The 135,819-nt window shown below is 41.8% G+C and overlaps 4 protein-coding genes across 6 annotated transcripts; 2 read left to right on the forward strand and 2 right to left on the reverse strand.

Annotated features, from left to right (window-relative positions):
* Window positions 1–10,945: 10,945 nt before the first annotated feature.
* Window positions 10,946–44,932, forward strand: sh3gl3a (SH3-domain GRB2-like 3a; the record flags this gene model as incomplete). 3 transcript variants are annotated; one of them, XM_080032363.1, is made up of 11 exons in its annotated part: window positions 10,946–10,990; window positions 25,766–25,834; window positions 30,558–30,630; window positions 30,779–30,922; window positions 34,367–34,500; window positions 36,355–36,513; window positions 37,746–37,849; window positions 41,435–41,556; window positions 41,672–41,716; window positions 42,279–42,344; window positions 44,730–44,932. In XM_080032363.1, the coding sequence occupies 11 exons, from the start codon at window positions 10,946–10,948 to the stop codon at window positions 44,930–44,932; spliced, it is 1,164 nt and encodes a 387-aa protein (XP_079888489.1). The 3 variants fall into 3 exon arrangements, with proteins under 3 accessions (XP_079888489.1, XP_079888488.1, XP_079888490.1); XM_080032362.1 differs by having other exon boundaries at window positions 41,672–41,704; XM_080032364.1 differs by lacking the exons at window positions 41,672–41,716; window positions 42,279–42,344.
* Window positions 44,933–52,043: 7,111 nt separating this feature from the next.
* gjd6 (gap junction protein delta 6) lies at window positions 52,044–53,177 on the reverse strand (the record flags this gene model as incomplete). Its single annotated transcript, XM_080032351.1, has 1 exon — window positions 52,044–53,177. The coding sequence occupies one exon, from the start codon at window positions 53,175–53,177 to the stop codon at window positions 52,044–52,046; it is 1,134 nt and encodes a 377-aa protein (XP_079888477.1).
* Window positions 53,178–62,837: 9,660 nt separating this feature from the next.
* On the forward strand, window positions 62,838–69,821 carry LOC307264080 (E3 ubiquitin-protein ligase MARCHF3; the record flags this gene model as incomplete). The annotated part of the gene is made up of 4 exons (XM_080045390.1): window positions 62,838–63,010; window positions 63,697–63,892; window positions 68,743–68,949; window positions 69,663–69,821. The coding sequence occupies 4 exons, from the start codon at window positions 62,838–62,840 to the stop codon at window positions 69,819–69,821; spliced, it is 735 nt and encodes a 244-aa protein (XP_079901516.1).
* Window positions 69,822–74,856: 5,035 nt separating this feature from the next.
* On the reverse strand, window positions 74,857–111,584 carry lmnl3 (lamin L3; the record flags this gene model as incomplete). Its single annotated transcript, XM_080045467.1, has 11 exons — window positions 74,857–74,886; window positions 75,047–75,169; window positions 75,668–75,784; window positions 76,035–76,142; window positions 93,805–94,024; window positions 96,424–96,644; window positions 101,467–101,592; window positions 104,577–104,747; window positions 104,953–105,078; window positions 107,071–107,227; window positions 111,205–111,584. 11 exons carry the CDS (start codon window positions 111,582–111,584, stop codon window positions 74,857–74,859), a joined length of 1,779 nt encoding a protein of 592 aa, XP_079901593.1.
* Window positions 111,585–135,819: the final 24,235 nt, after the last annotated feature.

Below are 135,819 nucleotides of genomic sequence, written 5' to 3' on the forward strand. Positions count from 1 at the left end.
TGGTGCCAGGCTAGTTGAAAACAGGTTTGGAGGCTATTTTTTTTGCAAGATTGTTTGTCTGAACAACTGGACAAAACCTAAATATGTTGAATGTACACTGAACAAAAGATATTGGCTGAACTAGCTAGTCAAAACCTTGAATGGCGATGGCACCACAACTAATGACTAGTACAATTCAGACATTGAACAGCAGCACCATGAAGGGCTAGGAAAGATTCAGGACCTTTGACAGAAGTAGCTGACATCACTAGTTTAATTCTGCTGATAATGCCAACAAGTGATTCCTAAAACTCAATCTTACATGGTCTTTAAACAGAGTTATAACATTGACAGTTATCTATATTTTTTATTTATAACAAGCTGTGATCTAACTTATGATGGAGTTATATTTTAAGCAACAGAACTTTGGTCTGAGTTACACATTTACCAATATGTAGTTTTGGAGCAGAAAATAAAGGTTCTAAAACAGAAAGGTTGATGTTTAATTTAGATTTTTTTATTCTAATTTTTTGTTGTTTTGATTTGTTGTTTTTTTTATTTAAATGTGTGAGGAAACCGAAGACCTCGGAGAAAACCCACAGCAACACAGTGAGCAGGTGTACACTCCTCACAGCAAGGGGGTTAAGGCCCAGATTTGAACCCTCACCTTATTGGTGCAAGGCCACAGCATTGAACACTGAGGCACCCGTGCTGCCCTGTAAAGGCCAGGACACACCAGTCCGACATGTTCCGACTACGCAAAAAATGGAGTCGGCCGTTTCAGGAAGCTCCAATCTTCCCGTCGCGGCCAAAGAACACACCGAGACGACTGTTTATTTTCCGTACACTCGCGGGACGTATGTCTCCACAACAGCAGGCGGCGCTAATCTGTATTGTGGCCCGAAAAAATACGAAAGCCGGAAATGATTGGACATCTCTCTAGAGCATAAACATAGATAGAAATACGTATTTATATTTATGGACCATAAGAGCACAATTTTTAGCAGAGAGTGTCGAGCATGGTGTCGAGCAGTCAACAAGGGTTGATGCATGTGAGTACTCTCAAAACGAAACGAACAAACACATTAAAACGATGGCTAGCTGTTGTTAGCTGTTTGTGCTACCCGCCTCACTTCCGGGCTTCACTGATTCGCTAGCCCTCCACCAATCAAATTGCTCCAAATGAAAGACGGTCGGCCGCCGATTGAACATGTTCAATCGGCGGCCGCCAGGCTCAAAACAAGCCCGACGACCTCTACGTCGGCCGACGTCACGGCACACACCAAACAGATTCGTCTTTTTTTTTGACGACGGCGATTATCGGGCTGGTGTGTCCTGGCCTTAAGAGACCTGGGGCCTGTTTCAGGTAGCTGGTTTTGAGGCAACCCAGAGTTTGTTCGCTCTGAGTTGGTGGAAACTCTGGGTTTTCCGTTTCAGGTAGCAGGTTCAGCGCAACCGAGAGTCAGTTACTGCGGCAACATACGCCGTGGGTCTAACCTGCTGGATAGGTGGTTAGACCTACCCGAGTTTGTTTTCACTTTACGCTGCAGCTCCGACTGAAGAAAGAGTGTCACTGTCACACGCGTCCCTGTACAGTTTGAAGCAAAATCACTCTATAGAAATCTCCATCGGGATGTTTTTATCATTTCCTGATGATTTTACGTTTGACCAATCATTTATCTGATCAGTAGCCTTGTTCTCAGCCCTCGTGTTGTTCATATAGGCGGCCACCTTACACATCGTGACATGCTCTACATTCAGATTAATAAACCTATTTGTAGCCTATTGTAGCCTATGTTTTTTAACGTCTGTGCCACTGAACAGATTTATGTCAGGTGGATTCATGTAACGCTGCGGCTGCACGCGATCGTTGTAGTTCACTTGTGCGATCCTAAAGTCACAGACAAGCCTCGTTAAATAGCCTAATATGAATATAAAAATTATATAATAATTTAAACTGTGATCACTTGAGGAAAATGGATCTGGTAATAAATCAATCAGGCTCTTCAATGGAAACTGTCACCTAATGTGTCTTGACGTTAATGTATTTCACTCCCCATTTAAAAGAAGCGACAGTCTGTTCTGTTTACTGCACAGTAGGCTTTAGGCACTGTAAGCAATGCTGTGCCGCGCCAGCTTTATTACTTTACAGCTGATATGCGTAACTTTTTAAATTAGACTATGGCTTCTCATACGGAAGAGAAATTATTATCTTGACAAAAAATGTTTGCTCTGTTTTTTTCTGAATTGCCGAGGAGATTAGATCAGAGTTATGAGACAATATCCCGTTAATTCTTCTCCATAGGCTACCATAAACTCATTCGTTAATATTTCTAACTCTAGTGGGAGGAGCGGAGATTTCTTTTTTTCTTTTTTGAGAAGTGGAGAAGTGGGAGGATCAATCATTTGTTTCTTCTGTTTCCATGGTGAATCATGTTATCAGCGATCCATTGACGATGGCTTTTATGCACACGCTCCACCCAGAGTGAACACGCTCAGAGTTGATAAACCCAACGCTGATCCACTGTTCTGAAACCGAAAACCCAGAGTTGCTTATCAACCCTGCGCTCTGAGTTGACCAACTCAGAGCGCAGGGTTAAACCCAGAGTATGTAAAACCAGCTACCTGAAACAGGCCCCTGGAGTCCTGCATCATATCCAGGTAAACTCTGAGCGTATAAGCCAAACAGGCTGGTAGCACAGAGAATAAGCTGGACATGATTTGGGATTTCAGGCCACCCCCAATAGACCTCTTTCACAGTGGAGATTTGGATTATTACTTGGAAACTTTTACTTTTCATATTTGTTGAATCCTTTTCATGTGTGAAACCAAGTAGAACAACATCATGAATGCCTTCCAGGAAATAAAAACTCAATGTTTTTTGAATATTTATCGCATATTGTAAAACTAGTTGCTATTGACATTCCGTCACCCCACCTTCAAATTTGGCCTTTTGGAATAGGTATAAACACTTTTGCAATGTGTTGATTACCATAGTCCATGAGAAACGTATTAAGGCATTTATAGAGTAACCCATCTTGTTAACCATGAAGCTAACTGGCTTGGTTTGGCAGTAAAGAATATTCTGGTCAAAGTTGAGAGGTTTTTTACATAATGTTCTAGCTGTATTTTATCACCCCAAGATTGACACAAGTTCCCAATGGCTGCCATGGGATTTACGTCAACGATGCCCATTGTGTTGGATATAATACTTTGTGGACTGGGACTGTATGGTGCCTTAATAGCACTACATGGAGTGTGTGTTACCATGGGAAATCCACGGACACCTGTAGGATTCCCATGTAGAAAGCACCCAGTGTAGCAGTGCCCGCTGACACAGCTGTATGAAGAACACCTGATCATTTACGTCCATGTCCTGATCAATTCCTTTGATTCTGCTGATAACTGATGTGACTCTACCATTACTGGATCTGTTTGCTGTGCTGAGGGTTTTTACCTGCCCCTTACTGTTGAATTAAACTGTGACCAGATTTATTTTCATGGATTGGCTCTTTTACTAAACTGGATATTCACCCCTCAAGGCTTTAGACCTTCTGTGGGATGCACTTCATAGTAGGGAACATGCTTTTTTAAGCACAATCTTGTTTTCTTAGGTTTTTCAAAGGTTAGAAGATGACGATGGGCTAACAATGTTGAGGGTCGGCAGCGTTTATTCAACCCTTTGAATGCAAGATTAATATTTCTCACTAATAGTTTACATCTTTCTAGCGATCGAACCCTTAATACTGAAATGGGAGATTATTCTATCAAATCATTTAGAGCCAATGGTTTTTGCTCCATCCTCATCACCTGACATCACATTAACAATTGTAGTGTGTAAAAAAGTTTAACTAATAGAATATTCAACATTCCTAAAAGTATGAAAATGAGACCCAAGGTGTAACAAAGCAGAATTAACCTATCCTAATCCACAAGTGGGTGTTTAATTATTATAAGCTTGTTCAAAGGTCAAATTCCTCAGGTAAATGCTGATAATAACTCGTTATGTCATAGTGTAATCATAAACAGTGATCAGACATTCATTCAACTACATCTAAGTCCAAACCGTATATGGGTGAAACATCTACATTACAAATGGTTCTATTTTTTATTTATTTATTGTCTTACCATCATAAGAAAGACAAAACAAACATTGCCTTTGCCTGACAAGGAGCCGGTCCTTTCCATTCTGTTATAAGGGTTTAAGACTTAATCTGACTCTGGAGATTTGACCATAGCAATGATCCACCTGGCAACACACTGACCACCTTGCACCATTATGAAATGCCTCGTATCTAGATTGTTTTCTAGATCTGATTAAGATTGATTGATGCAGGAATCCTTGTTTGATTTTGCATTTCACGGTAAATGTTTGTTTGCGTTATTTTAAAGCGACAGGGCTACGCATTATGTTGGTTGTTTTCATGATGTAAGTTTGTTTGTGTTTTGTGTTCTTACATATTGTATAACTTGAGTTGTTTGCCCTTTTGAGAGAGTCTTGTGCCTATTGCTATTTATTTTATATGAAACGTGTGTGTGTGTGTGTGTGTGTGTGTGTGTGTATGTGTGTGTGTGTGTGTGCGTGTGCGTGTGTGCGTGCGCGTGTATGTTTGACATGAGGGAATATTGGAATCTGTGTTCATTTGAAATGCAGACACCATGATTTTGTATATTGTGTAATGTTGATGAGGCATGTGATACTGTAGCTGCCTCACACTGTGTCTGCATGCTTCTTTCCACATAAACCTGCACCTGAGTGAACAACATGGACACACATTTAGCATCTTGTCTTTCCATCCTTTCTCCTCGTGCCTGTGCCATGCTGTTGTTTTCTTTCTTTGTTTTGCAGGAGAGATCTTATACAGAGAGGTGTTGCAGAGAAGGTGTAGTAAGGCAGAGCTAATTGTAAATAGCCTGTATCGCATGAGTTCAACAAACTGAACCTGGATAAGGCTGCGCCCATAGAGAAGCCAAGTCAGTGCTATGGAAAGTCTGGTTTAAATGTTCAGTAAGCGAAATGGTCAGTTTAGCTAACTTCCTATCAGTGACTGCAGTTAGCAGTCCCCTCCATCGTCCCCACGTCCCCACATTAATGCACTGCGGTCTTCAATCAGCAAGATATCTAGCATCGTCTCAGATCCATAAGTGTGATAAAACATGATAAAAACCATCAACAGACATTGGGAAGGATTTTTACCTGCTCAGCCATTGTAGGTGCATACACATTCACCCATCTGTTGCTCTGCACTGCACCAGCAGTGATACAGGTGCCAGTTGAAGCGTTCTCTCTTCTGATTGGTTATCAGTAGTGGGATCCCCGAAAAGTTTATTTGCCGATTACATGCAGAGTGAGTGACTGAGAGATCGGCTTTATGAAACGCGCACATTATGTAAGTGATCACTGTAAGAATAAAGACTTAATACTTATATTAACAAATACATCGCTTACTTCACGTAGGAGTCTTCGTAGCTCGCTAAGAGAGGACGTTATCGGGAAACCGGCCCCAGAGCTGTTTTTTCAGCAAACAACTAAAGAAAAACGTATTAGGGACCTCTAAAACCATATAATATTGACAGAAAAGTTTATAATATGAGACCTTTAAACTATATTGAAAAACTCTGCATTCAATAGGAAGCAACGTTTCCATCCAACTACCTTCATCAGGCATCTACAAGATAACAAATGCAGTATTTAAGCAAACAGTTCATTTCAATTATGATACTTGATTTGTACAAGCGACATAACAGCCTTTGTATTAAAAACGTTTTGTCTGTCTCTAGTAGGGATGTTCATATATTCCTTTCATTGTCTTAACCTACATGAGATAAAAATGTAAAAATACTGATTTTACTAAGGCTAAAGCTATGAGCCAAATGTAGTATTGTTAATTCTAATTATTTAATGAGCAAAAGCCTACATGTTAGCATGCTAACCTTCTAATGGTAGCAGACTCCGGACTTCTCACTATCCTCATCCATCTGCGCCCTTTGACACTGGCCTCCATTGGAATCACTGACACACCCTTGCACTGCTTTAAATCCTATCTCTTTGGCCACACTTAGTTCATCCATCTCAAAACTTTCAAATCTCAGTCACTTCTGGTGTTCCCTAGGGTTCTGTCCTAGGCCCCTTTCTGTTTATAATTGATCTATTTCCTCTCGACAATATTTTCCGTAAATTTCCAATGCTATGCATATGACACCCAGCTCTACATATCCACCAAGCCCACTTTAACCCTCCCCCACCTCCCTCTCCGATTGCCAACTGGAAATCAAATCCTGGTCCCCCTGCAACTTTCTGAAACTCAACAGCATAAAACAGAGGTTCTCCTCATTGGCACCAAATCCACCTTGACAAAACCTGACAGTTTTCCCATTACCATCGATAACTACTCAGTCTCCCCCTCCCTCTAGGTTAAAGGCCTACTTCACCGGTTTGAATATGAAGGTGTATTAAATTCTGAGATCCTATGTAGTATAAATGTGCGAAAAAAAATTAATTCGGTTCATCCTAGCCTGAGAAAAGGCAGAAAGAGTGTTTTTTTTAACCCTATATTTCTCTTTCTCTTGACATCACAGAAAGAGAAATATAGGGTTAAAAAAAAACTTTCTTTGTAAATATTACTGTGATGTCTTTTACTGTGACATCACAGTAATATTTACAAAGTACGTTTTTTTTTTAACCCTATATTTCTCTTTCTGTGATGTCACGAGAAAGAGAAATATAGGGTTAAAAAAAACACTCGTTCTGCCTTTTCTCAGGCTAGGATGAACCAATTTAAATTTTTTTTGCACATTTATACTACATAGGATCTCAGAATTCAATACACCTTCATATTCAAACCGGTGAAGTAGGCCTTTAAGAGTTTGGGTGTCATCATTCCAACTCACATCAATAACATCACCAGGGGCCTCATTTATAAAGCTTGCGTACGCCCAGAAGAGGGCGCACGCCAATTTCTAAGCAAATATTGGGATTTATAAAAAGCAAACTTGACGGGAGATGTGCGGTCCTCCACGCAAGCTCTGACCCATGCGTACGCACAGAAAGTGGAGAAAGGAGAAACGGCGACTCCGTCGGCACATGTATGAAGTGCGAGAACGAATGTGTTTGTGTAAAATTAATCCAGATATAGGCCTATTATAAGCCATGTAGGTCTATCATATAGGGAGTTCCTTTGCAAAACGGATGAAGCCATTCTTACAACTAATGAACAAATGCCTCCACGGATTTTTCCATGGAGTGATACCAACAAAAACAAAACGAATTAGGATCTTAAATAGTCTACAAACGGAGCTGTATGAGTGCAAATAAAAACAAAACAGCAACGTTCGAATAAGCTCTGCAGTTATTAAAGAATAACCTATCTGCATGTTGTGGAATTAATTCTGATAATATTGAGGTGGAATACAGCCTATTACTTTTACACTGACGCTGTTCTCGATGCCTGAGTCAGGCAGACAGGAGTGCACCTTTTCATACACTAATGATAAGCCTACTGTACATCACATAGGCTACTGTGATTTTTTTCAGGGCTTTTAGTCCGTTTTATGTGTTTTTCTTTGTGTTTAAGCACGTCGCAATTGTGTTTTGAAAGGGACTGTGAAGTTTATTATTAACCCTCCGCCGCCTGCCACTGCCCCGGGATGAATTCTCCGAATCTGTATCTCATGGGGGGTCTCAGTGCCCCCCGCTCGTGGCACAAACACTGTTGTGTGAGGATATGCACTTTTTTGCGTCCACTTTTATGTCGGATCACTTCTTTTTATTTCGGCCACAGCGTTCACAGAGATCGCCACAGGCTGCACTCTGACGCCCTTACGCTCACACTGCCACCAAACTATATTTTCCCTGGTCGCCACTTCTCCAACGGGTACTTCGGGGTGACCGCAGTGATCCACACCGTGTGGAGTCTATTTTTCCATTTCCCTTTCAGTCGGCGATTGCCACTACCGCCTTCATGCACTCAGTAAATGATATTAATTCGGGCGTGTCGATGACTATGTATGGGTAAATATGGGCGGTACGTGAAGCCCGCAAAGGCTGCGCCACATTTAGAGTTGATTGTGATTTATAAAGGGAAACAGGCGTAGGACGTGAGTGCGCACTGTTTTATAAATCCGAATATTTTTGTTCGCACGTACATCCTACATTTCTTCCGTACGCCAGCTTCCACGTGAATCCCACGCAAAGCTTTATAAATGAGGCCCCAGGTCTGCCTATTAATACTTACACAACATCAACTGCCTCCGCCCATCCCTCAAACCCCATAGCACAGCCATCCTTGTTCACACCCTGGTCACATCCCGCATCGATTACTGCAACTCCCTCTCAAGTCCATCCGTAAGCTTTAACTGGTCCAGAACTCTGCCGCCCGCATCATCACCAGAACCCCCTCCATTAATCACATCACTCCTGTCCTTCAGCAGCTTCACTGGCTCCCTGTCAAAACATGCATCCACTTCAAGATCCTGCTCCTCACCTTTAAGTCCCTCCACAACCTCACTCCTCCGTACATATATGAACTTCTGCACACTAACACACCCACTCGTCCCTCCGGACGGGGAGGAGCCATTGCGAGCTGCAGCAGAGCCTGAGCAGCAGTGGATACCAAAGTCTCCCTGGGCCTTAAGGGGGTCACCAGAAGAAGCATGTGGCCCTGCAAAAGGACCCTCTGAAGTCTTGGCAGAATCAGAGGCAGTGGTGGGAAGGCATACAGAGGCCTGTACGGCCAATTGTGCACCAAAGCGTTCTGTCCCAGAGGGCTGATCCTGTCCGTCCAGGAGAAGCAAAGGGGGCGATGTGCTGACTCTTCCAAGTCAAAGAGGTCCACCTCTTCATTGGCAAAGAGGCCCCATATCGTCTCCACCACCTTGGGAAAAAGCTGCCACTCTCCCGGTGGAGGCTTTCGTCGAGAGAGGAAGTCCGCGACATGATTCATGATTCACATGAAAGATGAAGTTTAGAACTTCAGAATAAATAACTTAAATTCATTGTGTGGACATAAAACACTAAACCAAAACTACACTGGACATTTAAATGCAGAATTACATCAAGGCTATTAAACAATAATATTAAAAACCTTTGATATTATGTTTAACATGTTTAAAATGCAGCTACTTTTTAACTACTAATGCATTTAATAATCAGTAAACATTATTTACTTGACACAGACATAAATGGATCAAATGTGTTGTTTATTAAAAAATCTTCACAACAATGACAGCTAGATTTCAACAAACAAATAGTCACACAATAAAAATACTTTTAATTAACTGCATCGAATCCTTCGACACATTATATGAAATACTCGCTGATACATTATTAAGGGGCTATAAAATAAAGAATCCACATCAGGTTGAAATAAAGTAGCTGCACAGGAGTAATGAGTCATTACATTAAAAAAGACCATTTTCAAATATAAGATCTTCTGTGTAAAGATTTAGCTTGTCCCAATACATGATGTCCTACTACATCCTGTAGTCATTTTCAGTGTGCAAACCAGCAGCTTTATGGAGGTTCTTCTGACCTACATCCTCTACACAGCGGTAGTCACATCACATGGACTGAGCCTCCCAGTGAAAACCAACAGCAATTCGAGGGATATACAGCAACAAAGTCAAGTCCAAGCCATGATGTTATAATGACATATAGAAGCTGTAAAGCTCCACTACCATAGGCTCCATAAGCAGTAGCATAATTCATTTGTATTGATGCATCAGTATTATTTTGATGCCATAGGTTCCATCAACAAGGTTCTAAATTCACCCATGAACACTGTTTATTTATTTATTCATTCATTCATTCAATTAGACCTGGATATGAAACTATTAGGCTATTGCTGCAGCTCGGAGCCTTTTGTCTCTAGTCCTGTCATCTCAGGCAGTCTGGTGAGTACAATGGCAAGTTTATCAGGTCAAAATACCATTTTGCGTATTACTTTCCTAAAGGTGTCACACGGTGAGTTTGTTGCAATCAGTTGTAATCCATTTAATACATAAAATGACATAAATGATTATAAACTACAACCCTTTCATTGAAAAAATACTTTAGTCCTAGGCCTATATGACTCGGCTTGCCTTGCACGAGCAGCTGTCAGCCAATCAGGTTGGAGAAGTGGCGACATCCCAGCGTTTCAGGGAACTCTCTCCTCAAAATAAAGATAGACCATGTCACATGTGCTTCCGGTTCTGGCTGTCAAAATAAAATGACAATGAACGGACCAACGTCAACCAACCTTTAAACACGTTCGCCCTAACATATCGGCCTACAGTTTACTAATGAGGCAGTATTCTGTAGAGAAATAAATCATTAATTTCATATAGGTTCTTCTTACACATAATACATGTAATTAATAAGGTTGATTAGATCACAATAAGGCTGGTAAAACAAGCATTGTAGGCTAGTAGAGCATCAAGAAGAAGCCCAGATTGTATGTGCTCATGATCATCAGCTTAAAGCCTTTAGAGGTTCTAGGCATTTGAAGTTTCGTCTGTATACCTTAGTAATAAGCCTACTTTTTCAATAATGCACCGCCTTTGAAATATATTCTCAGCCAAGCACCCCTTGACCGGCCCCAAACATTTCATTTGATAAAAGAAAACCTATACAAAACAGAAACTAAGTAGTGACAGTAAATTGTTTCACTCCCTGACCCTATGTAGCCTATGTGTCAGTGTCATTTTGTATCATATATTTTAAATACCGGTAGGCCTAGGCTTATTCAAAAAAATGTTTTTGCGCTTGAGATTTGTATTTTCAGATTTGTATTTTTACAAACAATAAAACTATTTCCGGTTGTGCTGTGTGTGAGCTTGACCTCGCTCAGATCTGTAGTGCTGCTTACTGACTGATGAGTGCAGCGGAGTGGAGACGCTTGGTTCGTTCACGAAGATTTTCACAGTTTCCTTCGGTGTTTTACGGAGCATTTTGGTCCACAGGTGAAACGTTCCCCCCGGTTTGAAGATGTCTGTGGCCGGGCTGAGGAAACAGTTCCATAAAGCCAGTCAGGTGAGACGCTGTTATTGCACTTGTTTGGTTTAGGAGAACGGTGAACGCAATCATGCATCAGGTGATTCCGAAACATTATAAAACACTCATTTAACATGATCAGATCTAGGCTAACAGTGCTGTGTTGTCTCAGACAGTGTCTCGAGACGATCTTTTTAACGTTACTTTTTTAATTCAAGTTCATTTCATACAACGTTACTCCAGATTCCGTTGAAAAATCCGAAAATTAAATAGGCTACATTTTGAAACAGTGAAAAACATGGAAATGTATTTTGAGTTATTCAACACTATAATACCATTCCAAATGTAACATCCTCTTGCTGTTGTATCAGTCAACAACTAGTGGTTGTATGTCAGGAAAATCTAGCAAAACAAATCTTTGTTTAATAAACATAACAAATAATGACATGTGCCTCGTTACATAAGTTACCTTGTAACATGCTGTGTCATAGTTTGATGTCTCATCTGAAGCTCATGACGTCATCATAACTTAATAACTTTTTGTAACGACTTATTAGGCTACATTGTGGAGTAATAGTGTATTGTTATGACATTATAGAGTGAGCCAATTATTTGTGGATTTAAAATGCAATAAATGCATCCTTTCAATAGTATTGATTGTAATTCAAGGCTCCCCTTCAGCCCAGATGTTGTCCCACACATAATACTCTGTGGTTATCTTTGTGGTGAAGCTTAATCAGACATTGCATCATATCCGTCGACATGCTTTGTTGATGTGCTGTAAGACAAATGGAGTCAGTTCCAAGTAGCAGCTTCTTTTATTGACATTAAAACGCTGTTCACTCAGATTTATGAACCGATAAGCAGAACAGAAATAAGAGAAGCTAGCTGTATTAACCAATTTACACAAGGCACATTGAAATGTTTTTGCATATCCCCTGTCAAGTTACCACACTTCAGAGGGGGTCCTCTCACAGGGTCAGCCATGTGTATCATTGAATCCATGGTTCTTGACACATGCACACACATGTCACCTGCTCATGCATGTGGAAACAGAGACTATGGGCTTTAAGCTTGTGATGCCTCTGGTTTAGTGGAGGAGAGCTCCAGGCCTGGGCCCATTCCAGTTTTAGTATTTTTTTAAATATGTTTTTACAAGATATTTTCTTGGTGTTTTCACCTCTGTTTGATAGTTGAAGGACACAGTTGAAATGGGTAGAGAGAGGGTGAAGACAAGCAGTAAACGGCCCAGGCCACAGTGGAACCAGGGTTTGCTGCAATAGAACTTAACTATATTTTACATACATGGACTACCGACGGGGTCACTGGAGACCCCAAGCAAAACATACTGGAAGAAAACAACATCAAACTAAAATAATATATTGTTTATTTATACATTATAACTTAATGTAAATAATGCCATCTGAGAGAAAAAAACAAACAGATTATAAGCATTTTACTAGAGTGAATTTTCTCAATGTGAAAATGGAAGTGTTTTTAGGGTTATTTCAGCGTTTTATGGAAATATCAGTGTGTAAGAGTTAGTCTGCTGTCTGTCAACTTCAAAATGACAGAGAGACCTCACCTACTCTCCCGGAGGATATGTCATCATCATAATCTTCAACCGCTTATCCGGATTCTGGTCGCGGGGGCAGCAGCTTGAGCAGGGAACCCCAAACTTCTCTTTCCACATCAACCAGCTTTGACTGGGGGATCCTGGGGTGTTCCCAGACCAGTGTGGAGATATAATCTCTCCACCTAGTCCTGGGTCTTCCCCGAGGCCTCCTTCCAGCTGGACGCTCCTGAAACACCTTCCTAGGGAGGCGCCCCGGGGACATCCTTACCGACTGCCCGAACCACCTAAACTGACTCCTTTCAACGCAAAGGAGTAGCGGCTCTGCCCCGAGTTCCTTACGAATGACTGAGCTTCTCACCCTATCTCTAAGGGAGACGCCCGCCACCCCCCTGAGAAAACCCATCTTGGCCGCTTGTACCCGCGATCTCGTTCTTTCGGTCATTACCCAGCCTTCATGACCATAGGTGAGGGTAGGAACAAAGATCGGTAGATCGTGTTACGGTTGGACAAGGAGGACACGGGCGCGGAGACAGTACCAGTTTAAGAAGGTTTATTGAACAAGAATCAGCTGGGAGCTCGCTGCTGGAAGCCGGGGAGGGTTCCAGGGAGAGAGCAACGGAGAATGTCTAGGGCTTGGGTGAGAACAAACCAGAGCAGGCGGGTAGAAGAGTCCGGGGGGAAGTGCTCGCTGGTGCAGGTTGTAGCCGTTGGGGAGTCAGACTGGGAGAGCTGAGAAACAACAACAATGAGGACAAGGCAAAAGGTGCAAACGGAGCTGCAAACAGGTAGGTAATGAGAGATAGAGCTACTGACTGCGTGAACTGAAACTAGAATCTGGCAGTATCTGGAAGGTCGGGCCGGGTATATGAAGGGCGGTAGATTGGTGATTGCTGGCAGCTGTGAGTGCTTGAACTGACTCCCACACACCTGCTCCAACCCTGCAATAAACCAGACAAGCAAAAGGGCAAAAAACAAAACAGAGGCAAAGAGGCCCAGGCAGGATCATGACAGATCGAAAGCTTTGCCTTCTGACTCAGCTCTCTTTTCGTCGCAACAGTGCGGTAAAGCGAGTGCAAAACCGCCCCTGCTGCTCCGATTCTCCGGCCAATCTCACGCTCCATTGTTCCCTCAATCGCAAACAAGACCCCGAGGTACTTGAACTCCCTCACTTAGGGTATGATATGTGATACTTTTAATTAGAAACTAAGGCAAAGAGAAACTCAATAAAGAGGTTTATTTATTAAAACTGCGTAGGCGCAATTGACTGGGGTCAAAATGACTCCAAGTCGGTAGGATGAGGGTTAAAGGAATACCAGCGTTATATCATTATAAAATCGCTATTATAATAGGGGAGAGTGGCCTAAGTTGTGCAACTTTTCACTCAAAGTGACTTTAAAGTAAGGCCTTGACAGTAAAGTCTCCAACTCAAATATGTACATATATTTCAGGGTGTTGTGCATCCATGGCAATAAAAACTTTGGATCTGGAATAAACTGTTGAAGAAATATAGCTTTCGGAAAAAAAGTTGTCTTGATGCACAACTTGCCCCTGGTGTGGTGTAAGTTGTGCGGTTGGAGAGAATACCATGGGGTGAATTGTGCCATTGATATATATCTCATAAACTGTAATGCAAGACAAATCCATTAGACAATCACTTATTTAAGGTGTATTTAAAGTAAATAAAGTAAATAGTTGACAAAGATTGAAGGACAATTTTCTTAAACAAGGCCTAGCAGATCTAATGGTTTTACCTGCAAAGCTCACAATGACAAAGTCACCATCATCATCTTTCTGGCCATCTGAACTCTCATCAGTGGTGTCGTTAAGTGGAATTGAGATGTCACTCTCTTCTGAGCTACTGTAGACAATCACTTTCTTTTGGTGACCAGCGTATACAGCCATACCACTGGCACAACTCTCAGAAATGTACTTTGCACTAGTTGCTCCGTGCTTGTGGAACCAACTGCCACCTGACAAATGTGATTCACCTACATTGCTGCCTTTAAATCAAGGCTCAAACCCCATATGTACACCCTGGTGTTTCCTCCCCATTAACTATCTTACCTCTGCACTACTATCTGTGTTTATGTGGATGTATGGGCTTTACGTCTTTTATTTTGGTTATTGTAATTTTACCTTCATTGTTTACCTACTGAATGCACTATGTACAGCACTTTGGACAGTGCAAACTGTCATAAATGTGCTTTTATAAATACATTTTACTTACTTACTTACTTATAACTCACCGAGGCCCTTTGGCACAAATCACCCCAATCCCAGAAATTTGGATAATAAGCATGATGCAGCAATTTAGGGCTGACATCGTGCTAACTGTATAGACTCAAAATGTAGCATACCAAAGCACCAAAACATGTGTCAAATGTTTTCAAACTTGTCTATATTTGTTCAGACACAATAAACAAAAAACTTTGATCATGGAAATTTTACTTTGAAAGGCAAAACACAGTTTTTTGAGCTTAAATGTGCTTATATCTTATTCCTTGTGTCTCCCGTCTTTACAGGATGAGTCAAATGGATGGCTCTTCTTAAATATGTGGTCATATTTCCAATTTCTTCCACGGTTTTCTAGAAACAAGGGGTGGCACAACTTCCAAAATGCACAACTTAGGCCACTCTCCCCTATGATGAATGAGGTTTTTCTTCCCTCAGTCTTTCCCCAGTCTTCCCTTGGCCCAGCTGTCCTGTTATTAATCCTAACCCTACATTTCCCCATGTGTGACATCACACATGGGGAAATGTAGGGTTAGACAGTGAAACACTCTTTGTGCCTTTTCTCAGGCTAGGTTGAAACGATTTTCTAAAATATTTGCACATGTATAGTACATCTCAGACTTCAATACACTCATATTTTCACCGGTGAAGTAGGTCTTTAATGTTACGCGCTCCATCGGTAAGCCGAAGGGACGCCCTGCAGTTTAAGTATTTTCAAATTATAATTTTTTTGCTATGTGTGACATCATGTGTTCAAAGTACAAATGCATGCTCAGTGGGAATAGATATAGAGCTTTAGCTTGGCGAGCTAGTGATCAATACTGGCTGAAAGAAAGCCTTACTCTGAGCTGGGTTTGAGTCTGTAGTTTGGCAGCACCAGTCAGGTTCATCCACGTTGCTAATAGAATGTCTTTGATTTGGCACAAGATCCAATGACTCTGTGCAACGTGAAAGGGGTCGCTAGTTGTAATGACCAAATTAGAATGAACAGCGGGTGTGCAGTTCTATGGAGCTTTCTAGCCTCACTGTTTGGTTACAGTCAGTGCATTTACATGAAGACTCATAATCGGGTAAATAAACTAATAAGACCTTTTATCCGATCTATTTCGCACACAAATTTGAACATTAACGGACAAGTGAAGTCGAATAAGAACACCTAGATAACTCATTGGCTGTGTCTTGATTCAGGGGTTGCAGCCTATGTAGGCTGCATTTGAAGACCGATTGCGTCATAGCGGCGCGCAAAGGCTGTCCCATTTGCAAGGCTCCTTGCAAGGCTCCTCATATGCGGCCGAGAAATGCAGCCTTCGTTTCACGGTTTTGAAGGCTGCATCAGATGTAGCCTTCGTGGCCCAACATATCCCAAGATTCATTGCGTTTTTTTCAGAGATTGCATAAAATAAAATAAAAAATAACAAAACAGCAACGTGTTGCTCCATCTTCTTAACTTTTATCTTCCTTTCTTTTTTTCTTGTACTTTTTTTTCTTTTCGTCTGGTAGGCAACATCTTTTTCTTTTTTCCTCCATTGACAAGGCTGTCTCCGTTGGCAGCAATCAGGGTTGCTAGGCAGCACAGGAGCGGCGAGTCGTCACGCAAGGTAACGGCTTGTTACGTAAACCGGAAATGCTCGTAAACGGAGACCTGCGGAGACCGTCTCATTTAACAAGGCTCGTTGGCCTTGGAATCGGCCTTAAAATCGGCCTTCATAGGCTATAGCCTTCATAGACCGCGAGACTGCGTCCTACCAAGTGCGTGGTCTCTGTAATGGGACATAGACCCTGTTTCCACCTGGGATTAACATCTGACTTTTTGAATCTGGTTACAAGTGGACAGCTCTCAGTCCGTGTGTTCCCACTTGTATTTTCAGATTTGACTTCTCTGTCTACTTGTGATCCGATTCCATTTACCCGCGCTGTATTTAAATCAACACGCACATCATTTCCGTTTGCATTGCTGTTTTTAACCGGTGGGGTTCAAACAAGTAGGCCTAAACATACAGGGCTGTACAGTGCCACAGTTTTAATTGCATTTGCTATCAAAATGCATTACATGCGAAGATAATTACCAGTCTAGGTTGATGAGATAGGCTACTGTCTCATTTAGACAAGGAGGAGCGATGCACAACACTGCTTAGAGGGCTCTACATTAACACTCGTCAAATGCGGGAAATATCATAGATAGTATGAAGGTAAAAACTCTTAGGCGAGTAAGTTATTACGCCTCTTTGGCTGGTGAAAGATGTGTGTTTGCCGGGCGGCTTTTCTAACGTCTGCTACACTCTTGTCACCAACACCAGTAGCATACACGGCTTTCTGTATGCAGTTAAGATACTGCATATGCGAACAGAATATTTCCTGTGCGCCTTCACATTAAAAGCATGTTACTAGCCAAACGTGAGTTGACTTTTATTCTTAAGCAGATAAGAACAGGAAGTAGTTGCCTTGCAGCTCTCCAGTCAATAGCAGCGATTTCCGTGTTTTCAGATGTACGCAGTGAAATGAAAACAGAGCTTGTCATTTGCAATACTGGCGGATGCAACTAACGTTCATGAGGCTTCTATAAAAGCTGCATGAACGCCAGTGATGCATTTTCAACGTATTTCCGCTCAGGCAGGGGGCAGCAGTTGAGTAGTAGGTCCCTAATGTGGACACAAACCACATTGGTGTTTCCACTACCAAATGAATGCGAACACAAGCGACACAACCGACGTAAACCACCTCCGAATGTGGTTTTTGTGATCTGATCTCAATGCGTCTTGAGAGTGTTTTAACCTGTAGTTAGGGCTGTATTCAGGTGATCGGATCACGAAAGTCAGATGTTAATGCCAAGTGGAAACGGGGTCTTAGCTACAGTCTGCATTCTACCCGCATGTATACAGGATCGCGTATCACAGGAGTTCTTGTTCTGCGCTTGCTCGAGAATCCCTGCGGAGGATTTCACAAGGAAGTGGAAGGAGACGACGTAATAAATAGTTGTGTTGTTGCCGGAAAGGAACCGGACGTGGCTTTTTAACCACTTGTTGAAAGGGCTACAGCGCCACCTAGCATAACGGAGTCAGCCATGCTCCAGCCTTTGATCAAATCTTTGAAAGGCCATGTATACTCAGACAAGTGACGCGGTCTGTTCGAGTGGCAAGTTCGGTATATGTCTTAATCCAATCTGGTTGTCCCATGGAAACACACTGAGTGTTAGCCTGACATACTGATACTTGAATTGGATTAGTATTGATATTTGGAAGTGTAATGAATTACAAGGTATGTAATGAGTAGAACTTATTCCTGTTATATTCTCAGACGTACACAACTTGATGTTGCATTAGTAAGTGATGAGACATATGTTTAGCTCTAACACATGTTGTGACACAACAATGCCGTTCTGCTTAAAGTGGACCTATTATACTTTTTCGACTTTTATGACCTATAAACGTTGTTATGATGATTTATAGTCATGTTTAACCATGCTAAAGTATCAAATAATGACTTACATGCATTTAGACGTATTCCCTGCTGACCGTCTGGGGTGGCTGTGCAGAGCGCTAAACACTAGGGCAGCCGGTCGAGAAATCACTTGTTCAAATCGGCTAAAATTTCCTGCATTCGTGTCGTCACGAATGCGGATTTTTCCATGTGTGGTGATGCTGCAACATGCTCATGCACGCTCCGGCCATGCCCCCACCTTCCTGCTCAAATCTGCCCATGCGCAGCTGAAAGTGTTCCGGAAGGAAGGTAACCAATCACAGCGGAGTGGGGTTTGGAGGAGGGGGTCGAGGGGGCGGAGAAGCACAAAGCCGAGTGTGGACAGAGACTGCTGAGCGCGCTCAGATGAGAGGAAGAGTTTCCCGAAAATCTACATGGTTTTTTGTGCTGTGATTCGTGTCAGGTTGCTCCATAGGAGTCATTAATGAGACATTAAGACCAGAAAAGTAGTATAATAGGAGATCTTTAATGTCTGACATTAAACTGACAACAGCGAGAGCACTGTTTGTGTTAGTAGACCTAGACATTGTCTTCCTTTTGTAAATGAATGAGATATTTTTAAAGACGACTGTGGCTCAGGTGGTTAAGCGGGTTGGCCAACGATCCAAGGGTTGGCGGTTTGATCCCCGCCCGGCCACCTGTGTCATGGTTGTTGTGTCCTTGGGCAAGACACTTCACCCACCTTCACCGTGCCTTGTGTGAATGTGTATGACTGCTGTATGTTTGAGGTGGTGGTCGGAGGGGCCGATGGCACTGAATGGCAGCCTCGCTTCCGTCAGTCTGCCCCAGGGCAACTGTGGCTACTCTCGTAGTTTACCACCACCGGTATGACTGTGTGTGAATGAATTGAACCTGGAACCCTGTAAAGAGCTTTGAGTGCCTTGAAAAGCGCTATATAAATCCAATCCATTATTATATTTTTAAAGACCTCATAGAGTAAGAATAACTCCGGTGTGGTTCCCTCCCTTGAAGAAGCTTTGGTCTGCCTATCTGTGTGAGGACAGTGCCTTCAGGTTCACATGAAAACATCTATGAATATTCTCCTGCCTTGATGTTGAACAGCACCATAGCTAACATGATCATTAGTCACCGGCTATCTGCTCTATAATTGTCTGGTCCATTGGCGGCAGAGAGGAAATATCATGTTGGGAATATGAGTAAGTTGCTTATTAGCCATGAGGTGATTTGCCACACAAGCTACATGTGAACCTGCTGCTTCCTCTGTGTGTGTGTGTGTGTCTGTGTGTGTGTGAGTGTGTGTGAGAGTGAGTGAGTGTGTGTGTGTATATATCCTGCACACTTTAATCAGTTTCATAATCCAGGCTTTTTTCCATTTTGTGGGCACCTATTCCACATGTAAATGGCCCTGAGTAAAGTGTCGACTTTTTGTTCGCAGCCATGCAGTGAGCAGCAGTCAAAGCCAAGGCTGTGAAACAATTCCAAACATTTCAACAATGATGTTTACCGCAGTGGTTTCCTGCTACTGGAAACAAAAATATAAAAAAAAAACTACTATCAATTAGATGTGTCAACCCCTGCAACAATGCAATCAAACCATCTGTTTTTAGAACAACTGTAGGTGTGTCTCTGCATGTAATAACTGTTGTTTGGTGTTTCACCTGCTTCCTGTAATGGAAATAGGACAGAGAATGTATTCATCTCTGTGTCAACCATGAAGATAACTGGGCAGGACAAGCTGTCTCACGTCCTGTTGATTTCAAACCCATCTCAATGTGTTTCCACTGGTATGGAATAAGGGGTCAAGGTGAGAGTATAGTGGAAATAATCTCTGGCCTGGATAAAGACTGCATTGTCCTTCGCCCTCTAAGTCAATACTGATTTACTGAATAGTATGAAGCAGAAAGCTGCTATGCACCATAGTTTTTTCTGGGCTGCCTGTGACTAACAATTATTATGTTATCACTTATCTTTTAGATGAATCAATCAATCTTGAATTTTTAACTGAAAAAAATAAAATAAAAATAAAATGCCCAAGAAAGACCACAGTTCCAGATGTCTTGTTTTCTGTGGCCAATAGTCCAGAAGCCAAAGTCATTTATTTAACAATGATAGAAATTAAAACAGTAGAAGTCAGTCATTACAGTTGTGACAGTTGCAGTTGTAGGAAGCAGTTCACTTTGATTGAACCTGACTTATCTGAATCTGTGGAAAAAGAGTTGTTTGTGGTCTCAAGGTTTCAGACTTGGACATAATTCAACTTTTAGATTGACATTTTGACAGTTATCAGATTGTGTGTCATGAGTGTATTGAACCCAAAAAGATACAACAAATTAAAATCACCTTGTTAAAAGCATTTGGAGGTAAGCAGTGGGTCATTTTATACTGTAGGCCTAAACTATAAGTGAAAGACAATACAATTAACTGTTGACCGTTATTGTGGGGAGGTGTAAAGGCATTAGTTTTTGGTTAAGATCTGACACCTGTGACACACAAACACACACACACACACACACCTAGATATTAGCTGAGGACCCAATCAGACTCTCCCTCTATCCAGGGCCTGATAACAGAGCTGCTGTTGTGTCAGTTACACAGTGTCAGTTTACTGGGCAAAGTCCACAGTACAGGTGGAACCCACTGTCACTATGACTAGTCCTCCTGGCCTCTCATACAAACAAAGGGGAGGCAGTGAAAGAAATCCCTTTACCCAATTAGTCCGTCTTCCACTGTAGTTTCCTCATCCGAGTGTAATTGATAAACCTGTAAACTTGAACCAACTCAGAACCACAATTTATGGAGAACGCTTGTTGAAGAAAAATCACTTTGTCAATATCAGTAAATATCTCCTAACCATCTGCTACCTGCACGCTGAAAAAGTCTGCTGAAAAAAAAATCCAGTGGTGTCAATACGCAGCTTTGACTCTGTGAACAGGTAAGTAAACAAAGGGGGCCAACCGTGGCTAGTAGCAACATGCCCTTTTACAGAGCCTAGACTTTGTTTAAACACTGGACTTTATTCAGCGCACACACAGTAGAGTAGACCTAAGACAAAAATGGTTTGAACAACAAGCATTCTCCAGAATCGCTGACTACACATTTAAAAAGCTTATTCCAGTCTGTGCGAGCAACAAGTTCCATCACTCTGCTTTTACACAATGTGTCCATGTAGACAAGTGGCTGAAACGTGAACAGCATTGTTCACATACTGACTTCCTATACTGTGTGTACCTGGAGGATTACACAATATATCCACTAGCAGGCAGATCAGAGCCCTGTTTCAGGTAGCTGGTTTTGAGGCAACCCAGAGTTTGTTCGCTCTGAGTTAGTGGAAACTCTGGGTTTTCCGTTTCAAGAAGCAGGTTCAGCGCAACCGAGAGTCAGTTACTGCGGCAACATACGCCATGGGTCTAACCTGCTCGGGAGGTAGTTAGACCTACCCGAAGTTTGTTTTCACTTTACGCTGCAGCTCCGACTGAAGAAAGAGTCACTGCCACAACGCGACCCTGTACATTTTAAAGCAAAATCACTCCATAGAAATCTCCATCGGGATGTTTTTATCATTTCCTGATATTTTACGTTTGATCGATCATTTATCTGATCAGCAGCCTTTTTCTCAGCCCTCGTGCCGTTCATATGCGGCCACCTTACACATCGTGAACATGCTCTACATTCAGATTATGTAGGGGAGAGTGGCCTAAGTTGTGCATTTTGGAAGTTGTGCCACCCCTTGTTTCTAGAAAACCATGGAAGAAATTGGAAATGTGACCACATATTTAAGAAGAGCCATCCATTTGACTCATCCTGTAAAGAAGGGAGACACAAGGAATAAGATATAAGCACATTAAAGCTCAAAAAACTGTGGTTTGCCTTTCAAAGTAAAATTTCCATGATCAAGGTTTTTTGATTATTGTGTCTGAACAATTTTAGACAAATTTGAAAACATTTGACACATGTTTTAGTGCTTTGGTATGCTACATTTTGAGTCTATACAGTTAGCACGATGTCAGCCCTAAATTGCTGCATCATGCTTATTATCCAAATTTCTGGGATTGGGGTGATTTGTGCCAAAGGGCCTAGGTGAGTTATAAGTAAGTAAGTAAGTAAAATGTATTTATAAAAGCACATTTATGACAGTTTGCACCGTCCAAAGTGCTGTACATAGTGCATTCAGTAGGTAAACAATGAAGGTAAAATAACAATAACCAAAATAAAAGACGTAAAGCCCATACATCCACATAAACACAGATAGTAGTGCAGAGGTAAGATAGTTAATGGGGAGGAAACACCAGGGTGTACATATGGGTTTTGAGCCTTGATTTAAAGGCAGAAATGTAGGGGGAATCACATTTGTCAGGTGGCAGTTGGTTCCACAAGCACGGAGCAACTAGTGCAAAGTACATTTCTGAGAGTTGTGCCAGTGGCATGGCTGTATACGCTTGTCACCAAAAGAAAGTGATTGTCTACAGTAGCTCAGAAGAGAGTGACATCTCAATTCCACTTAACGACACCACTGATGAGAGTTCAGATGGCCAGAAAGATGATGATGTTGACTTTGTCATTGTGAGCTTTGCAGGTAAAACCATTAGATCTGCTAGGCCTTGTTTAAGAAAATTGTCCTTCAATCTTTGTCAACTATTTACTTTAAATACACCTTAAATAAGTGATTGTCTAATGGATTTGTCTTGCATTACAGTTTATGAGATATATAGCAATGGCACAATTTACCCCATGGTATTCTCTCCAACCGCACAACTTACACCACACCGGGGGCAAGTTGTGCAACAAGACAACTTTTTTTCCGAAAGCTATATTTCTTCAACAGTTTATTCCAGATCCAAAGTTTTTATTGCCAGGGATGCACAACACCCTGAAATATATGTACATATTTGAGTTGGAGACTTTACTGTCAAGGACTTACTTTAAAGTCACTTTGAGTGAAAAGTTGCACAACTTAGGCCACTCTCCCCTATCTCATTATTTGACAGGTCAAGCAAGCTCTTGACCCTTTGCAGTTTGCCTACCAGGACGACTTGGGAGTAGATGATGCGGTCCTCTACATGCTCCATCGGTCTGTGTCCTTTCTGGATGGACCTGGAGGGTATGTGAGGTTGATGTTCTTCGACTTCACCAGTGCTTTCAACACCATTCAGCCACTCCTACTGAGGGAAACTGGTGATGATCGGTGTGGATCCTGGGTTCATTAACTGGATCCATAACTATCTCACTATTGCACTAGTTGACGCTTTTCGGCAGCAGAGAGATCCTTTTTCTTTCCCATATCGCTTGAAACATGTGGCCTGCTTAATAGTGTGGAACGTCCTTTTTAAGTAGATTTCCTTTGATTGGGATCACCTGGCAAACTAATTGTCACAGGTGTATGAGATTGATTTCAATGATCCAAGGCGCCCTGAGACACAATATCATACATACGTTTTATTGAAAAACAAAAATTTTAATGTTTATGACACTTCAATACAATTTGCTTAATCATTTGGAACACGGTGTACTGTATGCCTAGTGGATACAGTGCTAAAACAGGGCAGATTGCGGGCACTATTTCACCTTTATTCATTATTATTCACTATTAGTGCCCGCAGACCATTCTTACTGGATGTGGTCCTCAGTGTAGTAGTTGTAGTAGTCTTCCTTGGCCCACTGCCCTCAATCTTTCACTGATCTTTTTGTGCCGTTGTAGCACATTTTTCCTTTGTCGCCAACCTCACATTGCAGCTTCTTAAGTAATATTACATGACACCTCAACTCCTTTAAGAGAAGCAGCTTTTTTTAAGCAATGTTTTGCAGCTCAGCTTGTTGAAGCAGTGCCGCCTCAAAGATTTCTCTGCAATCAAAAAATCCAATTCCTGCATTTTCAACAATGCTTTGCAATATGTGTATTTCTCTACAGAAGCTTTTAGCATTCACCCAGTGTCTGTTAGTGTATAATTAATCATCAATTGCACACACAGGTTGCAAAGTGCTTGTTCATAGAGGAGAAGTTTTTACACAACGTCTCCGATGTGCAGTTACTTCACAACTGGGAACAGTGTGATGTTGTTTCAATAGTCTACATGTTAACATGTCAATGCACTTTATTTTGCAACATGTTCCTTAATTGAACTGTTCTATCGTATTACCTTACCATCATCACATAACATCTCCAACTTTTGCAAATTTACCTTACTAACATTTTAACTGACCTACTTTGTACTTTTGTCAAATTCTACTTTTACATGATAAATATAACTTTTTTTTAAGTAAGATTAGTTTCACTGCAGGACTTTAGTGCCTATATGTTTCTACACCCACAGAACTTGATTGGGTACATTAGAAAAAAATCATAATCTTCCATCAGTAATATGAAACACATCACTGAAATGGGGGTGTGTTTTAATAGTGAAACATTCATAAAACAAACCAATGTGGTGTATTTGTATGTATTTTATTTGACAGAGACGGTGCATGTAAATCAACATTTCTGTCATTATACCAGATTTAGCCAGAAGGCTAATCCGCAGTCCCTGACCAGATTTAACAATAGGCTCCCTAAAAAACAAATAACAAGAAGGGTTGAAAAAAACACATTAACTAATGCTGGGCTTACACTACACAACTTTTCCCTCGATTTGACAGTCGCAGACGAATTTCCAATGTCGGACTGAAATCACGGGTGTCTTGCTGGAGTTGTGGCGCGCGCCCGTAATCTCAGTCGTTTGGTGTAAAGTGGTCTTCCGATTTCAGCCAGTCTTCTCCCCGTCTTGACATTCCGACATTATCAAACTGGTTTGATATTATCGTTAGTCTTGAGAGTTGGCTCATTCGAATACGGAAGTTAAATGACATGAACACTGTCAACAACCAACGGGTGCACTCTCTCTAGCACTAAACACTACGCAGGAGGAGTGGTATTAGGCGCGACCTGTGTCCGCCTGTGAGGCACTTTTTTCGGACGCTTACACACCTAGCAGCCTCGGCTGAAGAACCAGGCTGACAACTGCGCAACCTAACACACACACACACACACACACACACACACACACACTCTAATATATTTATGAATAGTTATTAACAAGGAAAATCATTGTGCTTATGGTCACCTGACTATTGTTTAAATACGGTCGTCATATATTGTGAACCTATGAGATAAGAATAGGTTATGTCTTGTGTTTGCAGATACTCACACTGCAGGTCTAGATCATGGGCAGAATGTAGTGTGAATGTACAATTGGGTTGTATTTTCCTTTTCCCTTTTCAGTTATTCTCAGAGTAACTTAAACTTTGGCCTATCGCATATCCTTTTACATTCAATGGTTCAAAGGCATTTTAGATCCAAGCAACAGTCTAGAGATGCTGGGGGTTTTGTGTTTGTGGTGAACTGAAGGGTTGGGATGTTTGCCCTACTGATGTGCTAGCAAAAACTATACAATAAAACCAGGTTGTAAAAAATATTGATACATTCAGTTACCACCAGATGGTACCATGTATGTGTACTGTGCACTTCAAGTTACTTTTGTCATTCCTGACCTGTGGTTATCAGACCTATAACCCTCTCTCCTCTCTCTGTCACTCAGCTGCTCAGTGAGAAGATCAGTGGGGCCGAGGGGACCAAGCTGGATGAAGACTTCATGGAGATGGAGAGAGTGAGTTAACCTGGGCTTGTGATGGGTAGTGTCACATTTGGTTGTTTTGAAAAGACTTGAGGCAGTTGGGATGTTGCCATCTTTAGTAACCAGCTTCTCTTCCTTGAAGGCCACTGTATCTTCTGTAAATTCTCCCAAAGGGAGGGGTTAGCTAAGGAGCACTGTAATCTAGAACCTTCCGCACTAGATGACGCCAAAATACAACTTTATTACATGCTGCACACAGAGGCGGACCGTCCATTGAGGCAAACCAGGCAATTGCCTGGAGCCCCGGGGCCTCATAAGCGCCTTTGGGGCCCCCAAAATGCCCTCTTTATATTTTGCCCCATATGTATTGTTTTTTATAAAAAATCTCTTCACAATAGCATCATTGGGATGTCTAATTACTGACGTTTTGACGGCCTTTCTGCCAACCGTGCACCCCCCTTCAGTCTGCACTACATGGACTATTCCATTGCACATTACGCTCATGACGCTGCACGTTTGTGGCGTAAAATCCAAAAAAGTAAATAGCGGGAGAAGAGAGAGACGAGATAAACCTAACCTACCTATACCAAAATGAAGGGAACATACGAGAGCGGCTCACAAAACAAACAGAAGAAGGACCAAAGGCAGGACTTGATATCAAAGCTGCCAAAGCTATCAAGCTTTTTTACAGCGGGACCTTCGGCGGAAGAACAGCTGTCTACATGTTCATGATCTACATCGTTAACCGGTAACGTTCCAGCTCCTCCTGTCAATCCAACAGGTGGCTCTGGCTCAGCCAGCAGCAATGATAATGATGTTAATGTGTGTCAACAAACTGAAGGAGATCATTAATGGTGCAACAGATCACGGTTGATCCGTGGTCTGTACGGACCAACCCTCACGGTTTCGGGACCCACTAGAACCGCGGATTGGATGCATAGGCTATGCTAAAAAAATAAAAAAATAAGCCGGCTGTTTGTTCACGTTATCGGCGATCGTGTATTACAGAACAATTAGTGGCGATCGGAGCGCAGAATCTAGACCTACTGTAGGCTACTGACGAAAATCACACATCACAACATTGCCTGTATTTTAGTAACACTATTAATTAGTTTAGGCTATATTTGGCTGCTCCACCTTAAGTCAGCCCAGCCAGGCGATAGTTAAGTTTCAATTTCGTTTTCACCTCCGTGTCTAACAGCTGTTCAGAACAACAGCTGATCGGCTTGCCAGCAGGAGTCAGTCTAAAGCCAGTGATGATCACTCTAAGTAAAAAATCTCTTCCTCCCTCTATCTGTCTATCTTTCTCTCTCCCCCTGCACACTCAGTCACAAGGCCTAGTATCCATGCTTATGGATACTAGGCCTTGTGACCTAGACTTGTATGACCTATAAACGTTGTTATAATGATTTATAGTCATGTTTAACCATACTAGCGTATCAAATAATTACGTACATTTAGACGTATTCCCTGCTGACCGTCTGGGGTGGCTGTGCAGAGCGCTAAACACTAGGGCAGCCGGTCGAGAAATCACGTGTTCAAATCGGTTCAAATTTCCTGCCATCGTGTCGTCACGATTCCGGATTTTTCCATGTATGGTAACGTGCTGCTCAGGCAAGCTACGGCCATGCCCCCACCTTCCTGCTCTCAAATCTGCCCGCGCGCTGCTGAAAGTGTTCCGGAAGGAAGGTAACCAATCACAACAGAGTGGGGTTTGCAGGAGGGGGCGGAGAAGCATAAAGCCAAGTGTGGAGAGTTACTGCTGTGCGTGCTAGGGTGAGAGGAAGAGTGTCCCGAAAATCGACATGGTTTTTTGTGATGTGATTCGTGTCAGGTTGCTCTATAGCAGTTTTTAACAAGAAATTAAGACCAGAAAAGTAGTATAATAGGAGATCTTTAAAGGAAGCTGGGTTATAACCTAATTCTTTTTTAAATATTTGAAGATTTTATTTCAAATAGCCTTTGTGGACACAGGCTATTTTGTAATTCACGGTGGATTTTTAAAATAAGTAGGCTACCTGAGTAGTCCCATCCAAAATGAAAAAAGCTAGTGACTTCTGTTCATCCCTTCTATGGAGTATTTCATTGTGCACGATATAAGTTACATTAGATGCAAGGGCCCCCAAATGACTGTTCGCCTGGAGCCCCAAAATGGCTAAGTTCGCCACTGGCTGCACAAGTACAGAGCTGGAGTCAGGGCGTGGTAGCTTAGCATCAAGCCTGGAAGCAGGGGAAACAACTAGCATGGCTCTGTACAGAGTGAAAAATCCAATTTACCACATTTGTAAAGCTGACATCTTTTATCTGTTTTGTATAACCTGTACACATACAGAAATATAATGTGTGAATGTGTGGAGCAACATTAACAATCCCTGCATTACAAATCTCCTACTTTCTTTTTTCTATTTTACATACTACATCTGACAATAAAAATAATCTAGTTAGCATGCAGTAAGAGTACAATTGCGACATACTTTTACTTATTTATTTCATCATAACATCGCGCTTTGAAGTGCCTCTTGCTTTTATATCCGTTGCATCCGCGGTTGTTTTCATACAGAGGCTCCGTCGATGTGACGTCACCTCCGGTGCGCACTGGATGTGGGTATCACCCAAATAGCATGCTGTTTTCAACACTAAAAATCTTGGCCGAATGTAATCGACATCCGGGTATTTTAAAGCACACTAAATCTGATCACAAGAATCAGGACATCCTAAGGGTGTATTCACACTGGGAAAGTCCGCTAGTTCACTTGCTTTGGTCCAGACCAAATAGAGTTTTGATTGTTTTTGTTTGGTGTGGTCCACTTTCATATTGCCCCTTCTGCAAGTGAACCAGTATTACGAAGCAAAACCACACGTGATCTGAGGTCATTCATTCATTGGACAGACATTCTGGGGTGGAGAGAAACAGGAAGCACAAAGTTTAAACTGCGAAATATATATCATTGATATAATATGGGGCTAAAAATAATAAAAGGGCCTACATCTAACCTATAAATAAAGAGGAAAAACATCAAATTATTGTTGTTTCATATGGTCATAATGTGTAGCCTTATGTCAATGCCACGTTATGTGGCTTGTAGCCTACGATGTGAAACATAATTTTTACTGTATTTTTGGTGCTGGACGCGCGTCACACGAGAAGAATAGGCTCAAGCTGACACTCAGCTGATTAAGCTGTGTATCAGCTGGGTCGGCGCAGTTCAGCTCCAAACTGACACGGGGATAGTATTGACGGTCCCGTACATGGGAAGCAAAATAAAAACACACACTTCTTGCGCAGCGTGAACCTGTTGGCACTGTGCGAGAGACGCTCCCCTCTCCTTCATCTGATCGCTGAACACATTCAGCATTTATATTGTTCTGGGCTCCCGGTCAAACCACAACTAATCTTCCTAACAATGGCGACAACAACACTTTCCCATAATGTGAAGCTGACGGCTATTTATTAAAAAAGAAAAGAAAGAAAAGGCACAGTGCCTCCTGCATTTGGGTCGGATCGAGTCCGAACAAATTCACACCACAAACGAACTGCAGCAGAGTGCGTTTGGAAACGCAGCGAGACTACCTCTTCAGCTGGGTCTCGGAGCGTTTGTTTGGTCCGCACCCGAGTGCGATTGCTGTATTCACACCTGCCTGAAAGATGCGCACCGAAGGCAGAAGTGCATCTGAGTTCGTTTCAACCGAACTAAACACGGCATGTGTGAATACACCCTAAATCTTTTTTCTACCATACTAAATAGCAGAAAGTATGGGGATTGGAACACAGGGTATATGTTCTGAGCAGCCTCTCCTGCTAGCACTGGTTTTGATTTTGGACTGGGTCCAGACAACAGTGGTACTAACCTCAGTATGATAACAGTCATATGGGAAGCTGCTCCCATTCACTGCTGTCTATCAGGAAATAGCTCAAGGTTCAAGGTTTTATTATCATTATACAATACAGGAATGAACATATCACATGCAGCTGTAGTACCCCTATGTAACAACATTGAAAAGTTGTACTTGAAATAAGTACTTGAAATGTGATATCTGATAAACCTGTTAGTACAGTCATGGAACAGACAGAAATGAATATTATAAGATGTGTTATAACATTGGTTTAATCGAGCAATAATGTTCTGTTGACACGTGGGACAAACAACTGTTGAAATTATACTTTAAAATAATAAATTCTATTTTGATAAGTCGGCGCACGTTATTGTCACACATCCAATGTGTTGCAAATGTCAATGATCACCTCAAGGTAATACTTCTGGAGGATTTGTTTTGGGGACTTACTAACAAGGAGTTAGCTCCGGTTAGCTAACAGGGTAACACTGACATTTAGATGTAGAATATATAGAGTGGTTATTGGTTAAGGGGTTAAAGCTTGTCTACATCTCTCAGTAAAGTGATTCCTATCACCAACTGAGAATGTGTAGAATGATTGTGTTGTGGCACTCCAGTCTCCACACTTTGAGCTTGAAATTGATTGTCAAGTTTATTTAACCTGGCATACAGAGGCTTAAATAGCTTCAAGTTAAACAGTTTAGTCACACTTTGATATCAGTGGTAATTACATTGTGTTTACCCTTGTGATATCAAACTACTAGCTGTACTTTGGTCTGGCTGTGTGTGATATTGAGCCATGAGCTTAAACAACTGAATGGTTAACCGTCTGTAATGTTTCAAATAGGCTGTAGAACAAAGAAATATTGACACATGGCTGCAATACATTTTCTTTTTCTCCACATTCTTGTCTTGTCCCTAGAAAATTGATGTGACCAACAAGTCAGTCTTTGACCTTTTGTCCAAAACAACAGAATACCTCCAGCCTAACCCAGGTAAAGAAAATATCTTATTATGTTATAGGTATATGATATTTTTGAATATTATTTATCTGTTCATTTTTATTGCGTACTTTTAATGTTTTATTTATTCTATGTTGCAAAGTGAAGCCATTGTGTTGTATATGTATTCTTCCCTCCGTAGCCTCTCGAGCCAAACTGAACATGCTGAACACTGTGTCTAAGATGCGCGGGCAGGTGAAGACCACAGGCTACCCTCAGACTGAAGGTCTGCTGGGGGACTGCATGCTGCGCTATGGCCATGAGCTGGGAGAGGCCTCTGTCTTTGGTACCAATACTCTTATTACCACAAGGGCCAACAAAAGACATTTAGAGATTGTTTGCCCGTTAATGAACAGCATGGGGTTACAATACCCAGTGTCATGACAGCTACTGTAGCCTCTACTGTTCTTAGGCTTTCATCATTTAGAAATAGGCCACTTGCTACAAACCAGAAATAGTTATTGGAGGTTCAGTTGTAGATGTCACTCATCATTGAAACAGCACTGTTACTGTAAAAGCACAAAAGCATAAATGGGTTTCCTGGGTACAAACAGTACTTGCACCTGCACCCAAGGGGCAAAAGACGGCTTTGGTTGCCGAGATTGTAACACGGGTCAACTGATATTGTCAGGGTAGATGTCGTGATGTTTGTAACTTCTCATTGATTCATGTGTCATGTAAATTCATGGTGAAATATGTTTGTCTTTCATTTGCATCAAAATAAGAAAAAATCACTTCATGAAAATGATTTGCTCATGGCGTGCACAGCATAGAATGCACCATCATTGGTTCAAATACACATGAGGTGGGTTTTGTTGATTTTTGAAGACCACGTGACCACCCAAAAGTTGTGTGGTTTGCCGAAAATCACGTCAACAAAAATTATAATAAATAAATAAAAAAATAAAAAAAATAAGCCAGCTGTGTCCACGATAGTGTATTACAGAACAGTTAGTGGCGTTCGGAGCGCAGAATCTAGGTCTACTATAGACTACTGACAAATCACACAACACATTGCATCTATTTATTAACAATATTTATGAATTTAGGCTATATTTTGCTGCTCCAACTCAAATTCAGCCCAGCCAGGCGATAGTTAAATTTCAGTTTCGTTTTCATCTCCGTGGTATACAGCCGTTTGGACCAGCTGATCGGCTCCAGACAGCAAGAGTCAGTCTGCGTTCCAGTTGTACTGGGAAGTCGGATTTATGGTGCCAGTGATAACTGAACTAAATAATAAAACAAAGCTATCTCCTCCTTCCTCTATCTGTCTATCTTTCTATCTGTCTATCTTTCTCTCTCCACTGCACACTCAGTCACTACTATCCATGCTAAAAGGAAGCAGGATTATAACCTCATTTAGCACAATATTTTTAAATATTTTATATTATTCATTCTTTTGTTTTCTCCCCCATCTAATTTTGACGATTTTTAGAAAGATTTGTTAGTTTGTAAGCGCTAAGGGAGCATGTTTAAATAAAACCTGTGAACCTTAACTTTCAAATGTATTTTATGTCATGTTTCTATGTGCTACACAGGCTTAGATATTAAGGTTTTGGTAGACTTGACAATTCGTACTATTTTTTCAGAAAACCCTCAGGAATTAAGGACATGCATCCTAGATTGCCATAGTCATCAATGGGTTAAGTCCAATTGAATCTACATTTACAAATAACAAAATCCATCAGTTCAATAGAACCCTGATTCCCTCACCACTGTGCTGCTCACATGGTCTCTTTTTCACACAAGTACGGATGAGATGTTTCACATTCAAATCCTTTTAGCAACTCAAAGTGAGTAGACCCTCCATATCCTGGTGGACCGTTAAGGCTCTATGATGGATAGGTTAATGTGTGTCACGTGTGAGGTTCACTGTGTGAGCTGGTGGCTGATAGACAGAAGCTGATGGCTGATATATGTACGTACTTTAGACTTCTATGTAGTCCTCTATTTATAGGATTTAAAATGCAGTATTTAAAGTGGCTACGAGTAACTTTGTCGGTTGGCGACCCCTTTGGACAAAAGCGGTAGTATTTTTACGACGCCAGCTGTCGTAAAGCTGTTTTCTAGCACGTGCCGGCCGTGCGCGTGTCAAATCAAAATATTAGGACGCAATATAGTGCATGTCCGTGTGTTGAAAGTGTGAGGGCACGGACTCTTTTCGGCTCCGTGAGAGTGGAAGTGACACTGCATCAATTAATGCCAGTCACACAGACCTGATTGCAATGAGTTGATGCAGTGTCACTAACCACTCTCACGGAGCTGAAAGATTCCGTGTCCTCACAGAAAGCGAATGAACGAGAGACGGCAGTATGTATCACAATGAGGTAATGTGTTTATGTTGTTGTACATAATGACTATTTCAGATGAATAATGGTCATCTGATGATGGTGAGGCAAAGTAAACTTTGTTTTAGGACCGCTCATTCATTTAGGAGTTACGGCCTCTGCACACATCCTGCGTCTACCTCTGGAGCGCGTCGCCTTACCTTACTGCTGCGTCTCTCAGACTTTTCTCGGACACACATGGAACGTCTCAGCAGCAGCTGCTGCTGCAGCGCCGCTTCTAAAAGCCCTATCTTTCTACATAGAGTTTTCATAGATAATTCCCATTAAAAATGAAGTTCTTTCCTGTCATTTATGATGCATATGATTTATATTGAGTCTAATATTGAGTCTGGACAGTAATCCGTGCGCCCCATTGCCTTTTTCCTTTTCTTTTTTTTTTTTAAATTTTCGCTTGTTGGAAGTCTTATTTTGAGACACACCAGGAAATGGTGAAACTACAGCGAAAGCTGCCGGTATGAAGTCAATATGACTCGCAGCAGAGTATTTCTCTATCAGTTAAAGCAGAGAGACCCGAGAGAGACGCGCGGCTCTCAGAAAAAAATAGGCGTGCCTCCTGAGGTAAAGGGGAGCGTCGCTGCAGACGTGCCTCCGACGCGCCTCAGCAGTGCGTCTGAGGTTGGATGTGTGCCCGCTCTAGGTTGATTACACGGTCAGTGACAAAAAGTCAGACGCAGACGCGAGGTAGACGCGCAGTAGAGGTAGGATGTGTGTGGAGGCCGTAAGTCTGCAGGACTTCACTCCCGTGAAATTGTGTACACGTTGCTTGGCAACGCCCTCCTCGCGCCCGCCTATCACTCCCTTTTAGCTTTTCTTCATTGCATTCTCTTTTTTTTCTTTGATGGTTCAGCCCCGTTATCAGTCATTATGACGACAAATAACTGTCTCAAACAAGGCTCGCGCTCCCCTTCCCTCACCTGGAGGGATAGGCTTCTCAAATCGCATTTAATATATAAAAACGTCTTTCTTTGCACTGATGGTCTCGTTTGCTGTTAAAGGTAATCTATGATTATCAGAGGAAACATGAGGCTGTTTATAAAGATATTTAAATGTTACTCGTAGCTGCTTTAAGAGCAAAACTGACAAAAAGACACAGCATGATGGTAAAACCTATAACAGAACATGGTGCATGTCTTTGAATGATTTCTATGTTGCAGGTTGCAGTGCTCTGCTGTAAGGAGCAAAGGTTAACTTGTAACTGTGTGTGTGTGTGTGTGTGTGTGTGTGTGTGTGTGTGTGTGTGTGTGTGTGTGTGTGTGTGTGTGTGTGTGTGTGTGTGTGTGTGTGTGTGTGTGTGTGTGTGTGTGTGTGTGTGTGTGTGTGTGTGTGTGTGTGTGTGTGTGTGTGTGTGTGTGTGTGTGTGTGTGTGTGCGTGTGTCCGGCAGGCTGTGCTCTGATGGAGATGGGTGAGGCCATGAGGCACATGGCGGATGTGAAGGATGCTCTGGACATCAACGTCAAACAAAACTTTATCGATCCGCTGCAGAGTCTACAGGACAAGGAGCTCAAAGAGATCACGGTACGTCGCAGTAGCATGCACCCTACCTAAGACTAAAGCGTCTAGTGGTAGGCCTATTTGGAGTTGTGTTGGGCACTTTAAACTAATGAGAGTTTGAGAGACCTCTCCATCTAGCTTTGATCGTGCTGACTGCATCTGTAACACAGGGGAACTGTGAAAACATCCCAGGGCCCTCTGCAGCACATTTGTAACATTGTTTGAAATGTGCATCACCTGAGTGTTTCCTTCTCTTCTGTGACAGAAGGCATGCAGTGTGTTTAGCTCTCTGGCACACCTGCATTCAGTTATGTTATATGTAAGAAAAAAAATAAAATGCATTTTCTGCTAAATTAAATTAAAAATGTATACAGGAAGTTTAGTTGATGTAAGTGCTTTAAACGTTGAGATTTTTGATATGAATATTGAATAAAACTAATGCTGTGATAATGACCATTACTAAGGGTTGTATAGGAGGAATACAGAAACAGATACGGTTTAGTCAAATAAACACCTAATTGTACACTTTGACAAATGGACCTTTTATTTATACTGGTATGAAGGAAGACATGTTAAGGAAGCAAAATAGAGTGAAATCTCAAAATGGACCAGTCCTTGAAAATACTGTACAATGTTTTTGCCTGCTGTGTCTGGATGTAAGTAGGTTGCTGATTGCTTTACATGCAATCAGTTATTTGCTTTTCCCCTTTCCTGTTACTTGACATAAATGTACTAGCTTGAGGTTCTGCACTGTTCTTGTCCAGGGGCAAACAGATAGGCACAAGTCAAAATGAGTGTGTGGTCATTCAACTTGAACTGCTCAAACCCAAACTAATAAGTCAGCGACAATGGATGTAATCAAAATCACTTTTCCGTCAAAATCAGTGAATCTCCTCGCTCCATCTGCGCTGAAAAAAGAAAATCCGGTGTTAATACACAGCCTAGACTCTGTAAATGGGCATGTAAACAAAGGGTATATTAACAAAGGTGCCCAATCATAGCTAGCAACACGGCAGTTTACAGAGCCTAGGCTGTGTATTACCACCAGATTTGTATTCGGCACACACACAGGATCGGACAGGTTGTGAAAAATGAGGAGATATTCACTGATTTTGACAAAAAGGGATCTTGACAAAGCGAGCATTCTCCAGAATTGCTGATAAGTCATAAAACCAATGTTGAATTCCAAATAAAAATAGCCTACCTTACCTTTGCTCCATTTCGATGACAAAACCAATAACATTTGTTTGGATTCTGGTGTGATGAAAATGCATTCATTGTTATGTAATCAGTTATGTACACACTGCCATTTCCTGGATAGTGTATGTACCGGATGTGTGCATTGTTACTCTAAGGCTGATGTCAGATGTGTTTAGACGTGTGTGTTGTGTGTGTGTGTGTGTGTGTGTGTGTGTGTGTGTGTGTGTTTGTGTGTGTGAACTCCTGGGCTGCTAAGCTCATCACTATGCCAATGTTCATGCTGCACATGTTTCTAATGTTAACCACACCATATAGCGCATTATTCTACTACATGTACAGTATCCTATTTCACTTCAGTTATTATTATTTTTATTTCCATGTGCAGTATGCTATTTCGTCTACATTTAATTTAATTATATTTTGCATTCTACATTCTTGATGCAAATATGGTGCACCTTATCTCTACACTTTTATGTGCACTGTGTCCGTGCTCTACTTTTGTGTTTATTTGCGTCTCTGGTGTTGCCCTTTTCACTTGTGTGTTTCTATTATACATTTTTCTATTCTATATTGCATTGTTGAGAGGAGCCTGGGACTTAAGAATCTCATTACCAATGACTGCTGCTGTACTTATTGTGCTTATGACAAATAAACCAATCTTGAATCCTGATTGTGCAGCACCACCTGAAGAAGCTGGAGGGCCGGCGGTTAGACTCTGACTATAAGAGGAAGCGTCAGGGCAAGGTGCCAGAGGAGGAGATCAGACAGGCTGTGGAGAAGTTTGATGAGAGCAGAGAGCTGGCTGAGAGGAGCATGTTCAACTTCCTGGAGAACGATGTAAGAGGAGGGTACAACTCCTACACTCAAACACTCCATTCCAAAACCTCATTTTGAATTTGTTTTTGTATCTTGTTTTCCTGTTTTTTCTTTTCTTTATGTATATTTTATGTGATGTAAAACGTCTTTGAGTGACCTCCAAAAAAGTGCTATATAAAACCTATAATTATTATTATTATTATTATTATTATTATTATTATTATTATTATTATTAAACACAGACATGCACACAGCCACGATTTTTCAGTTCCGATCCAATTCCGAAATCTGGGTTTTGGATATGTGCTGATAATGATACTGTCGATATAGCAGGAGTAGTAGTAATACTTGTTGTTATCATTTCTCTGTAAGTAGGGATATTATTTGTAAGGTTATTATGGCTTAAGCACCACAGCAATTTGAATTTAAAAAAGCAAAACATATGAAAAAGGTTTCATAGTAATAAATCTACTTGAGTTAAATATCACATATCTACCATTTCAAAGTCCTGCAGGGCAGCAGTCAATGTAATCAATGGTTCAATATGAAGATGAAATATATTCATATAAAATATATCAGAATAGTTGAGATGTATTCAGTTAAGGATGGCCATCAAAAGTTGGTATCCATAAAAGTGAAGTATGGCTACTAGTGTCATTAGTGCCAAAGTATGGTGTGCTGCCAGTTACCATGGCAACACGTGTAAAATAAATAATACTTTATTTTGACTTTGCAGCTCTTTGTCTCTCTCCCTGCTGAGCGTTATTCCTTCTGCTGAAAGTTAGTGTTGTAATTATGGCTCATTAAAGGTCAACTAGTATGCAAAATGCATAATCTTCATGTTTTTAAACATTAGTATGGATCCCCAGTGTGACTAGAGACGCCCAAAGTATGAGAAAAAAACAACCTTCCCTCTTTTTCTCCACCTCCACCTTCCTGAAAAGCTGTGTTCATAAACCTCAGTCAGGGTAGAAACCATGCCCCCTCATTACCAACCTAACTTAGCGCTGGCTTTAACAAGCCACACACCCAGATACCCCTTAAATATACTTGCCAAATAGATTCAAACCTGAAATTGGATTCTTTTTGGACAGTACACCATGAAAACCGCTTTTAAAACCCAAATTACAATTTTGAGCCTGAAAATGAGCAGAATATGTGACCTTTAAGAGTTGTATAAAGGAGTTGTGTTTCTTTGATGGAGGGGAAGTCATGTGAAAGTGAATGTGTGTTTTCTTGCTTGTTGCCAATAGGTGGAGCAGGTGAGCCAGCTTGCAGCACTGATAGATGCAGCTGTAGAGTACCACCGGCAGTCCTGTCAAATCCTGGAGGAACTCAGTGGAACGCTCCAGAAGAGGTGAGGGGCTGCTCTGTTCTCTACCCAACTCTCACTGTGCTGTCAGTAAATAAATAATATCACTGCTAATGCTCTGCTTCTGCTAACCTATAGTAACCCCCAAGAAGCCTGATTGAATGACAGCAAGTCTGTGAGCGGACACTCTCCCTGTGTTCCAATCCCCATTCTTTCTGCTATTTAGTATGGTAGAAAAAAATGTTAGGATGTCTCAATTCTTGTGGTCAAATTTACACGGATGCTTACAACTACAAATGTACAAAATGCTGTGAAACCAAATATGGGAGGTCTAGTGCGTTCTCTCTTAACGGCCTTGTAAACACAAATACACAACATCCTTCTAACTATGTAACTCGTAGAGTTAGTTGCATGATAGTAAGCATCTGAAAAGAGTTAGGCATATGTATGAATCCATATTAAAGATATCGTTATTTAAGTTTGATAAACTTTACAGAAATTTGGTTTAGATCATTTGTGCTGTGCTCTGGTTCTAGTATTTTGAACCAATCACAGCAGTTTTCTGCCCGAACAGCTGTACTTTTTCTTCTGATCCTCTTTATTCCAGTGTTTTAATTAGAGGTGGGCATAGATTAATTTTTTTAATCTAGATTAATTTTGGAATTAATCTAGATTAAAATGGCTCATTTGAATTCATTCATAATATGTGTGTGCTCCTAAATAATGACTCAAAGTAAGTCTTTGAGAACGTGTTTCTCAAGCCAGGTGGCGCATCAGACCAGGGGCTCATCTCCTGTGCAGGTGCACACCTAATGCATCAAGTTAACGCGCGTGCAGAAAGAGGATGTCACGGAACTCATGTCCGTTAGCTTTTCAATATAAGACTGTCAAAATAAAAGTCCCGCAAAACAATCGTTATTTTGGGGATTAACTTCTCCGCGTGAGAAATTTGAGTTGTAGGCTAGCGTGTGAGAGTGTGAGCTGGTTGATATGAGTGTGTCTCACGGCCAAAAGGGTGAGACTTGGCAGCTCTGTCAGTTGTCAAACAAAGCGGACGGACGTGGTCTCTATAGCAACGAGATCAGCTGAGCTATCACTGATAAAAAAAAATATTGTTTCCGTAATGATTTCCATAGCCTTAAGCCATAGGCTAGCCTACATGTTGTGTAATTCAGTGATTTTCAACCTTTAATGAGTCGAGGCTATGCATTGGCTTTGGCGATTTCCCTTGCCTCTTTTTTTTCTCTCCACACAAAGCTCTCCCATTGCACACACGCATGCCCCGGCCGCTTCTGAGAGCACAGACTGTTAGAACTCCTACAGTAAACCAATTCCGCATTGCACAAGGTGCAAACAACCTTGGTCTTGTCGAGGTTTCCATTGGGAAGCTTCTTAAAAATAAATTTTCCCTGAAGCAAACCCGGCGGCTTCCTAGCTGCATCCATGTCAGCACGTTACGTTTGATGTGGTAGGCTACACAGGTGCGAAGTCGGACTCGTTCTGACTCGTGCACTACAGTGCAATTCGGCCAGGTATACATCCGCGCTAAAATAAGAGGAATAAGAGATTAACGGCGATATTTTTTTTATCGCCGATAAGAGTCTGGCGTTAACGCAGCACGTTAACGCCGTTATCGGCCCACCACTAGTTTTAATACAGTCCATAAAGTAAGAGTGTCCACAGTTTATAGTCACCAGATCCTTCAGTAGAACTAGATATATCGAACAAAAGAAAGTTTCTGGGTCCAGATCAACTCTTTTCTGTGCCATTTATCTCCTCTCTGTGTCAGCGACTCTCTGAGTTTCACACACACACACACACACACACACACACACACACACACACACACACACACACACACATTGAATTACGATTGTTTTACTCAAAACGATTGGATCATCTATGAAGTCACTTTTAACTATCTTACTATCATAAGATGTGATATAAAAATAATAATGCATTTAGACATGTTGATCTAGTGGAGCGACATGTCTTTTCATTTACGACCCAGTTTTCCTCCGTGTCCCATGGCCCACACCCCGCATCATAATCTGCTCACCAAACCTTTGTATCTGCTTCATATAATAACACACAGAAAACACAAAGGGAGAGAAGATGAACACTCGTATAATGTGTAGTTAAGCTTTTGGAAAAAAACTCCATACAACCATGTGCCCCCAAATGCACCGCTGCTATGTCTCAGTCCTATAGGGGTACAACTGTAGGGGATATATTTAGCTGTTCACACACATTTATAATTGTTTATTCACGTAGCTAAGTGTAGGAGAAAGTTTAAGATTTAAAAGCTCCCTCAGATTGCGTGCAGTGACGTAACATCCCCCTCCCCCTCACCCCCAGTATAGAAAGGATTATTATCAAGTAAATCATATCCATATCTCTATCTACAGCAGGGGTGTCCAAACTACGCTTTTTATTGGCCCGCGGCCGATTTTAAGAATATAATGTAATATGGCCCTTTAAAAAAAAAAAAAAAAAAATTTTTTTTTTTTTTTTTTTTTTGCATTTCTTAGTTAACCCACTAGTGCAGGGGTGTCAAACACTGATTGATTGGCCTGTGGCACATTTTAAAAATATAATGTAATATGGCGCTTTTAATTTTTAAATAATTTAAATGCACTCATTATATTACAGAGAAATATGTCCCATAAAAGAAAAAGAGCCCATCCCAGAGGACCCTGCATAATATTTTATTTTAAATTAATATTATTATGGAAAATCTATGTCCTTCTCCAATAGCTTCTAATTCATCTGACACAGTGTCTCCATTTTTTTTTCATACAAAATTAATACTTAAAACTTAATTTCCCTCTCAAAGTGCACCAGATTCATGCATTTCACTTTAAAAACGTAAAAAAATCTCCCGGGGGGGCATACCCCCGGACCCCCCTAGGAGGGTCGAGACCTCGGCTGGATACTATTTTCACCCTGCTGGATATTGGACGCAAAGGCAGAAAACACTGGATGTATCATTGGCATATAAGCAAGAGGGGAAATGTGTCTGTTTAATGTGCAAGGAAAGTGTTACCGTGAAGAAGGATTACAATTTACGAAGACACTATGAAACTAAACATCAGAGCAGCTACATGTCCTGATAAATGTGTTATTTTTGCAAAGTGGCCCGGCCCTTCGTAGATTTTTCTGTATGTGGCCCTCAGTGAAAAAAGTTTGGACACCCCTGATCTACAGTAATAATAACACATTAGTGAACAGAACAGAAGTGCAATAGGGGCCCATGGCTCTTTTTTGCCCCTTGGCAAATCCAATAAGCCTGGAAATCCAGACCCATAACAAGAACGGTAGATGGTCTGGCCACGATCAATAGTAATTCCCAACTCATGGGGCGGCTCCTACTCGTGCATGTCAAATGCCACTGCATGCAGTTGGATAGCACTACAACCAATCAGAGCAATGAACAAGGTGACGTATTAAGCCTTGTTTGTTCAGCGAACGGCGGGTTAACTGTTAAATTAAACTTTTGCCGTGGTCTGTCCAATCTGATGTTGGACTCATTTTCTGACATTACCTTACTTCACTCCAGATAAAACAACATTAAAGAATTTGAACCCCTTCATGAAGTGTTCTTCTTACTCTGTCATCTTCTCACCCCAGGATGTCTACAGCCAGCGGTCGACCAAAGAGACAGTTCAAACCAAAGTCTGTCAGGAGCAGCATAGCGCTGGACAACAGTCAACACAACGGCCTGTCCTACCGCTCCTCACTCAAACACCAAGGTACATTCATTTCATCTGGCTTTCTTTCTTTTTAGTCATTTTACTCTGTCCGCCCATTCTTCCTTATTTTGCTTTTGAGTTCTTGTCTATACTATTGTTGTCTTATCCATTACAGATATCCAGATCAACCACACAGTCAATGGAGAAAGTAGGTATCAATGTATACAGTGTTTGATTACTGATTACCATGCACAGTGAACAGAGAATATTTTTCCACTTTTATAAATGTGGCAAGTAGTGACAGGTCAGTCACACCTTTGATCACATGATGACTTCAGTATTTAAACCATACTGTGAGCTAACCATAGATAGTATATAAGCTAACATAAGCGGATGTATTGTTAGCTTGGCATCAAGCGGAGACATTTTCAAACATCTCTGATATCTTCGGCGTCAATTGACTTTCAAAGCAGTTTTTTCATTATCACTAATAATTTCATAGGCGTTATGACTCGTAAAATGCCACTTCAACCGGTTATAATAATGATTTTTGAGAATAGGGATCAAGTCAATTCACCAGTAATGTAGTTACTGTACTTATTTTTCATCCATATGATTTCATCATTTTCTTTTAAGTTCCGTGCCAAGATGTTGATATAAGGGCGGAAAGGAGATGTAGCACAACACCTTGTCCATGACGGAATCAGAAGAAAATCTGAATGCTTGTTTTGTGTTGTCTTGTGCTCAAACCCATCTCCATTTGTCTTTCCATCTCTACCCAGCTGATCACATAAGCACTGTTCCACTGTCATGGCCGGAGAGCCCCACTACCAATGGTAATATTCACCGTGAGTAACACACACACTGACTCTGCATTACCAGGTGTATTCCAGTGCTGTAAAAAGAGCCAGCACACATGTGTTGTTGTTATACTGTACAGCAAAGTAAGGCTAGTTGTCTGTCAAGCTCAGCCCTTTCACACCAAGCATGGATATTAGTCCGAATAATCACATAATCAAAATAGGCCTTTGAGTACCTGGGCATTGAGATTGATAGCCTTTGATTGATATCAACACACTGTTTCAGTATACAAGAAGTCACAACAATGCCTGTTCCTTTGATGTGAGGAAGGACATTTCAAACAGCTGTGTACAAATTCCTTATTGAATCTGTCCTCTCTTTCATCATCTCATCCTGGTTAATATTGATATGGCAATATGTTTCAATATTTATTATAGTGATATGTGGATCGTATAGTCAGCTTTAAAAATTGATATATCGAAAAAAGAAAATCAAGTTTTAATGGGTTTGTGAACTGCAACCTCCGCTCCTGTAGATGTAGCAGTATGGTTATTTGCCCTGAATTGCCGGGTTTTGAATATTTTATTAAAGTTTTGAATTAAATAGTTTTTCCTTAATTTGTCCACTGAATTATCAATATAATGCAATGTGATGTATTAAACCATTGATGACTATGGCAATCTAGGATGCATGGCTTTAATGCCTGAGGGTTTTCTGAAAAAATAGTACGAATTGTCAACGTCTACCAAAACCTTAATATCGAAGCCTGTGTAGCACATAGAAACATGAAATAAAATACATTTAAAAGTTAAGGTTCACAGGTTTCATTTAAACATGCTCCCTTAGCACTTACAAACCAACACATTTTTCTAAAAATCGTCAAAATTGGATGTGGGAGAATTTTTTTTTTATAATGTAAGATATTTAAATATAATGTGCTTAATGAGGTTATAATCCTGCTTCCTTTTAGCATGGATATTAGTGACTGAGTGTGCAGTGGAGGGATAAAGATAGACAGATATAGGAAGGAGGAGATTGCTTTTTTTATTATTTAGTTCAATTATCACTGGCACCATAAATCCGACTTCCCAGTACAACTGGAACGCAGACTGACTCCTGCTGTCAGGAGCCGATCAGCTGGTCCAAACGGCTGTATACCACGGAGATGAAAACGTAACTGAAACTTAACTATCGCCTGGCTGGGCTGAATTTGAGTTGGATAATTTGAGTTGGAGCAAAATATAGCCTAAATTCTTAAATATTGTTAATAAATAGATGCAATGTGTTGTGTGATTTTCGTCAGTAGCCTATAGTAGACCTAGATTCTGCACTCCGAACGCCACTAACTGTTCTGTAATACACTATCGTGGACACAGCCGGCTTTTTTTTTTTGATTGACGTGATTTTCGGCAAACCACACAACATTTGGGTGGTCACGTGGTCTTAAAAAATCAACAAAACCCACCACATTTGTATTTGAACCAATGACGGTGCATTCTGATTGTCTGAAAGAATAATAATAAATAAATAAATTCTATGCTGCGCACGCCATGAATATTAGATAAAGTAACAATGCTGCGCTACGCAGCAGCCGGCAGGACATACAATGTAGCGTCGCGCAACAGCCGTCGTCAATGGGTTAAGACCACCCAGATTGTACACAGCAACTTATTTTTACATTTTTGTAGGGTATCGCAATATATTGCAATATGCATATTATCGCAATGTATTGCGATATTGTATTATAATTGATGTATTGTGATGCATATCGTATCGTGAGGTCATTGCCAATACACAGTCCTAGTTCAATCTCATGTCTGTTCAAAATGAATCAAAGCTTTCCTGGATCATTAACCAAGCAAGTAAAATGACTGGCCAAACTCAAACTCCATTATCAGCCCTTCATACACAAGCTGTAGAAATGAAGACCATTCTCTGTCACGACAGACAAAAAAGTTTTCTGAATCTGAAACTGTTTAAACTCCATCCACTCAAGTGCCCCCTCCTAACTGTTTGTGGTCTGTCAATGACAACACACAGTCCTCATCAGCATTTGGAATTGGTTTCTCTCTTTTTGATTGATCAAAAATGTATGAATCCAAAATAAAGAGTGCTACATTTTGCGTATCCACTCAGTCAAACATACTAAATAATTAGTTATTTGACATGCAATCCTCAGTGAGCAAAAGTTTGAAAGTTTTTTTTTGGGTGAAATCCCGTTTACACACGTTTTTATACGCGCAAACGTTTAGTAGATCAACCCAGGGGTGGATTTCTGCACGGGACAAACAGACCAGGGTCCTTCTCTGCATGTCATTCCCTTCTCTACCTCATTTCATCTCTGTCTCTCCAGACTGTCTAATAAAGCAAAAAAAAATGCCAAAAAAGAATCTTAAAACAATGAAGTGTGTCCTGTCTTCATGTTGGTGCAGAGACCGAGGTGTTGGACCAGCCGTGCTGCCGCTCCCTCTATGACTTTGAGCCGGAGAACAAGGGGGAGCTGGGCTTCAAGGAGGGCCACATTATCATCCTCACCAACCAGATCGACGACAACTGGTATGAAGGCATGATCCACGGAGATTCTGGCTTCTTCCCCATCAACTACGTGGAGGTGCTGGTCCCCCTGCCCCAGTGAAGACCGCCACCCAGACAGAGTGTGAGTATGAGGTACTCACACTCTGTCCTCAGTTCCACTGTGGCCTGACAATGCCCGGGCCTAGCTCCACCCCCCCCAAGCTGAAAAACATCCTGTCTTTAGTTTTCAAAAGCGAGCTAGAGAGATAGTGTTTTGGTCCCCAGGCCGACTTAAGATCAGCTGTTGATGATAACATTGCTTTCTTTCGTTGATATTTACGGACTTCAAGCAAAACTGCAGCCCAAGCCATGAAGTGGGACCCCTCTTCCTAGTTGGTCTGACTGAGGTGGAAAATGGCTGGCAGTGGTGTAACTCTGTGATCCATCTCTTCAGCTGCTCTCTGTGTATTCTCACCAGCAGTTTGTCTCAATGAGCGGATCATTTCATAGAAAGATGGAGACTTGGCGAGTTGATGGCTAGACAGTACGTTCCTCCAAAACAAAGCCAGGTTGCTGCCATACAAAAACCTCAAGTAAGGCCGATGCACTCCTGTACTCCTGTACTCCACTGAGTCTGTGGTTTGTATTTTAAAAGCTTTTTATATTTTCTGTTATTGTCCAAACTCAAGCCTCTTTCTTGTTGATGCCTTTTGAGTCCTGCAAGTAGAGTCTTACCAAATTTCATGGACAATGCCACTTTATTACAGTTGTGTTTTTAGCTATCATTCCATTTCATCAGTGATAACACCATTTAACTCATCGTGTGAATTGATTGGGAGCCATTGTGTCATTGTTTTAAGGTCACATATTGTGCTAATTTTCAGTTTCAAATTTGTAATTTGGGTTTCTACCTGAAACTCTTTATGGTGTATGGTCCAAAAAAAACTTTATATTCCTCACACTGCCAATGATGAATCTCTTCTTTTCAGCCTCTGTCTGAAATGTTCCGGATAAGTCCTGCCTTCTAAAAATAAGTCCAGTCTGCTCTGATTGGCCCTGAATCTACAGTGCATACGGAAAGTATTCACAGCGCTTCACTTTTTCCACATTTAGTTATGTTACAGCCTGTAATAAAAACATTTTCTCAAATTTCCGTAAAAAAAAAAGCCCGTAGTGACAACTTTAAAAAAGTTAGTTTGAGTTTTTGCAAATGTATTAAAAATAAGAAATCACTTTTACATAAGTATTCACAGCCTTTGCGATCAAGCTCAAAATTGAGCTCAGGTCCATTCTGTACCACTGATCATCCTTGAGATGTTTCTACAGCTTCATTGGAGTCACCTGTGGTACATTCAGTTGTTTGGACATGATTTGGAAAGGCAGTAGGCACACACCTGTCTATGCAAGGTCCCACAGGTAACAGTGCATGTCAGACCACAAAACAAGCATTAAGTCGAAGGAATTGTCTGTAGACCTCTGAGACAGGATTGTTGCGAGGCACAGATCTGAGGTAGGGTACAGAAACATTTCAGCTGTTTTAAAGGTCCCAATGAGCACAGTGGCCTCCATCATCCATAAATGGAAGAAGTTTGGAACCACCAGGACTCTTCCTAGAGCTGGCCGTCCCTCTAAACTGAGTGATCGGGGGAGAAGGGCTTGTGTTAGGGAGGTGGCCAATAACCTGATGGTCACTCTGACAGAGCTCCAGGGCTCCTCTGTGGAGAGAGGAGAACCTTCCAGAAGGACGACCATCGCTGCAGCACTCCACCAATCAGGCCTGTATGGTAGAGTGGCCAGACGGAAGCCACAGCTCGCCTGGATTTTGCCAAAAGGCACCTGAAAGACTCTCAGACCATGAGAAACAAAATGTTCTGGTCTGATGAGACAAAGATCTAACTCTTTGGCGTGAATGCCAAGCGTTATATTTGGAGGAAACCAGGCACCGCTCATCACCTGGCCAATACCATCCCTACAGTGAAGCATGGTGGAGGCAGCATCATGCTGTGGGGATGTTTTTCAGCGGCAGGAACTGGGAGACTAGTCAGGATTGAGGGAAAGATGAATGCAGCAATGTACAGAGACATGGAAGAAAACCTGCTCCAGAGCGCTCTTGACCTCAGACTGGGGCGACGGTTCATCTTTCAACAGGACAACGACTGTAAGCACACAGCCAAGATATGGAGGGAGTGGCTTCAGGACAACTCAGTGAATGTCCTAGAGTGGCCCAGCTAGAGCCCAGACTTGAATCCCATTGAACATCTCTGGAGGGATCTGAAAATGGCTGTGCACCGACGCTCCCCATCTGTTTACATTTTCTACTTTTCCTGTGATCTCCATTTATAGAGTGGTGGAGAACTCCATGAGCCATGTGCTATAAAAATAAATATGACTTTGACTTTGACTTTAAAGTCTAGTTGTTGTGACCAGCCTAGAATGGCTGTTTCTGGGTTGGGAGGATGTGGCCATGGACATCTGAATAACAACAAAACACGCTTGACCAGAGTCTTCCAGGAGTCTGGAATAGAACCAAAACATATGAGCTAGGGCTCCATCAGAGTGTTTGAACATAATGCAAAGTGGTGAGGAGGAGGGATAGAATGAATGTAATTTGACACACAAAGAGGGGAGCCGATATACAGCCTTATATTGAATTAAATGGTGCCTTGAGTTGATCGAGCAAGAGTGTGTGCTGCGAAGACACTAAGACCCAGTTTACACTCTCCGCTGCCTATATCATTCACATGAAAACAGCAAACGCAGGCTTGAAACCGCAAACTTCTGACACCACCTCCCAGGGTGGAATTTTGTGAGACCGCAACTGTTTTGGAATCTTGTAAACTGGCAAACACCAGTTTATCTGGTAATGCTGACGTCACGGCTCCACTTCACACATGCGTAGTCTATTACATTTGCTGTCAGAATACCCACACGCGAGTTATAAAGTTAGAAGACAACATAACATGCACGGTGCCTCCGCAGCACCATCACTGTGATCAGCGGAGAGTGTCGTGCAGGGCTCAAATATAACACTCGCCAATTTAGTCTAAGCGATTAGTAAGTTATTGAGACCACCCGCCACTTTGGCTGGGGAAAGATTTGTGCTGTGCCGGTTTTTCTAGCAAAATAAACTTGCCACCACCTGTAATGCCAGGGATATGGCTTTCTACATTTAAAAACACTATCTATAGATCAGCGCGCAGCAGTTAAGTTAGCCTACAGTTCAAACAAAAAGAGCATTAAGGCTACGGCTTCACCTTAAAAGCACTTCACTGGCTTCACATTAATAGCATTTCACTGGACAAACGTGAGTTGACTTTTATTTTGAAGAAGGCCTAACAGGAAGGTAGCCGCTCTCACACAGCCCTGTCACAGCTCTGCAGCGCAGTCTTCTGTTTTCATGAGTTCTACGCGGTGAAATAAGAGGACAGAAAGCTTTTAATTTACAATACTTGTAACCCCAAGCTTACACCAACCGCTTCATGAACGTTAGTGGCATTAATGTTCAGTTACAGTAAAGTTTTATGCATCAAATTGTACCGGAAGAGCTATCTACTAGGCTAAGTGTCACCGCCGACTATTGACAGCGATTTCGTCCCGTTTTCTCCGAAAGCATGTGCACGAGTTATGTTTTCAAATCAATTGCGTCTGAATGTGTTAACTTTTGAAACCGTAAAGGGGTAAACGGTTGTGTTTTTGCCGTGTAAAGTGCCCCTGAGCCCAGCATCTTCTGAAATTTCTACTCCTATTTCGCTCTCCCAGGGCTAACCTTCATGCTGAGTGGACAGGCCAGTGTGATCATTGTAGAGTGTTGAGGGAACAAAATAAATGTAATCCAGTGTTATTCCAGGCTGTAACATAACGTAATGTGGACAAAGTGAAGCGCTGTGAATACTTTCCGTATGCACTTTAACTGCCAGTTCAAGTGAAAATGAGACGTAGATGTTAGATGAGATTTGTGTAAGGCCTGTAGTGATCCACAGAGAATCATCTGCAGCTCATACCTTACAGTGTATTTCAGCTTTTTAAATAATAAAAGCCAGAGCAGTGCACACATATTATTACCAAAACCGTCTTTGTTAACATCCATCAGTTGTCAAACTTAAGGATTCAGCTTTGACTTGCCTTACTTCTGCATAGTTGAAACAGTGTTCATGTGCAATCAAGGATTGTTGGCTAAATCCAGGCATGCTCACTTTTTAGTTTGACCTCCAAAATAAGTTGTTTGGATTCTCTGGATAAACTGTGGGCTTGTTCACTGCCTGCCTATCTCTCTCTCTCTCTCTCTCTCTCTCTCTCTCTCTCTCTCTCTCTCTCTCTCTCTCAACATGCTCTGACTTTTGAATGCCTTGTCAAACAGAAAAAGTGCTTTTTGAAATGTTGTCTGTATTTGCACTGAAGGTTTACACTCTACCTATCTAGCTCATATTTGTATGGACACCTTATTGTTCATCAATGTTGTGTTCACAGTGGGGTAAGGATCACTTCCAAATGAGATATACACTGCCCGGCCCAAAAAAATGATGCAGTGAATAGCTTCTTATTTCTTAAACAACCATGTCAGAAGACATATGCTGTGGGTTTCTGCTGAAAATGTTCCGGAAGGAAGGTAACCAATCACAACGGAGTGGGGTTTGCAGGAGGGGGGGGGGGGGGGTGTTGGAGAAGCACAAAGCCAAGTGTGGAGAGAGACTGCTGTGCGTGCTTAGATAAGAGGAAGAGTTTCCCGAAAACCTGCATGGTTTTTTGTGATGTGATTCATGTCAGGTTGCAGGTTTTTAACAAGAAATTAGGACCAGAAAAGTAGTATAATAGGAGATCTTTAAGAAATATGAAGCTACACACTGCATCAGTTTGGGTTAAATAACTTGTTGCCAACTGAAACATATAATCACTGCAGTTTTTGACCGATGGAGGGCTCTTGCCTTTTTGCCTAGTAAAATCCAGATGGCGACTTTTTTTTGACCGGGCAGTGTATATAGTATTTGAATTGAAAATGCTACTTAAATAGTATTCACTCACAGATGTTCTTTGTACTGCTCTATAGTAAATCCACAATTTCAATTATTTTTTATGTAGATTGAACAAAAATACATTGTATCACATTACAAATGAAGTGTATTTACTTCAGCTGTTGAGAAAAGCAGGCTTTTATTTAAAACGTATTAAGAACAGTCCGTTTTAAATATGTTTATTATGTCATATTGCATTAAAGAATCATCTATTATTGTCCATGAAACAACTCTAGAGAGAGAAAATAAATCAAATGTATTGGATACTTACTGTTAACTGCTGTTGCTAAGATGTTCAAGATGTTGCATGGTGATTATTTTCCTCCTTAAAGCCTGGGGTATATGATTTGGGAGAAAATAGCAGTTGGGATAGAGATTCTGATTGGTCAAAGTGTACCGCTCATGTACACTTTGACCAATCAGAGCGAGGCTCCGATTCTCTGTTCTTATTGGCTGTTGGGACTGTCTATTCACTTTGGCACCAACTGCTATTTTCTCCCAAATCATATACCCCAGCTTTAAGATTGATGGAGGATTCTTCAACACAGTCACACCTCATGGCAGAATAGGATGTATCATGACTGAGCTAACTGTCCACTTCCAAAGTGTTTGACTGGGTTTACAGATTGGTGAGTGAAAGGAAGAAGAGTCTTTTAAACCAATTATGTTTTTCAAACTCTGACAAAACTAAAACTAAATCTCTCTCAACACTGTATGCCTACCTCTGTTTGCCTTTATCGTCCAAAAATTCTCCTCACAATTCATTTTACAACCAACTTCTCGGCAAAGGAAACTGGCTGTGCAGTTTGGTGTTTTAGTTTTTTCAGTAGCATAATTTATGCAAAAGGAGTTTTATAGATGTTGTGAATGAATATATTGATAAATAGTATATTGCATAAAAAAATGACAAGCAAATATTGAGTTGCCGTACGTGTGTAGTTTTTGTACATCAATCATATGATGAATGCTACAGTCTACTACACAGAACTATATGTATGTGCTTTTCACAAATCTTTGACAACTTCCTACTGTGTCATTTACTGCTGGATCATTTTAATCTCTTCATGCCTCTGAAGAAGGTAACAAGTATACATTGTTTTTATTAATAGATTGCGATCAAAAATAGGTGGGATCCACTGCCTTAAATATCAACCCTCCCATCAGTGACTATTAAGTTTAAACTCCTCCTTACTACCCAGCCATCTAGTGTTGTGTGCGTTGTGAACACATAGTATCTAGCATATCGATATAGAATTTGTAGTATAATAAACTGCATTAAATCACACTTGAAAGTCTCCTGGCTTGTAGACTCAGCCAGCATAACCATACAAACCAGTATCTGTTGGCAATAGCATTTGGTATTTGAATTTTTTGAACTGACATCAAGTGAAGATTTTCTACCAACATGTCTCTATGTGAAGTATTTGTTCTTAGGGTCAGGTCAGGATAAATACTTGTTTACAGAATTAATCCAATCAGAGCGATAAGATTAAAGGGATTCATCTTTTTTATATTATTTGGAGGCAGTTATAGGGCACACATTGTAACCAGCAAGCCACTGGAAAATAAAGTCCAACCATCACACATGTTCAGAAAAATTAAAAAACCTGTGTGCCATACAAGCCAACAGCACTGAGAAAAAAAACTCCAGCTTCCACAGTGACCATATAAGTTATATCAACACACTTCTCTTTAACACTTTCAACATTAACCTTTATGAAGGTAAGACTTACTGCTGGGCAGTTGGTTGCACTGCATTGGTGAGGCTAGGTGGACCTCAACATTTTGGCAACTATGTTTAGTCACTGTGATTTAAGCACCCACGCCAGTAGTATATTTGAGGGAAAATGTATTTGTATTAAAAAAAATTTATAACAGGAACAATGTCTTTTTCCTGAATAATACAGTTTGTGAACAGGTTACACTGGAACTAGCCTACTTTGTAGTGAAGAAATGGCCTCTATAAAAGCATTGTCAGTAAATTATTATGATTTAATTTAATTTGCCTATTATTTGAAATATAAGTTACTGTTTAAATGTAACCTCTCTGTGCTGTGATCATCCCAAATGCAATCTCATTCAGCAACATTGTATTTCATGTGAGGTGAATAAGAAGAATATATTCAAGAAAATGTATTTTAATTGAATCATTTAACCATTCCTTTTGCGAGGGGAACTTTAAAATCTGCCTATGGCAGCAAGATGCTTCCCCAAGGTTGTAGACTATATCCAGACCTCGGCACTCCTCTGCTTGGACCCCCTGTCCCTCTTAGTCTTGAGGGGCTGCCTATCTCCTTTATGGGAGTCCTGTCTCCTTGTTTGCTCCTGTCGAGTCTCTCTCCAGTCGGGCTGGTGACCCACCACCAGGTCCAGCGCGGGCAAGGAGGTGGTGCTGGTCACGTCCCTGAAGCCCAGAGAGGAGGTGAGAGAGGGGCTGTCTGGAGGGAAGGTCTCATACCCCGCCCTCAGGCCTTTACAGCCTCCCCAGTACGCCCTCTCCCTCAGCCTCACCACCTGCCGGATCTTCTTCCAGCCCAGGTGGTTGAGCTCCAGCAGGTTGAGCAGGATGCAGAAAATGCCCACGCAGAACATGAAGAGCAGGAAGATGGTCTTCTCTGTGGGCCTGGAGACGTAGCAGTCCACTGGCTGGCTGCACGGGGCAGACCTACAGAGGAAATGGATGGGCACCTTGAAGCCAAAGAGCTTCCACTGCGCCACGACGAAGCCCACTTCCAGAACAGCCCGTAAACACACGTGAAAGACGTAACATTTGGACAGAACCCCTGCGGAGACCTCGGGAGAAGCCTCTGCATTCCCTTCTTTGAAGGTGCTAGCCCGAGCATGGCTCAAGGAGAGCAGTTTATCGCGGCCCTGAGCGGTGATGTCATCCAGCACATCTGCCAGGCTGTGGCCTAGATGCTTATGGGAGCGAATGGAGCAGCTGTCCGAGTCACAGCTTCTATCGTACACCTCTTGTCCACCGCCTTGGCCTCCCTGAACCGGGATGTCCCCCAGTCCTGGCCCCTGTCTCTGGAGGATGTTGTGCGGCAGCTTGGACAGGTTGTGCCAGGTGTAGATGATGAAGCAGAGGGATGGGGTAGAGACGCTGATGATGTGGAAGACCCAGAAGCGAGGCTGGGAGATGGGTGCAAAGGCGTCGTAGCAGACGGTGGAGCATCCGGGCTGCAGCGTGTTGCACACAAACATCTCCTGCTCGTCGGTGTACACGTCCTCGGTCGCCACGGCCACGATGAGCAGCCTGAAGATCACCATGACGGTGAGCCACAGGCGGCCGATCATGGTGGAGTGCTGGTGGACGGCGTCTAGCAAGCGTTTGAGCAGGGTCCACTCCGTCATGGTGACTCCAGGAGGGACCAGCTGCCTGGAGTACAGCACTCTGCTCCGGACTGATCCACCTCTCCTTCCTACTCAACTCCTACCCTGTAGGACTGGCTGACATCTGAAACCCTAACCCACCCTGCAGAAGACCTGATCTTGGCTTCACTATATAATCTAACCCTCTCTACTCTCTATTGTTCAAATCTAAAAACTCTTATTTTGTAATTTCCTAGTCAGAAGGTTCTTCTATAATCAGAGTGCTGGCTGTAGACGTCCTCTCTGGCTGAATGTTAGCCAGCTCTGCCTGGCTGCAGCCGAGCACTGGAGTCACTGTAAGAGAGAGCCAGCCTGTCTTTTCACAGATAAGGATGTCCACTTGACATGAGTCACTTGGCACACTCACTTCTCTCTTGTCTTTAGGATCCATTTTAAAACCGAGGGACAGCACCCTTCCTCTTCTGGAGGAGCACCTGATAGCGCCGTCTGATTCTGAAGCATTCTTCAAAGATTAGCCCTCCGAAAGCTAATGGGCTCTTCCTTTAATGGACAGGCCATATTTTAAATGATGACTAGTACCAGAAGAGATTGGGGACGCACACCAGACGCTGTCATACAAAAAAAGAAATCAAGTATGTGTCAGGATACACAACTAAGCAAAATAACTAAAAACTAAATTAGTTTGACTGGCTTCCCAGAGTTCAGTCTGGGAGGTTTTCAGTCCCTAGGCCTGTTTTGACTGCTCCTCTCCAGCCAGCCACTTGCCAATCCTCTTATCTGTATTTTAAAAAAAGCCCCTTGAAAGGTCTGCGAGCATTACATCGTTATGTACCCCAGATCAAACACTCAAGGAACCCTTTCATACTTTAAATGGACCTGGCAAGCCGTCTGAGTCTCTGGCTCACTGCCCAACTTTTTTATTTATGATACAGAAACATTTGACGTAGCATTATATAAATATTTAAACTTACTCACATACAATTCTTATTGTTGGTAAGGCCTCAGTATGCTCAATATAAAGTTGTTGTTGATCACTTTAACAGTGTGAAAATCCATTATAAATAATTTGTCTCAAATAAATGTGTATCAACAATAAATAAAAAACGACCAGTAAATAATGTGTTACCATTTTATGACCATATGAAAAAAAGGCCAGTGGACTGAACCTTCTACTTGTGAAGTACAGTGGAGCATTTAACACATAGCCTATACCGTTCATTCATTCATCATATGCATTCATCCCAAATACATTACTACCTAATCCTCTGCTCACAGGGCTTTAGACAGTACATGATACAATCTGAGGTCCCCTATATCGAGGGATGGGAATCGAGAACCGGTTCTTGTTCAGAACCGGTGCCTAGTGAACCAATTCCTTGGAATCGTTAACATGCCTGCTTAACGGTTCTGCTTAACGGTTCCGCTCGCTGCAAATGCATCATGACTTGACACTCACGCTGCTTTGTTTTGGTTCAGAACGCAGCAAACATGGCGTCGAGGCAGAAGCGCTCTAAATGTTGGTTGTAATTCGAACTGCAATGCACTGTGGGTGATATCCACCTCGGAGTGACCATGGATGTTCGCTTGATCACTCAGCCCTCCGAGGGTCTATCTCACCAAGTTCACTTCAGTTTCCAGACAATTGGAACGACACTTAAGATGGCGGCGGGGATTCCCCCGAGGGCAAGTGCCTAGGGAAAGTGAACGAGGGCATGTTGAACGGGTATTGGAACGCAGGGCGTGACAGTTTGACCTGAGGCGTTCCTTCCATGGAACGTAGTGTCATCATCACGTTGCCCTTTCAGAGTAAGGGCGCAATCATATAATAACACTTAACATAGGCCTACATTAAAGATCTCGTATCCTTCCTGAGAGGGCAAACATGATGTTTTTTCTGCATAAAATACTTGTTTGTATTTTTTTATGTCAGTTGAATTTTGTTTCAAGTGCAAATGAGCACTTTTAATATTCATTCAAATATTAATTTTTTGTCTGGACCAATTCATGTAAGAATTGACAATTTCCTAATCCTAAAGTAGCCTACTCTTGATAATCGTTCAAGGCACACACTAGACACACTTCTGATCAGATATTAAAGAGAGTTTATACAAACAAACAAATTTGTACTCATTCTCTCACCCAATGAGAATCGATAAGGAATCGGATCGATAAGCAGAATCGGAATTGTTAAATTCTTATCAATTCCCATCCCTACCTATATCTCGCTCTCTCTAAACAACACAATAGCATAGACACTGGTAAGACCATGTTCCTACTGTCCATACCCTTTGCATTCAGAGAACAGGGAGACAGCAGGATGCAGCCAGAGGGGGCTATGTTGAATGGCATTTCACTACTCAGATACCCCTTTCACACCAACAGGAACCAAGAGGAAGCTCCGGGCTGGTGCTGGGGCCAGTTCAAAACTGGTTACAGCCTAATACCAGTTATGAGCCAGTTGGTTTCACACCGACCAGAGCCGGCAAGAGAGCAACGTCATGACGTCACTGTAAACGTCTGTGTACGTCGCTGCTCTCGTGGCTAACGCTAAAGCTAAATCTAGAACTAGCTTTAAGCACAAAAACAGCGGCGGATACATACTCTTATTACACATGTTGCCTCTCGCTTTGCTTTGTTAACCAAACAGGACCCATACAGTGTATTTTTGCAGGTCGATTTGATCGCTACATTCGGTAATTGGGGGATTGAACCGGTTTTTACAGCCCTGAGCCGGCTCTCTGGCGGTGTGAAACCAAAAAACTGGCTCTAGCTCTGAACTAGCTCCGATTTTGCGGTGGTGTGAAAGGGGTAAGAGTGGAGTAAATATACTGTAGCTTAACCAACATGTCAACAACATGTCATACAAACTTATCCATTTAAACATACTAAACCCTTTCTTATATGTACTCTGTTAAGAATGACACTTGTCTCTCCTCGATCTGTGTGCTTTCTTTATGATGAGGATTAGGGATGAGCCCGAATCCGAATATGTATTCGGATAAGCACGGATAATGAGTTAGATACGGATACGGATAATTTCCGAATAGTCCCGTTATTATTCGGGGATTTTTTTTTAAAATAGGCTACTATGCGCCTAATTGACGCAGCGCGTTCCGCCTCAATGACACAACAGGTAGAATGACACTAACAGCTGTTCTGCGGTGGACATGAGAGGACCGGGCGCGTCCCGTGACCCGCGGTCTCTCTCTTTTTATCCACTGATAAACGCAGCGCGTTCGCCCTTTCCCTTGAATAGAGGGTTCTACCGGTCTCATTCGCTGCCGTTTTTATGTGAGTTTCCTCGTAACCCGGCCGCTGCCGTGGCGGAGAAGAGACGAACCGATGGAATATGCTGCACCCCGAGTCACCGTCAGCCCTTCCCAATGTATTTACATTCACTAGGCCTACTGCTTAAACTCTTTCAAACACCACAACGTTTCCATCAAACTGATGCTTAGGACCTGTTCTTTTTCAGCTGTCAATCAATGCGTATACGGCTAGGCCTACTTCAGGACCTATACAATAAAATCGGAAACTGCAAACTTGACACATTAAAATCACATGTGGCTTTGTGGAAAGGCTAACATATTATTTAGGGTTTATGAGATTGGCACGTTGATACATATTGTTCCTAAATCTTAGTTTAGTAAAACAAAAAAAAAGAGGGAGGGGGAGAGATAGAGATAAAAAATAATCATGAAATACAGCTGTATTTCCCCCAGTTAAAGGGATACCTTAATTAAGTTAAAAGTGAAACACTGGCCCTCATTTACTAACAGTGAGTAATGCACAGATTCGGGCTGTTATTTATCAATATTTTCATTCCTTTAATTTCTTTGTATTCTGAGAACAAAGAAGAGAGAGAGAGACGAAAAGGTAGAAATATATCTGACTTTTTGACTTATATGTCAACATTACATCAATATGATGCTTTGAAGGGACAACAATTGCATTGACAATGAATATTAGTTTAGAAAATCAATTTAGGTGTGACTTCCTTTAATGTAGGCTAATGTAAAAGAAACTTCCGGTATACTCCACGCCCACTTCTTGTTGTGTATCCGGATACAGATACAGATACAGATACAGATACAGATACAGATAATGTTGTTGGTTGAACAGATACAGATACAGATAATGACGTCTCCGCACACCCCTAATGAGGATGATGGCATACAGGTAAAGCATTGAGCACATGTGATAGTGAGTTATAGTCCAGACAGCCTCCTACAGGGCTTTTGTCTACTATCGATTCCAGACAGAGGCACACGCTGGATTAGCATCTTTTAATGTCTTTTATGGGACCTGATGAAGCGAGGGATCAATAGACCTGAGATGTGGCCCCTCGCTCCTGCCCTGAACAGGATTAGAAAGGGGCCCCAGTCCCATCTACACACAATGCAGATGGAGGAAGGGGTTTTGAAAGTTCTGCTAATCACAAATAGACCTTGACTAAAGCCCAGACACAACATCAGATGACCCAGACCTACAGAGAGTCTACCAGGAAGTGGCTGTTTTTCCAGAACGGCATACGTTATATGTGTACATATGTTTTCATCCAGAACGACTGGAGCTCTGTGCAAATGCTGTCCCGCCACTGTCAAAGGGATTCTCCACCCTCTCAGTCTCTTCATGAAGGAATTCTGAATGATGTGCATTCCCCCCACTGGGCTTTGTCAGAAACAGCCTGGGAATGAATAATTATATATAGTAGGATTAGATTTATGTATAGGAAAATAGACCATCTCAACATCCCCTGTCATTTGTCAGCAGGACTGAGCTTAAGTGTAGAAAGAGTGGACATAGTATACATTTGAATTGAAGGGGCCTCCTTTTAAAACACAGGCTGAATATGCTCCTCACAAATGTGTTGTAGACTGTTAGTCCATGTAGGCCTATCTTAACTCAAAAACTATTTAATCCCCAATTTGAATAAACGATTGCTTTAGTTTAGAAAGATTTCCATTTAGAGTTGCTGATTAGGTTTTGATAGTCAATATGTTTTTAATATCTTTATAGCAAAACAAAATCAAAATATCCTTAATTAATGTTATTTCTCAGGGTGCAAAGGCCTGAGAAATAAAAGAGTTAAATTCAGTATCATGCAAGACCAAGACCTTTAAAAGCATAATTTGCTCTGCAATTTTTAATAATACGACAGCAGATGTGACTATTATTATTCACAATATCTATTCTTAACCAAGTTTGGACTGTTCCATTGTTGTGACGGAAAGAGAGCTGAGCTGGAAGGCAAAGCTGTAAATCTACCGGTCATTCTTTGTTGCTACGCTCACCTGTTGCCATGAAGCCTGGGTTATGAGATCCCGGGAATACAAGGACAAAATGGGTTTTCTCAGAAGGGTGGCTGGCATCTTCCTGAGAGACAGGGTGGGAAGCTCAGTCATTTGTGAGGAACTCAGAGTAGAGCTGATGCTCCTTTGGTAGAAAGGAGCCAGTTGAGGTGGTTCAGGCATCTGGTAAGGATGCCCTATGGGCGCCTCTCTAGGGAGGTGTTCCAGGAGCGTCCAGTTGGAAGGAGGAAGACCCAGGACTCGGTGGAAAGATTATATCTCCACGCTGGCCTGGGAACACCTCGGGATCCCCCAGTCAGAGCTGGTTGATGTGGCCCGGGAAAGAGAAGTTTGGGGTCCCCTTCTGGAGCTGCTGCCCCCACGACCAGACCCTGAATAAGCAGATGAAGATGGCTTAATGGATGGACTTGTTAAATCTTTCCTTCCTGAGGGTATCAGCCTAGATATATCTCTTAACCTCAGAACTTATAGTGACTGACTTATCCATGTGTTTCCTGGTGGAAAAAACAAACAAACAAAATGATATCAACACATTTCTCTAACCCTATGACACCTATAAAGTATTAATTATATATTTTCAGTTAAATATACACTGGTTTGACCATGTACACAGTCGCTGTCGAATACAAATCCTGCACACTGTATATACTGTAGCCATGTTAACATATACTATTACTGTACATAACCGCTTCATGTAAATCCACTCAGAATTTCTCTCTTTGCACTTTTTGCATTGTTTACCATTTGCACACTTGAATTATATATTGTAAGTTGTCAGTCATTGTGTATATACTGTGTACATACCTATACTTGTGTGCATAAAGTAGTTCTGTGTTTAGTATTTGTCTTTGTCGAGCCTTGCTGTCTATCTGTATTATATCTTGTAGGTGTACACATAGTTGGCTTATAAAGATTTGTCTGATTCCAGGAAGCAAAATGACATTGCAACAAATTATTAAAGGTTGTTTATGTTCCTATACAGTTTATTTTTATGTTGTCCATACCTGCCATCAGATTTCTAGTTCTGCAAGACTAATGGTCGGGTCATAGGTCAAAGAAAGGTATATGTCCTCTCCCCTCCATAGATTTACATTACCCCATGAGCAGACAGTCTTAGCTCCTTCCTGGTCAGACTCTACATAGTCATGGGAGCTATGGGCCAGTGAAAGGCTGTCTCTGCTGGCTGCCTGCTAGCCTCCTAATAGGATTAAGAGGGGATATGGTGAGGTGGTGCTCCCACTCGCTGTAACTCACTCTGATGTGATTTCCATTTGTTTAGCCGGCCTGGCCCTTTACTTTCCCCTCCTTCTAATCCTTCACTATTCTCGCAGCCTTCCATCAGCCAAACTAATCTGCTGGCAGTCTTTAGGAGAGGAGACTTCCACACACATACGCTGTGACAACACACTGAAGGAAAGGGCTGCATTTCACCTTATCGGAGCATACACCACAACACAGTGCTTGTGGACTTCTAACTGGTGGTAAGACTTCTTTAACAAATTTGACTTATTACTTTATACAAGTTTTTGTTAGAAACCTACCGGCTTAGCTGTCTTTAGCTTTATTGTGTGTGTGTGTGTGTGTGTGTGTGTGTGTGTGTGTGTGTGTGTGTGTGTGTGTGTGTGTGTGTGTGTGTGTGTGTGTGTGTGTGTGTGTGTGTGTGTGTGTGTGTGTGTGTGTGTGTGTGTGTGTGTGTGTGTGTGTGTGTGTGTGTGTGTGTGTGTGATTGGCTGTGCTTTGCAAGAGTTGAGTGGTGTTGTGTTTCACGTGTCACTGCTTGTGTGTTTGTGATGAAGAGCAGCTTGTCATGAACAGGGTTCAGTATCATGTATGTGATTTCAGAAGAGGTCACTGGTTTGTTTGCCAGAGCCAACTCTGATTGCAACAGTCCTGTTTTATTATTACAACCATGCACCAAGTGGAAACAGAGAAGTGAAAATCACACCAGTTGAGAGCAAGCTCTATATAGTACAAATGAATGTGTGGGTGTCAACTAGCTATTAGGACTATTGCATCAAACACACAGTACATTTAGCAGTACATTTATTGAGTATGTCTACACTGAAAAGCAAATTGGAAGAACAAGGAAGTCCTAAAATATCATTCATCTTAAAAAGTATTTGTATTTACTCATCGTTCTATATTCAGTAGAATTTGTTTTGCTTTTGATTGAATCTTCAGATTTTTCAGTTTATCTCGTTACAAGTAAAAAAAAAAAGTCTAACTGGACTGGTAGCATATTTCACTCCTTTCAAGAAAATAAAACTTTAAAGGACCATTAATCAATTTATTCTTGGATACTTGCTGACACCAGAACAAGCCGTAAACACAACAATGGCATATTATAGTCTTTTAAAGTTGCTAGTTGTTGTTGTTATGGTTGCTGTAAGCGGCTAATGTGTCAGTGATCAAACACATGCTGCCTATTAACACATGTAGCAGAAACAGAAAACAAGTGTTAGCATGGTTTGGTCTCCACCAAGTCCTGTGAGAAATATCTGACTCTTCAATGCTAAATGTTTCACTAGTGTTTGGTGTTGGGCTGTTCATATACACTGGGTTTATGGAGGCCTTTCTCACTGAAGACTGCTGCAAAATGACAGCTGTTTGACAGGTCAGAAATTGATCTATGTTAAAAAATAATAATAATAAATTAGTTCATTGTTGGATTGAGCGATTTTAATTACAACAGTATATTTGCACCAGAGGCCCTGGTTCTTGTTTTTAATTGAGCAAATATTTCCTGATTTAAATGGATACAAAAAATTTAAAAATTTAGTTATTTGAGTGAGTTACTATATTTTTTGCAAACAGTAATGGTGCATCTACATGAGGTGATCGTGCATGGATTTTATACCTTCTGCTGTACGTCCAGGTTTTTTCTTGGCAGTAGAATCAACAACTGAAAATTTCTTGGGCTTTTTCGGAGCTCCTGCGCCAGTTTCGGGGGGTGACACCAGTTTGTAAAAGCTGCCATACTGACAAACACAGATAGAGTTATGTGACGCTGATAGGCTTAATAAACCTTGTGTCAACACATTAGGCAATGGCGTGAATGTAACCAACATTCATTCATATGTAAAAGGTACTCACTATTGCTTTAATATTGAGCTTTTTATCTCACTCTCAGAAAGAATATGTGTAATTTCCCACAAATTTTAATTTAAAATGAGTCCTTTGGTCAGTATAATAACGCTACATGTATAGTGTAATCAGTATAACTTTGTGTATGTCTTCTCTCTCACCCGCCTTTGATTACTAAATGTATATTTATTATCATGTTTTGCAGTACAATGTTACCGTATGGTTATCTGCCTCTAAAGATAGAGCAGTGAGTAGCACCACTACACCACTAGATGGACCAAGGGCCAGCAGCCAGCTGGCCATGCACTGCCCCATGGCTCCTGTTTTAGCAGAGGTGGTTAATATCAAACAAGTCAATAATACAGACATAATGAATCTGAACTCATTCAGGGTTTAGACTGTGATGACCTGAATAAAGATTTCCCCTTGCAGGAGGGCAGCGGCTTGCAGATGTCTTCAATACATTTTACTCTCATTTATGTTTCCAAAATGGTTATTCAGTGGATGGTTTGTTCAGTTTGATATGGTATGTTTTTTGGTATTTACCCTTTGAGACAACATTGTATGGTTTCCAAAAAGCAAAACCGATTACAAGGTGTCAATGGTCAGTCTAATTTGTCCACACAAAAAGAACTGTTTCTAAAGAATAATACATGTTTAGAAGTATGACACCATGCAGAATTAAAATGGCAGATGGATTTTTGTTTTGGTTCAACCCTGAAATAACACTTTGATGACGAATGAAGTTGTTAATACATCTACAAAATAAATGTAGTTGTCTGTAACAATCTGTAACATTTGCAATATAATTATCTTTTTACCACATATTTCAGCCTAAAATCTGGTATATTTAAAATGCTATATTTATCTATAGCACCACTACACTGGTTTGATCTATTTTGTTGACGTATAATAGCATTTGTTTCTATTCATACAGCTTTTTCTTTTTTGTTTATCTTAGCTGACCGTAAATGAAAACATGGGAAGAAAACAGCCCACATTATTAATAGAAAAAGTTTTACAACATCAGAAACTATGAATAACTAGTTAGAGTTTTTTGTCAAGCTTGGACTAGGAACTGTGCCTGTAACATTATCTCTAACATTATTGTCATGTATTTCAAGTTATTTTCTGTTGAATTTTTCCACGTCCATTTACTTAATATTTAAAATAGCATTGTCTTTAAAAGTGTAACAACACATAATGAATCCTATGATCAATTGATGACGTATTGCCTCTTTCTCATACGTTCTGCTCACAGATGTGTTGCTCCTGACATGAGTGGATGGCCTCTGACACAGCAGACTCAGCAGTAGGGGTCCCGGGCCCTGCAGGGGGGGTCAGCCTAATGCAAGAACAAGGGCCAAACATGGAGGAGGAACTCAACCACTGCAACCAAGAAGGAACACAATCTCACACAAACATGCCTACTGAGGAATGTGCAGCCATCAGTGACAGGTAACACACTCTCATACAGTACCTATCTCTTCTGTTGAGCCTGCATCCCATTCCCTATACCAAATACCTCTGGGAAATATGAATGGTTTTGGTCTGTAGGGTTTAGTATGAAATATCCTGCATGAAACATTCCACATGTTAACCTGTACCGGAACACCGGCACCAGACAGGAGGGTGTTAGTAGTAAAACTAGTGGTGGCTGCTATTACATCTACGGTGCCCACCATCTCTACCATTGTGTCCTTGAGCGGGACACTTAACCTCAAACTGCTCCAGGGGCGCTGTACTATGGCTGACCCTGCGCTCTGACCCCCTCTGGACAATTGCATGTGTGTGTGGTGTATAAGAGATGTGGGAGGGGTTAGCGGGAAGACAAATTTCAATAACGGCAGTGGCGATGTGGGTAGGGAGATCGTCCTCTGGAGTGCAGGATCGAAGGTTCGATCCCCCGCCTACCTGCCACATATCGAAAGTGTCCTTTGGCAAGCTACTGCCATCGGTGTATGAGTGTGTGTGTGAATGGGTGAATGTGGTGAGAAATGTAAAGTGCTTTGGGGCTGAGAAAATAGACTAAAAAGCGCTATATAAGTCAAGTCCATTTACCATGTATAACCTTGTGTGACTTGCCATGTGTGAATCTAAATGTGTAAATTGACAATAAAGAAACTGTGCTGTTATGTGTGCAGTGATGAGCCGTTCTGTAGGATCTGTCATGAGGGGGGGTCCTCTGGAGAGCTACTGTCCCCCTGTGAATGCTGTGGCAGCCTGGCCATGGTGCACAGGGAGTGCCTGGAACACTGGCTCACCGCCTCCAACAGCACCCACTGTGAACTCTGCCACCACCAGTTTGCATTGGAGCACCTGCCTAAACCTCTCACTGAGGTAGGCCCTTGTAATACACATGCGTTGCTCATCGACACATTGCTTCCCACCATGTCATTTGTTGTTATTGTTTTTGTCCAGTAAGTGTGGTATTAGCCTTTTTTTTATCAGTATCAGGCAGGGGGTGGGTAACTCGCTTCTAGTAGACACCAATAATACACATTTGAACCTGAACATGTGCATAATCTGTCCCTTTATAAATGTTTGTATTTATCACTAAGTAGTTTAATGCTATATTGTGTTAAGCACTTTGTACTACCCTTTTAGTTTAGCTTAGTTTAGCAGACACACTGGAAGAAGAGATAGAGAGTGAGAGAGCTAGCCTGACTGTGTCCAAGTTCAAAAACACACATTTTAACAGATTGATATCTGGGCTCTCAATTCCACCCTTCCCCTCCCTACTCCCCCTCAAACAAAGCAAATTAATGCCTTTTCCAAAACAGTGAACGTGATATTATGCACCACTGAAATACACATTTGAATTCAATTCGACCAATTAGGGGAAGAAAATTTACAGCGATTATTTTCTCAATGAGACAGAAGACGGCACAGTGAGTGGGCAGGTTACTTCCTTGATGTTACTGCAGAAAGCTTGTACCCCTAAAGCCACTTAGCCTGAGAGGCAGATTAGACTGTGTTTACCTCCCCTCAGTACAGGACAGGAGAGTGTATTAATGGCCTCCTCGTCTTCCTGCTGAATATGTGGCCATGGCCAGTAATCTGCTGATTACACACCATGTGCTCTGCCACATTAAGCTACACAGTGCACTGCATAAGCCTGCTGTTAGGCAATGCTGGACACATGCACAGGAGGAGAAGCACATTAGTTGACTTGAATGTGTCTGTTCTGGGTACATAGGGAGGTGTTAAGTCATTATACTGTATCTTATAGTCATATCTTAACCGCAGATAAGATGATTTCACCTATTTTAGCTGATTCTATATCTTAAAATTGGTCATCATACAAAAATTAAAACCCCACTGCAATTCCCCATAGAAATATTGTTGTGATACTATATATAATTCTTATAATATTCAGTAAACTGTTGTGAAAACATAATGGGATTGTGAAGTAACAGTTAATTATTGTGAAATATATTTTGCACACTTATTTATATCACCCAGCCATACTGAGCATCACTTATATAGTACAGCTCTTAAATTACTGTACATGTTGTTCATTCACGTTTTTAGAAGATGTATACTGTTTCAGTACTTTGGGGGTTTCAGTACTATTTCTACCCTATTAATCGTTCTACCTGTTCATAACATTTATCACCACCTACTGGCCAAATTCCATATTTTTCCATTTTCCAAATGCATAAAACCTGGAGGTTCATGACTGAAACTGTGTGTACACACAAAGACATGCATACCCAAATATTTTGGTCAGATTTATAAATAAGCACGAAATACACCTTCTTCTGTTTTATAAATCATAATCAACTAGTCCTTACCCATGGATATGTGCTTTGCAACTACAGTTCAATGTTGGGATGTGCATATGGTTAGAATGTTGTGAAGATCACAGGCAAATATTTTCTAAGCAATCTTGTCCATGGGAGGTAGAAATAGTCATAATTAACAGCATACAACAAAGATGTCACATTGTTTGTGGACATCAGTACAGAAATGAGGGGTACAAAACACTATGGAGCATTGTGCGTGTAGTTGGGTCAGGTGGGAACCCCTCACGGCTGGACACTGCTTTATGTGGACATGAAATAGAAGGCACGCAGTTCACCAACCTTAAATGAGTCGGTCCAGTGCAGACTTTTAATAGTTATGTGAACGCAGAATGCACCACACAAATCACAAAAACATTTTCAAAGCTTGCAGTGACGAATGAGAAAAAAAGTTTGTTGTCATGTTTTACATTTCTGCATAAAATGTGATGGCACTCGCAGTGTCCATGTGTGTGTTTGTGGTAAATAGGTAAATACTTTTTGTTTCTCGCAGTATCTTTGTTTGTGCGGGGTGCTGAGGCTGCTGCAGCACGGTGGTTGTGCTGCCTCACAATAACATAACAACATGAAGGTGATAGAATCCAAACCTGCACCTGTCGGCCCACGCCTCAAACACACTGGATGCTGAAGCGCGCCGATTTGCCCCGAAGCGCCTGTAAGCTGGGGCAGTTTCACTTTGGTGCCCCTCCTCTGCGGGCAAACCAGACCAGTCGCGTCGAGAGGCCTCCGACAAAATAAATGAAAACCCCATTAAACTGGATAAACCAACACGTTATTAAGGTTATTATCTGTTCATTGAAGCAGGGAAAGAGCAGGGGCTCTCCTCCTCTCCTCCAACTTGCACTGGGAGATGGTGAGAAAAAATTAGGCTTATTCAAAAATATCACAACTAGGAGCCACGCGTGTACTGTGGACACACACGCACACTCCAGTAGTTATAACAATACGTGTATCTATTTCTAACTACTACATATGCATGAGGTTGTTACTTGTTACTAAACGCCTCAAACACACTGGACGCCGATGGCACGTTTGGATTTAGCCATTGTTTCCTCCTTTGCACAAAACAAAGCAGAACATATCGCTCCTCCTGTTGCTCCCAACAACAAGGCTGAATCCAAACGTGCAGACTTCAGTGCTTCACTGTACTTGTTGTGAAAGCCCACATGGACTTAGCCGTCATGTTTGGGTTCATAATATCCTCCAGAGCCGCACACAACCGAGAAAGTTTACTGATGCTAGTCGGCACTAACTTGGTTTATCGGCTAAAGCACAGCGGCACTAGCCTGGAAATCCAGACCTGCCGCTGGCAAATTCAATTTGCGATGCCTGTTGCGCCTATATCGTTCTCGATATGGGTCTGGATTTCTAGGCTACAGCCGCACAGCATATTCACTGAATTAACCAGAAAGCCCATTCTCCTTTCTTACTTTCCCCGCGCTTGCTCTTGTAGAACCCAGAGCGGCTGTCATACAGAACCAGCCGCCCGGAAATAATTTTTCTCCTCTGTTTCTCAGCCTCTGTGTACGATGTTCTCCGTCTAGCTGTCAGTGACGTCGGGTCAATCTCCAAGCTGATTGGCTATCGCGGCTAGGCGTCACGCTTCATCGCATGAAAAATTCAATATATTCAACTTCACAGGATGAAGCGATAGAAGCAATGAAACGTTTGCTGTGATTTCATCCCAGCAAACGCTTCATCATCCTTAAACCAATGGTTTCCTAGGTAAACATGCAGATTTTCGCCTGCATCGCTTTTGGTGTGAATGGACCTTAAGGCTTCTGCTTTGGGCTTTATGTGATATTGTAATGAGCGCTGCAGGGATCACAGAGTCCACAAAGTCAACAACCTGAAGTCCGTCTATCGGCAGCCCTTGCAGACTTTGGCACGTCACTGTACGTACGGATGAAGTCCAGAGGGCTCAGGCGGCAAGACCAGAGGATGCAGGTTTGGATTCAGCCCAACTGAAGCGACACGGACCGGTGAAAGGAGTCGGTCCAGTTTGCGATGACAAATGAGAAAAATGGCTCTGTCGGTCTCTGGCCAGGTATATACTGAGGGGCCATGTGACATTTCAGAGTGATAGGTCAAGTCATTGAGGAGAAAAATGAAGAATGACAGACACACACACAGACTTTCCTTTACTTATATAGTTAGATAGATGGATATATGTGAAACACACACCAGTAAATGATGGCTCCAATGTAGGGTATTGATTAACTTTATTTATCCCTAAAGGGAAATATATGTAGAACTAAATAAAATGTAAAATTAATGATTCAAACAATTTAAATACATTGATAAGTGAACATTTCACAAAAGGCTTTGCAGACTGCAAATAAACAACACATAATAATAAGTTAAATTGACAAAACACCCAAACCCACGATGTTGTAGGCTACTATAATATGTCATCTCTCGTCTTATCTTTCATGCCCACCTCATCATTTCACCCGCAGTCATCTGAATTCTGCCTGAGGTGCACACATTCTCACCACAAATATCTTTACATTTTCAATGCAGACATTCTACATCGCAGTCTCAATGTTTCAACGGTTTTGGCTCTTTTTGACCAGCTTGTCGTGCAGTGCTGCTGCTAAGCTTTTGGAGGCCCTAAGCATAATTGGTCATAAATGGTCAGGGAGATCCCCCCCCCCCCCCCAAAAAAAGAAAATAAAAACACACACACAAGGGATGCAGACCAATCGAGGAACACTCGAGTAATCGATCGATTTCTCACGCCCATCCCTACTAGGTAACCTAGCCTAGGTTGCTGATGTTAGCTAACAATATCACTGGACGTTAGCAACACAATTTGACCTACAAAACACAATCTTATAAGCAAGGGATGCACAGGTACCATCTCTCAGTTTTCTCTTCTTTTGTTCTTCAGCAGCAGATTCATGTTGTCTCTTACTTGCCATTATGAATCGCCATTCAAAAATTGCTTGTTAAAACCAGGTAGGCCATAATTAGGGGAAACATCTTATTTGCCCGAATTGAGTGGGCCTGTTCATAACTAATTTATATATTTTTTGTAATGTAATAATTATCATTAATTTTTTTTAGCAACCTCAATTTTGGGGGCCCCCTGGAACATCTCCTTTTCCTTTGTAATATAATATAAAAAAATAAAAAATAAACGCTCTGCGTACCCTGCGTATAGGGAGCGGCGAGCCTGTAGTTGTGTATTTGATGTGTTTGCATTTTAGTTTGACTCAACGTCATTGCAAATGAGGGTCCCCCCTCAATGATCTCGAGTATAAATAAAGGTTAAGTAAAAAAGACAATAATACATCTGTCTGGCCCGACATGTTTTAACTGTACACCCCCATCCACACCATGATGTACTGGGTTAACCAGCCTCCCTCCTTCTCCCCACAGTGGCTGTGTTCTCCCTCCATGCAGCAGCAAAGGAGAACCCTGTGTGGAGATGTGGTGTGTTTCCTGTTCATCAGTCCCCTGGCCAGCCTGTCAGGGTGGCTGTGTGTCCAGGGAGCCATGGACCTGTACTACACCAACGCTATGGAGGCGCTGGGGCTCCTCTTCCTCACACTGGCCCTCTTCACCATATACGTATTCTGGACTGTGGTACGTTCAGCAAGGGCATGGTTAAACATTAACAACAACATGTTATAAGAGGGGGGGGGGGGTGCTCCCCGTAGACATTTTTGACACTTCATATTCTGAATTCTGTTGAATTTTTCATGCACCACTCTGTGCCTTTTCTGTTTTTATTTTGTGGTGGAAATGTCTTTATTTATGTAAAGGAAAAGACAACATTCAGGTTCCTGCTGACAGAAATATAATGGAAGATAAAGCAGTAAGGCTCTCAGGCATTCTGGATTACTTTCAAATACTTGTTCTCCAGGACTGTTCAAACTTTCTGCACATTCAAAACATATCACATGATTTGGTATGTTTTATTTAGGAATCATGACGCAGCACCAAGTGAACTATTATGACACTTTACATTGGTTATGAAATGCCAAGCCAACATTGGAAATTAAAATAGTGTGCCATCAGCAGCTAGCTCACATTAGGAAAACTGTAAAAGTCTAGGTAAAAGTTAGAGCAAAAGTTAGAAACCACATAATGTTAGCATTCATCCTTAGACACAATCTAATACAGGAACCATGAAGGTGAAAAAGTGCATTGTACTGGGATGAACAAGTTTACTATCTAGCAACTTACATTACTACACTGTCTGCATTGCCTTGCGCGAGGCATCCCCTGCCCCCCTCCCCCACCCTGCCCCTTGAGGCATTCTGAGTCATTAAAACAACACTGTCCTTGTTTCTCAGGTATCAGTGCGCTACCACATGAATCTGTTCAGAACGTGGAAGAAAGCCGACCAGAGGGTGCGACTGCAGATCCCCTCGCCTGCCCACACCACACACAACCAGCAGTTCCTGTCCATAATAACCCTCAGTAAAGCCACCAACAAAGAGACTATGGTGTAGGCTACAGTCTGCAATACTGAACATGCCTCAAGCAAGAAAGGGAGGAGTAGGACAGTCCTGAAATAAAAGCAGGGAGGGAGCAGAGTTGAAGCCAGGGATGGAGGACTCGTTCAAGAGCTAAATGACTGCCACACTAGCTCTTCAACATTTTTCCTACAAAAGGTTCTTGTGGAAACTGAGTGCTAGGAACTTATTGCCTCAAACGATCAAATCTCTGACTTTTTACTTTCACCATTTCCCACAGAAGACAATGGAGCGTTCTGGTTCTGACGACCTGGATATATCCTCCTCATGGAATAAATTGACAAAATATTTTGCAAGGTCTACAATGCAAAGTGTTTATTTTATCATGATGATAGAGAAGAGGGTGACATTTAACTCGGGCCCCCATTATGTTGAATCTTTGTAGTAAATTTGAGTAATGGTAAGTTGCAGCGGGACAATAATGCTATGTCTACAGGAGGAACAGTTACTGCAACACTGTGGTTGTTGTGCAAGGTCTATAGCCATGCTAGCAGCTCTGTGAGGTGCACAGCAGAACTTTGAGCTATATGCTAGCATGATGAAGTTTAGCATATGTAAAGCCTACCATGTTCACTGTCTTAAGCCCCTATCTCACTGGGCTGCGACTGTTGGAGACTTTATTTGGGAGGGAGTCTCTAAACTGTCTTGAAACATTTGCGGGGGTCTCAATTTCCTCGCATGAGTCGCAGAGCCTCGCAGTCCTCTCGCTTGAAATTTGAACATGTTCAAAAATGTGTGTGACAAATCTATTCTCAAAATAGTCTCAGCGTCATCGAATGTGTCTCAAACCCTTCTCAATTTAGTTTCCGCGAGTCAGATAGTGCGAGAAGTGTGAGACAACTTTGCGAGGGTTTGGCGACATATGAAACTAAATTACGACTGATTTGAGACAAAAATTAGACTGACGTTCCGTTCGTGCGAAGCTCGTCAGACGTTTGCAAGACATAAATGCGAGCTCCCGGCAAGTTTTGGCCAGGATATTCGCAAACGTGTTATAAGTGGCAACTCAGTGAGACTGCAAGTGAAAATTGTTGCTAATTCGCATATTTTTTTTACAATTTTGTGTCTCCAACTTGTCGCAAACTGTCGCAGCCTAGTGAGATAGGGGCTTTAGTTTGGCAAGTTAACATAGATAATAAAAAAGCACTGAACTCAAACCACAGCTGAGGTTGATTGTAAAATCAGTGTTGCAGCTAAACCAAAGTATTGGAAAAATTGAAATATTGAACTGATGATGGTGCTGGATTAAAAGTCAGAAGACCCTTAAGTTATTCCAATTCCCCCTGAGGTGGACTTGAATGTCTGTCAAATGCATGGCAATCCATCCAAAACTTGTTGAGATATTTTAGTCCGGACCAAAGCATTGACCGACAATGAACTAACTACTTAAGGCCGTTAGTGCAGCAAAATAAAACTTAATAAATAAAAGCTTAAATTAGCCCTTATGTAGGATTTTCACAGTGCAAGCCATTCTTTTATATAGTGTATCACCCTGTGGTAGCTCTCGAGTCCACAGGCTCCAAGTAACAACTTAAATCTACTCTTGTTACTGTAACAAAAAGTCATTCTTATGTGTTATTGTTGTACTAAATATTTTTGAAAAAATGCTATTTTGTAAATAAAATAAAAAACGTTTTATGACAAGTATTGTACTTTGCTACATTTTAAGTCGCCTTCGTTACAGTGTAACAACAAAAGTGACACTAGAACTGGATAGCAACAGACATGGCTACCAAGGCCAGTGCTAGTCCAGGTTCCAGCCGGACGTGAAGGACAGCAGGAGATGGACAAGCATTCACAGCTCACCTCATTAGACCGCACCTGAAGAACACAAACAGCAGCTTTATCAGTCAGGTAGGGACACATGCTGGTCTCATACAGGCCATCCGGTTTACACTGAGCATGCCGTTAAAGAAAGGTATGGCAAATACAAATTAGAGCAGGGTTTTATGGGTGCACAGCTGGCATGTTCCAAAACTATGGTTCCATTTCAGTCGATTCACTCGGTACAACACATTTAGTATTTGATATCACGCCCTCACGTGGCTGACTGAAGACGCCTCTATGACCTGTGGTGACGTATGTGAGGCCCCGCCCGCACATATAACACCAGCCACCACAGTCATTTCTCAGTTCACGCTCTTCACCTTGCTAAGAACACCTCTCTGCTCTACAGAGTCAGGCTAGCTAGCTGCTGCTAGTTTCAATTTAGCCCACTCGAAGCTAGCTCAACTGCCCCGGTTGGTGTTAGTGTTTGCTGACCACGGAGTGCTTGTTTTGAGTCGTGCTTCTTTTACAAAGCTTTTGTTTCAGGATGAACACATAGCCTTAATCTGCGAGGAAGAAGTCTTCTGTTTGCCCCTGTTCTCAGGGGTGCGGCTTCACCTTGAATTATAAGGACCAGCAGGAAGTGTGTCCCGTCTGTCTGGAGATTGTCCACGCCAGGAGAGCGTTGACGGAGCCCGAAGCCTGTGCGTTTTGCCAACTCCTTCAGCACACGACCGTCGAGAGGAGGGTTTTGTTCGTAGAGCGAGTGCTGGGCCAGGCTACCATCACTCGGCATACCAACTCCTCCCTAAGTCGAGGGACCCGGCTTCATCTCTGGCCCACTCAGATGAGCCTCTGGCCCATGTCCCTGCTGGAGACTGGGCTGAACAAATGGAGTTTGTCGACGGACTACCCAAACTTGAACCAGAGCCCTCCGAGAGCGCTAGTCAGCTACCACTGGAGCTAGCTGCTCCCCATGACGAAGATGATGTGCTTGACATCATAGCATAACCTTTTGTCAGGTCAATATGCTGCTGCACCTGTTGGCCATTAAGATACGTCTTTCTTTTCCCTCTATCGGCGTGCAGTGGAAAAGGTTGAGGTTGACTGGCCCTCCCCCCACCGGCTAAGAAACAGTCCCGCTTCGCTGGGTTCTTCGATGGTTCATGGGGAAGGAAGATCCACTTTGCAGTTGGATAAGATTTATAGAGCATAAGCAAGTACCACACGTGCGCTGAGCTCGGTTACCATGCTCCAGACATATCAAGCCATGTGCCTGGTGGAGCTCGGTTCACTGATTCCCACCGACATTCTGACGGTGTCCCTCCTGAACAAAGTCCCAATTGCCACGGACTACATCCTTTGCGTTTCCCGCTGTGCTGCACTCTCCCTCAGCAGAGGAATGGCGTCAATGGTGGTGGCACAGAGGCACCTGTGTCTCACTCTCTCGGACGTCCCAGAGAGGGACAGGGCTGTGTACTATGATGAACCAGTGTCTGCTGAGGGCTTGTTCCGACATTCACTTGACGCAATTCAGGCAAAGTTTGAGATGAGGAAGAAGCAAACAGAGGCTCTGCGCAGCATCATCCCCAGACGTGACGCGAAGCCACCGCCTCCCCCCAAGAGAGCAGCGCCGTCTGCGAGTTCGAGCTTCCATAAAAAAAGAAGAAATAAAGATGAAGTAGCAGCCGCCAGGTCAAGCTCCACGCCAGTCGGCTTGGAACAAGGGGCCACCACTGATCTTCCGTAAATACTCCGCTATGTGAAGGAGAAAGCCACACGACTCTTAGCTTTGGGAGTACAGGGGGCAGAGCAGCATGGAGACACTGCCAGCCCTCACATGTTGCCGCCCAAGAAGCGTCTTTCATGTTATGTTCAAGAGTACAGCCCCAAAAGGTGTTGTTCTCCTTTAACAAAGTCTCCCAAGCACTCACCCCCTAAACACACGAGTGCATGTTCATTTGCAAATGTTTCTGTGTCCAGTGCTCCAATAAAGGTGCCCTATGTTCAAGGTGTAAACAGTCCCATGTTGAAACCAATAAAGGATGCATTTTGTGCACACAACATTGCATGTCAAAATACAAGTCAAATGAACCACCGCAGGCTGTTAATGCCGTTCCTCCCAGCACTGGATTGCGGAAGCGATCTCCCTGGCTTATAGCAGCGGAGGCCTCCCCTTACCCCAAGGGGTGAGGGCACATTCAACTAGGGGCATGGCAACGTCATGGGCGTTGTTTAGAGGGGTATCAGTGAGTGATATCTCTGCAGCAGCTAGTTGGTCTTCACCACACACTTTTGTTCGGTTTTATCGTTTGGATGTGACAGCCCCTTCGGTCCCTGCTGATGCACTAGAGTGCATGGTTTTATGTCCCTTGTTCCGTAGCTGCTCTGTGGGGCATCATTATATGTCCCATTATAAATGTATTGTACCGAGTGAATCGACTGAAAGGGAATGAAATGATATGAATATAACTTTGGTTCACTGAAGGAGAGGAACGAGGTACAACATCTTGTTGCCCGCAGCTGGGCTCGGTGAAGAGCGGTTACTGAACAGAGAAATGACTGTGGAAAAATGAATGGTAGCTAATGCTAACGAGTTTGATTTGTTTGTTATATTGTATTATGGTGGAGAAGGTCTCAGAGGAAAATCAATCATAAAATAATGCTTTTCAATTTAATTTGGTGCACAAATGAACACTCAACATTTACATTTGAACATGTCTGAGATGTTTAGCGACCAAATTCAAAAACAAATCCAGCTCTCTCCATCTAAAAACAACATAGCATTAGCTCACAATGTAAATTGTAATGGTATGTTTATTAGATTTAAAAACAACAAAAATCTCACCTCCAAAATCGGATCTCTGATGTCTTTTCAATACACCCTCTGCATACTACTCAACATGTTGAATATAACAACAGTATCTTGAAAATAAGGTTCTACGTTATAATTCCTACATTTATTTTAGAGCCTCATCCGATTCCACAACGTTCTCTTCTAATCCAGTTGTATTGTATACATTTCATTACACTGAATTGGTTTCCGTCTCAATCAGCAATGGTCAAATTTCCCCCTGGTTGTCAAAACCCATTTGATTTGATCATATTCAGTTCACCACTCATTGCTATCAAATAAATAGTACAAATACATCTAGCTTTACTGCATTCATTGATGAAAACCACACTGCCCCTTCTTTGATTATTGTCCTAAACATGCCAGAACAAACAGCAAGCAGCCCCCTCCTCACCTATTGTCCAGCACAGTGTGTCCACTCTGCACTCAGGAGACACAACAACACTTCTTCCTTCTCTTTGGCTTCAGTGTAGGCAAGAGAAAAAGGTCAAGTCAAGTTTCACAGACTCAAGAAAGAATGTGTGCTTAAAACTTCATAACAAGGTTATTATGTGTTTCTGTGTTTGTGGGCTGGTTTTACCTGTCTCCCAAAGTGCTGGCTGTCAAACTCATCATGGAACTCCAGTTGAGTTCCCTGGTCCCCTAAGGCCCGCATGCACACCCTGCGCTCAGACACCTCCTGCAAAACATGCCTCATGAGAACCTTTGGCCAAAAAAGAACTTACAATATGCAATATGTGTTTCTGCACAAGGTGTCCACTAAATGATTCAACATCATGAAACCTAATATTGTATCAAAGGTGGATTCTGCGATTCTGAAGAAGCCTAGTTGTCAAAATCACTTTGTCAAAATCAGTGAATTTCTCTCCACGATCTGATACCTGTACGTACTGTGTGTGCGCTGTAACAAAACAGATCCAGTGTTTATACACAGCTTAGACTCTGTAAACAGGTACGGTGCAAGCTATAGTGGGCCACTTTTTTAACACACTTGTTTACAGACCCTATAGCTATACCCTATATTTGTATGAACACACAGTACGGACAGGTAGCAGATCGTGACGAGATTTAGACAAAAAGTGATTTTGACAAGAAGCGTTCTCCAGAATCGCTCCACCATAAAATGGTGGTCAACAAGTCGATATGAGGATTTGGAAGAAAATGAATCAAGCAGTGTGCGCAGTGTGTACACATGCTTTACCTCATGGTTAGAGTTGAGAAGGATGACCCTCACATCAGTGATGGAGCCCCAGCTCCTGTGGCCCTGCAGAATCAGGTTACCAGAATCAATCTCCGCCTCTACACCTGCTGCCCAGATCTGTACACACACACACACACACACACACACACACACACACACACACACACACACACACACTTTAATTCCATTTAAACCTAAAAGGGCCCCAATTAAACTGATTAAACAAATGTTACCATCCCCCAAACCGGTAAGTTCGATTCAGGGCCAATCAGAGTAGATTGTTTTGTTTTTCAGGAAGGCGGGGCTTAAAGAGACATGCTATAAAACGGATCGTTTCAGATATTGAAAATAATGGTGATCTTCTTACTGTGAGCGTCTGGCCAGCAGCCAGGACACAGGAGGGCGGGATGTGGAAGGAGATGTCTCCAGATTCGGGGAACATCCTACGAACCACCCAACCACCCAGGGGCTGCTCCTGGAAATGCACAATTGAGAAGCAGATGTTCAAATGTTGTTAAAGGATTGTTGTTCTGAAAGATCTACCCATGCTTTGAATAGGTAGATAACATTAAAAATAAGGAATGGGAATCCTCCACCTTAAATTTTTCGTGTCATAATTAGTGTGAATAATGGAGCGTCCAGCATTCCCACTAATTATTCTTATTCAGAATTGATTTCCGATTCAATGAATAGAGTTAATTTAACTGTGTGCATTTTTGAAGAAGAAATGGGCGAATCGGGCCCCTTTCAATCTTTCACACGGCCCGCATAGTAATTTAGGTAATTAAAAAAATATTTTTGCCTAAATAGCATGCCAATACTGGGACCTATGTCAGGAAGCAGGGTTAACAAACTGAGTTGCCCAGCTCTGAGAGGAGCAACTCTGGGTTATCGGTTTCAGAACAGCAGATCAGCGTTGGGTCAATCAACTCGGAGTCTGTTCACTCTGGGTTGAGCGCGTGCGCAAAAGATATCGTCAATGGATCGCTGATAACATGATTCACCATGGAAACAGAAGAAACAAATGCTTGATCCTCCCACTTCTCCACTTCTTAAAAAAACTAAAACTTCTCCACTCCTCCCACTAGAGTGAGAAATATTAATGAATGTACAATAGGCCTATGGTAGGGGAAGAATGAATTCATATGAATGTAGAGCATGTTCACGGTGTGTTAGTTGGCCCCTAATATGAACGACATGAGGGCTGAAAATACTGATCAAATAAATGATCGAGCAAACGTAAAATCATCAGGAAATTATAAAAACATCCCGGTGGAGATTTCTATGGAGTGGTTTTGCCTCAATCTGTACAGGGACGCGTGTGACAGTGACACTCTTTCCTCAGTCGGAGCTGCAGCGTAAAGTGAAAACAAACTCAGAGTCTGTTCCCTCAAACCTCCCAGTGAGCAGGTTAGTCTCACTGGGTCTGTTGCCGCAGTAACGTACTCTGAGTTGCGCTGAACCTGCTACCTGAAACGGAAAACCCAGAGTTTCCACTAACTCAGAGCCAACATACTCTGAGTTGCCTCAAAACCCGCTTTCTGAAATAGGCCCCTGATGATTAACTGTATCAAGTGTCTAAGGATGAATGCTAACATTATCTGGTTTCTAACTTTTGCCTTAAGTTATGATTTAGGTAGCTAGCTGCTTATAGCCCGCCCTTTTCATTTCCAATGGTGGCTTGGCATTTATTTACCAATGTAAGGTGTCATAAATAGTAGGGCTGTCAAACGATTAAAATTTTTAATCAGATTAATCACAGGATTCTGTGGATTAATCACGATTAATTTTACCATTCGAAACATGCACGAAAAATTTGAATTTTCTCTGTATATTGTTATATGAACGGAAAGATAAAGGACAGAAGGTGGATATGTACAAAATTAGTATTCTTATTAATTAAAAATCCAAATGATGGTTTTAATACTGAATTTTTTTTTAAATCAAACTAAAATATATAGGCCTACCTACCAAACCATAATTCAATTGGTCTGTCTCTACTATGTCTTTGGGAAAATATAGGCTATAGAATGGCATTTATTTTGTGAATCTATAGGTTGTGCATTCTTGAATACAACTTGATTACTGTGTGTGTGTGCGTGTGTGTGTGTGTGTGTGTGTGTGCACGTGTGTGTGCACACGCGCGCGCGACCACGTCGTAAGGGACTGATCATTTGTACCAGGAAGCCGATGTTATGTTGATGTCTACTCACACACACCTCTGAAAACTGCAGACGTTTGTGTCCTCGCGGGCTCTGAACAGAGCGGACGATGTGTCTCCTCTAGTTGCTCCCGACATCAACTGTCACCCGCGGCAGTTGATTTTATATACTATCTATGCCCCCGACACAGACGTGGCCGTTAGCAGTTTAAAACACGACATGGGCTAGCGTGCTGTTATGTTTGGCTGCGCGCAGCTACTGATCCTGGGTCAGCCACAATGTAGAGTGACTGTAGTACAGAGCCGGTGGGATGCACGGGGCGGATCATTCTGCACATGCGTTAATTGCGATTAAAAAAATTAACGCGTTTATTCCAGAAATTAATCACCCTGCGTTAACGCGATAATTTTGACAGCCCTAATAAATAGTTAACACTGGTGCTGCTGAGTAGGGATGGGAATTGATAAGAATTTAACGATTCCGATTCTGCTAATCGATCCGATTCCTTATCGATTCTCTTATCGATTCTCATTGGGTGAGAGAATAAGTACAAACTAGAAATGCAATTCCTGAAGAAATTGCGGTGTGAATGCTGCGCTGCTAAACTGAAGCTGATGCTGAATAAACTTCACTGCTGAATGTTGATGAAGAACGAAGGATGAATATATCTGAATGAACAGAATGGTTGAAAAATAGAATGTTTGAAAAATGTGGAATATTTGGAAGTTTGGATGGACTTTCTAGCTGAATTGAGGAATGAATTATGACCTTGAACTATGACCTCCAAAATGTAATCAGTTCATCTTTGAGTCAGAATCAACATGTGTACAAAATTTGAAGAAAAACCGTGGAAGCGTTCATGAGGTAATGCAGTCACAAAAGGCAATGTCACAGTGACCTTGAAATTTGAACTTTGACCTCTAAACTCTTGTGATGTCATCTCTGAGTCATAATAAACATCTGTGCAAAATCTGAAGAAAATCCGGTGACGTCTAAAATTTGGTGTTGGAACGGGGAATCGAACCCCCAACCCTGTGTTCAGCTCAATCAGGATACTACCATGTAATGCCCTGAAGGAGCTGAACATGTAAAATGTGGAATGAAGTTTATCGAATGAAAAATTACTGAGTTAACGCATCTTGAATTTTCTCCATACGCTCTCTCTCTCTCTGGTGTGTGTGTGTGTGTGTGGCTGTTGTGTGGGTGTGTGTGTGTGTCTGTGTGTCTGTGTGGTGTGTGTGTGTGTGTGTGTGTGTGTGTGTGTGTGTGTGTGTGTCTGTGTGTGTGTGTGTGTGTGTGTGTGTGTGTGTCTGTGTGGTGTGTGTGTGTGTCTGTGTGGTGTGTGTGTGTGTGTGTCTGTGTCTGTGTGTGTGTGTGTCTGTGTGGTGTGTGTGCCTGTGTGGTGTGGTGTGTGTGTGTGTGTGTCTGTGTGGTGTGTGTGCCTGTGTGGTGTGGTGTGTGTGTGTGTGTCTGTGTGGTGTGTGTGTGTGTGTGTCTGTGTGTGTGTGTGGTGTGAGTGTGTGTGTCTGTGTGGTGTGTGTGTGTGTGTGTGTGTCTGTGTGTGTCTGTGTGTGTGAGTGTGTGTGTGTGTGTGGTGTGAGTGTGTGTGTCTGTTTGGTGTGTGTGTCTGTGTGTGTGTGTGTGTGTGTGTGTGTGTGTGTGTGTGTGTGTGTGTGTGTCTGTGTCTGTGTGGTGTGTGTGTGGTGTGAGTGTGTGTGTCTGTGTGTGTGTGTGTCTGTGTGTGTGTGTCTGTGTGTGTGTGTGTGTGTGTGTGTGTGTGTGTGGTGTGAGTGTGTGTGTGTGTGTCTGTGTGTGTGTCTGTGTGTGTGTTGTATGTGTGTGTGGTGTGAGTGTGTGTGTCTGTGTGGTGTGTGTGTGTGTGTGTGTGTGTCTGTGTGTGTCTGTGTGTGTGTGTGTGTGGTGTGTGTGTGTGTGTGTGTGTGTGTGTGTTGTATGTGTGTGTGGTGTGAGTGTGTTTGTGTGTGTGTGTGCGTGTGTGTGTGTCTGTGTCTCTGTGTGTGTGTTTGTGTGTGTGTGTGTGTGTGTGTGTGTGTCTGTGAGTGTGTGTGTCTGTGTGTGTGTGTGTGTGGTGTGAGTGTGTGTGTGTGTGTCTGTGTGTGTGTCTGTGTGTGTGTTGTATGTGTGTGTGGTGTGAGTGTGTTTGTGTGTGTGTGCGTGTGTGGTGTGTGTGTGTGTGTCTGTGTCTCTGTGTGTGTGTTTGTGTGTGTGTTTGTGTGTGTGTGTGTCTGTGTGGTGTGTGTGTGTGTGTCTGTGTGTGTGTGTGCGTGTGTGTGTCTGTGTGTGTCTGTGTGGTGTGTGTGTGTGGTGAGAGTGTGTGTGTCTGTTTGGTGTGTGTGTGTGTATGTGTGTGTCTGTGTGTGTGTGTGTGTGTGTGTGTCTGTGTCTGTGTGGTGTGAGTGTGTGTGTGTGTGTGTGTGTGTGTGTGTGTGTGTGTGTGTGTCTGTGTGTGTGTGTGTGTGTGTCTGTGTGTGTGTGTGTGTGTCTGTGTGGTGTGTGTGTGTGTGTGTGTGTCTGTGTGTGTGTGTGTGTGTGTGTCTGTGTGTGTGTGTCTGTGTGGTGTGTGTGTGTTTTTGTCTGTGTGTGTGTGTGTGTGTGTCTGTGTGTGTGGTGTGTGTGTCTGTGTGTCTGTCTGTCTGTGTGTCTGTCTGTCTGTCTGTCTGTCTGTCTGTCTGTCTGTCTGTCTGTCTGTCTGTCTGTCTGTCTGTGTGTGTGTGTGTGTGTGTGTGTGTGTGTGTGTGTGTGTCTGTGTGTGTGTGTGTGTGTGTGTGTCCCTCTCTCCCTCTCCCTCTCTATGGAGCATAAGGGATTGGAGTTTGACCTACATTAGCCTATGACGTCATCGTTGAGTCAAAGGCAGGTGCACGTTCAGGGGTCACCATGGTAACAGACAGCTAATCAGTGTCAATTGTAAACAGCTGGTAATCTACACACGTACGGCCACTTGTCTCCCCAACCAGATCACACTCACAGAGGTTTTAAATGAACGCATAAGCCGAAACTGCTGCTCATATCTCGCAAACCGTTTGTCTGACAGAAAAAATGATCGAACTTTCAGAATCAGAAGATTCCAATTAATATTCAGTGTCAAATGTGTATCTTTAATGTAAAAACGTTTTAGTTGAGAGCAGTTTACGTTTAGATTTCTGGTGTTCTTTTTTATTTCCTCTCCTCCACTCTGCCACACTCTAAATATCACAAAAATTGATGTTACATGCGTCAAACATGGCTGAGTAATTTGAAAACTATGCATTTTTTTTAAAAGGTTGAATTTTAACAATGAAAGATGAAAGATAGCTGAACTGTTTCTCGAAGAAATTAACTTTGTAGGATGAAGTATCAGTGAGCTTGAAGTGTTAGAAATCAGTGCAAAACGCTTTGCGTTTTGCCGATTTCCCAATGTATTCCCTATAGGGATTTTGGGTGTAATAAGCCTTTAAATATCTCTGAAGTTATGAATTTTATGAAAAAATAGTGAATTATGGAAATGTGCTCCCGTGCAAGATGAACATGGGACACTTTGAATCGAGTTTCTACGATGAAGTATGAACGAGTAGGAGGAATCATAATTTTGTATGAAATATTAATTTCATAAAAAGTCGAATTTATTTGAAATTATGGATTTTATGAAAAATCTGTTCACGAATAATTGTTGTCTGGAATGAGCTGAACATTTAGACGTAAGAATGGTGTTTCTAGGATGAATTGTCAGGGAGAAGAAGAGACTTTAAACTTTTCATAATTTTGGTTTAATTGCTTATTAATTATGAAGTTATGAATTTTTTTGAAAATTTTGAATGAAAGCCGGAATGTGAAAAATGGGCTGAATATGAAGATGGTTGAATATAGTTTGTGGAATGAAGCATGTTGAAGATATGGACGTGCATGAATTTGGGCGGAATAATAATAATAAGAATAATAATAAATACGTAGAATATCAATGCTGTGAATGCTTTCAGCATTCACACCAATTAGTTTGTTTGTATTAACTCTCTTTAATATTTTATCAGAGGTGTGTGTCTAGTGTGTGCCTTGAAAGAGTATCAAGCGTAGGCTACTTTAGGATTAGGAAATTGTCAATTTTCACATTAATTGGTCCAGACAAAAAAATAAAGGTTTGGGGTCAGTCTTCAACTTGAGGCAAGTTTGTGTCCCTGGCAGATATAATGAAAATAAAAGCACATTTCTTATTTTTAAAGTTTGTCACACTTAATTTACACTAACATGGTACACCAGTCAATATTTTTATTGTTATATGTGGTTTTGGCTATATATCCTTTGTCCCCGGGTCCAGTTTTGGACATTCAAACTGGCTTAATTGTAAAATTCAATACTGATATAGTATTACTTTAAACATTTAATAATACAAAAGGGTGTATTTTAATTAAATGTATGATGGATTTTAAGAAATATTAGTATTTTATGTATTATTTTATTAAAAGAACACTTGTCCCTTAGGTTCACCGTCATTTCCATCACACTGAACAAAATGTGAATTATGGGAGGTTTCTTTAGGGTTTGTGTACGAGGTGATCACAACATAGTCATGTGACAGTAGAGCCAATGGCTAGAGGAGACATTCAGCTCCATGGAGGGAACAGACAACCGTAGAAGTCAATGTAAAGGTCGCTTAAATCAAGAATATGTTTATTGGTTGTCATTTCCAAACAACTCATATTTCCTTTAAATTATTAATTTATGAGAAAATAAAAAATGTATGTTGTGTATTTTGAATGTATGTTGTGTATATTTACTAGCACCATAACCGGTGGAAACTGTGTCTTGTTATTATTCACCGCTAGGTGAACGCCGGCAGTAAAACAAAAAGAAGAAGAAACGCTGGGTGATCGGCGCCAGTAAAAAAAAACAAAGAAGAAATTTCGTATTTCCGGTGGAGCTCCGTTTCGCCATGGGTCTGCAAATAGGTACTCTTGCATGTTACCATCTTCACTTCCTCATTAAACTTGTACTCTCCAATAAGATGAGCTGTGATTCGCAAATAACTCTTCATACAGGAATCTTATTGGCTTATAGGTACTCAGCTTAAAACACATTGAAAATAATTTACATGTTACCAAAAAAACAATGGATTATGGAAAATGCAGTGTCCATTCAGTTTACCCACTTATAAAATAAACACTTTATTTATTAAGCAGTAATTACCCATATATTAAATAAATCATCTTGTATTTATTTAACTGTGTTTTAGTAGGTCCCTACATATCTTAGTCAAGGTGGTCATTGGCCAGGGTCACAGGAGGCGAGGCGCCGAGCGCCGCATCGAAAGTTTTGGGGGTATTTTGCTCGAAGATGCCAATGCGCACTATAGAAATAAACAACTGTTTATTTGAATACAGTTGTGCAATTGTGTTTGCTATGTGCAGGTAAAATTTTAAAGACAGTACAAAACACAATTAAAGAAAACTTCTACTGTTTTGGTGCAGACACACTAAATACAAATAATAGACCATACACTTGTGGCACATCAAGTGCAAATTCAACTTTTTAAAGTTCCTTTATGGATGGGGTGCTGTGATTATTGTGGACAATAGGCCTACTGTGATGCGATAGCCTGTAGGGGAGAACGGGGTAATTTGTCACATGGGTTGGATGTCACATTCGTTATATCTCGCCACCAGAGCGCGCTAGCTGTGAAATGTTGATATAAAAAAGGTCCAGAATTGGGATCAGAGGTCACATACATAGACTTCCTTGGAGGAAGACAGCTGCATTTCAGGTGAGAGGATGTTTTGTGTTTTTCATGTCAAATTCAAAATATTTTGCTTCTCAGTATTTTTCTTCTAGGCTTTTACACAAATGGGTTTATAACAAAACACTTGTTACCCTCAGAAAGTGTGAAGGGTAAACTATAGTTTAGATTGTGGTTAGCAAGCTAATTAGTTGTCAGATGGTTGTTGGCCTTGATGCTAGCAAGAAATTCAAGTTGGGGTTGGTCGTCAAATTTTTTGGGGGGTTGGTTGTCACATGTTATCTCAAGGCTGCAGCCAGAAAAGGAACCCAATAACGAAAGAAATTGTCAAGCTGTATCCTCACTGACACCCCAGAGAAGGAAAGAATAGAGCAGGAAAAGGCAGCTAGCAAGCAAAAGAAAAAAGGGCAACAAAATCAAAACAACCCAGTGCATCCCAAACTAGACCAGCTGCCAAGGCTACAGAACGTTATGTAGGCCTATTTGTCAACTTGACAATGCAATTAAACATTCAAATTTGGTTCTGCCTCCTTGCCTTCTTTTTAAGATTTTTCCCATTAAGATAACATTGTGACAAACAACCCCATAGTGTGTGACAACCGACCCCTTGATGGGGTTGGTTGTCACAATGTGTCAGAGGCCCTGTTTCCACCTGGCATTAATATGTGGTTCTGAGGAATCCGATCGTTATATGTAAATGTAATATGCTTGTTCACACCTGGCCTTAACAATGCGTCTTCTATGCGCGTTTGCGATCCGGATTCGAATTCCCCGCGCTGTATGGAAATCAGCTCGTACATCATTTCCGCTTATACACTCCATCTTCAATGTTTTCTGTTTTCTGTTGTCTGTTTACCTGCAACAGTGCGCTTTTATGACGTGAATTGTCGCGTGAATGAGTACGCGTTTCCGCCCAGTCACTCGCCGCAGTTGAGTGGGCGGGGCCTAATGTGTATGAGATGCGCATATGCGTTTCCACTGTAATGGGTATGTGGATAAGTGGTCTCAAACCACCTCCGAATGTGGATAATTTCAATGCGCATTCAATGCGCATTGAGCGTGTTTCCACCTGTAGTTAGCGCGATCGGATCCTAAAAACCACATATTAATGCCAGGTGGAAACAGGGCCAGAGTGTCTTTGATGGTAAATTACTTCTTCATTACAATAAGTTGGAAAAAAAGAGAGACACACATTTCTAGCCAACACCTTAAGCTTCAATTTAATGTAGGAATGGCTATTGACAGATGTTTTGGTGATGAGCAATTCTCACTAGAGTAAAAAGTGTGCCTACTTACCCCGTTCTCCCCTAATTCATTAATGGTTATTATTAGCCTACTTGCTTGATTTCTTTTTAAATACAGGTCGTTTTGGAAGATGTCTTTCTGTCACTACTTCAGCCACAATTTAGTTTTTTGTCACTTGTCTGTTCCCATATTAACTCTCTTGTCATTTCAGACCCGGCCACTCTCCCCTGCTCTGCACTCCCTGCTGATTACTTCCACCTGGCCTAACCACACTCACCTGCTCCCCATCAGCTATTAGCCCCACAGTATATATACCGGTTCATTCCCTCAGTTCCCTGCCAGATTGTCTTTGTGTTACATTGCTCTCCAGCCTATTCTGAATTCCTGCCTGTTTACCTGCCTGCCTATTCGTGTTTTGACCCATCCTTTTTGGATTTTGGATTATCCCTTTGCCTGCCCCTCTTGGACTTGTTGCCTCGCTACCACCTGGTTTGATTCTTCATTAAACTTTGTTGCAATACCTGAACTGTTTGTTGTCGTGCTATTGGGTTCTGGCCTGCCATTTTGGTACAATCCTGACAGTACAATCTGGCCAAAAGATGAACCCAGCCGACACAAAGGCTCTTAAGGAAGAAGTGGCAGCACAAGGTGCCGCCCTACACCAGCATTCGAGACAGTTCACCGCTATGGAAGTGGCTTTCCAGGAAGCTTCGGAACGCCACAATCAGCATTTTGAGGTTCTGAGCGGCCAGCTCCAGCAGCTCACGCTGGCCAGTCAGACCCCAGCGGTTCAACCACCCACCAGCCCTCCTGTCCCTGCTGTCTCCCGGCCAGAGCCCCGCTTAAGTGCTCTAGAGCGCTTTTCTGGAGCTCCAGATACCTGTCGCTCCTTTCTGACTCTGTGCTCATTGACTTTTGAACTACAACCTCTCACATATCCCACGGAGAGGTCGAGAGTGGCTTTCATGATCACCCAGCTTACTGGGCGGGCCCGGAACTGGGGTGCCGCCGAGTGGGAGAAGCAGTCGGCTCTCTGTTCTTCTGTGGCTGCCTTCTCTGAGGGTCTTCGGAAGGTGTTTGATCATGCTACCCCTGGTCGAGAGGCTGCTCGGGGTCTGTTTAACCTGGCTCAGGGGAGCCGGAGAGTGACTGATTATTCCATCGAGTTCCGGACTATCGCTGCAGAGAGTGACTGGAACTCTTCCTCCCTGGCTGACGCCTTTTACAACGGACTTTCTGATGCCATCAAGGACGAGCTGGCGGCCCGGGATCCTCCAGGGGATTTGGACGTTCTCATCGCCACCGCTATCCGCATCGATGGACGTATCCAGGAGAGGAGACGAGAGAAGGTACTGACCAGCACTTCCCGTAGCCTTCCACGTCTTCCAGTTTCACCTTCCACTTCAACGTGTTTTCCTACCGCTGCTGCCTCTAGTGACCCAGTTGAACCCATGCAGCTGGGCAGGACCAGGCTGTCAGCTGCTGAACGACAACGGCGCCAAAGGGAGAACTGTTGCATGTACTGTGGAGAGGGAGGCCATTACGTGTCATCCTGTCCAGTAAAAGACAGGGCTCACCAGGAATCCAGAGGGCGCTGGTGAGCCGCATCAAGAACTTTGAAGGTCCCTCTCGAGCACTACTTCATGCCCAGCTCAACTTTAATGGTCTGTCCCATACTGTCGCTGTCCTCATTGACTCGGGAGCTGACACCAACCTTCTGGATCGGGGCCTTGCCATGCAGCTGGGTATTAACCAGGAACCCTTGGCCGAGCCTATTGAGGCTACTGCTCTCGATGGGCGCCTCCTCTGCACTGTAACCCATCGCACAGTTCCTATTCATCTGGGCATATCAGGTAACCACACTGAATCACTAACCTTTCACCTGATTAATGCACCTCAGCAGCCAGTTGTCTTGGGGTATCCTTGGTTAATTAAACATAATCCACACATTGACTGGAGAACCGGTTCCATTCTACAATGGAGTGATCAATGTCTTGCGGTCTGTCTGAAATCTGCCTTGTTACCTGCCTGCAGCACCCCTTCTTCTAATGAATTCCCAGATCTCTCAGGTGTCCCGTCGGAGTACTACGACTTAAAGGAGGTGTTTAACAAGGTACGGGCCACCTCTCTTCCCCCACACCGCCCGTATGATTGTGCCATTGACCTCCTCCCTGGCTCATCCCCACCCAGGGGGAGGCTCTACTCTCTGTCAGCCCCGGAAACCAGGACCATGGACGAATACATAAACAACTCACTGGCAGCAGGCCTCATCCGTCCCTCTTCATCACCTGCTGGAGCAGGGTTTTTCTTCGTGGGTAAGAAGGACAAATCCCTCCGGTCCTGCATCGATTACCGCGGTCTGAATGATGTCACCATTAAGAACAGGTACATTTGAACTTTTGCAAGGGGCCTCTGTGTTTACCAAGCTTGATCTCAGGAATGCCTATCACCTAGTTCGCATTCGGGAGGGGGATGAGTGGAAGACGGCGTTCAATACCCCTAGGGGCCACTACGAGTACCTGGTAATGCCTTTCGGACTCACAAATGCTCCTGCAGTATTCCAAGCCTTAGTGAATGATGTGCTCCGGGATTTTCTCAATGTATTTGTGTTTGTTTATCTTGATGACATCCTCATCTTCTCCAAGTCCGAACAGGACCATGTGCAGCATGTCCGCAGGGTTCTCCAGAGACTCCTAGAGAACCAGCTGTTCGTGAAGGTCGAGAAGTCCGAGTTCCATGCCACTGAGGTGTCGTTCCTGGGATACATAATTTCAGTCGGAAGTATTCACATGGATCCCACCAAGATTAAAGCGGTGGTGGATTGGCCGGTCCCCACCACTCGTAAGAAGCTTCAACAATTTCTGGGGTTTGCCAATTTCTATCGTAGGTTTATCCGCAACTATAGTTCTGTAGCAGCTCCCCTGACAGCCCTCACCTCCCAAAAGGTAGCCTTCCAATGGTCCCCTGCTGCAGGAAGGGTGTTCAGGGAGTTAAGGTCACGGTTCTCTTCTGCTCCCATCCTCATCCTACCAGATCCAGAACGCCAGTTTGTCGTTGAGGTGGATGCGTCAGACTCCGGGGTGGGGGCAGTCCTGTCTCAGCGGTCAGGTAAAGACCAAAAGTTACATCCATGTGCCTTTTTCTCCCGCAAATTGTCCCCAGCGGAGAGAAATTATGACGTTGGAAACCGGGAGCTATTGGCGGTTAAGATGGCTCTCGAGGAGTGGAGGCACTGGTTGGAGGGGGCGAAGAATCCGTTTGTGGTGTGGACGGACCACAAAAACCTGGAGTACATCCGGTCAGCCAAACGGTTGAACTCCCGTCAGGCCAGGTGGGCGTTGTTCTTTAATCGTTTTGATTTTACCCTGTCTTATCGCCCAGGTTCTAGGAACGTCAAACCAGATGCCCTGTCCCGTCAGTTCCAATCCGAACATGTTCCCACACAACCTGAGAGCATCCTCCCCACTAAGATGGTCATCGGCGCAGTTACCTGGGACATTGTGGACAAGGTAAAACGGGCCCAGGCCGACCACCCGGCCCCCAGTGCTTGCCCTGATAATCGTCTGTATGTGCCTGTGAATCTCCGCTCTCAGGTCCTCCAGTGGGGACATTCTTCTCGCCTTGCCTGTCATCCAGGGGTTAGGCGCACTCTAGCCCTGCTGAAGCAACGGTTCTGGTGGGCTACCATGGAAGAGGACGCCAAGGAGTTCATCGCTGCTTGCTGTGTTTGCTCCCAGCACAAGATCGCTCGCCATGCCCCTGCGGGCCTTCTTCAGCCACTGCCTGTTCCTCATCGTCCGTGGTCCCACATCTCGATCGACTTCGTCACCGGACTGCCTCCCTCCGAGGGTAACACCACTATTCTTACTATTGTGGACAGATTTTCTAAATCTGCTCAGTTTGTTCCGTTGCCCAAGTTACCATCTGCCAAGGAAACAGCTGAAATTATGTTGCATCATGTTTTCCGTCTGCACGGCCTTCCCTGTGACATTGTCTCCGACCGGGGGCCGCAGTTCACTTCTCGTTTCTGGACAGAGTTTTGTCAGCTGTTGGGGGCCACGGTCAGCTTATCCTCGGGTTTCCATCCTCAATCCAACGGCCAGACTGAGCGGATGAACCAGGAGATGGAGACTGCCTTGCGCTGCATCACATCCCAGAACCCGTCCTCCTGGTCCAAGCAGCTCCTATGGGTGGAGTATGCTCACAACACACTTCCAAGTTCAGCAACAGGTCTTTCCCCCTTCCAGTGCTCTCGAGGATATCAACCTCCATTGTTCCCTGAGCAGGAGCGAGAGGCCAGTGTCCCGTCTGTCCAGGCGTTCGTCCAGCGATGTCGGCGCACCTGGGTGCGGGCCCGTGCTGCTCTCCTGCGCTCGTCCGACCGATACCAGAGATATGCCAATCGCCGTCGGACCCCTGCACCCGGTTACACTCCGGGTCAGAAGGTTTGGTTGTCTACACGGGACCTTCCGCTCCGGGTGGAGTCTAGGAAGTTGGCTCCCAGGTTTGTGGGTCCGTTCTCCATCAATAAAGTCATCAATCCTGCTGCAGTCCGTCTCCGTCTTCCTCGCTCCATGAGGATCCATCCCACCTTCCATGTATCCAAGATCAAACCCGTTAAAGAGTCCCAGCTCCAGCCCTCCTCCAGACCCCCGCCGCCCCCCCAGCTCATTGATGGAGGGCCTGCCTACTCGGTTCATCGTCTCATCAGGTCGCGACGACGGGGAAGGGGTTTCCAATACTTGGTTGATTGGGAGGGTTATGGCCCTGAGGAGCGCTCGTGGGTCCCGGCTCGCCACATCCTGGACCCCGACCTCATCACCACATTCCATAGGGACCATCCTGATCAGCCTGGTGGGACGTCAGGAGCCGTCCCTAGAGGGGGGGGTTCTGTCACTACTTCAGCCACAATTTAGTTTTTTGTCACTTGTCTGTTCCCATATTAACTCTCTTGTCATTTCAGACCCGGCCACTCTCCCCTGCTCTGCACTCCCTGCTGATTACTTCCACCTAGCCTAACCACACTCACCTGCTCCCCATCAGCTATTAGCCCCACAGTATATATACCGGTTCATTCCCTCAGTTCCCTGCCAGATTGTCTTTGTGTTACATTGCTCTCCAGCCTATTCTGAATTCCTGCCTGTTTACCTGCCTGCCTATTCGTGTTTTGACCCATCCTTTTTGGATTTTGGATTATCCCTTTGCCTGCCCCTCTTGGACTTGTTGCCTCGCTACCACCTGGTTTGATTCTTCATTAAACTTTGTTGCAATACCTGAACTGTTTGTTGTCGTGCTATTGGGTTCTGGCCTGCCATTTTGGTACAATCCTGACACTTTCCCAATTTAAAACATAAAAATAAAGCAGCATTGAAAATTCAGAAAATAAATCTTGTTGGCCTACACTAGCAGGCTGTTCTACAAATAACTCAATAGTTGAAATAATAAATACAATGTGTTTTCCCCTTAAAATGTCTAAATGCATTTCAAAGACAGTAACAGTGTGGCACTTCTTTAAACTTACTGAAACTTGCAGGGGCCATCACTCTCATGTATTCATCAGACTTTTCTTTGCGCTGTCGGATCGGATAGATAGGTTGTGTTGCCACAGTGATGTGGAGTCTTAAACTGTTCGAGCTTTGCCAGCACTTATTTCTGTACAGCTAAATATCCCCATTAGTGCAGCTGGTAACCAGAACGATCGTGCATTTTGTGATAAAAGCATGAAATTTGGTACACTTATAGCCAAAGGCATTCTCAAAAGATTTGGATATGGAGCCACCATGAATTTTCAAAATGGCGCCCATGGCAGCCATCTTTCAAAATGGCTGTCAGTAACAACTGTTCGCTTATGAATGATGGATATAATATGATGTTTCAGACTTATTTACCATACATAGTACTTGGTAAATGTCTTTTGGATAATCTAAATGTGTCATTAAATATTCAAGATGGCTGACATCTTCAAGATTGCAGCCATCACAGGACATGGAGCTCTTTTCAAGGTTATTCATTGCTTGCCAGACCCGAGATGGAAACCTAGAGGAGTTCTTTCGACACGAGAACCAACCATGTCCACCAGCGCTTTCTGATGGGGGAGGTCTCCGACTGGGAGTGAAGAGTGATCTGCTTCCATGCCTGGAACAAGTTCACAGTGCATACTCTGACAGTCCAAAGGTTACCTGCACCATTGTAGATGGGGCAGCCATCATCCAGATGCTGAAACCAAGTTCAGTAAAAACCTTCAATGACTATGCCCATGTGATCTTCATTCCATATCTGACCAGAAAGTTTGAAACTGTGTCCAGGCTTGATCTGGTGTGGGACCGCTACTTGTCTGACTCTCTGAAAGCTGCTACGAGAGCAAAGCGTGGCACTGGAATTCGGAGACGTGTGGTAGGTGATGCAGCCATTCCCAGGAACTGGCAAAACTTTCTTAGAGTTGACAGCAACAAGACTGAGTTGTTTGCCTTTCTCTCGGAGGCTCTGCTCAGATGGTTTGTGCAGGAGGATAAACAGCTTGTCATCACAAGTGACATGGAAGTCCTTAGCAAGCCACCTCTCCCAGATAGGACATCGATTGCTCCTTGCACGCATGAGGAAGCGGATAGTCGCATGTTATTGCACGTAGCCCATGCAGCAAGAAACGGCCACCACAAAATTATGATTCAAACAGTTGATACTGATGTTGTGGTGCTGGCTGTGGCAGTGGCTCAGACTCTACAACCAGAGGATGAGCTTTGGTTGGCTTTCGGTACTGGTAAGAATTTTCAATATTTGGCAGCCCATGAAATTGCAGCAGGGCTCGGGCCCGAGAAAGCATGTGCACTACCAGTGTTCCATGCATTGACGGGTTGTGACACTGTGTCAAGCTTTGTTGGCCATGGGAAAAAGACTGCATGGGCTGTATGGTCTGTGCTTCCAGAACTTACACATGCCCTGTTGAAAGTGTCTTCAGCCCCAGATGACATACCACAGGAGGTAATGGCCACAATTGAGAGGTTTGTTATCTTAGTCTATGACCGAACCAGCACATGTACAGAAATCAATACGGCAAGGAGGAAGTTATTTGCAAAGAGGCACAATGTGCAAACAATCCCCCCTACCAAGGCTGCCCTAGAAGAGCATGTTAAGAGAGCTGTATACCAAGGAGGGCACGTGTGGGGTACAGTCCTGGTGTCAACACCAGAACTACCTTCAACGTGCGAATGGGGCTGGTCAAAGTCACCTGAGGGGGACTATGAACCCTTCTGGACATGCCTACCAGATGCAGGCCAGTCAAGTTATGAACTTGTCTCATGCAAATGCAAGAAGGGTTGTGTTGGGCAGTGTAAGTGCAAAAAATCCCACTTACAGTGCACAGCCCTTTGTGTCTGTGAAGGCGAGTGTGACTAGTCTTCCCTGCGATAGACCCTAGGTTTCCCTTGCTTAACATGAGTATTTTGAGATAGAAAGAAGATTCTTAGAAATTCCAAAGTTCCCAATTCAAATTCTGCATCAAGATAAATGTATAATTAAACATAGAGATCATCCATATCTAACCAGTTGGCGGCCATTTTGAATTTTCAATTAAAATGTTCCACTATCCAAAAGACATTTACCAAGTAGTATGAATGGTAAATAAGTCTGAAATATCATATTAAATCCATCATTCATAAGAAAACAGTTGTTGCTGGTGGACATTTTGAAAAATGGCTGCCATGGGCGCCATGTTGAAAATTCATGATGGCTCCACATCCAAATCTTTTGAGAATGCCTTTGGCTATAAGTGTACCAAATTTCATGCTTTTATCACAAAATGCACAATTCCTTTATATTTTGGAACTAACCTCTTGTAGGTAGAAACATCGCTGCGTTTATTTTCGCCACCGAAATGGAAACTTAACAAGAAGGTTGCAAGCAAGCCCCAACCTCAGCGATTTTTACCAGCATCCAATAAGGAAGTGACCACAACTGTAGTAACCGGAAGTGCCACTAGGGGGGTAGAAGCAGAAGACAGCCATCTCTCATTGACTCACTTGTTAAACAGGCTGTTTTCAAAGTCTTATTAAACCTATTTACAGCCTGGTCCACAAAACCATTTTAGTCTTTATGTTTAGGTCATATCTCCATGACAACACTGAGGGGGGTGATTTTTTTCGGACCACGCTAGTTTTTATTTTATCGGAGGTTAGAATGTATTGGTGCGATCTCTTGAGTGACAGCTCTCCGCCCGTTGTCCCTTACTTTGCCTCGGAGGTATACGTCAGCTATCTCCCTCCCCCTCACAAAATGGCGACACGCACAAACCAGGATTATTGGATGCCATGTGAATAACTGAGGTCAGCCCGGATGCTACATCCATATTATTTACTATCTATGGTTGCAAGTGGCCGTATTGTCGCCTTTTTGCTTGAATTACAACCAAACTTTAGAGCGCTTCTGCCTCGACGCCATGTTTGCTGCGTTCTGAACCAAAACAAAGCAGCGTGAGTGTCAAGTCATGACGCATTTGCAGCGAGCGGAACCGTTAAGCAGAACCGTTAAGCAGGCATGTTAACGATTCCAAGGAATTGGTTCACTAGGCACCGGTTCTGAACAAGAACCGGTTCTCGATTCCCATCCCTACTGCTGAGTAATGATTCCTAAAACAAAATACCCACAACATTTCACAGACACACAATCCAGGAGAATACAGATTGTAAAGCAATACAAAATGCCTGAGAGCCTTACGGCATTATATTCCATTATATTTGTTTCACCAGGAACCTGTATGTTTCCTTTACAGAAAAAAGACATTTCCACCATAAATTGATGCTGAGCAAAGAGGGGACGACCAGTTACTATGATGTTGTTGGTTCGATCCCCTCCAAAGTGTTGTGACTTGAGAGGGGATATGCGAAAAAGACAAATGTCAATGTTTTTTTGTAAATTGACTAATAAAGAAACTAAACTTAACTTAATGCTTTTCACCAACAAGTACAAATGAAGACAAACCCATTTATCCAGCTGCATTACAGCCTTACCTTATCAGAGTTGTTCTTGAGTCTCACATATTTCCCCTCCATGTCCACCTCTTCCACACTCACAGACCCACGTTGTGTTAACGGCCTGGAGGTTGTAGAGGGGTGCGAGCTGCCCGAGACCCCCTGGTGTTTGCGTTTCTTCCCCCTGGGTCTGTGGCTGCTGTGTGGGTGGCTGTGAGGGACTGATGTACGCTGAGAGGGGACGGGCGACAGCTGCAATCTGACACGACATTTACATTTGGGGGAAAAAAGAAAAGGAAATGGAAGCAGGTACCAGTCAGTCAAGCCAGACAAGCTTCTCCACAAACGTCCAATCGGGCTACATCGATAGATTTAGGTTTTGGAGTTTGCTGTAACCTCATGTCTAATGAACACAATGGCCCTCATTTATCAGCCGTGCGTAGACCAGAAAAGTGGGTGTACGTACATTTCCACGCAAATCTCGGCATTTATCAATATGGACGTGAGCGTAGGATACGCTCAAATCCCACGCCAGCTCTCAGCTCGTGTACGCAAGTTTGTAAACAGCATGGACTCGCAGTGCAGGCTGTGCCGGGTAGCCGATGACTTTGTTGGACAATTATTAGAAGGTAATACAAATGCAGTGTTTGCTCAGACCGAAATAAAGATATTAATCACTTCAAATTGTGCAGCTTATGGTGTGAAACTGAGTAGGAGAGCTGATTCAATAGTGCGCACACCGGCCACTTAGGAGCGCTGCATGGGACTGCGTAAGGGCAGTTATCTTCGACTTGGAGCAGCTGGGGGGACACTGAGGCACGGGGGCTGCATTCATTCAAAATGTTAGCCTAAGTATTAAATATGTAGTAGGCCTACACTGCTCTTTATGATAAAAAATACACGGCACAACATTCAACTTAACATTTTATTTATTTGACGCACTTTTTAGATTAGTTCCTCTTTTAATGTGTCATTGATCGCTTAAGCGAGCGATTTATTTCCACCGTTAACCGGCACGTTTTTCCGATCTGCTAGTGGAGCAGCTCAGCAGGACAGTGGGCACTCTCACAGCTGATCATTCCCGGGTCGGCTTGTGCAGCTGACCGCCGGGCTGACCACTCATGCCAAGCGCATGCTGTCATACAGTAAAATGCAAAATGTGTTATTTTTTGTTTTTAAACCCCTTTTGAGTAGTGCTATCTAAAAGGGCCAATACATTTTAATCATTCAAATCTCTGCAGACGTGTATTTCTTTTATGGGGACAATTATCGGACTGTTGGTGCGTCTTTTCCTCCTCTACCACTTATATTATGCCCGCACGTTGGTTGCATTTCAGAACAGCAACACGCTTTTTTTAGTGGCGATTTTTGAGTCAGACCACTTTTTCTTCATCTATGTAAAGAAATGGCGACATATAATTGTATATGCTGTTTTATAGCAATTGACCGCTGGAGATCGTTTGTTGTCAACACCAACGCTGTTGACCGCAGCAGTTATTTCCTTCCTAAATGCTGCCTTCTGTCGTTCTTTGATGCCGCTTGTAATGCTCCGAAATGAAACTCTTTTTTTTTTTTTTTTTCACTGTTATTTTGTCAATTTCTACTTCAGAGAAGTTCCTCTTCTGTGCCGTAATGCGCATATCTATGTCGTAAAACCTCTGGGCGAGGCCTCTAAACTGAGAAAATATAGGGGCGTGATACGATTGTTTTCAGCCGCCGCATTTATCAATAATGGCCTGGCATACGCCGAGATTGGCGAGATACGACTGTTTGATAAATCCCACGCGATACCTGGCGTAGGGAGGTATTTGCGTCAGAATCTGCACCAGTTTCCACGCAAGTTTGATAAATGAGGGCCAGTGTCACAAGATCTTTTCGTCAAATTTGGCACAAACCATGGGGGCGCTCATGGCACAGTGGTTACAGCGTCCCCCCTAGAGGCTCAGTTCTCTGCATGTCTTCCCCTATTCGCCCCATTTCAACTCTGTCTCTCCAAAATCTGTCTAATAAAGAAAGAAAGGCCCAAAAATAATATTTAAAAAAAAATGTTTTGGGACAAACCCACACTATTAGTATGAAGTGATTATGTTTTGATGGTCAAAGGTCAATCTCACTGTGACCTTGCGTATTGTGAAGGAAATATCTTGTGAACGCTTTGAGGGATTTTCTCCAAACTTTGCACAAATGTCCACTCTGACTCAAAGATAAACTGATTAGATTTTGGAGGTCAAAGGTCACTGCGACCTGACATATTGAGTGAGTTCACAGTCTACCGTATTGTAGCTTCTTAGGAGCTTTACCTTCTTTAAAGCATTGCCTACCACCACTGGACTTTCACCGTTCACTAATTGTATTGTATCCCACACGCCTGGGTTAGTTTTGGTTGGCTTCTAAAGCCAGTCAAGTTGAGCCTTTCTCAACAGTGTCATGATCATGTCCACAGGTCTCAGTCATATTCATTGTCATTTTTCTTTACATTTAACGACCTTTGAGGTGAGATTTCCTTTACAAGAGACTCTAAAAGTTTTTTAAATCCTACCTGCCCAATTTGTTTCTTTCTAAATTTGTCTTTGTTTGTTTATTTATATGTTATATCTGTGTTGCCTTTGTTTTTTCTTATTGTTGTTTTTACATCAAAAATTAAATCAATCAAAATACCGTTGTTCCTCCATCTCCAGCATCTTCCTGTAGGCATTGATCTCCATGTCCAGAGCCAGCTTGACGTGCAGCAGGCTGTGGTGTTCCTCCAGCTGTGTGTCCAGCTCTCTCCTCACGCCCAGCATCTCCTGCTCTCTGTCAGCCAGTCTGTCCTGCCACAGCGCCCTTTGCTGCTCCAAACTCCTCTCCAGCTCCTCACAGCGCGCCGACATCTCCATTTTCTGACAGAGAGATTCAAGGTTATTGAGTTTTTATTTAAACTATGCACAACAATTACAGCAGCAGTCATTGGCAACGGGATTCTTCAGTCCCAGGTTCCTCTCAATGCAATACACGACCTATCTGCAAAACTTATTTTATATATATATATATATATAATGTAAAAAGTGTCTCAGATTACCCCGTTCTCCCCTATATAGGGGAGAACGGGGTAATCTGAGCCACTTTTTACATTTGCTCCCCTCTAAGCGAGCTAAAATGATTTATCACTCACATTTACACATTTCCCATTAATTCAGGATGTTTCCTAGAAATGGGCATTAGCAGATTTTTTTCAAGACAAAGGGCAGTGAAAATATGATTGTTTTAAAAAAAGTTGTCATGTGGCTCACTTTACCCCAGCTGAGACAGACCAGAAAAATCAAGGGGGTAAACTGATCCACTTACTTTTTCCACTCTGAAACTACCATAACAACACATATTGTAACAATTAGAATCCTGAAAGCTAGCCACGCATTCCAGAACTAATGTCGGACTAGTAAAAGAATGATGGGGTTTGGTCAATTAAGCAAAGCAAATTTCCTAAAAACTTGAAAGTAACTCTGAACAAAATCAAATACAACATATTATAATTCAAAATGTTTTAATAATATTCAAATGAAAGATAGAACCTGTTAGATTAGAACACAGTTCGGGGGTCAGAACACAGGACCCTTAGAGCCAGCTTGTGTCTGGGGGTCAAAGCATAGGAAAATCCTTGGCATGATGGCTTTTTTACAATGTGTATGACATTAAAATACGTATGTTATGTAATATTACATTAAAATATGTTTAAGACTAAACTTAACTTGTGCCTCATGGTGGGGGAAAGTGAGACACTGGCTCACTTTCCCCCACCACCACAATTTGCGAAAAAACTACCTCTCTTAGCATTTCAGGCTAATCTTTAGCTAATATCATCACATGGTTTTTATATGTTGGTAGTTCATCAACACGTATGATAGAAGTTTTTCTACGTGAATACATTTGCTTTGGCACAACAGTTGATTAAGTTGACAGCAAGAAAATTTACTTTTACATGCAAAATACCTATTTTGGTGAAACAAACATGCTTAACACAGCACCATTAGGCCTTTCACACCGCCGCAAAATCGGCGCTAGTTCTGGGCTTGTTCGGAGTTAGAGCCAGTGTTTTGGTTTCACACCGCCAGAGAGCCTGCTCCAGGCCGTAAAAACCGGGGGAACTCATACCCCAGGATTGAGCAGGGTTTGATAAGAACTGCTTGCGCCAGCGGCTGGGGGAGGGATTATCCTGACCAACCAGAGCAACTCAAACCTCATGCCCGCCATATTTAAAAACACCGCTACTACGAGACGTAAACATAACATAATTACCGAACGTAGCGATCAAATTGATCGGCGAGAATACGCTGTATGGGTCCTGTTTGCTTAAGAAAGCAAAGCGAGAGCCAACAAGTGTAAAAATAAGACGTATTCGCCGCTGTTGTTGTGCTTAAAGCTAGCGCTAGCTTTAGCGTTAGCCACAAGAGCAGCGGCGTCGGGTGACGTACACACACGTTTACAGTGACGTCATGACGTTGCTCTCTTGCCGGCTCCATGGCTGTCTCTGGTCGATGTGAAACCAACCGGTTCATAACTGGGATAAGGCTGTAACCAGTTTTGAACTGACCCCAACACCAGCCTGGAACTGACTCTTGGTTCATTTTGGTGTGAAAGGCCTACATGAGGTCCTCTTTTTCAGGGCCATGGGGAAATGAGAGGGGCTTGAAAACATATATCTCACATGACCAAAAATGTTTTCCGTTGCCTAGATACAGGGGGTGGCTCACATTACCCGATGCCTCAGATTCCCCCGTTCTCCCCTATGTGGATTTTAACTGTATACTGTATATACTTCATTGTATACGAGCAACAATAGGTTATCATCTTACTATGTTATTGTTCACATTTACAGCATCCACACATTTGTATAGGCCTAAATGTTGTTTAGCTCAAATAATAACAGAAATAAAATGATAATAAAAGAGAACAACATGTAATAAATACATACACATAGCCTACATAAAAGAAAAGGAAAAGAGAGATTTTAAAATTGAGTTTAGTAATCTAGTGTGGTATTGTTCCTACGTATACATATACCTAAATACAAAATGTAACCCTGATCCAGGAAGTTACTGCATCTGCCCAAAAAGAAAGTCACGTTACATAACCAAGTGAAACTAGATGGAATAATGAATGTATTTAGAGGTGTTGCTAGCTGGATTGTCACTGTTTGACATAACTTCACAGCCGCATGCTTATGATATGGATTATCTTCAATCTCTCTACAAGAAAGCTAATTTACTATTCTGAACCATTCGCACAACACTCAACTAGATTGGATTAAGACATATACCGAACTAGACACTCGAAAGGACCGTGTTACTTGTCTGAGTATACATGGCCCTTCAGTAATCGGATAAATGTCCGATGCATGGCTGTCTCCACTATGCTAGGTGGCGCTGTAGCCCTTTCAACAAGTGGTTAAGAGCCACGTTCGGTTCCCTTCCGGCAATAATTTATATATATATATATTTATATATTTATATATTTATATAAATAAATTATTATATATATATAAATTATTATTTATATTTATATTTTTATATACTATCTATGCAATAACCCTACTATTTCTTTTACGTTGTCTCCTTCCACTTCCTTGTGAAATCCTCCGCAGGGATTCTCGAGCAGGAGCAGAAGCAAACTCCGATATGCGATGTCCGATCCCTGTATACATGCAGAGAGAATACCGACTATGAACGAGTTATCTAGGTGTTTTTATCCGACTTCTCTTGTCCGTTATTGTGCCGATTTGTGTGCGAAGTAGATCGGATAAAGGTGTTTACATGCAGTTTAAAAGTCCTGTTGAAGTCTTATTCGTTTAGCTACCCGATTATGAGTCTGCATGTAAACGCACTGAGTGTTTCAGAAACACAATTTGAAGTGTATTGACATGTCTTCCCATAATGTACTACAGCCCTAACAAGGCAGCCCAATCATTATTTTGCTTCATTGTTTTTCTGTGAAATCGATTTATGTCAACTAGTATAGCTGCAACAATCTCATCCTTGAGCATTATTGGTCTATTGTTTCTCAAAGTGGTAGGAACGCCAGCCACAACACATGTGGGCGTTGAGTCAGAGGTCTGGAACCAGAAAACCAACATACTGTAGATACATTTTATTTATCGCTAATGGTTTGTTACTTTACTACTCTTTGTGTCACACTGTCTACAGATAAGGGGAAACAGCTGACGAATGGCACAACCACTTGTTTGTGATGACGTGTGTCGTTTACATTTTGCTGGAAGATTATCTTTGCCAAACAAAGAACACTGTACATATTTTCAACCAATCAACGTTCAAGAAACCGACCTTCAACAAGTCTTGGAGCGACCCCACCTTGGGAGTGGTCCTTATCTTTGCTTCCAGACAGAGCCAGCTCATGTATAGGTAGGACTCTAACATACAGTGTTTCCCCCAGAAAATGTCTTAGTCAAGGTGGTCACTGTCCAGGGTCATGGGACATTTGGCGGTATTTTGCTCAAAGATGCCAATGCGCAGTAAAGAAATAAATAACTGCTTATTTGAATACAACAGACACTGACCTTACAGTTGTGCAATTTTGTTTGCTATGTGCAGGTACACATTTTGTGCAAACATGCAGACAGTACAAAGCACAATTAAAGAAAACATCTACTGTTTTGGTGCAATACTATGCAGACACACTAAATACAAATAATGGACCATACACTTAACATGTGTATGCACATCAAAGTGCAAATTCAACTTTTTAAAGTTCCTTTTTGGATGGGGGGCTGTTGTGCGATTATTGTGGGCAATAGGCCTACTGTGATGCGATAGCCTATGATTCATTTATGGTTATTTTGAGCCTACTTGCTTGATTCATTTTTAAATACAGAGGTTATTGGTCGTTTTGGAACATGTATTTCCCAATTAAAAACATAAAAATAAAGCAGCATTGAAAATTCATGAAATAAATCTTCTTGGCCTACACTAGCATGCTGTTTTAAAAATAACTCAAAAGTTGAAATAATAAATACAATGTGTTTTCCCCTTAAAATGACTAAATGCATTTCAAAGACAGTAACAGTGTGGCACTTCTGTAAACTTACTGAAACTTGCCTGGGCCATCACTCTCATGCATCAAACTTTTCTCTGCGCTGTCTGAGCTGATAGATGGGTTGTGTTGCCACGGTGTTGTGGAGTATTAAACTGTTCTAGCTTTGCAGAGCACTTCTTTCTGTTCAGCTAAATATCCCCATAGAACTGCACTGCGTTTATTATCGCCACCAGTTAAATGTCGGTTCTGTTTGCTTCTGCTCGTTTAACTCTCCCGCGTGCATGCCGTAGTTTCGCGCGTGCAGTACAATCGCGCGCGCAAAGCCGCAGACTCTGATAGAGAAACGCTTGGAAACACATGCACACATTTATTTACCGCAAATTGCGGCCTTTCGCGCAGTTATGACCATGCACAAGCACACATCGCTTTTTTTTGGGGGGGGTGGGGGTCGGTCGGTAGTCAAGGTGGGGGGCTGGCGTTGCTAAGGCGGCCGCCTTTGCCATAAAGCGCTGGGGGAAACACTGAACATACATAAAATAGGTGCTTTAACAGATAACATTTGTCACAATTCACTTGCTGTGTTTGTTTTATCCTCTTGAATACAATACTTCAAACTCAGTTGAGTTAAATCCTTTTAATTCCTCACAGGGAAATCTAAGATTATTCCTTAACACTTACATGTTGCTGCTGCTGCTGTAGCTGTGAGCTGAGGGTCTCCACTCTCAGCCTGGTGCTTTCCAGTTCCTCTCTGGTGGCTGACGCCACGTCCTTATTGTCCAACGCAGCCTGCTGGGCATTCTCTAACTGCAAGAAAAACGATGTTTTATTAATTAGGTCAGACACAAAACAACATAATGATGTGCAATACATCTGGATCGTCTTAAATGTGGAGCCAGCCATTATGGAGAACGCTTGTAACTTGTCAAAATCACTTTTTGTCAAAATCAGTGAATAACTCCTCACTTTTTTCAGTACTGTGTATTCACTGATAAAAATCCGGTGTTAGTACCCAGCCTAGGCTCTGTAAACAGGCATGTTGCCAGCTATGGTGGGCCCCTTTGTTTACATACCATTTGCTTACATAGCAGTGTACAGAGCCCAGGCAGGTATTACGTAACACTAGATTTTCTTTTCAGCGGGTCGTGAGGAGATATTCACTTATTTTGACATAAAGGGATTTTGTCAACAAGCCTACACCAGAGCCGATGACTCCACCTATAAGTTTGGTGTTGTGTTTATACATTAGCATATAAATGGAAGATTGGGGCGAGTTATTAATTACAAACTTAAAAATATCACAATCCAAATAAGGTGGAAGGTGAGTATGAAATATTTTATCCCACCTTATATGTGTTAGGGACATTCTACCCCTTAACAGGGAAGTGTTGTTGGAGAGGGTGTGTTTATCTCTCCAGTAGTAAGTCAATTTTGGGAAAATGTCAAGGAAGCACTTGAATACATTTTTTATTTAAAAAAGCCGCTTGAATTAGCAAATATCTTGGGAATGAGATTGCAAGATGAAACAAAATGACAGGTAGGCTATGTGTTTAATATAGTGTGTGTGCCAGCCACGAAGCAGGTAACAAAGGACATGGAAACAGCTTATTCCACCAACATTAGTAACGACGTATGTAAATGACGTTCAAAGTTTTATCTATTTACTAATTGCATTGCTTCTTCTGTCTTTTGTTTTATTTTTACATCTTGAATCTATTAGGATTTATATGTAAACAGATCTAGAGGTTTACATCCCATATCATTAGCCTCATAGCATAATCTCCTAAATCAGGGGTGGCCAACCCGCGGCTCGCGAGCCGCATGCGGCTCTTTGCCCAGCTTCGTGCGGCTCTTCAGTTCATATCAAATTATGTGATAATATTTTTTTTTATTTTTTTTTTTATACTTTTTTTTTTGTGTGGGCCTATGTGTGTGCATGTTCGCAAACGTTTCATGCGACTCTTACGTTCGTTTTACATGTTGTCTATTATTTCATGTTTTATTTTATTAATGTGTAGGCCCTATGTGTATGCCTGTTCGCAAATGTTTAATTGAGGACGCAACATAACGTTCGCAAACGTTTGGTGCGGACGCAACATAAAACTGCCCGCTCAGCTTGGAGGGAGGTTTTCCGTGAGTAAACTATTTGTGTCAAGTTCGCTCCGAATCAGAGTGGGAGAGTTCATATTTTTTGTTGAACGTTATGGCAGGGCCGGCCATTCTGCCTTATATGCCAGGTGTCATTTGCGCATTTCAAGGCTTCAAATCTTCAGCGCCACTTCAGCTCTCTCCATGCTAAAAGTAAGTCCCACAAAGCAACATGCATAGTAAGAGAAAAACGCTATTTTAAATTGTTAAATTTTTGTTTGTGGACTCGGTTGAACTGAGAGTTTGTGTGTGAGGCAGTGCACACAATGTTCATTGTTGAAAATGACTGCCCTGTCGTCTTTAGTCCAGTCCTGTCATTATCACAGGGGCGGCCTTAACGATCTGGGGGCCCGTTTCAAGTCCTAGTGTGGGGCCCCTTTTTTTTTATTTTTTTTATTAATAAATAATGCTGGTGCATGCATGTGCAAGCTCCCCGCGAAAATAAAAAAGCCCCCCCCCCCCTGAAATCTTACTGGCCACTCCAGTGCCCCCCCCAGTTCAAATGTTATTTTTTATTTTCATTTTATTTTTTTAATTACATTTTTTTCCTGATATGTATCCTAGTTCAGAGATGATATGTATTATTTTTTCTTTCTTAACTTTTTTTGATAGGTAGTTGCCAAGTTCATCACACAAACACTCCAATCCACTGATATGATCAGTTTGCAATTTTCAATTACTAAATTAATGGTAGGACTGTGGCCACTAGAACTGGTCTCTGGTCAGCAAAGGTCTTGAAAACAGCATAAGTGTGCTTGTGACATGCGTGCCACCCATGCACGTGTATAGGCACGTGTCCCTGCAGATTTTTGAAATCTGAATAAAAAAATTAAAGTTTGTAGTTAGCAAGTGTAACATGTTCTTAGCAAGGGCAGACTTTGATAAATAAAGGTTTATTTTTTTAGCAAGATATTTGGTCAAAAGTTAGTGGTCATCCGTCCCTCTGTCCAGTTGTTAGGCATCTGGCTGCTAGCAAGTTATGTTGTCTTGCTAATTTTACTATTCATCTGAGCTGAAATAAATATTGACTTTTTCCTTTATTATCTTCGCGAGAATGCACCAGAATGCTTAGATTACATGTTAAAAACACAAAAAAATCTTCTGGGGGGGATGCCCCCAGACCCCCCTTCAGGGGTTTAGTTTTCTGACAAACATTACAATGGATACTAACATGATTTGGGCATTTGGGATTATAAATCATCTTTGAATTGGTTGTACAGCATATCACATGCTATTCATTCAGGTGTGCGATGGCCACCCCACTCTAACTCTGTGGCCCACCTTTGCCACTGTGTGTACCCGTGTGTACGATGTGGCTCTTTGCAGTAACACAGTAAAAAATGTGGCTCTTTGTCTCTGACTGGTTGGCCACCCCTGTCCTAAATCATATTTACTCTACTCTACTTTTACTCTACATCTACTCTATTCTACATCTACTCTATTCTACATCTACTCTACTCTACATCTACTCTACCCTACTCTATAACCATTAAAATATGACTTAGGCAATTATGCTATTAGGCTAACGAATAGTAGATGTAGAATAGAGTAGATGTAGAGTAAAAGTAGAGTAGAGTAAATATGATTTAGGCAATTATGCTATGAGGCTAACGAAATATAAAGTTAGGGGAAAATACAAATGCCTTTGAAGTGAAGGTCTTGTCTGTCTCCTCTCTGTACTGCTGCAGCTGGACCTGGTGCTCCTGGCGCAGCTGCTGCATGGCCTCAGACACTTTACTCTCTAACTCTTTACAGCGTCCAGAGTCCACCTCAGCCAGACGGCTCTCATGACGGCGTCGCATCTCAAACATCTCCTACAAAACAACAGGTGGAGCAAATAGGACAACACAGAAAAATCCACAGATTACAGTCAGAAAGACAAGGAATGGTTGTATTTATTATTTGTGTGTGTGTGTGTGTGTGTGTGTGTGTGTGTGTGTGTGTGTGTGTGTGTGTGTGTGTGTGTGTGTGTGTGTGTGTGTGTGTGTGTGTGTGTGTGTGTGTGTGTGTGTGTGACACCTGTTCACTGATGTTCTTCTGGAGGTCTAGCTGTTCTTTGAGTGTTTGCACCTGGTTCTCCATATCCACCCTCCTCAGGATCTCAGAGCCCAGCTGCTTCTTGGCGTCTGCCAGTACACTTTCTACCTGGTGAGTGACCACACACACACACACACACACACACACACACACACACAAACACAAACACGCACACTAAGAAATACTGCAGTATTTAGCACACAACAGTATTCAATGGTATGCTACTATGATAGGACTGGTTTACCATGAGGGAAAACGTATGGCTGTTTCACTGTTACTTTGAAAATAATATTTCCACCATATTTCCTTTTGCCATTTTTGCTAAGCTAGGCTAATCCTGTCCTGAATACAGCTCAGACATAATGTTCAACTATTTCTTTACATCAAATCTAGTATGCAACCACCATTATTGTGTTAACTTATTACCAAGTCTATGATACCTTTCCTCCATTAGAACCAATGGGCTGCTGCTCTATCAAGACCATTCAACCTATAATGCTACCGAATCCTAGCAGGCCAACAAGCAGGCTTTATCAGGGCCGTCTTTATGCACGGGCTTACCTGGGATGAAGCCCCAGGGCCTACGAAGTTTTTTTTTTTTTTTTTTTTTTTTTTACTGTCTCAATATAGGCCCCTAATCTAAGAAGGCCCCGAACATTGTCATTTAAAACAATAGATTATTGACTGGCTCATGATAGGCCCCTAATCTTTGTATGGGTGGTCGCTGGTCGGGGGGTGGGGGGGCGTACGGAGATCAGGGGCCCATCATGAACCATTGAAGAAAAAGGAAAAAAAAATCACATTATTTTTGGCCTATGAAGATCAAGGGGCCTATCATTCACCAGTAATTTTTTGTTATTTTTGTTTAAATAACATTGTTCGGGGCAACGCAGATCAAGGGCCTATATTGAGTTGAGCCATTAAAAACAAAACGAAGAATTCAAAGACAGAAGTAGTTTTGGGATAAGGGATTATTTAAAAAAGAAATGGAACACTGACTGACTGGATTTTTTAAACCTGTATATTTTTGTTTCTGCTTGTTGGTATTTCTGTGTCTCCAAATGATTCCAGAAAATAGCTCACAAAGGACACAGTTGATTTAGACTTAGTATTCTTCTCAAAGTGCACCAGATTGATGCATTTTACTTTAAAAGGTTAACATTTTTCTTCCGGGGGGGCATGCCCCCGGACCCCCCTAGAAGGTCCTGGCCTGGGTCCCCACCGCTGTCTCCACAATACTTGGAAAAACACTGTAACCAACCATGTGTGTTTGGTTATTAAAAGTCATTAGACCAGGAGGGAGTTATGTACATGTTACCTTAAGTGATCTTGTATTTCATCAATAGAGATATTGTGGTGTAGACAAACATGGCTTTAACGCATCTGTATTGTAAGACCGCCACCCAGGGGGGCCTACGAAACCTCTCAGCCCCAGGGCCTAGTGACAGGTAAAGGCAGCCCTGGGCTTTATGATCATACTACACGTCAATGTCCAGAGAAACACAGCAGCCCCGACACTCTGGAACTCTCTGGCAATTCCTACCAGACAGAACAAGTCCATAACTTACTTTAAATAATTTCTTAAAATCTTTTGATTTGTCAAAGCCTTTGGAAAAGTTTGACTTGTATATTTACTCTGTACTAAACTATGTAGTCGCACTTATTTAATATTCACTGTTGCTGCGCTTTTATTTATTCATTTTTTCGACCTATTTTATTTCTGTTCTTCCTCATAATATTCTACTGTCTCTGTTCTTAGGTCTTATCATGCCTGTCTTCTTATCTGAAATAGGTTCTGCTTATTTCTTCAGTGTTAAGCACTTTGTAATAGTGTTAAGAAAGGTGCAATATACATAAATAAATGTAGATATAAAATAGGAACGTCAAACATGTGAACTACATGATGCATGATCACAGCACCGGTTATCCCTGTATACTGGGCCCTATAGCGTGCGTGCGTGTGTGTGTGTGTGTGTGTGTGTGTGTGTGTGTGTGTGTGTGTGTGTGTGTGTGTGTGTGTGTGTGTGTGTGTGTGTGTGTGTGTGTGTGTGTGTGTGTGTGTGTGTGTGTGTGTGTGTGTGTGTGTGTGTGTGGCGTTACGTTGTCCAGCGCTCCTTGCAGGTCAGTGAAGTGGCCGTGCAGCCTCCTGTTCTCAGACAGCAGCATGGTGCATTCCGCTTCCTTAGAGCTGAGAGCCGCCTCCACCTTCCTCCACTGGGCCAACGCATTCTCCACTTCACTCTCATTCTTCTGGTTCCTTAGGAAGGAGAACATTTTTTCGAACGAGTAAAGAAAAAGTTTTTTTTTAAAAAGCAATCATCATACTACTTTAGCCAAGCAGGCGAGTCGCACAGTTGCTCAACAGATGGTGCGCATCCAGTGCGCATCCAGTGCGCATGTGCCAACGCCCAGTGCACACAGTCTCACAGTGCGCAGCAGCATGCAGGTATCATACCTGCCACATACCTGCCATATGAATGCCAGCAGCCGCAAACTGCATTTGCTAACGGCCCAGTCGCTAACGGCAGGTTAGAGATAACGGACATAAAGTTTAAGGGGCGGAAAGTTGACCCGCTGGCCGGGCTTACATGGACCCGCCGACCTCTCCAGGTAAGACGTTACGTTATATACTTTCTAAAATGTAGCCTAATATTACTCTCCTCCCCCGGGCTTTATTTCACCGCCGTGTTCAGGTAGACAATAAACATTTGCAATCTCGCCTTCGCACCCCCCCACCCTTCTCCCTCTTCCCCTCCCCTACACAAGCCCGTGCTTTATTTCGCTGTAGGTTATTAAATAGACTCATGCTTGCTCCATAACGTAATACGTCAATACTCAATATATATCAATATATAGTCTACTACACTTTCCATTGAACAATTACCCCGTTAAACCATACACTGACTCATTTTATAATGTATTACATGCTCACACTATAAGGAGAACATTATTATGCTTGCTTCATAATGTAATGGTGAACCAAAATAGCATGCATTGTATGGGCAAACTGTTATTATATTATGCATTGAGCAATTTCTTACATTATCGATTGGGTTTTCCACATTATAGCTATGGGTTTATTACAATTGTTTGGTTGTTATTACATATTTGGTCGTTGTTACACTTTGGCATCTTACAAGCCCATTGCATTGACTACATGTACAATACTATTATGGTCCTTTACTTGGCCTACATTGTGTCTGACCAGTGCCTCTCTCTCTCACACACACACACCATCTCTTTTTTTATTCAAGTCTACACATTGCTGATCCTAGCCACTCTGCTGCCAAATACAAAGTCAGCTTGGAGCTGCTCTTTTTACCTACTGATGCCCTGCCACTAACATGGTAAATATGATTTGAGGTTATTTAATGTTTCTCCTTTCATTAACAATTGTGCAAATCTCCTTCCAATGACACAAACATTGTCATGACTCACGGCTAGGCAGTCTATTCTCCTTCCCCTCTATATGTTTTCCCTTGTCTGTCTCTCCTTGTTGTGTTCTATGTGTCTGACTCCCTGTTGGCATGTGGGCGTGGTGGCACTCCAGGGCAGGCTGTTCCAGGTGTGGATCGTTGGGCTAATCAGGGCTCCCTATTTAAACCTGTGGACTCCAGTCATTCAGCGCCAGAGTCTACTACGTACCAGAGCGGTAACTTCCCCGAGATCAGGAATATCTTTTGCTATTGTTTTCTTCATGTCTCCAGTTGGAGTGAGTTTTAACTCCGCTCCTTGTTTTCCTTCCGTGCCAGTTGCCTCCGCTGTTCACTTTTCCTGCTCGCCTGCCTGCGGGTTTCCGGATATCCACTTGCCTCTGATCGCCACGCCATTCAGCCGTCCAGTGTCCTGCCTGCCTAATAAACATTGTTCTAAACTGACTACCTGGTATCTGTTCTGCTTTTGGGTCCAACTTCAAGCTATCACAACAAACATGTTCAACTGTCATTATCACAAAAGAACACGCTCACATCACAGATCAAAGTAATAATAACCAATGTGTTATGCACAGGAGATGAACCAACCACCTGTTAAAGGTTGAAAAAAATGTGGACGGTCCCTAAAGGGACACAAGCTGCCAATAGGACAGAGTTGCACTCTGGAGCCAGACCCACATCTTCTACAAAAAAACACAGAAGCCAGAATTAAAAGAAAGTACGCTTTGGACTTCAGAAAACTGCAGCGGACACAAAACCGAGACGTGTCTATGGTGGTGTCTACAGTGGGTCTCCAAGGAGTTCCCCTTTACAGTGGTCCGCAGACAGTTCCCCCTTCGCCTGGCATTTGCTGTTACCATCAATAAAGGTGACATAAACTCCATTTTGCATTTCCACGTTTTCACATTGCAATTTCATTTGATTAGTAATTACCTGAACCCATGTCTTCTGCAGGACAAGGACAGGAAAATGACAGAGTTGGAGTGTTCCTGCCCCAAAGTGTGTTCGCGCATGGCCAGCTCTACACTGCCTTCAGCAGAGGCAAGCGTGCCAGAGGTGTGAGGGTGTTCGTTGGAGACCACGAGGACGGCCTGACGGACAACATATACAGAACTACTATAAGTCATGATGACACAGTTAAGGCTGCTGGACTGATCATCAGTGTCCTACTCCCTTCCCTCCTGGACATCTACTGAACCCACATCCCCCCCAAAGCAACCAGCATTGTGGGTGACCTCAGCCACTCCTCACACAGCCTCTGAAGTCTCCTGCCATCTGGTACCAGAGCCTCCATAGGCTCCACCAGCCTGATAAACAGCATTTTCCACCAGCCTTTCAGGAAGCTCCACTATCTCCCCTCTCTTCCTTCCCTCCCCTCTGCTCCCAAAAATTCTAGATTTTTAAACACCCTCCCATTTGCCCCAAATATTCCTGGACTCTGTACCTATTTAAACTCAGTATGAACATTGAAATACACATATAATGTACACTTTAACTTTCCTCAGTTTACTGGATATTGCACATATTGTAAATAATGTTCATCATCATATTATTATTATTATTTATTTAAGTTGTAATGTGTTATACTGTCTTACCTTTTGCACTACTTAAAACTGTATTTATTGTATATTTCATCATCTCTTATTTGAACCTTTTATACTTATTGCCACCTGGTATGCATGACATGTTACTCCAGACTCCTGAACCGTATATATTCACGTGCTATAAAATAACTGAACTTTCACCACAGCATCACAGCTAGGTGATATTACCCTGTGAAAATTGTGCAATACAATGTTACCAGTTCACTTATGTGTGGTTGGGTCTACTTTATTTTGTGCTTTTATCTCACACTTCATAGTTTGCGTACACTGAGAGGAGTTGCTATAGATTCCATTGTACATGTGCGATGACAATAAATGGAATCTTACAAACTCCAGTCCTGACACACTAGAGGTTGAGCGTGCACGAATGATGAAGCAAGTGGACAGTTACAACAAAGTAATGAAATGAAAATAGACCGTCAAACACTTACTTTACTTTGAAGACAACATGGTTTAGTTAGGATGACCAAAACCTAATTCTGTTATAAAACTCATATTCCTAAACATCTATCAACCTAATGGGGATTTCCATTAGTTAAAGTAATGTCTTGGAGAGGGGTTTGTGAATATATCTCGCATCTGTTTTGTCCATTTTGCTTATGCCACTCCATATTTTGTTTTCCATCAAATTTAAAAAAAAATTAAAGTGACTCACATCCAATTTAGCTGCAAGACACTCTGACTGACAAACATCTGTCTGCTCACAGGTACGGAAGCCCCAGACGGACATGGGATTTCCTCTGTTTTCCCTTGATAGCCAAATATTTAACAAGTGACAGGTGTAGGCCTATGTTCCCAAACTATGTTTAAGGAAACTCAATTAGGCTAAATGTTGTCTTGCTTGCTAAAAAAGTATAAACGTCGGATGACCATGCACTGAATCAATTATGCACTGTCATTTAAGACTTAAATAAAGTGTGGGTTTTCTAAACCTCTAACTAGCCCACTGAGGACAGGGCTGTGTGTGTGAACCAGTTATAACATCACATTACTGACAGTAATGCTTGGTGGATTGAATACAACCCTAATAATACAACAGTTGCCTACTCTACTCTAGGGATGTCTGTGGTCAGCAGGTGTGTGCGTCAAGCGCAGAGCAAAAGTTGCATTAAATCAGCAGATTTGTTAGTGTTGTCTGGTGGGCTTCTCCGACACCTTCATGGTCATATAAAGATATATATAGGCTAGGCTACTACCTGGATTGAAGTGTCCTGTACTCCTCTTCGAGATGTCCATAGTCTACCTGCAGCCGGGCCCTCTCCCCCGCCAGGCCGTCCAGGGACGCTCTGATGTCGGCCAGCTCCTCCTCGTACAGCCGCCGCACGGTGCCCATTTCCCGGCTCTTCGACTCATCCTTCTCCTCCAGCAGAATCATCATGGAGGAGCGTTCACTCTCCAGCTCCTGGACCCGCTCGATGTAGACGGCGAGGCGGTCGTTGAGGTGTCGCAGGTCATCTCTTTCCTGGATGCGGGACAGGCGGGTCGGGCTGCTCGGCGCGGGCAGACCGGGGGCGGCGGGGCGGCGGCCGGAAGAGCGACCACCCGGGCCGGCAGAGGCGGATGCGGCACAGGCCATGGTGCAAGGACCGGGGCTCACTTATCCAGAGAGTCGATTATAATACAGAGCAATGGGCTGGACTTGTGCTCTCATCCGACCTAACTCTCCAATAAATGCAGTAGCCTAATTTTTTCAAAAGAATAGGCTACAAAGTAGCATTTTACCACAAGTTATTTGCAGCGCAATGAAAACGCGGATCTGCTGCTCGTAGGTTACTCGTTAATGTCTCTTTTCCATGGTCCTTTTATAAGAGGTATTTTCCCTGACTTCCAGATGTCCACAGCTGATACGAACTTTGACAAGTTGACGCACCGAGAACAGGTGATGACTGCATCAAGTTATCAGAGGTAACGCACTACATTTCCGGCTGGGACTTTCGAAAGAAAGACCAGGCTACTGTATTGACGGACGTTCTCGTGAATACAAACTATTGAAGTCAAAAATATTATTATTTTTAAAAGTAATTTGTGGTCTAACTTTAAAAAATATAAAGGCTACACTTATCACCAGTAGGCTTAGGCTAGGAGAAGTCAGAAGACCTTTTCCGATAACGACTTTACATTGAAGGCACAACCGGATCTGCACCGTTATTTGCAGTGTAACTCGGTGTTTTGACTGAAGTGAGATTTCTGTGTGACATCAGCTGATAGAGAGATGACTCGCCAACAGCCAGGAGCTGATGCTACAATATCACAAGGCTACGTTTAAAGGAAAAGGTCCCCTAGTTGTAGGATGCCTAGGCTACACTGTTAAATATAGGATAACACGTTCATCTGTGTTCAGTGACACAAGGGGATCCCCATCTGATCATGTAAGGCAACCTAATCTGACACATCTCTATTTATTTTTTTTAAATTGGGTGAAATGTGTGAAGTCATATTTAGCATAAGATGGTAATTGTCATTTCTCAGCGATGTATGACACATTTGTCTATAACTGTGGTTGGCATGTCTTCATGAAAGGGGGCGCCAGACCTCCATCACACATTTTTGTCACTAGAATATTTCAGTTTGCACAATCTGCCATCCATCTATTCATATCTAAATTATGACATGTTTTATGGCTGCTTCTGAATGAAGGTTAACTTTTATATTGGCCACCATATTGCCTGACTGTACTAGCTTATAGGCAGTTTACCTAGGCTACTGTATGGCCTATGCAGTAAATTCAACTGTATGCCTACCACTAAACCATCAGGGACCTAGAGGTAATTTGCTGACTCAAGATTTTTGATTTTCTCTTTGGTCAAAGCCAAAACCATTCCCCTCATACATAGAGGCAGCTCTTATTCCTCACCTCGTAATCAAATACAATAAGAAACGTTTGAACCTTTGAAAGTAAAATTCATCAATCTGGTGCACTTTGAGAAGAAAACTAAGTCTAAATCAGCTGTGTCCTATTTGAGCTACTCAGTAGGCTTAGTAGGCTACTATTTTCTGTAATAATTTGAAGACACAGAATTACCAAAAAGCAGAAAGAGAAAATGTACATGTTTAAAAATCCAGTCAGCTTCAGGACTGCTTTAAATAATCCCTTATCCTGACGCTTCTTCTCTCTATGAAGTCTTTCTTTCTTTTGTTTTAATGGCTCAATATAGGCCCCTGATCAGCATTGCCCCAAACAGTGTTATTTAAAAAATAACAAAAAAATGTACTGGCTCATGATAGGCTCCCTGATCTTCGTCCCCCTCTGCCTTGGCCTCCCACCACAAGCCTGTCTAACTTACACCCGCAGTCTAACGGCCCTGTGTGTGTGTGTGTGTGTGTGTGTGTGTGTGTGTGTGTGTGTGTGTGTGTGTGTGTGTGTGTGTGTGTGTGTGTGTGTGTGAGTGTGCCGACCTATCCAACAGGGAACCTAAGATCGTAACACATCCACTAACAGTGGACTCCAAAACTAACAGGGGACATTTTTCAAGTCCCCTCTTGGACATGCTTTAAATCATCTTAAAAACATGTATAATACCTTCTGGTAAATTTTCATAACTTTTGCTAACAGGGGACTTGGAAGTGTGTGAGTGTTTATTTCATATCTGGGACAGCCTCTGCCTGCCCTGGCCTGGCCCATTCACACACGTCGTTTAAACACTCCTCTATTGTCTGAGCCCCAGGGAGTCGTTCAGGCTGTGAAGAGCTGTTGACAGGCTACTTACTGAAGACACCAGTCTCTTGAAAATAGATTTGTATTTTGTTTTTGAAACTAAATATATATGTTGAGTTGAAGTGTTAATAAAAGTTTTATAAAGGACGAAAGATAGATATAAACAAACATGGGAAAAAAGATCAGCAGTAAGATCCTTTATTTTCTTGCCAATGTGATTCTCTGTCTACTCTCCACTGTCAGACTACTCATGTGTGGCAGATTAAAAGAGAAAGGTATGTTCTTTGTATTTTAATTCATTGCAAAAAACAAATTGATCATCAGACTATTATTTATTATCAGAACATTTTATAGGTCAAGACCTTTAGAATAGTCCAGTCCCTCAAAATTCCCTTTACTACTAATCTTTATAAGAAGAGGTTTTCAATCAATTTGACAGTGTACTTGTGTCTTCAATCTATATTTATTTTGTTTATTTCACAATCACAGAGAAAGGTCCACACTTCCACTGTATCTAATGACTGGAGTCCACTCTTGGTTGGGATGGTGCGACTTTCACACTCCATCATGGATGAATTTAAAAGGAATAAGCCAAACTGGATAATTCTTAAGGGGAAATAATAATGTCAATGTGGTCTAAAATGTCTTAAGGGTGTCATACTAATTGACCCTACCTGCAGTACTACATTCTCCAAATGTAACGGCGAGTTAAGGAGATTGTCTCTGGACCATCTCAGACCTGGCTGAACAGCTACCCAAAGCCTGCAGTATGTGAAGACAGTTCAGCTGCCAATTTGGTTCTCTGTCTACTCTCTCCTGTCAGACTATGTGTGACAAGTTAAAAGAGAAAGATACGTTCTTTGTATTTTAATTAATTGCAAAAACAGATTGATCATCAGACTATCATTTTACAATCAGAACATTTTAGAGGCCTAGACCTTTAGAGCAATTCAGTCCCTCAAGATTCCCTTTATTAATCTTTATAAGAAGAGGTTTTCAATCAATTTGACAGTGTACTCGTGTCTTCAATCTATATTTATTTTGTTTATTTCACAATCACAGAGAAAGGTCCACACTTCCACTGTATCTAATGACTGGAGTCCACTCTTGGTTGGGATGGTGCGACTTTCACACTCCATTGTGGATGAATTTAAAAGGAATAAGCCAAACTGGATAATTCTTAAGGGGAAATAATAATGTCAATGTGGTCTAAAATGTCTTATGTGTGTCATACTAATTGACCCTACCTGCAGTACTACATTCTCCAAATGTAACGGAGAGTTAAGGAGATTGTCTCTGGACCATCTCAGACCTGGCTGAACAGCTACCCAAAGCCTGCAGTATGTGAAGACAGTTCAGCTGCCAATTTGGTTCTCTGTCTACTCTCTCCTGTCAGACTATGGGTGACAAGTTAAAAGAGAAAGATACGTTCTTTGTATTTTAATTAATTGCAAAAACAGATTGATCATCAGACTATAATTTTACAATCAGAACATTTTAGAGGCCTAGACCTTTAGAGTAATTCAGTCCCTCAAGATTCCCTTTAATAATCTTTATAAGAAGAGGTTTTCAATCAATTTGACAGTGTCCTTGTGTCTTCAATCTATATTTATTTTGTTTATTTCACAATCACAGAGAAAGGTCCACACTTCCACTGTATCTAATGACTGAAGTCCACTGTTGGTTGGGATGGTGCGACTTTCACACTCCATCGTGGATGAATTTAAGAGGAATAAACCAAACTGGATTATTTCTTTATTTTTTTGGCATTGTTATGCTTTACTGATAGTGTAGAGACAGAGTTTAAATGGGGCAGAGATGCTAGGGCGTATTCACACCTGCTGTGTTAGTACACCTGAACAAACTCAGTCTGCATCTCTCAGGCTGCTGCAGTTTGTTTGTGGTGTGAATTTGGCCGGACCCGAGTTGGGTCCAGCCAAATTCACCAGAATGCACAAAATGGTATGTTTGAAGCACATTTTTTTATGGTGGACTACCCTCAGACCCCCACTTATGTTGAAGTGAAACCGAAGCCCTTGTGCTTGCCACCCAACAATTATCACTGGCCCCATCCTGGCCACCCCAATGAAAATGTCCTTGCTCTGCCACTGGACCCGACCCTAATGCAGGAAGCACTGTGCATTTTCCTTCTTTTCTTTTTTAATAAATCGCCGTCAGCTTAACATCACGGGAAAGTGTTGTTGTTGCCATCATTAAGAAAATGAGTTTTGGTTTGACCGGGAGCCCTGAGCCAATAGGCTTCAGGCCTATTACATTTGATAGTGAGGATGAGTAAAAACGCTGTGTTCACTGATCAGATGAAAGAGAGGTGAGTGTCTAAACGGAGTGTTTTGCTTCTGATGGTAACAGGTTTGACCGATAATGGGCCAACTGTCCCTTGTCGGTTTGGCGCGACACACATCTGACAGTGTGTCAGCTCCAGCCTATTCTTCTCGTGAGCTGTGCGTCCAGCAGCAAAAATACAGTGAAAATAATGTTTCACATTGTAGGCTACAAGCCACAAAACGTGACATTGACATACATATTTAGACAATATAAAACAACAATAATGTGATGTTTTTCTTTTTAATGTATAGGTCTAGATGTATTTATTTATTATTTTGAACTCTATATAATCAGGCAGTAGTTTTACTCTCTCTCTCGCTATCTCTCTCTCTCTGTGTGTCTCTCTCTCTCTTAATCTCTCTCAAAAATTTAAATGACTCACAGTTTATAGCCTAAAGATGTAAATGACACACAGTTTTTTGTTGATGGCACCAAATCACTAAACAGATCGCAGTATGGAATATTTCCATGATTGTTTACAGTTTGGCAGTTCACTGTGTGCTTCCTGCGGCCTATTGCACAAAACCAAGATAAGATTTACCTAGGATATTTCTGTTATCCTGGCTTGCTTAAGCCATGATTCAGTTGCACAAAAGTTTATCTTATTCAGTTGCATCCTTGGTTCAGTCAGCTGTCACTCTGAATTCATGCTGTTTCAACAGTTATTCTATGATCATGTACCACATCAAGGACTACAATTTCATTCAGTTAAATATTCCTGCTTGTATTATCTTTATTTAACCTGAACCATTTCTAATTAAATTAAATACATTATATTTTTATGGTGGAGAAGAGACGAACCGATGGAATATGCTGCCCCCACGATTCACTGTCAGCCCTTCCCTGATGTATTTACATTCACTATTCCGCAAAAACTCTTTCAAACATCACAACATTTCCATCAAACTGGTGCTTAGAACTGGTGCTTAGAACCTGTACTTTTCCAGCTGAAGGCCTATTTGTTTATTTCCAACAGTCCAATCATGTTGCATTTCAGTAGGCTACATTTGTATTATGTAGCCATCTCTAAATGACTGATCTGTAAGCATTGGCACTAAAAGATTTACCGGAAAACAAAATTGTTTTGTGCAGATCACTTTGAGATCCCTACATTACAGCGCATTGTATTTGATTTGCATCGAGATACTGGATTTTTTTAATCCATGTTTGTTCCATCCAAATTAAAACAAAAGAAATGCCTCACATTTTTTACTTTGTGTCATGAATCTAGAATATATGAAAGTTTAACTTTTTCAGTGGACTTTTATTGCTTAAAAGAGCTTTCAAGGAAGAGTTGCATATTTTACATTTTTTCAAGTTTACTACCTTGTTAAGATCCTTTTTTGAGTATATTGTATTAAAGGATTTGATTTCCAACAAAAGTTAAATGTTGATTGCACTCAACCTATTTTAAATGTAATTTGTATCAAAGCATCTTCTCCAATACAGCGGAAGGAGAATGACCCATGTCACAGTCACTCTGAATTCAACATAACATCTTGGCTATTGAAGTTAGCTGTTGTTGTTGAAGGCCTAACGACCGTCGTCAGACACAGGTACCCATCCCCCACACTGCATACGATCAGAGAGTGACACAGGCTGTCACAGATAGAAACAGCACTCGCCTGCTCTGAGTCACTGAGGCACAATCCCTAAAGCCTCAAGGCCCAAATGTTAAAATGGCACTTTTTTCTTTACCTTTGCAATGCAATTTCTATTACATTTAAAGGGGCTTGTTTGGCATGGAAAATAAGTGTTAACTTTACCAAAGCAATAGTAAGGAAATAAGATAAAAAGCCTAAATGAATTCTAGTTAACAAATGAATAAATAAAAGTACTTACCAGAGAATATATTAAAAAATATGCACAAACGTTATAGTTGGCTTGTGACTTTATTTTTTACATTAACTGTAGGCTATTCTTCCCTGCCGAGGCTCTTTAGAGATTGACTGCCTGATGTGAACGTGTTGCAGGCTCTTGCCTTAGTGAGTGGAGGGCAGGTAAATATCAAGAAATACATTTATTTATTTTCAAAAATGCATCACAAAGCAAAAGTCTGACACGTCTCATATCTCAAGACAACCTGTCACAAGTCTCTTATATTTTACTCTCAGACTAGAAGTTTTTACAGAGACAGGAGATCTCATATTTGCAAGACCACATCTTGATTCCTTTTAAGATCATGATAATTTCACATACTGCAAACAGGATCTTTATTAAAGGGACACCTTTTAAAGTCATACTGTAGAGTAGGACTGGGCAATCATTTGATTACAATTATTAATTGCGATAACACTTGCGTTGATTATGACGATAAGCTTTTGACATAAATGCTTGATATGAAAAGCAAAACAAAAAAACAGTCCTGATATGGATTTACCAAACAGCCAAAGCAGAAATAAACTCAACAGCCAGTCAGATTGCACTTTTTGCTGTTCCTGTCTAAGTGCACGCCCATTTCCTGGTGTGACGTGCATGTTTGAGCTTCCAGCGGCAAGGAAAGAGGAGAGCCATGTGTAGTCACCTCGGCAAGAGTGAAGAGAGTCTAGCGAGAAATTTCTAGTAAAACCAGTAATTTGTATTTTACATCTTTAAGTTTAGAAGTCAAAGCTTTTTTTGTAATCAACATTATGTTCTATAGGTTACAAGGCAAGCTATCTTTTTCCTTTTTTCATTTAACTTTTATTTATCCTTTTATCTATCTTATATTGTTAGGTGAAGTTAAAACATGTTTGTGAAGTTCAATGTTTATAATAAAATGTGATTCAATTCTATCATCACATATCAAAACAATATTATTTTGAGGAACCTGGAACCAACTAGAATATGTTTGTAAACCAAACTGTGGGCCCTGCTGCTGTAAACAACAGTGAAACAGTAACTTTTCAGGAAGCTTTCTAACTTCAAACAGTGTTCCAGGGATCACATTTTCCTGTGAGGAAAGTTTGTTTATTCAGTTTGGAGAATATACCTTAAACACATGTATACACTGCAGCTTATTTCTGACCACAGACAGAATTTAAATATCTATTCCCATTTTTGTGAGACTTTTTTAGAAGAGCCTTTCACTGTTGTTTATTTTTTTCTAATTTAAGGAAAAACATAACGTCCTTAAGCCTGATAGAAATAAATGGGGGTTAAGGAGATTTTCACACAAGTAAACTATGACGTCTTGCCAGAAGGGAAGTGAAGGCTAGTATTTCTGATTGCAACTAGTAAATGTGGAGTTGTTGCCCGCCAAAATCATAAAAAGGCAGTCCAGAATGTATGTAGTCTGAGACAATAAAAAAACGTATGACTAAATTTAGATGAGGAGGTGTGGCATCTGTCACACTGGTCCACAACATTTGGATAGATTTTAGATTTGCTGAAATGGACTCTATGTAACACTTTAACTATATAAGCTGCAGCCTGGCACAAGGAGAAGATGAGCGTATACTATGTACCACCTTATCCCATCATTGATCTGTCAAATTTACCCCAGGCTCACGCTACCAAGCATTTTTAGTTTTGACAGCCAAATTGTTTTCCAGAGCCATGAGTTTGTCATAAATCTTAGAAATGAGCAATTTCTGGTGAGGTTTAAAGGTGTTGCTGGAAAAAAGGTGTGAAGTGTCTACTTTGAATAGAGACAATGCAGGCCGGGGGTTGGGTAGAGGGGCAGTCAGCAAGAGCATGGTTTGGCAGGTATGCATGTTGAGGACAAGGGTGACCTTTAACATCAATGGAAAGTTAGTCTGTATAAGTAATATGTCTTTATTAAATGAATGATCCCAATAAAACAAATCCAGAACAATATTAATCACAGACTCAAAAGATGGAAAATCAGCAAACTATTTTTTTTTTTTTTATACAGTTTGAACAATTTTAGTTACTTAACACAAAGATCTTACTATTTTCTTTGAGGAGAGTGAAATTATTTCACATGAAATCGTTTATTTTATAACATGTTAGTTTTTTAGGTATACAAAAATAAATTAAATCAGAAGTTTGCCTCAATAATTCAAAATGTTATTATATTTTATTTCATATTTTATTGATATGTAACATTTTCAAATGTAGTATTTATCTTTGTAAACATACTATAATTGTAATACAAAAAACAATTCCTGCAATTTTGCATTTACTGTAAGAGTGCAACTCTCACTGATGGAGTGAATAGCTTCTTATTTCCTAAACAACCACGTCAGAAGACATATGCTGTGGTTTGGGAAAAGATGTAACTCTGTTTCAGAGGAGTGAAATTATGACTAAATTTACATGAGGAGGCGTGGCATACGTCACACTGGTCCACACCATTTGGATACATTTCAGATTTGCTGAAATGGACTCTATGTAACACTTTAACACTGTATAAGATGCAGCCTGACACAAGGAGAAGATGAGCTTATACTATGTACCACCTTATTGATCTGTCAAATTTACCACAGGCTCACGCTCCCAAGCATTTTTAGCTTCGACAGCCAAATTGTTTTCCAGAGCCATGAGTTTGTCATAAATCTTAGAAATTAGCAATTTCTGATGAGGTTTAAAGGTCAGAAGGTCTTCCCATGGTTGGTTTATAGAGAGAGAAGGATAACACGAAAAAAGAGAAGAGGCACAATGTCTAATTTGAACGTACATAAATAAATGGGATGTAGGTACATTAAAACCTTTTGGGAAGTCTGAAAAAGTAGCAAAGTGCCCATCCTTATGAAGGTCTGAATACCTAAATGCCTTTATTTTGCCATAACATGTAGAATATATTCCCAACAGATGGGGGGAATAGATGATTGTTCACTATGGGCATCAGAGTGGATGCAGAGGAAAACATAAAATGGCGCCTAAACTGGAACCAAATCTTCAGAGTAGATAGCACAATAGGATTCCTTGTGAAACTAGAAGGGTTAATGGGCTTCAAAGTGAATTTGAAAGGTACATTCCATATTTGCACGTTTCTCTTGTAAGGATCCATCAATTGATTATGTTGGTAAATAAATGATTTCCTACATGGCTGGATATTTTTAGGGAGCTACTCTAGGCTTAAAATAAAGTTACTAAAGGAACCAGATATCCAACTAAGTTTAGCTTAAACATGTTGGCGCATACAACTGTTACCATACCTCTTTTAATAAATCCACTATATTTATGTTTGCAAGGAGATGTATGCAGCCTCTGGGAGAGACACAGCATCACAGTCTTATAACACAAGTCCAACTCACTGCCAGTGTTGCTGTAGAAAATGCGTGAAGTGCCTACTTTGAATAGAGACAATGCAGGCCAGGGGTGGGGGTTGAAGGGCTGCCAGCAAGGGCATGGTTTGGCAGGTATATATGTGGGGGACAAGAGAGTGACCTTTCACATCAATGGAAAGTTAGTCTGTATAAGTAATATGTCTTTATTAAATGAATGATCCCAATAAAAGCAATCCAGAAAAATATTAATCAAAGACTCAAAAGATGGAAAATTATTTAAATAATTATTTCACTGGAGGAAACATTACGTTTCAGTGAACTCTGGGAACCTATGTACACTGTCTGCACAATTATTAGGCAAGTTGTATTTTTGAGGATGTATTTATTATTGAACAACTACAGTGTTCTCGGTCAATCCAAAATGTAAATTAACCTAAACCTGAATGTTTAAGAAATTAAAAGTGAGGTTTTGTCTTTTTTAAGTGAATACATATATTTGCAGAATTATTAGGCAACTATTAGTGTGCAGAATTATTATGCAACTAAATGAAAAAATAAACATTTTCCCATTTCACTTATTTATTTGCATCTGTTAAAGTGAGAATGATAAAACCACTCAACATTTACAAATAAACATTTCTGACATGTAAAAAAAAATCAGTGACCAATATAGCCACCCTTCTTTTCGATAACTGTCACACTGTCATTCATGGAGTTTGTCAGTTTCTTGATCTGTTGACGATCAACTTTTTGTGCAGCAGCCACCACAGCCTCCCAGACACTGTTCCGAGAGGTGTACTGATTTCCTTCACTGTAAATCTCTTGTTTAAGCAGGGCCCACAGGTACTCAATAGGGTTTAGGTCAGGTGAGGAAGGGGGCCATGTCATAATTTTTCATCCTTAAGGCCTTTACGGGCTAGCCATGCAGTTGAGTACTTCGATGTATGCGATGGAGCATTGTCCTGCATACAAATCATGGTCTTCTTGAAATATGCAGACTTTTTCCTGTACCACTGCTTGAAGAAAGTGTCTTCTAAAAACTGTCTGTAGGTTTGGGAGGTGATTTTAATGCCATTTTCAACCCAAAAAGGTCCAACTAGCTCATCTTTAATAATACCAGCCCATACCAGTACCCCACCTCAACCTTGCTGCCGTCTGAGTCGAAGTGGAGCTCTGTGTACGTTACTGATCCAGCCACGGGCCTCCAAATCTTTGGCAGTTAATTTGCGTATTTTTTTCTCAATATGTTTCTTGCGACCCTGTTGGCTATTTGCAACAAAACGTTTCATGGTTCTGTGGTCACGCCCCAATATCTTAGCAATTTCAAGAGTGTTCCATCCCTCTAAAAGACTTTATGCAATTTTTGATTTTTCAGAGTCCGTTAAATCTCTTTTTTGTCCCATTTTGCCTGAGAAAGAGAAACTGCCTAATAACTATGCACACCTTGATATAGAGTGTTGAACTCCTTAGGCCACACCTTAACTCATTACGCAAATACACATCACCTGGTATGCTTAAATTGAATAAGCACTCAATTGTATACAGCTTAAAGTTGGAAAATATGCATACAAATTATGATATGGCCAAAATACTCACTTGTCTAATAATTGTGCACACAGTGTAGTATAAATATGCAAAGATTTTAGAAATCTGTTCACCCTAGCCTGAGAAAAGGGAAACAAATATTTTTTATTGTCTCTCAGGCTCTCTGGCTCAAAAGGAAGAAATCCTCCTACTACCAAAATGAAACAAAACACCAGCACATTTTTTTAGAGGGAACTTCAATTCTTTCACATGAAATTGTTTATTTTATAACATACCAGTTTTATTAGGTAAACAAAAGTAAATTAAATCAGAAGTTTGCCTTAATAGATCATATTTTTATTTATTAATTATCATATTTTTCTATTTTCTATTTTATTGACACGTAACATTCTGATTTTTTTGTAGTATTTATTTGTGTAAATATTCTATAATTATAATACAGAAATCAATTCCTGTAATTTTGTCATCTGCTATAAGGATGACATATGCTGTGGTTTGGGAAAAGATGTAACTTTGTTTCAGTGGAGTGAAATTATTGGCCTGCATTAAACAAAGAAAACTACTCAGGAAAAGATGAAACTACTAAAATCTTGTTAAGAACTGTCCAACGCATTATGAAAAGCCTGGAGAGATAGTAGTGAACTTTCATCCTTGAAGAAATGTGGTCGGGGAAAAAAAAATAATGTTCATGATGGGAGATCACTTAAAATAAATACAATTATTTGGTTGTATCAACATTTTAAATATCAACAATAGAACTCTTGGCTATGTTCAATATTGAACTTGAGAGCCTATCATCAGAGGGGTGTTTCAGGTAGCTGGTTTTGAGGCAACCCAGAGTTTGTTCGCTCTGAGTTAGTGGAAACTCTGGGTCAGTTTCAGCGCAACCGAGGGTCAGTTACTGCGGCAACATACGCCATGGGTCTAACCTGCTGGATATGTGGTTAGACCTACCCTGAGTTTGTTTTCACTTTACGCTGCAGCTCCGACTGAAGAAAGAGTGTCACTGTCACACGCGTGACTGTACAGTTTGAAGCAAAATCACTCCATAGAAATCTCCATCGGGATGTTTTGATCATTTCCTGATGATTTTACGTTTGACCGATCATTTATCTGATCAGTAGCCTTGTTCTCAGCCCTTGGTCCGTTCATATAGGCGGCCCCCTTACACATTGTGACATGCTCTACATTCAGATTAATAAACCTATTAGTATTGTATGCTTTTTAACGTCTGTGCCACTGAACAGATTTATGTCAGGTGGATTCATGTAACGCTGCGGCTGCACGCGATCGTTACTGTTCACTTGTGCGATCCTAAAGTCGCAGACGAGCCTCGTTAAATAGCCTAATATGAATATAAAAATTATACAATCATTTAAACTGTGATCACTTGAGGAAAATGGATCTGGTAATAAATCAATCAGGCTCTTCAATGGAAACTGTCACCTAATGTGTCTGACGCAATGTATTTCAATCCCCATTTAAAAGAAGTGACAGTCTGTTACTGCACAGTATTAGGCTATAGCTTGCCAACATATTATACGGCGAATATAAAACACTGTCAGCAATGCTGTGCCGCGCCAGCTTAATACTTTACTGCTGATATGCGTAACTTTTTAAAATAGACTATGGCTTATCAAACGGAAGCAAAATTATTCTCTTGACAAAAAATGTTTTCTCAGTTTTTTTCTGAATTGCCGAGGAGATTAGATCAGAGTTATGAGACAATATCCCCGTTAATTCTTCTCCATACCATAAACTCATTCGTTAATATTTCTAACTCTAGTGGGAGGAGCGGAGATTTTTTTTCTTTTCTTTTTTGAGAAGTGGAGAAGTGGGAGGATCAATCACGCTCAGAGTTGATTAATCCAACGCTGATCCACTGTTCTGAAACCGAAAACCCAGAGTTGCTTATCAACCCTGCGCTCAGAGCGCAGGGTTGATAAGCAACTCTGGGTTTTCGATTAAACTGAAAGTATGTAAAACCAGCTATCTGAAACACCCCTCTGGGGTTGTTTCAGTTGGTCAGGCCTAGGTTCTAAGCAACTTTATGTGCCAAAATAAAGCGTATCAAAATGTGTTACAGCGAATATGTGCTGTAATCAAAGCTAAAGATGGTCCAACAACATATTTGAGTGTGTGACTTTTATTAGGCCGGGCAGTGATCCTATTGAAGCGAACTGTTGGTTTTCATTCAAGTCACTCACATTATTCAAACTGTAATGAGTAAAAGTTTGTAATGTGTTTATTCGTGTTTGATGCTGGTGTTTTTACTCTGTTTGCTCTGATAAACAGTGTAAGTTTGTGTTTTGAGATGTGTGTGACAGTGTGTTGCTTGGAATGAGTTTTGCAGGTGTTGTGAACTGTTCAGCTCAGGTGACTATTGGTAAAGCAGACTGTAGTTAGAGTGTTGCACATGTCGCTCCACTTGTGCCCACTGTCGTTCAGCTATCGTAAAAAAATCTTTAAAAAAATATATGTATTACAACATTTTTAAACTCTACAAATCATTTACAAATTATATGTTGTGTTATAACTATTCTCAAATGCAGTTAATATTATTTTCATAGGTATTATTGATCTAGCTAGGTATTTATCATCCATGATGGAGTGTGAATATCATTCCATCCTAACCAACAGGGAACTTCTGTCAATTAGTGCCAACTAAACGGGGACTCCTGTCATTCCATACAATTTAGGACTGCAGGTAGGGTAAATATGTATAACATAGCACCATGCTGCTACAATCACAGACTGGTTTTCTGCCCTAAACTACCTCCATACAGTGAACTTAAAGTACATGTTGTGAGGGAATTTTCAGTCTTTAGTATGGTTAATATTAATGGTAGAGATGTATAGTTAATTTATACCTGTCTTGTGTGTTTGTCTATATCTCAGACACTAGGTCAGCCTGGTAGACTGTTAGGAGACACTTAGGTCAGTTGTATAGATGACGTCTCATCTCCTTAAGCCCAGTTCAGACCAAAGATTCACCTTGCAACTGCTTGCGACGAGACGGTTTTAGAACGTCGCGGGGGATAAATCGCAGCAGTGTGTACTGCTCGTTGCAGCGCGTTGCAAGCCGTTGCAAGGCGTCGCAGAAGATTCAACATGTCAAATCGCAAGGTCCAGTTTTAGAACATTTCGGCGGTCTCGTTGCAAGGAGTTGCAGTTGCAAGCAGTTGCAAGGCGAATCTTTGGTCTGAACTGGGCTTTAGACTCCAGAATGTTATGGTTCACTGTGTTCAGCTCTGAACCAAAACATTGGTACGCTTGGTGCCCGAGTCAGGGAGGTGTTAGAGATAGCACAAGGTTAATACACAGCTCTCAGGAAGTGTCTGTCAGAATTTAAGTGCAAGTCACCCGAGTTGCAGTCCGGTTCTCCTTGGCCAAGTCTGTAATAAATATTGCTTCATAATTCATCCAAGTCTCCTGAAATATTCTTCCACCTGAGTTGACCTCCAACCTTGAAAGAACTTCCATCACAAATAATTTGTGATGGAAGCTCTTCCTAATTTTGATGTTTCTAAACCCATGTTAGTAGGGTGTAAAATGTTTTTACCTTTGCTGCGCCAACTGCAATAACAACAGCATTGTAAACCCACCACAGTGTAAGCCATATGTTTAGAAATGTATACAAAATGCTATGTTGCATATTCAGGAAGAGGCGAGGTGGGAATCATCACAGTATACCCACTACACAAAACTAGGCTACACCTCGAATATATTCCATAGTGTGTATTACATATTGTTAAAAATCACAGCAACCAGCAACATATACTTGCTGTCAGCAGACTAAATATATATTAAAACATGTTAATATCTACGAATCATGTTCAAATTATATGTTGTGTTATAACTATTCTCAAATTCAGTTGAGATTATTTTCATAGGTATTAATGATCTGCCAAAGTTTTTTACATCCATGATGGAGTGTGAATATCATTCCATCCTAACCAACAGGGAACTTGTGTCAATTAGTGCCAACTAAACGGGGACTCCCGTCATTCCATACAATTTAGGACTGCAGGTATAGTCAATATGTATAACATACAGACATTTAAGACTACATTTATAATATTTTATTTCTCTTAAGAATGATTCAGTTTGCCTAATTAAAATGCATATTTTTACCATTTTAAAAGTAATAGCAGTGTTTGATTTATTCCATAATGTGCATTACATATTGTTAAAAATCACAGCAAACAGCAACAGATACTTGCTCTCAGCAGACATCCATGTGTTAGCCCTCTGTTCATCTAGTCAGCACCGCTAAATACTTTTTATAATAGACATACATTTTACATACATGATGGAGTGTGAATATCATTCCATCCTAACCAACAGGGAACTTGTGTCAATTAGTACCAACTAAAAGAGGACTCATGTCATTTCAAACAGTAGAAGAGAGGACCTTTTTCTAATTAGAACCGCAAAATAAACTGTAGTGGTTTAATAAATCTTTAGAATGTAACATTGTGAACACATTCCTTTAAATAAAGATAAGGCTTGGATAAGGAAAATGTTGTTGCTATGTCCCTGATATTAGTACATCCAACAAGTTACTTCTTATTTGATATTTATTTGCAACATGTGGCAATGATTATATTCATAGTATTTGTATCATATGTTTAGTTAGTGTTAAAGTTAAAGGTATATAATCTATCTTAAAAAGAAACAAAGGGAGGTAACTGCAGCAAGCAAACACTCAATTAGTGAAACAATAGGCACAGACAGCTCCATTGATGCAGTGAATGGAGTCCACTCTTAGATGTCACCCAATGATTCAAGTCCACTGTTAGCAAATTCTTCAAAAAAAATAAAAAAACACATTTAAAGTAATATTATGACAGAAGACATTAAAAGTAAATATTCTGTTGTGTTTTTTTATTTTTTAAATGACCAGAAATAGGTTGCCACACTTGGCTGGTACCTGCGATAGTCCCCTGTTAGTAATGTAGGTGTGTCTGTGTGTGTGTGTGTGTGTGTGTGTGTGTGTGCTAAAACCCATAAAGTGTCAGACTTGGGTTCATATTGAAAACATAAATCATTAGAAAGCGGTCCCATGTTGTGGACTGTTTTTAGCTTCATTCAAACAGGAAGAAATAGTGAATTTGTTGGGAGTTATTTTCAGCAGTAGGTGAGGTGCTTTGATGCATTTTTTCCAAGAGGAGAACCATGTGTGTCTGATCAAACTACAGTGTGTGTGGGTTCATGGTGATGAGGGAACATGTCACCCAGTGTAACAGTGTGGCTCACTGATGTGTTTTTAATAGATTGTGGACAACAATGGAGCTCAACACACACACACACACACACACACACACACACACACACACATGCACACACACACACACACACACGCACGCGCACACACACACACACACACACACACACAAACACACACTAGTTAGGAGCAGTCTTTATTTAGGAAAAGTAAGAAGAATCCTCTTTGTGCTGCCCTAATGCATTTTGCACATTATTCCTGAATATTATGGCCCCGGTTTTGCTGTGTGTGATAAATTTATTAAAATATTAAAGCAGAGCGGATAATAAAGCAGAGCCCACCTGAAAGCCCTTATCATGCAGTTCATATTTCATGGTAGTCCATCATTTGGTTCATTCGGCTTTGGTTACCATAAAATCACCAGTGAATAGGGATGAAATGAGCCTTCTATATTTGACTGACAATATGCAATAAAGAACAATTCTCTCTCCATAAAATGTAACAATCAAAATACCATGAAGCCTGTATGCAACTATTATGTCAATACTGAGAGTGCCAGTGAGCCATAAGCCACTAGAGTATGGCTATGAATATTATTATAAATAAATGATAGAAAGCTTGGTAGTGCAGCTCGACATACACCAGTACAGGCTGTACAGGAATATTAAAGGTTGCCGTTTCAGGAGTGGGATATGTTTACATTTGCAGATCCTGCAGTTGGTTTACCAAACATATTTTCTCTATATGTATTTCCAGGTATTGAACAATTCTATCATCTTAAATCAAAAGTAAATTATTTTTAAGGAACCTATAACAAATCAGAAGACTAGAATATTTTTGTAAACTAAACTGTGGACCCTGCTGCTGTAAACAACAACAGTGTTCCAGGGATCACCTTTTCCTGTGGGGTAAGTTTGTTTATTCAGTTATGGTATTATACCTTTAACATTTTAAGGAAAACCACACTTGTATCTGTTTGCTAAAAGAAGTAGAATCATATTGCGACGGGCCATTAAAAGGGAGGATTGGTGTCCTGATGTGTGACTGCCACTCAGTCAGCTGTAGGGATGCTTCACGTACATCCCTATGCACGTAAACACGGGCATCATAAAGTTGACTGTTTAGTGCCTGTTTCAGGATACGTGTTTGCAGATGCAAGCCGTGTCTCAGCCTGAATACTTTATTGAGGTAATAGCTGCTAGTAGCCCTACATGTCTCCTCTCCTGTCGTGTACAGTATATTTAAAGTAATATCCCCAACAACCAACACAACTGGGTGAGCTTAGCAAATGGACATTTCATTAAGTTTTTTTGGATCTGTGATGCAAATCAAATGAAAGAGAGCCAGAGAAGGCTGCATGTGGCGAGACAAAATACACTGGAAAAGTCCCGGAGACTTTGGGAGTAAATACAACAGAATGAAGCCGGGAGTCTCCGGCCAATCAGTGACCGGCAATCTGCCGACGTCACCTTTTAGCATCGGCTCAGCTCGCTTGGAACCTCGAGCGAGGCGATACCAAAAAAACAAGCCGCTACCAGGTACCAGGTACCATGTTTTTGTGGTGGAAACACCAAAAATGCGAGTTGAGTGGAGTCGAGTTGAGCTGATACCATGCAGTGGATAAGCGCCATTAGTGCATCTTTAAAGTTATGGAGATATGCACAGCACATGGGACAGAGGACTTGGTCATCAGACCCCCAATCAAGCTGCTGGGGACGACCAGGGCTCTGCAGGAAACCAGCTGATTTATCCTTCACGGTAAAAGCACATTTGAATCTCCCTGAGAAGTTCAATAAAACTGTAATCAAAGCTGCTTGCACTGTGGAATCAGTAAAGTAAACTAGAGCAAGACCAATAAAAACACTGAAGAAAAGTCTAAAATGATCACTTGATGACATTGCCAAAGTTAGCTGACAAATTGTTCTCTGCATGACACATATTATTATGTTATGAATATTATGTTCTTTTCAAATCATCATTTTTAACAGTCTGATTGCCAGAAAGATGAAAAAGCTTCTTAATATGTTTACAGTTTGACATTAGCAATGAGTAACTGTCTCACAACCAAGCACATTACACTGAACAAATGACCTAATAATACATGAAGCTTATAGAAGCAGAGGCCCTTAGAGCATTTATTTATTTATTTTTTGTTTAACCTTTATTTCTACAGGTAAATCCCATTGAGACCGAATACTCTTTTCCAAGGGAGACCTGTTTTTCCTTTCCCACGTTACCATTCCCACGCACATTCATACACCGATAGCAGACTAACTATCGACATTCACACGAGGCAAGGTGGGTGAAGTGTCTTGCCCAAGGACACAAAAACTATGGCACAGGTGGCAGGGTGGGGATCGAACCTCCAACCCTTTAATAATCGGCCGACCCGCTCTACCAACTGAGCCACAGTCGCCCCGAAATTAATTTAAGATTCAGAGCATCAGGATAGAAAGTCCACATGGGGATGACTATGATACGGAATGACCCACAGGACAGTCATGTCCAGTTTGAAGCCCAAATCCACTTATACTGGGGTCAAAAAAAGAATTGACTAAAGGTGTTAGTCAGTTCTATTTGGTATGGTATCTATAAGGTATGACCTACTACGTATGATCAACGTAAATAAATAAATAATGGGTGTCTACGTGAAGAAATTACACTGACTAAAAGCTAACGTGAAAAAAAGGTTCATAGAGCACGCTGGCCTGGCCTGAATCCGTTTTATTTTGAAAGCACCGATCGGAAGTGATGTATATATGCCTAACTTGACTGTGGTCCCAACTTGTGTGTCAGTCTGTCAGACAGACGGGCAGTGCGCCGCTTGCAGGCTGCAGGAGAGGAGACACTTTCCCGGATTCACAAAGTAGCGGAGCGCGTGTCTCAGTGACGCTGTCTCTCTCGGTCACTGTCCGGACGTGTTTGTTGTTGTGGATGTGTGCATATATGTCCATGGTGTGTGCTGGGTGTGGACACTGGAGATCGGGCTTCGCTGGATAATCGGACACTTTTTTGGGGGGGGAATAACTGATGCTGCATCTCCATATGATCGCGTGAGCGCAGGACCTGTCCCCCATCATAAGGTAAGGTGTTCAGTCAGACTCAAAGCCCCTTGTGTTAACGTGCAGCTGCTGCCCTGTCCAGGAACCTATTATTTACTATCCATGCCAGGAACACATCCAGCCCGGCAGGTGTCACGCCGAGGTCTGCATGCAGCACCTTAGCTGTAGGGGATACTAGCAGACATTGTATTGATTATTTAGGGGAAATGATGTTTAAAAACTATAGGCTCGCCCATCTTCTTTGTCGAGTTCATCGATGATAGGCCTACATTAGTTTTTTGTTTTTTTATGTTAGGTGTCAAGTCCACTGTGTCAAAGGGGGATAGGTAAAGTATAGGCTATGTGCTTATAAGGCCAAATATATAAAATTCACATTAGAGAGCCAAAACGATAGATTCATAGCAGCCCTTTGTCTGCTGCCGGTGCCCGTCTGAAGGCATGGGCAGCTATTCTATTCGTTTTACATTTAGAAACTCTTAACACGCGTTGTTGTGTAGGCAAGTTGCATAAAAAAAATACATGGCGCAGGCAGATCAGCCTGCTTCTGTTGATGTAGCACTGTAGGCTGCAGCGTGTGGATGCAGGTGAATGTCCCTGTTAGTGCCTACATAACATGATCTCCCCTCAATACTCAATACAACTGACTTATTAAAACTATTCATAAGGCCTATTTGTATTATTCAGTCATTCAATCTAGCCTATTAAAGGTGCAGTCAGCGCTTCTGGATATCTTCTCATGATCCGATACCTGTCTGTACTCTGTGTGCACTGAAATAGACAGCCTATGGCTTTGTCAACTGATATGTAAACAAAGGTGGCCACCATAGCTAACAACATGCCGGTTTAGGGACTAGGCTGTGTATATTAACCCCAGATTTCTTTCAGCTCACACACTAGGCTATTGACTGGTAGCAGATCCTAAGGACATATTCATTGACACAACAAACATTCTCCAGAATCGCTGACTCCACCTTTAATGATAAATAATTCGATCAATTTGATTCTACCCCATGACAAATGAAAAGTGTCCATTTCATTTCAAATGTTGTCTATGCAGGAATCAGGGTGTCCTCAGGACAGTCATTCTTCACAACGTGCTACATTTCCAATGTTTGGTAATCTAAAACAGATTGGAGGTGTAAAAAATTGAGAGTAAAACAAAGTAACATCTTTATTATTATTGAATCTGGATGTCCCATCCTGTAGTGGGCGCCCTACTTCAGACCCAGTGTCAAAATGTATGAAGTGATATCATGACCTTTTGGGCTGGCGCGAAAAGTTCTTCTATTCTGCTATTCTTGGTTAGGTTAAGTATTCAAAGCTCAATTCAGTATTCAGAAGCTTAGTTTTTTGTTTTGTTTTATGCAACAAAACTTGTATTTTACACCATTAATCCGCCGGTGGGTTCAATGACGTAAACAAATAAATCAAATAAAAATCCACAGTTGTGGTCAGACTTTTAGCACGTCTTAAAAACGTCACACGCATGGAGCATTGCTGTTTTTAAACGTGTCTTCTTCTTCTTTTTTTGAGAAGGAGTATTCAGATACTAGTACGGAAAGAACAACGGGTATGGAAGCCGGTATTGGGGACAGCCCTGATGACCTGGTATAGGTCAAGCTCCAAACTGTGTTGATCTTACATTTCTCACTGTAAAAAAGGTTTAGTCACGTGGTCGGGTAAAACGTGGAGTTTACCATACTCATTTATTTTGCTCATTTTAAGTCTCCAAGTCAAAGCTGGAAGACATCACTTTGACTTTTTTTCTTTTGTGTTATTGCAAAGAAGAAAAATAGATTTATTTCATTGTCCTCCATCACTCTGTCATCATCAGTGTCAGACTGGACAAAGATCCTCCAGCCCAGTGTTGGGCTTCAAAGGGCTTCAGTTGCCCATGTTAACAATCTCTCTTCTTTATCTCTAGTTGAGAGCGTTCTATCCCAGCAGTGTCTGCTAGAACTTTTACTATTGTTTTGTGTTTTAATTTAGTTAAAATTTTTGCTTTTATGTGTCTATTTGATGTTTTGGATGTAATGAATTTGACTTGTTTTACTGTACAGCACTTTGGTCCACCTCGGCTGTTATAGTAGTAGATTCTATTTGAAATGGACATGACCATATCATTGGACGAACCAGATGCATTGTTTTCAGTGTATTAGCATAATGCTAGTTTTCAACACCTGTCCAGGTACTGAAATTATAAATGTGCTATATAAATAAAGTTGACTTGACTGACTTGACTTGACTTCTCATGCATTACTTAGGGTACATGATATATTAGTTTGGATCCAGTGTGGTCTCACTTTAAGGTCAATAATGTTCAAAGCTGACATGTTGTCTTGCGGTCCACAGGTTGGGGATCAGCCAGCTGTGGAGAGAGTCTGATCTGTGTGGAAAACTATCCAGAGGAAGATGGAGTCATGTATCCTCCGGGCAGCCGTTCTCATCTTCCTCACGCTTCCCTCTGTCCAGGTAATGAAACTGGATGGATGGATATTTTAGAGTAAGCGTGTAATAGAAGTCTTCTAGGAGCGCCTTCCCCTCATTGTATTTCAAATAGAAACACCATTATGGTTTTGCACATTCAGTAAAGATTTTTCCTTTCACTAACCCTCATGTCTCACAGTCATGGCAGATCCTCACATGTATTGGTGATTGGTGAATGAAATAAACATGGACCTAAGTAGAGAGTGAGCTCCACACATACTGCTCTTTATGCTGCTTCATTTGATCTGACCCTTCCAAATCAAATGGTTTGCACTTGTCAAAAGGCCTGTGAGGTTTGGAGAGCCTGCTGGAGTCTATTCTGTATGTGCGTATGTGCTATAGTGTGAATGTCACCTCTTTATATGAGGCTATACTGGGCACAGGATTTTCTTTTGGCAAATATAGCAGCAGCTACCTAATCCCCTGACAACAGGCTGCTGTGGACCTGGTGTTAACTCACCAAAGAGATTTTCCCTGGGCCGTGCGTCGGTGTATGAGTGTTAGTGACCGAAACAAAAACAAAAGGCAGTGGAATGTGTTTTGGGCTGGCTTTTATGTTGTTACCCGGTTACAAAAATGGGCTTAGACCATTTTAGACTATGTGGTTAAGGTAAAAGGATGCTTCTCTCCCCACAAACTGGGTCAGTTACTTAATATGGTGTGCTAGCCTTGAGACGATGTAGATCTGTTAATATGTTTTAGTAGTTAAGGTTAGCCTATTTGAATGTCTCAATAAAACATCTGCAGAGGCTTCAACCAAACGCTGTGATTGTAGCTGTGAGTAGTCTCAACTTGGACGTGCCTTGAGTTGAGCTTATCTCATAGGACTGTTAGAACCACTTTTTCTTTGGTTGATCATTTTTGGATACTCCACAATAGACCGTTTGTATATATTAGAGATGCAAATGACTAGTCGGTTAAACGTTTAAACGTTGTCCACTCCCTCACTAGCTGGCACCAGAAATACTAGTCGATTAGTAAAGAATTGCCCAGCACGCAGAAGAGCATGTTGACATCTTTTTCTGCAATAGCACGTTCACATGAACATGAAATGTGTGAGAATCATAGACTGTATGAGGATGCAGGTGTGTGTGTTTATAGGTGTAGGTGAGTAAAAGAGGGAGAGAGATACATTGGTGATAATTCACAAAGCAAAAATAGAAGGTCTTCTTGAACGCCAGTCCGCCACGGGAAGACATGGCCACTGTTTTCAATTACTCAGAAGACTGTGAGAACTCTCCTTCATCCAGAAGCAAACTCGTTAAACTAAAGACTCACTTTAAATCTCTCAGACCAAACATCATACTTGGATCGCTTCACAGAGCGATTGATGCACCATCTTAATAAATGGCTAGCCAAATAAATAAATGACTTGCCGCAGTTAACAACAGGTCATGGGGGATGTGGATCAGGTGCTCATTAAGGATATTAGCGGGGTGCCTGGACCTTCAGTCATTTAAATTTGTTGCGAAAGTTTCAAATATATATACTGTATATATAGCCTATATATATTTTTTTTTTTCATTTCCCAAAATAGCCACAATCAAAATTATGAATTTTTGAAGGTCTTAATTTAGACACAAAAAATAAAGTTTGTTCTGGTTTCTTTACACTCAAACCAAAATTGTTCTAAAGGCCATTACATTCAATTTAGAGGTAAACAAACCTTCTGCATCACTTTGTAATTAAAGCATGACCCCCCATTCCCCCTTTTACCCCATATAAGACCCTACTCATAATATTACATGTACTATTCCTATTACTATTTCACATTTCTGCATTTTCGGCAATACAGTATTTACAGTTCCATTCAGCATTATTATTGCACATTTTCAAACCTTTTCAAATATTCATATTCCTTCAGCAATCCAGTTTGGCGCCAGTTTTTTCAACATTCACACGCATTTCAAGCAGGAAATGCATTTTCTAGTAATTATTTTTATTCCTCCCAACTCTATCTCTCTTTTTTTTCTTGCCATTTTAGAAGCTTCTTTCCCTCTCTGCTGCTGACCTGTACCTGACCCTGAGCTGTTTGTTGTCTATAAAAACCTCTTCAGGCTGGGGCTATAATACCTTGGCTGTTGATGGTATTATAGCCCAGCCAATTAAAAAAAAAATTCCTTCAAATTAAGACCTTCAAAAATGCATGATTTCGATTGTGGCTATTTTGGAAGAAAAAAACGAAAAAGTTCTATAGACCCTATATATATCTATAGTACCTTGCAGTGTACAGGCACCCAACACCATTGGAGAGCCTCTCAGGACATCCATCCATCAAATAAGACTTCTTTGAGATGGAAATGGAAAGAAGAAAT

Source organism: Ammodytes marinus, assembly GCF_949987685.1.
Source record: "Ammodytes marinus genome assembly, chromosome: 1".
NCBI lineage: Eukaryota > Metazoa > Chordata > Actinopteri > Uranoscopiformes > Ammodytidae > Ammodytes > Ammodytes marinus.